The 138,964-nt window shown below is 49.4% G+C and overlaps 3 protein-coding genes, 1 long non-coding RNA gene, 1 other non-coding gene and 1 pseudogene across 18 annotated transcripts; 2 read left to right on the top strand and 4 right to left on the bottom strand.

Moving 5' to 3' along the window:
- Nucleotides 1-44,938: 44,938 nt before the first annotated feature.
- On the bottom strand, nucleotides 44,939-64,876 carry PROM2 (prominin 2). 6 transcript variants are annotated; one of them, XM_053664543.1, is made up of 25 exons: nucleotides 64,609-64,876; nucleotides 58,911-59,021; nucleotides 58,197-58,246; nucleotides 57,581-57,786; nucleotides 57,367-57,487; nucleotides 57,060-57,123; nucleotides 56,730-56,819; nucleotides 56,266-56,465; nucleotides 55,869-55,943; nucleotides 54,998-55,061; nucleotides 54,619-54,778; nucleotides 54,199-54,351; nucleotides 52,863-52,986; nucleotides 52,290-52,381; nucleotides 52,079-52,163; nucleotides 49,872-50,018; nucleotides 49,416-49,487; nucleotides 48,602-48,694; nucleotides 48,425-48,478; nucleotides 48,029-48,109; nucleotides 47,737-47,805; nucleotides 47,009-47,098; nucleotides 46,709-46,815; nucleotides 46,304-46,375; nucleotides 44,939-46,009 (listed from the first exon to the last, which is right to left on the bottom strand). In XM_053664543.1, exons 1-24 carry the CDS (start codon nucleotides 64,655-64,657, stop codon nucleotides 46,312-46,314), a joined length of 2,421 nt encoding a protein of 806 aa, XP_053520518.1. In that variant the 5' UTR covers nucleotides 64,658-64,876; the 3' UTR covers nucleotides 44,939-46,009; nucleotides 46,304-46,311. The 6 variants fall into 6 exon arrangements, with proteins under 6 accessions (XP_053520518.1, XP_037002062.2, XP_037002063.2 ...); XM_037146167.2 differs by lacking the exon at nucleotides 64,609-64,876 and having other exon boundaries at nucleotides 58,911-59,309; XM_037146168.2 differs by lacking the exon at nucleotides 64,609-64,876 and having other exon boundaries at nucleotides 57,633-57,811; nucleotides 58,911-59,297.
- Nucleotides 64,877-83,558: 18,682 nt separating this feature from the next.
- Nucleotides 83,559-85,505, top strand: LOC119049997 (ubiquitin-60S ribosomal protein L40-like; annotated as a pseudogene).
- A 1,573-nt stretch (nucleotides 85,506-87,078) lies between these two features.
- ZNF892 (zinc finger protein 892) lies at nucleotides 87,079-103,115 on the bottom strand. Of its 6 annotated transcripts, XM_053664544.1 has the most exons (7): nucleotides 102,940-103,115; nucleotides 101,831-101,934; nucleotides 98,455-98,708; nucleotides 97,023-97,156; nucleotides 96,342-96,447; nucleotides 95,766-95,852; nucleotides 87,079-93,570 (listed from the first exon to the last, which is right to left on the bottom strand). In XM_053664544.1, exons 4-7 carry the CDS (start codon nucleotides 97,149-97,151, stop codon nucleotides 92,339-92,341), a joined length of 1,554 nt encoding a protein of 517 aa, XP_053520519.1. In that variant the 5' UTR covers nucleotides 97,152-97,156; nucleotides 98,455-98,708; nucleotides 101,831-101,934; nucleotides 102,940-103,115; the 3' UTR covers nucleotides 87,079-92,338. The 6 variants fall into 6 exon arrangements, with proteins under 6 accessions (XP_053520519.1, XP_037002037.2, XP_037002039.2 ...); XM_037146142.2 differs by lacking the exon at nucleotides 97,023-97,156 and having other exon boundaries at nucleotides 98,455-98,547; nucleotides 102,720-103,115; XM_037146144.2 differs by lacking the exon at nucleotides 97,023-97,156 and having other exon boundaries at nucleotides 98,455-98,547.
- A 239-nt stretch (nucleotides 103,116-103,354) lies between these two features.
- On the top strand, nucleotides 103,355-115,197 carry LOC119049991 (uncharacterized). The gene is made up of 3 exons (XR_005082649.2): nucleotides 103,355-103,444; nucleotides 109,823-109,977; nucleotides 115,108-115,197. It is a non-coding gene; the product is annotated as an uncharacterized LOC119049991 (long non-coding RNA).
- ZNF2 (zinc finger protein 2) lies at nucleotides 111,599-123,646 on the bottom strand. Of its 4 annotated transcripts, none has more exons than XM_037146150.2 (5): nucleotides 123,584-123,646; nucleotides 118,458-118,529; nucleotides 117,134-117,260; nucleotides 115,081-115,185; nucleotides 111,599-114,582 (listed from the first exon to the last, which is right to left on the bottom strand). In XM_037146150.2, exons 2-5 carry the CDS (start codon nucleotides 118,488-118,490, stop codon nucleotides 113,495-113,497), a joined length of 1,353 nt encoding a protein of 450 aa, XP_037002045.2. In that variant the 5' UTR covers nucleotides 118,491-118,529; nucleotides 123,584-123,646; the 3' UTR covers nucleotides 111,599-113,494. The 4 variants fall into 4 exon arrangements, with proteins under 4 accessions (XP_037002045.2, XP_037002043.2, XP_037002046.2 ...); XM_037146148.2 differs by lacking the exon at nucleotides 123,584-123,646 and adding an exon at nucleotides 122,713-123,551; XM_037146151.2 differs by lacking the exon at nucleotides 123,584-123,646 and adding an exon at nucleotides 122,222-122,706.
- Nucleotides 123,647-135,679: 12,033 nt separating this feature from the next.
- LOC119050003 (U6 spliceosomal RNA) lies at nucleotides 135,680-135,784 on the bottom strand. The gene has a single exon (XR_005082655.1). It is a non-coding gene; the product is annotated as a U6 spliceosomal RNA (small nuclear RNA).
- Nucleotides 135,785-138,964: the final 3,180 nt, after the last annotated feature.

Genomic DNA, 138,964 nt, shown 5'->3' with positions numbered 1-138,964 from the left:
AGGCATCGATCCCCTGGCTCTGCAACGTAAAATATTAACGATGCCTAAGTAGATAGCAGGGCTTAGAGCAGCATGCTCAGCATCAGCAGCCGGGCCATGGGCCTAATGGATGGAAAGCTGACTCCCTGCTCACTCACTAGCTTGGGGTCTGCCAGCTCTGGGGCCAGCCCAGGTCCACTGAGGCCGGGCTGATGGCCTCGCTACACCTGCTCTTCTCTGGACCTGGAGAGGGAATAAGGCAGACAAGCCCCCAAGCTTCATACGTGCACCTCACACTCAGCCTAGCCACCACTAGCTCCCTGCTAAGGGCCATTGGCCCTGACATGAATTCACCCCTCCCCAGCATGTGGCAGAGTGTATGCTGTTGTTGACAGTGCTCTGTGCCAGTTCCCTGCCTTTGAGAGGGGGTGAGCTAAGGGGAGGGGCACAGAAACCTCTGCAGTTCAGGGTGCTGAGGGCTGCCACAGATGTAGGGAAAGATGAGGGGCCCTGTGGAGGGAACAGCTTGCTGCTTCTCAGGTGACTGGGAAGGCTGGGGCAAGCCCTCACTTGAAGATCTCAGGACATCTGGGACGTCCAGGGAGGCCCTCGTGTCCTGACCTAATTTAGAAAGTCCTCAGAGCCCCAGCTGCTTTGGGGCAGGGTGGGACACACCCCACACCTAGGCTTATACCCCACACCGGAGGTCGTGGCCTTCCTTTTGTCTGCCACATCAATGATGCCACTCCAGCTCTGTCTCCGGAAAGCCATACCGGATTGCACCAGCCCTGCATTAACCCCCTCCTCCTCTGAGCCCTTGCGGCCTCTGCTGCGTGGCCCTGCCACGCTGCACTGAGTTTCGGCTGTCTGCCCAGACATCTTCCATGTCACCCGTGCTCCTCGTGTCTAACCGCAGCTGCACTGTCAGCACCTGGAGGCTGGAGCCCAGCAGTTTGACTAACACCCAGTGCATGCCCCCAGCCTCCTGGTCACGGCCGCCTCGCTGTCCAAGGACTTTTTAACTCTTAAGGGAGGGATTGGACCAGGCCGTATTGTTCCAGGGACATTCCCTGAAAACAGCTCAGTAAGTTGTTCCCAGAGTGAAGGCCTTCCTTTTTTCAGTGCATTCTACTGGGCAGAGAAAGCATTATTCAATTTATTTATCCTTTTCACAGTCTACAAGAACCAGACAAGAAAGCCCCAAAGACAGCCTCCTGAATTTTTACCAATGGACACCCCAAGGTTGCTCAAATGCTCAAATGTAAAGCTGAATTCTGACTTCCTCCCAAATCGAACCCCCTCAATCTGCCCTCCCGAAAGATCCCTGTCTCACATGGGCCAAATCCTGGCTCTTGGCCTAGAACTCGCCTGACCCCACTCCAGCCCAGTGTGTCACCGAGCCCTGGCTCTGCGCCTCTCTCTCACCCATCGCTGCCCCACTGCCGCCAGCCTGGCCACGCCATCACCCCCGCTCTCCCAGACTGCCTCTCCCGCTCTGCTCTGTCCTCCCCCCATCTCATCCATTCAGCAGCCACAATGGTCATTCCAAGGGGAATGTCAGACCTTGTCTTTCGCTGCGTAAAAAAACCTCCAGTGTCTCTCCAACTGAACGCTGTCTGTGCCTGCCTGCTCAGCATGCCTCTCCTAGATTTGGTAAAAGCCGCTCAATTTCCTTTTAGAGCCCCTGCCAGCCTCAGGCCACTGATCTTCAACATTTGGGGATATAACTGCCCGCATAGCATCAATTCTACCTTCCCACTCCATGCCCCTCCTCCACTGCCCTGGTGACTGGCTCAGGGCTGGACCACAGAAGGGAACTAGGACAATGAGAGACTTCCAGGAGACAGGCCCTGGGACAAGGAGGAGAGGTCATCTCTTTCACCGTGGTAACTGGCCTCTCTGCCACCCTGTGGGGACAGAGAGCCTGAGAATGTAGTCACCCCCCTGGAAAGCAGAGCAAACAGTGGAAAGAGAGCACTATGTGCCTGGATCCAGCAGTGCCTGATGACACATCTAAACCTATATTTTTCAGTTTTATGAGCCAATAACCCCCCTAGTGTTGCTCAAGACAGTGTGAGTTGGGTTGCTGCCCCTTGCCTTCTCCATTACTCACAAAACAAGGAGTCAAATCCTTACCAAGGCCCACGCGAGCAGCTGACATCTACCAAGTACTTACTAAGCATGAGGCATTTCAACACAACTCATCTCCTTCATTTCTCACAGCTCCAGAGAAGGTGGAGACTTGATAAGAGGAAGAAATTAAAGCACAGAGTGGTTAACTGTTTGCTTAAGGGCACAGAGCTGTTAAACCACAGCGTCAGGATTTGAATCCAAAACATCCAGTCTCGGAGCCTATGATTTTAATTCCACGACACCCTACCCTTCTAGACCCATGAGGTTGGGCCCCTCCTCCTACTCTCCCTTGTTCAGGAGAACCCAGCCGCGTGCGCAGCTGCCCGAGTGAGCCCGGGACGCTCGCTCCCAGATCTCTGTGCACACTCTTCCCTGAACCTGCTCTTCCTCCACCTCCTCCTCCTCCTCACCTCCTCCCTCTCCCCCTCCCCTTCCTGCACCTCTTTGCCCAGCTAATTAAGGCCTGCTAGTCCTTTGGGTCTCAGCTAATGCTTCCTCTGCAGAGGTGTCGCCCCTGACTCTTCCTTCCTGTGAGTCTCTACCACGGCCCCAGCCCTTTCTGGGCAGTTTCACAATGAGAACTTAGATATTCGTGTGTTATTTGTTTCTGTTTTTCCACTAGATTGTAAGCTTCCCAAACGTACGCATATGACCTGCCTTATATGAATATTTGCAAACTGATTAATGGGGATGCCTGATGATTTCTTTTTCCCAATTATTCCAGCAGAGGCTGTCCTGGTGTCACCAGCAAGACCACGGGACTGCTGTCCAGAAGAGCCAGGGCTGAGTCCCTCGTCCCAACCCTAACCTCCCCAAGCCTCCTTGTAAAATGGCATCACTTGGTGACATTGAGCTACGCGTCAAATAGTGAGCTATACGAATCAGACAAGCTGATAAAAGAAAACATCCCAAAATATACCTGCGGGACCTTTTCCTTTCCTAGGACACTGTCACATGGGGGTTTTCATGTCTGGAACCGGGCACCTCTCTTGACATCATGAGGGGAACAGGCTGTGAGTGAGGATGATGCTGGCGGTGCAGACACAAGAACCTAGATCCTTAGTGGTCCTGCCGGGTCTGAGTGGATGGCCCCGGAGCCCCCTGCTGGGCTTCCTGTGTGGGACATTTCCCCTGGTGGGAGCTGAAGGAATGGAGCTTTTTCTGTTGCTCCTGCTGTAAACCTCCCACATTTCATCTGACGTTGGGCCAGAGCAGACAGTGTGTGGATGGGTTCTGTGTGGTCATGAGATAATGAAAACTAGACTCCCTCCTGTCGCTTCCCAGGTGGTCCTGGTCTGGAAGGTAAATTAGGAATTCCACGTTAAGCAAAAACTAAGAGTATTTCTCCTCAGTAGACACATTCCTTGAGAAATACTAAAGAGAAGCGTCTCCTGTGTCAGAGGCAGCTTCTGGAAATAAGTCTTCCACCGTCACAGAAATCAAGGGCCAGAGTCAAGGCCAGCAATCTCTGGAAGATAAGCCACTGCATGCCCCTTCATTGGACAGTTCTGGTTCGCAGGGTTCTCATCGTCTGGGAAGACTTGGCAGCCGTGGAAGGGCCGAGCTAGTGGCCCTGTGGACACGTGTCCAGGTGTCACTGTGGTAGCGGACCCCTCACTGCCTACTTACGGGAGCACTCTCTGTGGATTGCCCAGCCCCTGTTTGACTGCCTCTAGGTCAGGAGGAAAGGGTCACCCTGTGTGCCTCCACCCCACACAGGGCATGTGTAAATCCCCATCCGCTGTTCCAGGGGTTTACAAGAGTCTAGGGATATTGAACAGTGATACAAAGGGGACACTTAAGGGCCCCTTGTCCTCAGGGCCCCTCATTCTGCTCCCTGCTCTCCTGTGATGCCATATTCCCGGTCCCTCTCTCGTGTGGAACACTCTTCATCTCTGCCTAGGCCTCTTCTTATGTTCACTCAGCTCCAGTCCAGGGGAACCAACCAGCCTCAGAACGACAGGACCGGGCAAGGCTAGCTGTGGCTCTTCCCAGCAGCTTACTCCAGACCCTTAGAGTCGCAACTTGAGTTCAGGCCCATGGGGCACATAATGTCCACCATGTTAGTTCGTGATTCCTTGGGGTGAATTTGTGTTTCCTGGCAGAGCTTGGCTTTCCCACCTCCGTGTTTCCCAGAGGACTGGGTAGGGATGAGTCAGGAGAGCCGGGGCTGTGTGACCTCAGCTACTTTTCTTTTCACCTCCTTCAGCCTCGGCGTCCTCATCTCAAAAATGGGGGGAACGTGCCTTCACCCCTGGCCTGCCCCCTGCTGGTGGCGGTGTGAGAATCAGGAGCACCCACTCCTGTGGGAGTGCTCTGTACGCTGGGGGTTCTGAGCACATGTTAACTGCGTCGTGTTATTTTAATGCCTGGCTGAATCCAGGCGGGGGCCGGTGCATGAACACGTAGGAAATATCGTTGGCTACTCAGAGTTTGCTGGTTCTCCTGGCAGTCACCCCAGTCTCCCAGGGCCATCAGTCCTCATGTTTTATGACACTGATGCTAAGTGCTCGCAAGCCCCTTTCTTGTTGCTGATCTGCAAAGTTGTCTTTGAACTCGAGCTGAGGGCCCCAGGGAGTCTTGGGGAATTTCCATCCTGGATGGCTGGTGCCAGTATCTCAGCCGCTGTGGTGGCCTCTGGCAGCTCGTGGGGGTGTGTTTATTACAGATGCCCTGTGTCAGCTGGATGCAGACAAGTGACTCAGGAATCAGAGCTTTGGGGTCTGAGATGGAAAACAGAGGGGGAGGACAGAGTCCTGGCTCGGAAGCTGGAAGTCCTGCATCTGCGTCCTATCTTTGTTGCCCACGGGCTGGGGTCTCAGCCAGTCCACACTTCTCCCTGAGCTCAGTGAAGCAAGGGAATTAGCTAGTAATAGTAATAATAGCAGCTTCATTTATTGTTTACTACATGCCAGCCACTCTCTTAAGCACTCACATGCATAATATCATTTAATCCCCAGAGCACTCCTATTAACACCCGTATTCACAACTGCAAAGAACAGAGGGCAGAGGACTTACCCCACCTGCCACTTTCCGGAAGCACTGGGACTTTAGTCTGAGCTCCTTGGAAACACCCAGCACCCTCATTCTCAGAGGACTAGAATTGCCCTGGGTGGGTACTTGTGAGGCCATCATAGAGCAGGGGTGGGCCCGAAGGAGGAAACATGGTTTTTGAATCTCCCTTCAAGCTGGAGAGATGTAAGATTCAGAGTTAGAAGAGGCTTAAGGTCATTCATGCATTTACTCAGTTGACACATATTCTGCTAAGTGTCTGCTCAGTGCCCAGCAGACATGGCACTAATGTGGCAGATGTGTCACCGGCCTCAAGAAACTTGCCTTCTGGAGAGAGACAGATGGTGGAAGGGCTGTGACAGGCCACAGCGAGACTATGAAAGGAGAAACACGGCCGAGGGGCTCCCATTCCAGACTCAGGGCCCAGAGAAAGCCTGGGTGTCTCCAAGCCCCAGGACCAGGCTGTGTAGCTCCAGGACAGCAAAGAGTGACATGGTGTGAGCCCGGGCGGGGTAACATGAGCCAGGAAAAAGGACCATTGAGCTGAGTGCGGGGAGATAGGGGGTAGAGCCAGGTAGGGCCAGGAGCTCAAGCTGAGAGTTCAGACTCTGAAAGCAGCGGAGCTTTTGTTTTGTTTTGTTCTCCTGCCTTCTCTCCAGCTGCAGCGTGTTCACATCAGGGAAGGAGAGGCTGCAGTGACGTCCTGCCACCTGCCACTTCACAGATGATGCAAGTGAGACCCAGCCAGGGGCTGTAAAGTCACACAGGGGCACAGTGGGGACAAGAGCCCGAGCTCTCAATTCCTTGGCCAAGACTCATTCCTCGGCCCACTCCTTAACCAACTTGAGCATCTGAAGCCTGGCAATGGCTTGAAGGGGCAGGAGGACCACCCACAGACCCACTGCTCAGCGGAGCAGTGGGCACATCGGGCCTCTGGCTGTCCCATGCTGTGCCCAAGAGTCCAAGGGCACAAGGACTGCTATGGGACACTGCCCAGGACTCCCCTGAAGGGAGCAGTCTTGTCTCTGCTTATCATTTGCATACCTGCTGAAAGAACAGACTCTGCATTCCCCATTTCTAAGTCATGTATGAAAAGTTGAGTCCACATGGCTGCCCATCAAAGCCTGAAGCAGCAAATACACAGAGACCTAGTGACAGAACCCGCACAAGAAGGATGTTCATGTTCACACACTCTTACATGCTATGGAGCAGTTTCATGTCTATCATTTCCTTGGGTCCTAGAAACCTGGAAGATAACTAGGGATGCAATTATGATTCCCATTGAACAGATGAGCACAAGACCCAGAGGGGCAAAAAGTCTTCCCAAACATCACAAAAAGCAAAAAGAGCCGGGTTGAGGACCCAGATCTGACTGATTGCAAAGCCAGCAGACTCCTACCAAACACCTTGTCTTCAAAACGTGTAAAGTGCTTGGATTTGCTGAACCTTATCTGACCATCACTTGTCAGAGGTATTTGACCACAGTCCCTTTTCCCATAATACATATTAACATCCCTCAGCTCATGCTTGGTGGAACATTGTTCTGCCATGGGACCTTTCAGGGACAGCCCAGTTGTCTTAGTTACTGTGACCCCAGCTTGGAGTCAAGCAGACCCCCCCCCCAGGAGCAGACCTTCCTCCTGGCCATGGGGCCTGGAAAAGTCCCATTTACTTCTCCCTGGTTTCTCATGTATCAAGCGTGGCTTCCTTGCTGCATTGCTGGAAAGACTGAATGAAATGACACACTTTTCCTATTAATGACAGTTTCCCATGCTCTGTTCTCTCAACACCTGCTTTCTGCAACTGCTTTTAGATCAAAGTCGAAACTCTCCTCCGTGACTCTTAATTGATTTTTACATTTTCATCTGTTTGCTTTTTCTTTTAGGTAACTTGATGGATATTCTAGGCTAGAGTCAAGTTCATTAATATATTTTTAGGGTGATTATTCTGCTGTTCACACCATCAACGAAATTCTCTACATTTCAGCAATTATGCCCTCACTTCCAAGGCTGTTGATTCTTTGTATGTGTATAATGTCCTCTTGGATCTCAGAATATCAGCTATACGTATTCTAGTCTATGATTTTTCTTCTGTTTGCCTTAGTAACTCTGTTGATTTGCTGTTACTCCTTCATTTCATTGAGCTTAATGTCACTCTTTGGTGTTGCCTCCTCAAATGTTGGGGGGCTCTCCAGCCTGTGTTCACGTCTGCATGGAAAGTGCATGGGGATCTGCCCTCCTGGAGAAGGCGACGCGGGCGTGAGGGATGGTGTGGGGGGTGCCCGGGGCTCTCCTTCCGAGAGGACAAGGTGCCTGTGTATCTCGGGCACAGCCAGTCACCCAGGGCCCTGCTGCGCCTCTCAGCTCCACGTGCCCGTGTCAGCTCTGGTCTGCAGTGGGCACCTCCGTGCACAACAGGCAGTGGGGTAGCCCGCCCCTCACCCGTGGCTCCTCCTTGCACCTCCCTCCTGCTCCCTGTCCCACTCACTCCCAAGTCTGAAATCCCTGGACTCGTGCACCTCTGCACCGCAGCTTCCTTCTTGTGAGATCATGCCTGCCGTCTTTGAGGGGTTCATCAAGACTTACGGCACACTCAGGGCACCCCTTCTTCATGCTTTTCTGTTTTGTTTCCTGTTGTCCACAGGAAAGCCAGAAGTGAATCTGCATAGCATGGCCTTGGCCCAATATCCTAACACATGTGGTCTCCTAACACACGCATTCTCTTAAGATATGCAGTCTCAGAACAAATGTGGTCTCCTCACACATGTAACCTCACCAAGTAATCTCTTCATGCATGTAATCTCACACATGAAATCTCCTAACACAGCAGTCTCCTCACACATGTGATCTCCACACACAGGTAATCTCATATTTGTAATCTCCTAACACATGTAGTCTCCTAACACATGCAGTCTCTTAACACATGTAATCTTCTCACGCATCTAATCTTCTCATACATGCAATCCCCTAATACATGCAATTTCTTCACACATGTGTTCTCCTCATGCATGTAATCTCCTCATTCTTGCAGCCTCCTCACACATAAAATTCCACACATGCCATCTCCTAACACATACAATCTCCTAATAAACATAATCTCCTAACACATGTCAAGTACCAGCCAGAGTTCAATCTCGCTAACCCCCTCCTCTCTCAGAAAGTATGCACTAAAACTTGTGAAGGAGACACTTGCCAAGCCTGGCTGAGCGCTGGACCTCCCTGGTGTCCTGTCCACACTCCCCCTCTGTCCACCTGACTGCTAAGGTGCTGTCTTAAGGCCCCTGGATTGAACTCGCTCGGGCAGAGAGATTTGTTGTACCTTAAACCAAACCACAGGAAGACAGGGGGACAGAAATGACTAGAAACATGAGCTCAAACCATGTCTCTCTTCTCACACTGCCACAGTGCCTATCAGCCTTACTCTCCCCGAATGGTCTCTTTCATGTTGCTTGACACTTGGCTACTAGAAGCCACCAATGAAGCCTGTGTGTCATAGACTCTCTGCTCCAGACCTGTGGCCACTCACTGTCAGAAGATCTGGGAAGGGTCTCACTGGCCAGGCTGAGCCAGGGACCTACCCGTAGATAGATCAACATGGACATGAAATCCTGGGAGCCCTCATCCAACCGATGGTTAGAAATAGGGTGAAGGTCATTTTCGGGAACATGGACAAGTGCCTTTCTGAATAGAGTAAACAATGGAAACCTTCTGCAGACGTCAGGAGCCAAGCTCAGGGTATGGGTGCAAGAGCCAGAGACCTCTAAACGTTGGTGTGCATGTCTGGCTTGGCCCTGCACCACTGCCGTCCAGGCTTTAAATCCTGTCTATGTGCTAATGATTCCCAGTTTTACCTCTCCAGTCAAGCCTCTCTCATGTCCCAGCTGCTAAGTGCCTGCTTCACACTCTGCTGGGTTGTCATCTGATGTGCCCAACCTGACCTGCCACAGCTGAGCCCCCTTCTCCCCTTCTGGCACTGCTCCTCCGCGCTCTCTCCGTGGTGAAGAACCACTCGGACCTCTAGGTGCTCAGGACAAAACCCCCACCTGTCGTTATCCTCTGCTTCTACCTTTCCCCTTTTTCTACACCCTGTGTTCCGTCCACTAGCAAACCCCTTCAGCTCCACTTTCAAAACACCCTGAACCCTCCTGCTTCTTATTCCCCGCCCCAGCCTGTGGCGACCTCAAGAGCCCACTGCCTTCCTGGCCCCCGAGGCTTACTCTCCACCAGCAGCCACTGGAAGGTCGACCCGGGCAGTAGGCTGCCCCCCGCCCTGCTCTGTTCAAACTCCCGGGTTCTGCCCCGGGCTGCTGAGGCCCCCACAGGGGCCCCCAGCCCCCTCTCCATCTTTCCCCATGCCATGACCTCTCTGAGTGTCCCCACATGGGCCGCCTCCCGCCCCCTAGACATGCCTGCTCGCCCACCGCTGCCTGGAAAGCATCCCCTTTGGCTCTTCCCTTCTCCACTCAGGTCTTCATCCAAGTGTCACGTTCCCTCCAAACCCTTCCCCAGGGTCCCCCCTTCTCTCCATATGTAATTTCTGCAGCCCTTTCTAACATATAACTTATTTACCCAACTCATTTTATAGCCAGCATACTCTACAGGGGTTTTCATCTGTCCAGGGCCCAGGGCAGCACCTGCCTGTCAAAATCCACTACTTGTTCAGTAAATGTATCACTGGATGCTCTCATCCTGGCCTGGGGCTGGAGGGCAGAAAGTTCCAGAAATTTCCATGGGACCAGTGGCAGCCTGGCAATCTCACAAAGATTGGGGGCCGTAGCCCCGGAGCCCTGGCCCAGTGGTCCCCTTGCAGAGATGAGCCATCACACACTGGTTCCCTCCTTGCGGCTTGGTGCCCACTTCCATCAGCCTGGCCTGGGTGGCCGTGAGGTCTTCACAGGGCGTGCTCCACCTGGGGGCTCGGGTCATTCTTCCCTACACCCTGGTCACTCTGAGTGGGCCTGGAGGATGAAGGGAAGTGGGCCTCACGATAGTGCTCTTAGTAATCTCTGCCTGGGCAGTCCCCCAGACCACCCCATACGAAGATGGTCGCAGAGGGTGCCAGGGAGCACCCACAGACAAGAGACCCAGGACGGAAGACTGCAGGGTGCCCCCCACGTCCTCGCCTTCCCTCCCCATTCTTCAGCACCACAGGGCTCTCTGGGGAGCAGCGGCCAGACCTCCCTGCCCTGCCTTCCCTCCCTTCAGCCCTGCAGCCCAGTCCCTCCCAGCCCTACTCCCCTCTTCCTCCTGCTGCCGTGGGAAACACAAGAACCCCCCAGGCCGAGCCCAGAGGTGGTGGCAGGTGGTCAGGGAGGCCTCGGTCCGAGGCAGAAAGGGGTGAGGGCCGCTGGCAGGGAGGACGAGAGGAGGAGCAGAGAGGGATGAAGGCCCTGAGCTGGCATTTTCAGGTTGTCTTTGGAGACAATTAGGAGCTGAATTATTAAAGCCGTGTGAGAGCAGAGGCTGTTTTTAAGAAAGCATGAGTAAGCAGGCCTGCCCAGTCACGCACAGGATCAAACAGATCAATTGCTGTAATGGCCGCGAGTACTTCCTCCGCCTGTGTGACTGTGGGCACCAACGTGCACTAACAGGGGCCTGTGCCCAACAGACCCCTGTCAGGCTGCCCAGAGGGGTGTGCGCCTGCAGCCCCCAACGCGTCCCCTGCCACTGGCTGCCAGGCCGCGCTGTGGGTGACCAGAGGTGAGGGCCCCAGTGACATGGGCTTTCCAAGGGAACGGGCCCTGGGGTCAGACACCACCAGGCCCTCCCAGCTTGGTCACCTGGGGTGGCTGCTCAACCTCCCTGGACCTCAGGACTCATCTATGAAATGAGCTGGTGACGTCCACCTCAGTGCACAGAACATGCCCAGGTGGCACTCAGCAAATTCAGGTCCTGTCGGCCTGGGCCCAGGGGGTGGGAAGTGAGGCCCACCTGGGGCAGGTGCCTGGGCTCTGGTCTCTTAACCCAGCTTGCTTGGGCAGAATACAGAACCAGCTTAAGCCTCCGATAGGGGTGCTGTCAATAGTAGCCCCGTCAGTATGAGATGGCCGGGGTGAAGCTCAGCCTTGAGCCAGGAGCCAGAGCACTTACTGTGCTTACTGGGTGCTGGGCACTCCTGGGCTAAGTGCTGCATCTTATTTAGCCCTCACAGCAGCCCAGAGAGGAGAGTTCTGCTACCATCACCCCCTACTTTGATGGCAAGGAAACAGCAGAGAGAGATGCAATATGACTTGCCCAAGGTCACAGAGCTGGTAGGTGGCAGAGCCAGGCCCCTCTCACCCTTTTTGGGAACCCCGCGTTACATTTAGAACCCCTCACCCAATCTCTGCCTTCTCCTCTCCCTCTGTGGCACCCCCTCTTCCATTTAGAGGTGCTCAGTGGCCACCCCCAGCAGCCGACATGCCTAAGGACACATCTAAGAGTTGGCAAAGGCCACAGTCAAAAGGGCGCCTGCTTGTTTGCTGGTCTGCCAGGGCATGTTCCACCCAGCAGCCCCTCCACCCTGCGATCCTGGTTCTCAGAGGTCTGCGCAGGCCAGGCCATCCCAGAGGTCAGTCCACTGATCTCTAAGGACCCCCAATCGTGGATGAGGATGTTGCTGCAAGAACAGCACCCAGTCCTGCCACCCCCGCCCAGCAGGCAGTCTCAAAGGGCACACTGGTGGCAGAGGATGAGCAGACGGTAGGAGTCTGCACACACATGCACACACATGCACACACATGCAGGTGCACACGGACAGCAAGCCGGTGCAGGGCGGGCCACTTTCCATGTGAGAGATCTGTGCTTGAAAACAGTTCAGCCGCCCCCGCCAGTATGAGACAGCTGTGGGGACCGAAGGAAAGAGCACTGTCCTAGGGGTCCCCAGATCTGTGCCTTGACAGTTCCCATTCTTTCTAGCCCCCAGTTTCCCCATTTGTGCTATGAGAATTCAGCAGGTCCAAGAGGAAGGTCGCAGGGCTGGAGGAGGGGTGACCTGCCATTGTATTTGATCCCAGGCTCGGGGAAGATGAGGAGTCGAGAAGGGGGTGAGGGTAAACTGCACTCAGACCCTCGCCTCTGCTCCTACCCCCCCAGAGGGTGCAGAGCGCAGGGGCCCCCAGGGGTGTCCAGCACAGGCTGGCAGCAAGTCCCAAACATCCCCAGCTCAGGCCTGGCCTCAGGGGCCTGACCACAGCACGTTCCCTAGTGTGTTGGGGGAAGGGGTCAGCAAGGGCCCAGCAAGGTGGGGAGGGTGGGATGGAAGACCCCCGGCTCCTCTTCCCTTCCAGCTCAGTTCATGCCTCGGTCCGTGCCAGGTTCGAGAGGAACTTCATAGATGTGTGCTGGGCAGACGGATGGACAGACTATTTGCTCCCTAAGTCTCCGGTGTTCCTGGAACCGCCCACCAGGCAGGATCTGTGTAAGGACTGGCTGAGGGCGGAATTGTGGTCTCAGCACCGCTGGAAACAGAACTCACTCTGCCCACTCCGGTCCCTCCCTGGGACAGCCCCTCACTCTAACCCAGCAGGTGCTCAGAAGGACTGGCTGTAAGTGAAATGATGACCCCGCTTCCAGGAGAACCTGGGTGTGTGTGAGTGTGTGTGCACATTTCCTTGAAGAGCAGATGGGGGACATGCCTGTCACCTCAGAGCCACTGAACTGGGATCCCTGAATGCAATGCGGATGATGAGACCCTGAGTGCAGGGCCGAGTGCTGGCACTCAGTGGCCAAAGCCAAAGCAGGTGTGGTTGGTGTGATGGGCAGGCAGCAGAGGGTCTGACTCTTGAAGTCCCTAGAACTGGGCAAACTGCGCAGCCTCCTGAAGAGCTGCTCGTCCTACACGTGGAAACGCTCCAGGGTGAGCGAGCAGAGCCAGCTGGGATCGCCAGAAGGGAGAGCCACCTTTGTCAGATGCCGTTTGATGGAATGGCGTCTGACCCATAGGAATGGAGCTTGTGGTGATACTGCAGGGCAAGTGCTCTGAGGCGGTGACATTTGAACTTGGCCCGAAATGGAAGAAAGAGCAGCCCAAAGGGGCTCTGAGCAGAGAGGACCTTGCACTAACCTCCTGCTGAGGAGGAGCAGGCAAGAACACCTCCCGAGGGGCTCTGGATTTATTCAAAGTTGAGGGGGCAGCACCCAGGGGTTTGGCAGCTGAGTGGCTTATGTTTGTGAAGCTCCTCTGGCTACTTGCTGGGAGGAGCGTGAGCTGAAGGAGCTACCTCCAGGGGGAGAACTGGCAGGACAGGTGAGAATGAGGAAAGGAACAGGAGTAACTGGGCAGAGAGCAGCTCCCCTCTGGTGCTCTCTGCCACTTCACACGTGCTCCCAAGGCTCACAGAGGTGGAGTGACCTGCAGGGTCACAACCGATGCGGCAGAGCTTGAGGTGAGGGGACACCCTCACACTCCACCCCAAGGCTGCTGGCCCTCTTCATCAGCCCTCGCCCCCCTCGAGCTCTTCACTACCCTTTTGGGGCAGCACCTCTGTTTTAAGCAAGGCAGCCTTTGGCCTGGCAGGGGTAGGGGGACCCCATCTGTGAGCCCCCCTCTCTGGCTCTCTTTCTCTTTTCTTGCCTGAAAACTTAGGTAGTGCAGAGACTCACTGGCCTCTCCTCCCGCAAGACTGGGCTGGGTCAGTACACCTGAGCAACTGCCTCCTTGGCCGCGCCTCTCTGCCTTCCACTCCATTCCTCCCTCCCTCCTTTAGTCATCCACCTGCTGGTGGATGCACTCTGTGTGGGGGCCTGTGCAGTCTCAGACATCCCCACCCCAGTCCCCAGATTCTGGTCACTGCTCTGGCCCAGTCCTCAGCTTGTCTTTCTCTGGGAGGGACAGCTCTTGGCCACCAGAATGAGGGGGACCAGGCTGGTGGACTCCCCCAGCAGCATGGCCACACCTACTTCTGAAGGGAGAGTGTTGTCCCTGAAGCCCAGCCAGGACCCCTGCCCTCCCCAGCTGTCCCCGGCCTCTGCCTCTCACTCTTATCACAGCCCCTTTCTAACCTTCCAGCTCAGCCTCAGCTGGGTCCCCAGGCTTCTATACACCCTTCCTATTTCCCCCAAATTTGGAAGATGCCACAAAAGTGTCATTTTATTTTGCAATGCAAGGGCACTAAAACCAACCAAACAAAAAACACTAACTACTCTCTATCTATAGGATCATTTCAAAGAGAATGAAGGCGTGAACCATTGAAGGGAATTTTCTGACAGTCCACTGCCGTCCTTCCCTATTTCACCCTGGGAAACTCTGCCAGCCCATGAACTGGTGGCCCGCAGCAGCCTGGTCTACCCATCTTGGTAGCATTTGTTTCTGGTCATTATAGCCACTCCGCAGGCCATGCACAAGCCAGGGTGTGCAGGTGGCCATGGGCGGAGCCCGACCCTCATTCACACCTGAGGAAGACGAAGAAAGCCTTCCTGTGTACCACGTGAAGATTCACCCCACGCTCCTAGAAGGGGTGACCCGAGAAGGAACCAGTGTCACCCTAGGGCGCAGGGAGCCCGTGACTGGGCAGGCATTTCAGGGGCAGCAGAGGGGAGGGGATGCCTGCCGTGGAGAGGGTGCCAGACTGTCCTGGGCTTAGCTCAGGGCATCAGGAGCCAGGCTGAGATGAACCATGGCTGAGAGATGGCAGCTGGAAACGCCAGATGCCTGTGTTCCTAAGTCCCAAACATGTAAAGAAGCAGGTATCAGAAAATGCAGAGCTGATGACCAAAATTGAAAACAGGCCAAGGTGGCAGGCACGTTGGGTCCCTGCTGCCCCCTAGTGGGCAGAAAGGGGAATGCCTGTTAAGAGGACCGCACACAGGTGAGCACACAGGTGAGCGGGGAGGCCACAGGAAAGGAGTGGCTAGGCCAACGGCCACCAGACTTGCCAGCCCAGAGCCCCAGTATGTCAGTCACCAAGGTGCTGCCTCTTCCCTGAGCAGCCCCAAGCATGACACAAAGACATTTCTTTCTATCTGGAGTATATGGAAACTATTTCTGTCCCCTCTACACACACACACATACACACACACACACACACACACACCCCAAAAAAGCCCCAGTGCCCTGCCACCCCAGAGTCAGGGACCGGGCCTCACAGCAGCAGGAACACCACACACGTACACACACATGCACTGGAAAGCAGGTCTGGCACAGGAAGGTGGCAGTGGGGCCCAAGAGGCCTCCGTATCTGGGCGAGTGGCTCTCAGGCACCTAACCGTGGGCTCCCCTGCCTGCCTTTCTAGTCGGCGCCCAGCAAACCTTCCCACGGACCTTCCCCCTGCACCCCCATCCACACCTTTTCTACCCATTCTCCTCCTGCCACTGGGAGGCAGGCGATGCGGGAGGCTGTGTGGGCAGAGGCCACTGAAGGGGTGGGGGTCGCAGTAGCCCATTGTATTTGTCTGGGGAACCCTAGCTTGCCCTCTAAAGCTAAGGCATGACATCAAGCTGCTCATAGTTGGCTGTTAATGAACTTCATCTCATAAGCAAGGCCCCGGGAAGGGTTTGGGAGACACTCTGAGCAGTGGAAGGGCAGAGTCTCTCAGGATTTGCAAAGTGGGACAGGAATGGGCAGAGCCTCAAAAGGCAGGCCCCGTCCCAGGGTCTAGGAGCCACAAACACTCCGCGCTCCCAGGACCCTGTGGCCAGCCAAGGGTGGGGAGGGGAGAAAACACAGAATTCAGAGCTGATTCTGGACCTCTCCAGCTCTAATTTCACGGATAAGGAAAAGAAGGGAGGAAGCCCTGGCTCAGAGTTACACAATAATCCCCCATCATTGCCAGCTCTGCCACTGAGACTTCAAGGGAAAACACTGCCCGAGTTTTCTACCATGCTGGTAGAACCCTCAAAACCACCCCTTCCATTATATCCATTTCATGAGTGAAGAAACGGGGTCACAGAGACCAAGTAACTTGCCCAAAGTCACACACCGATATGAAGTAAGCTGATGCAGAAGCACACCCCGCATCAGCTTACTGGGAAGGGGGAGAAGGGAAAAGGCAGAGATTCCATGTGCACCTGGCAACCACTCTCTTAACGACCTCATTATCCTTATGAGCATTTTACAGATGAGAGAACTGAAGCTCAGAGCGGTCAGGAGAAGTCCGCTTCCTGCAGAGCTATGTTAAAGTATTTAAACAAGGAGCTCATGGACTGAGGTGGCTCCCCTACCATGGTAGCCTATGCGAGCAAGCCAAAATCCAAGCCGGAGTCAATGCACTCAAATCTGAGACAATAAAACTGATGAACAGCCAATCACGAAGAGCCAACGAGCCTTTCCCAAGTAACACAACTGCTCAAGCTACAGCTAATCAAATAGTTTGCTTGATTTGCTTCCACATCTTCGCTGTGTCTTCCGTGGCTCTTGTCGCTGGAGCACTCCCAACCTTCCATTCGGTGCCGCTGGATTCAAACTGATGTTTGCTCAAATAAACTCTTGACAGTTTTAATGTGCCTTGGTTTACCTTTTAACAGCTCTGTGTGGCAGAGATGAGATTCTTTAACATTGTTTTTAGCCCTGGCTTGTGTGGCTCAGTGGCTTGAGTGCTGGCCTGTGAACCGAAATGTTACTAGTTCCACCCCCGGTCAGGGTGTGTGGGAGGCAACTTGGTCAATATTTCTCTCCCTCCCTCTCTTCTCTTTAAAAATAAATAAATAAAATCTTTTTTAAATTATGGAAACAGCCCTGGCTGGTGTGGCTCAGTTGGTTGGAACATCATCCCATAACTGAAAGGTTGTGGGTTTGATTCCTGGTCAGGGCACATGCCTGGGTTGCAGATTTGATCCCTGGTCTGGAGAAACAACCAGTCGCTGTTACTCTCTCTCCCTTCCTTTCTCTCTAAAAAGCAGTAAAAAAAATGTCCTCAGGTGAGCGTAAACATATATATAGGAGTTATGGAAACAAAGCCCAAAGAGCGTTGCGTGATCTTTCAGATCCCGCTGCGGCATTGACCGCCACCTGCCGGGACGCCTGACTCTCGGAGGAGCAGAACTAAGCTGTACCACTGACTGAGGCCCAGGCGCTCTCCAGGCCTGGGAAACCGATGAGATGCAGTGATGCCTCTTCCCTGTGGCAGAGACCAGAACCCCACTGGTGGTGTTTTCTCTGCTCTGCATCTTTCTAAGTTTCATTTCTAATTGAACACTTGTATCCTGGTGTTCCTTTTATTTTCACCTTCTTTACGACTCCCCTTGTGTCTTTTTAAATCGGCACCGCCATTCCGCTGTTTCCCTGCTTAAGGACTTCAACAGAGCCTTGACCTGCACTTCCTGTCTCTTTGTAGGGGGTGGATCTTTTCAGCAGCGAGAAGGAGGCTTTGACAGTTCCAGCCAGCTGTGCCTAGCTTTGTCTGTAACCCTGGGTCTCTGCCATTCATTCTGAAGCCGGAGCCCCATTTCCTTGCTTCTGGTCCCTCCCTGCCTCTGCCCTGTGCCTGCCTCATCGCTGGGAGCCCCAGGCCTGGGCAGAGTGGGGTGCATGGCCCAGGAGACAGTCTGGGGAGAGGCCCTGCCCTGTGTTGATGTGGACTCCAAGGGTTAAATGTGACTTTTCCTGATGAGTTTGGCAGAGACCCCCATGGCTAAGATCAGCTATGAAGGTTGCACACTACAAGACTGGGAATCAGCTTTGTGATTCACCCCCCGAACCCCTGGAGGGCAGAGAAGAGGAAGCTTGGTGAGGTGGAGGAAGGGCATGTCTTTGGAAGGGCTGGTTTGTGTGCTGTGCAGTTTCACCTCCTCCCCTCACCCACCCAGTTGAGGGGCTTCTGGGAAGCCTGTGGGGATCTGGGCACAGGTCCCTGGAGTTTAGGAGATGAAGGTCCAGGTGGGTCTGACCTACACCTGGCCAGGTCAGGGTAATGGCCATTGGCTACACTGTCCAGAAGCCACAGGGTTGAGGCGAGGGATTTGGACACCCCGCAGTTGCGGTCATGAAGACAGAAGTGTGTTTCTGTAGAGCTTCTCCAAACCTTGTGGAAGAAATCTGGGCAGCCCATCTTCAAAGTTTTGTCCTCCTCCAAGAAAGACGGCCTGCAGGGGGCACCTTCACACTGGGAGCCGAGGCCAAGGGGCGCCCTGAGCACCGCAGGGAGGTGGCCCTGGCCTGGCCTGGGACCGAGGGGGAAGCAGAGTGAAGCAGGAGCTGGAGGCACTGAGGACCCTGCCCAGGCTCTGCCTTCCTTCACGCTAAGCCTGGACCGTCGTGGGGTCAGGGATCCCAAGTGAATGAGGGTCTGGAACTCAGGCGTTGGACTGGAAAGGAGTCCTTGAGCTCTCGCCGGCATGAGAGATGACCACAGGACCTGCAGAAACTGCATCCACAGTGCAGCAGCAGCAGCAGTTGCATGGAGCGACTGAAAGGGTCGCAGGTGACACAGAACCAAGATCCTTCCTCCGGCAGGTTCCTGCCTCAATGCCAAGAGGTTATATTTTTAGCAGCAGCCCATGTGGTTCTCAGAGAGTCTCCCGTTCACACCCAGCCAGCTCTTGCCTGCGGCTCCCCTCAACCCCGCCACACTGCCATTCCGGGCCAGCGTCCCTCAGCAAGCCCAGGCCTATGTGTTTTTGTTGGGTGAGGGACCTGCGGTATCACTCATCCCTTCTGAGGCAGACTGAGACGGTGACACACACGGGGGTCGAGAGAAAGCACCCCGAGTCTGCAGGATTATCAATCAGACAGGAAAAAGAGTGTGAAGCTACCAGAAGGAAAGACTCCCAGTTACTGAGACTGCAGTAAGCATGCTGTGGCCACCTGCCCCCCACCCCGCCCCGTGACCCTGGGCTCCTGCGCCCCACAGCCCAGGTGCCCTCACAGAGGACCCTGCGAGGACTCACACACCTCCCCCCGATCTCCCTTAGGCAACCTTCATTCTGCCAGAACCCTGTCTTCTTACTTCTAGAGATTCATTATCACTTTTGAGTATTTTAAACATTATTATTCCACAGATTTTGAGACGATTAATTATATGCTTAATTTAATGTTTCTATTCTTCTTAAAATGTTATTGATTAGCATCGAACCACTGACAGGTACTCAGTGCGCCAGGCTCTGGGCCAGGCTCTCAGGACAGGGCAGAGAACTGGGTGGGGATGAGGCCCCACCACCAGAGGGGACACAGGCCGGGCTTTCCCAGCCCAGCAGCACCGAGCGCTGGCACCCAGTCCCTGGGCAGCTATTAACATCTTTGGGCTGCACAGTCAGCTTTGAGCTTTGACTAAAAAGCCAACATGTCACAGGTCTGCGCTCACTCATCTTGCTGTGTAAGGGGTTTATTTTGACACCTCTTTAGGGAATCACCTGATTTCTTTAGTCTTTTTTCCCCTTGAATCCTTCCAATAACAGGAGAACAAAAGGGTCTGGAAGCTGCAGAGGTCTCAGCTTGCTGAGTACAAATCTCCTGGCGCCACCCCCCACATCCTGCCAGGAAACAAGGGATCGCACATGCAGGAGTCCCTGTCCCCGTGCGTGTGTGCCTCCTGGGCCCTGTGGCCTCACCCCAGTCACGTCCTGCTCAGCCCTGGGGCATCTACAAGGTGAGGGGCAGAGGAGGCTGAAGGAATGGGGCCTGGGCCGCCGCGGAGTCGCTCCCACACGGGGCTTCGCCCAGGCCCGCGCACGACAGGGCAGTGTGCATGGCGTCCCTGCCAGCAGTCCCAGGGCGGCAGGTTTTTATAGATTCTGAAAGATGGCTGTCACTGACCCAGCCCTTTCTATTGGATCTGTCAACATATTTGCTCATGTGTCACGCCTGTATTGACAGACTCTGGGAGAGGGGTTCCCGGTGGGGAGGGAGGAAGGGAGAGGGGCAGGCAATGGGGTCTGCACCACAGGCTGCCGCTGGCCCCCTGCCTGCCTGGACAGGGCCCGAGTCTGTGAAGAAGGCACACCCCCCATCTCCTTTCCTCCCCGGCACACAGGTGGGGGAGCCCTGGCTCGGCACTGACTGCGCGAGGGTCCCAGGCCAGGACTCCAGGCTGCAGTCAGGGCCCCTGCCCCCAGTCCCCCTGCCCTGCCCAAGGGGGTGCCGGTGGTCAGAGCCCCACCCTGCCCCTCCTGCACCCTCATCCCTGCCCCTGCAAGGCAGTCCTCACCTCGAGCCAGGTTCCCAGAGATGAAGCGGAAGAAGAAGCTGAGGATGTCACCCAGGAGTTCCTTGCAGCCACGCTGGCATTCCCGCAGCCTCAGTGCAGCCTCCCAGGCCGGGCCCCGGGCCTCCCTGCGCCCTGCCATCCCTGCGCTTGGCCCTGTCCCAAGGCCCCTCTCCTGCCCTTGTTCCTGCTCTGCCACCCCGCCCGCCCTGTCCCTGCTCTGCCTGCCTCTCCCTAAGCGGACACTCGGAGCCTGGTTTTCTAGAACTCTCTCTCTCTCCCTCTTCTGGTCTGCCTCTCTGTCTCTCAGTCTCAGCTTCTCTCCTATAGGTCTCATCCTGTCCCTCGGCGGCTCTGGCCTGTCCACCTTCCTGCTCTCTTGGCCTTTCTCGGACCCTCGTCCAGGGGTCGGCTTCCTCCAGCAGCCCTGTTCCTGCCCAGGCCCGGCCAGGCCCCTTCGCCTTGTGCCTGGCTCCTCGGGACCCCAAGCTCACTCTCCCGCAGGAGGCAGACGCTCCTGCAGCTTCCTGGGCTGGGAGCGGGGTGGGCCTTGCTCCTGAGCTCCCAACACCAATGAGGAGGGACCACTGGTGTGATTTTTGGCTGAGGGTGTGATCACACTGCAAAGGGGCCTCATCCAGGTCTCAGCGTTTCTCTGCAACCAGAAAGGGAGCAGCCCTGTCCCAGCCCAGCCCCTGCTTAGGAGGCTCAGGGGCCAGGGACCCTTGGCAGGGCTGGGGGGGGGGGTGGGACCCTTTCCCCACTGACCCCATTCCCCAGCCCTGCTGGTGCCTCTGCAGAACAGAAGGTGGGGAGACAGGTAGGGGTCCTTCTGATGAGGCGGGTACGGGAAAATCAAGTGTGTGACTGGAGCAGGAACTGCTGACCACTCACTTGCCCCCACATTTATTGAGCACCTAGTGTGTGCAGGCAGCTTGCTGAGGTCCTTCTGGGCACTGGTGCTTTCAGTCATCATAACCCTATGAGGCTTGTCTGGCAAAGAATGCCAACAGTACTTGTTCTCCTCTGCTTTTTCAACTACACAACTCAGATTTTGTTAGAGGTGGAAATGGGCCCAGCTTAAAAAACTGCCACTCCCCCTCCTTGCTTGCAGTCAGAGTGGCTTGGCTGTGGCCAATGAAACCCAGAGTGAACCCTCCAGAGACGTCTGTAAGCGTTGCTTTCTTGCTGGACGCACCACCACTTCCTCCTTTCACTGGATTTCTCCTTCCTTTTGCCTGGAAAGGAGCCATGTGGCCGGAGCCAAAGCAATGACCTTGCAGCTATGAGGGAAAGGGCAAAAACCTTGACTCTGAAAACCTTGACTCTGACATTCCAAAGCTGCTAAACTGCTGCCAGCCACTGCCTAGCCCAGATTTCTCAAATAGGAGGTATGCGCCTCTGCCTAAATTAAATCACTGTTATTTAGGTTTCTCTTATGTGCAAGTAAGTGCAGTGTTCGACGGACCTTCTTGTGTACCACAGCTAAGCAGGCGTTCAGGCTGCTTCCTGAGAGCCAGGAAGGCCTGCAGCAGGTAAGGCCCGGCACTGGCTGCTGTGCCCCGGGGCCTGACGACCAGGCACATTTCCAGGGCACATGCAGAAGGCTAGTTAGGAAACCCTGTGGGGCCGGTGGCAGGCCCCGTACAACATTCCATGGCCGCCTCTGGTTTTAAGCAAAGCCAGGCTTTCTTTGGCGAAGACCCACTCCTCTTCTGACACACAATTACTGGCTCCTTACTGGGCTCTCGTGAGACCCGGGGTGCCCACCAGAAAGGCGTATCGACCTCTCCCTCAGCACTAAAGGGGCTCTGTGCAGGCGCAGGGGCGGGGCATCTAGAAGGCTCAGTTGCATCTGTCTCTCCCCACCCCATGGTGACAGCCACATGCCATCTTCCCCTGGACACACACCCGAGGCCCCCCAGGGAGTCCCTGAGACCATTTGAGGAGAAGCATTTGTATGTCGTTTTCAGAGCTGCTGGAAATGTCGCCCCAGTTCTAAGTGGACAGGGCAGCCCGCTCGGGGAGGGCCAGGAGAGACATCGTCCCAGCGGGCAGCAGGCTGAGCATGCCCGCTGGCCTGTGTGGCCTGGCAGGAGAAATGGCTTGGCACACAGATAGCATTGTCCTGGGCAGCTGCCAGCCACCCATTCGAGAGTCAGGGAACAAGGTGGAGTGGCACCCAGGCGGTGTGAGGGCATCAGAGTCTTTCTCGATGCTCTCCCAAGGTCCCAAGGCCGGAGGAGGCTCCGTGGCCAGGGGACAGGACGGCCTGTTCTGCACCTCAGTCAGCCTGTATTTCTGGCTGCGTGGGCTGAGGCTCCTTCGGTTCCATAAAAGGGCTTCCCCACGGGGGGCCGGCGGCGGGGGGGGGGGCGGCTATCTGCCTGCAGCCGTTGTTGAGTGCCAGGCTGGCCAGCAGGTGGCAGGTCAGCTGCACTGCAACCCTTCCCTCCTGGCTGTGTCTCTGGATTAGATACTCATTCTGCAGGACTTCCTGCCCTCCCACCCCATGTCTGCCAATGCCACCAGCCATCACAGTGTCCCACACATCACTGTTACCCACCAAGGGGCTCATTTCACAACAAGGAAGTGTGGCCAAAGGCCAGTGCTCCCAGGACCCCTGGCCTCACCCTGTCCCAGGGCCCAGGACCCTCCCACAGCAGGGGAACAGCCTGTTGCCCACTGGTTCCCTGACCAGCGCGAGATTCAGGGGCTGTCCTGTCAGACTCTGGTGCTGCTCATCCTCCAGCCAGAAGCGTGGGTCCAGGGACGGAGGGACGTGGGGGTGGCGGCCCTCACACCGTCCCCTGGGCACTGACTCACAGTACTTCTGCCTTTCATTTCCAACACTGCTGACTGCGAACTAGAGGTTTCAGGTCCCGGAGAAGAGGGCCTCCCCAGAGGGGAGGTGCCTCTGCGTCACTGAGACGCACCCCTGCCCCGTGCTGGGGGAGGTCACGCTTCCGGGCCAGGACGGGTGGTCCTCCTGGGTAGGGTGAGGACGCGCGCCTGTCCCGTGCTCCTCCTTTCCAGGGCGTAATCGTTCCAGAAGCCACCGCTGCTGACCAGCTCCCAACTCTTTGTTTTCGCCTTCACAGCCCAAGAGTGACACCAGGGCACCGTGACAGCTGGCGGGCCCTGCCCACATGACTCTGGCCCCTGAGTCCCACCCTCTCTAGGCCGAAGTGGCCCGAGCTCAGTGACTCAGTGCAGTTTCCTGTGCCTAGACCCAGGCTTCTGCCCAGGCTGCCCCAGAAACCCGTCTCTCTGGTTCGCTTGTGTCACTGGAAAAACCCCTGACAGCAAGGACACGGTGTGTCCGAACCCTGACACCTCCCATGGGTAACCGCTGCCCAAGTCCCCAGGCTGGGTGTGACGAAGCTGCGCTGAATGGCACCCATTGTGCCCTGTGCCCAGAGCCCAGGAAGCTCCTGGAGGAGCCGGGCGCCCCATCTGCTCACAGTTTGGCATTTCAGGTGCAGACACGGCCCTCCGTGTGACCAGCAGTGCTGTCCTTGTGGGAACGCACAGGACATGCTGGGTGCAGGAGGCCAGGGGAATCCCGGCTGCTCGGTCCATGAGCAGGGCTGCTGCCCACACACACGCCCAAGCTCCCTCTTGGGCTCCCACTTTCTCTCACATGGAGAGAAAAGGTGTGGCAGACACAGGCTGGGTGGGCACCTTGCCCGGAGCACAGGGCAGGAGCTCCAGGTCAGAAAGCCCACTCTGCCCCGAACTCCATGCAGCAACCTGCTGAGTCATGGGTTCTCCCTGAGCTCCGATCAAGTTTTTGGTAAAACAGTGCTCTGCACTGCCTGCCTCACACACCTAAATAGGGCATCATTTTTTCTGCACTTCACATGTCCTCTGGTTGCCCGGCGCACCGCCTGGCAAGCACATCCTCCCGGGGCTGGGCCAGGGCCGCTGATCGTGTCTCAGGCCTGCCCCCACCCTCTGGTCCCCTCAGCTGTGTGACAAGTGGCTCAGCAGACACATTTAGATAGCTCAGTAGGAGCTGAATGCAAAAGCATGTGTGCCCATACAGGTGTGAGTGTGCAGTGTGTGCATGTGTGAGAATACAAGTTCACCTCGGCACCTTCTGCTGTGTCACACGCAGCAGACACCAAGCATCACCAACAGCCAGCACGGGACCGCCACCTCTCTGTGCCTCACAAACTCCCAGAAGAACACAGGCCGAGTGAAGAGCCAGCGCCAGCCCTGTGTGCACTAGGCAGGCCCCCCCCCACCGCCCCAGGCCTCTGCACACATTGCTGTGCGTCCTCACATGTGCCCTGCAGGGGGCACCAGCCCCTTCTACAGAGGACTTAGGAAGGATGAGTCCCAGCCCCAAGTTACCTAGCAAGTGAGGTGGGTGCCCTGAGCCCAGCCTGTCAGCCTCTGAAGCCGGGCACTCCCCACCCCCCTCAGCTAGCCCAGTGGATCTCCAGCCTGGTCCCTCCCCATCCTGTCTCTACCCTGCATGGACCCGGCTTTGAGCTCAGTGCCCTGCATGGAAGAGGAAAGAGGGGCATGATGAATGAAAACACATCTCCTGATGGAGGCAGAGGTGGTGTGGCCTGCTTTGGGGCCCCAAGGTTGCCTCTGAGCCCCCAGACACGACAGAGTTCAGAACAGATCCCCCAGCCCTGCCCCAGCCCCTACCTGAGCCCTGAGGAGCCGCGCTGGACAGGATCCACTTGACTAGGCAGCACCGCATCAGGGCCTGGCGGGTGAGCCTTGGCCTCTGCCACTGGACACCCTGCTTCTTGCTTAGTGGTGTGTTCCCGGGGTCCCCCAGGAGGCTGCCATCCGACACCTTCATCACCTCCTGCAGCAGGAACAGGCAGAGAGGCCCTGAGCCCTTGCTCACAAAGCGGACCTCCAGATTGCCACCAGACTCCCTGGTCTCCTGGGCGAGGCTGTCCTTCACTCCGCCCAGGGTCTTGTCTTCCAGGGGTGCGTGCTAGGCGTCCTAGTCTCAGCCAGAGTTCCAGGGCCCTGTTCCCCTTGCCCTGGCTGACTCCTGCCCACTGTCTCATCAGCCTGACTCTCTCTGCAAGAGCCGTTGGTCTGCATAGCAAGGGCACCTCGCAGGCACAGAATCCACTGGAAAAGGAGCCCAGTTGCCAGAGACAAGGAGTGGGTGGAGAGTGACGATCAAGGCCACCCTGTGCCTCCCACACACACTCTCCTCTAGCCACACCAACTGGCCTGTGGACACACCGCTCTCTCCCGCACGTCCGTGCCCTGTACCCGGCTGTGGAAAGCCTTCCTTTTATGGCCCAGGGAGCCACAGGTCACCTCTCCCACAAAGTTTCCCGGCTCCTTGGCTGAGGGGATTGGTTCTGCCCTTGTGTGCACGCAGCCCCGCAACAGCAGGGACCTCGCAGCGGAACACCTGGTCCAGGGCAGGGCCCGTGGGCTCCCCACTCTGCACCCTGGTCTGGAAAATGATGGAGCCCTGCAAGGAGGGAGGTGAGGTCCAGGCCTGCTCATCAAACTCCCGCCCTGGCACAGGCCTGGTTGTCAGAGCTGGCTGGCCCCTTAGAGATCACAACCACTCCCTTGACTAAAGCCCAGAGAGGGCGGTGGATCCACACAGTGTCACACAGCAAAGCAGGGCTTCCTCACTTCACTCCTGCGCCCTCTATCTTCTGCCTGAGGTGGGGCTGCATGAGAGACCCCCTGCCTTGCCAGAGGGGCACACTGATAGAGACCACTGCCCTGGTTTGTGCAACGATCTGAATTAACATCTCAAACAACAAACGAGGAATCTGGGAGGAGAAGCCACGGAGGTGTCACAGATGCAGGACACAAACTCCAGCGGTGTGGATGGGAAAGGGCAGCTTGGGCAGAGGCCCCAGCACAGTGCATTTGTTTTTCTGCAACAACAGTTTGAGCCCCCCCACCATCCTGGCTCCCTAAGCACCTACCGTTCTTAATGTCCACACTGGCAGCAAGGAGGGCCCTTGAGGGCAAGGCTCAGGGAGGGTCATGTGTGGCCAGCAGCCATGGTGGCCTTTTGGGGCATCTGCCCAATCTTGTTTGTGGCCTTGTACCCTGCTCTCCTGCTGGGGACAGCTATGCTATAGTGTAGCCTGGCCTACTAGTCACTGCCACAGGCAGCCCCCAGGCTCATTCTGTTGATGACGTGGCCTAACTGCCAGTCGTGAGAGGCAGCAGCACCCCGTGTGGGTGGGTTGGAGGCCAGGGTGATGGCCCGTGGGCTGACCGGTGATGCCCTTCTAGGGTCAGCGTGCTAGGCTTGCATAGCTCTGAAATCTGTTGGTTGTCCAAAGCGAATAACAGAGAGCTGTGCAGTTAGGTGGCTTCCTCAAGTGCAAGGAGCAGAGACTGAGCCAGGCTGATTTCAACTAGAGAGAAATGAGAAGCATGAAGCCAGCCCAGTCCCAGCTTCTCCAGGGAGGACAGCCAGCCAGCCAGGCAGACAGACCAGGGCAAAGAGTAGGCAGCTGGACAGCGAGACCTTGGCCATGGTCGCCCCACGGAAGGGCCCCTGGATGCCTCTGCCGCCCCTGGGTAACACTGGCCCTGCTCCTGGCGCTGCTAACCCAGGGGCCCTGGGCCCGGCACCCCACTGGCCTCATGGTCCTGTCGTCCCCGGAACCTGGAGGCTGCAGCTGAGGCCATCTCAGTTGAGTCACTACCTCCGGGCTCAAGGTTAAGAGTAGAGGAGTCTGTCCCTGACTGGCGTGGCTCATCCTGCAAACGGAAAGGTTGTTGGTTCGATTCCCGGCCAGGGCACATGCCTGACTGGCTCATGGTTGTGGGCCAGGTCCCCAGTTCGGGGCGTGCAAGAGGTAACTGATCAATATTTCCCTCACAAATTGATGTCTCTCTCCCTCTCTCCTTCCCTTCCCCTCTCTCTAAAAATAAACGAACAGTATCTTGTTTTAAAAGGGTAGAGAAGTCCATTGTCCCAGCCCAGACCGTGGCTGCAAGGGGAACAGGGAAACCAGTGTCTAGCCCACTAGATTCTCTCATCGCGCCCTCACTGGGGGCTTTTCCTAAACACGGGGGATACGACACCCACCCAGACTTCTGCATTGTGGAACTTGTGAATGCCCAAAAGGCTGAGGGGAAGCTTGTCTGTTTACCCTGAAGGATCTCGTTAGGTGGGAGAGCCCCAGGAGACCCACACACGTTTGTGGGGGAACGGACCTCCTGGTGGTCAGTTTTGGTTCCGTGGCTGCCTGCACAGGGCAACTCCCAGACCCCTAACTTCTGGAGCACTCCCAAGGCTGGTGGCAGCTGCCAGGCGCCCTTCCCGTAGTCGTCACCACCCCCCCCAGCCACCTCCCGACACACACTTCCCTTGGTAGCACCCTCCCATTCCTCCCCTCCCCCAGGGCTCGCCCTGGCAGCAAGGCAGAGGCAAGTGGTGCCCAGAGCTCCAGGAATCTCACCGTCCCAGTGATGCAGAAGGAGAGGCAGGCAGGAGTCCACAGGGTCCCAGGACGCCAGGGACGCTGAGGGAGGCCCCTACACACACACACACACACACACACACACACACACACACACACGTGCACACACACACCCATCGGTCCTGCCTGGTTGTCAGAGAGGCGCCTTCTCCATTATTAATGATCTTATTCGCGGGAGAAATGACTTCGATGAATAAAGTCTTTATTTTGGTCCCAGCGGGTGGGGTGGGAGGAGATAGGCAGCTGGTGCCTGGTTAGCACACGAGCTCTGCTGTGGGCTCCGCGCCGGTGTTGGCGGGGAACGTCAGAAGGGGCCTCAGAACCCTGGGCCGGACCCGTCCATCTCGGGACAGTGTCGGTGCTGACGGAGGTGCCAGCAGGGCCTGCAGCTGGTCTTGGGGATTCCGTTCTGCAGCCCAGGCCTGAGCTGATGGGAGAGACCCGGCGGTGGTCCTGCGTTCTATCCTCCTGGAGAGGCTGGGGGCCCCCAGGGCAGGGCCAAGACTCCCTGCCTACATTTTATTCTGGGCCTCAGTGTCATCTTACCCTCATGGCAACCCTAGAGGTCGGCAACGCCACCTCCCTTTAGAAATGAGGAAAGGGTCCCAGTGGACACTTTCATTTCAGGGCCACCCTCTGCCCGTGGTCTCCTGCTTCCACCGACCAGGAGGTCGTGGCCATGGGCTGCACTGCTTGGCTCTCCTGGGCCCAGGCCCTGGAGAAGCCTCGGGAGTTGAGGAGGGGCTCCCTAGCCCCCACTCAGTCCCTGTGTGTCCTCCCTGGAGGGGGAGGACAGGGGTCCTTGGCTGGGATTCCCCACCTGGCTGATGGCCAGGACCCCCGTGACCCACCCTCTGTGAAGTGGGTGGGGGGTCCTTGCAGTGAGGAAGGAGCCGCCCCTGGTGGCTGAGCCAGTGCAGGGCCACACGACCACCAGAGGGGTTCAGTCCTGTGGGCAGGGCCTGTCAGACCTCGGGGAGGACAGAAGGGGAGGAGGGACCACTTCTCATCCTCATGAATATTTGACACGTGTCTGTCTGGGAGAGGGTCTGACCGGGCTGCCAGGGCCTGTAATAGCTGCTCCAGCTCCCTCCCCCAACCTGGGAGGCTCTGGGGCACCAAAGGGAGGGGGCCCTGAGAGATGACACATCACCCCTTCACTCCGTGGAGCCTCTGTGCTGATAGATGATAGAATCTAGGACAGCTGGGTCAGTGAGGACACCCCAACACAAATCAAATCCCCTCTCACCCCTGTTTAGAACCCTCATGCCCTGGTTCAGCCTGCAGATCCAGTCAAGCCCTGCCTGACCCTGGCCAGCCTCGTCCAGCTGCGAGCCACCACCAGACCCTTCATTTCACGTGCCCCACACGGCTGCTGTCAGCGCCTGCGTACTTCCCCTCCCCTGCACACGTCCCTTCCTCCCTCCCTCCCCATGCACACTTCTCTCTCTTCACCTGCACATTTTTTTGTCTTCACCTGCACACTTCACCCTCCGGACCATCCAGGCTGACCCTTCTCCCTTTCAGGACTCTTTTAGGTCGGGTCCCGGGACCCCGCCTCCAGGTTGCCATCCCGCATGCAGGCTCCACCTCAGCACATGCTGTGCCTCACAGCATGCATGGTGTTTGAATTTTTCCTATGCAGTAGTTTTTCCTGGTGACTTTTCTGCCTGTTCTCCTCTTCCCCCTACTTACGCCCTCCCTGAGGGCTGACCCTAGCTTGTTGTGTGCATTGCTCTTCCCCATGAAGCTCCCGGCACCCAGGAGGTCCTCACTTCCAAAACCCAGCCATGAAAGAGAAGAGTTTCCGTTAGAGGATGGCAGAGGTGCACAGACATTTCCCCAAGGAGGACACGCAGGTGGCCGAGAGGCACATGAGAAGGTGTTCAACACCATCAGCCCTGGGACACATGCAAATGAAAACTATTATGAGACGTCATGCATGTCTCTTGGAATAGCTAATATAAAAATACCGACAGTGCCAAATGCCAGCAAAGATGCAGGGAAATGGCCTTACTCCGGCATTGCTGATGAGGCTGTAAAATGCTTTGGCCATTCTGGAAAACAAGTGGCGGCTCCTTAAAAAACCAAAAATGTACCCCAGCTGGTGTGGTTCAGTGGGTTAAGTACCAGCCCGCGAATCAAAGGGTCACTGGTTCGATTCCCAGTCAGGGCACATGCCTGGGTAGTGGGCCAGGTCTCCAGTAGGGGGCACATGAGAGGCAACCACACATTGATGTTTCTCTCCTTCTCTTCCTCTTTCCCTTCACCTCTGTCCAAAAATAAAATATATAAAATCTTTTTAAAAATATGCAACTGCCATTTAACCCAGCAATTGCCCCCTTGAGCATTTATCCGAACAAAGGCCTGTGCGCCAACGTTCGCAGCAGCTTTATTGTGACAGCTCCAAACTGGAGGCGTCTGAGATGCCCTTCCTCGCGTCGGTCAAGCAAACCGGTGCATCCTCACCGTGGGATCCCACACGGTGACCAGCAGGAGCACACTGCCCATACACCCATAAACTGGGCGAGTCTCCAGGAAATTATCCCAAATGAAAGAAGCCAATCTCCAAAGGTCATGTACCGTTTAATTCTATGCATACGTTATTTGTACAACGTTTTGAAATGACAAAATTTTAGAAATGAAACAGACTGGGGGGCCAGAGGTTAATCATGGGGTTCGAGGCGAGGAGGAGGCGGGTGCACGAAGGCAGCGCGTGAGGCTCCTGCGCGCGCCTGCGCCCCCCTGTGGCGGTAGGGACGTAAAGCAGCACGTGTACAGGGGGACCCCAAACAAACAGGAATTTATGTATAAGAAACTGTATACTTATCCTTACATGTTCCAACTTCAGTCACCTTCAAAGCACTCTCTATTTGATGCAGTATACCTGCTGAGACCTTTTTCCACTGCTCAAAATCATTTCAAATTTGTTGATTTTGAGGCCTTTTAGGGCTTCTGCCATTTTTGTTTCACCTCTTCCACATCAGCAAAATGTTTCTCTTTGAGGACTTTTTTCATCCAGGGAAACAAAGTGAAGTCTCTCAGGGCGAGATCAGGTGAACAGGGAGGGTGTGACGTGGGGGTCATGCCATTTTTGATAAAAAGCTGCTAAATACTCAGTGTTATGTGGGCAGGTGCGCTAGTAAATCGGCCATCATGAAATGGACAAACGCATTGAAAGAGTCCTCAATAAACATTCACTGAAGCCTAACACAGCCTCTCACCGCAATGCCGGTTGGTACACTGACACAGATGGGTTCCTAGAACAGTCACCTCGTGAGGGAAGCCTGTACTACAAGGGGCCTGCCCTCCAGAAGATAATTCTGGGGTTTTTGGGCCCCCCCTCCCATACATAAAACTGCACAACACTAAGCGCACGCACACAAATGAACACTTGTGAAACTAGGGGGTCAGAATGAGACTGGTGGGCTGCATCGCTGTCCATATGTCACGGTGACCTTACACTATAGTTTGTGAGATGCCACCATCAGAGGAACTGGGGAGAGGGTGGGCAGAATCTGTCTGTATTACTTCGTATAACCGAATGTAGAGCTACAAGTATCTCAATGGATTTTCAACTCAGAAGTACTCTCTTGTGCACAAGAAAGGGCATTAGAAAGATGAACACACACAAAGCCCTCAATAAGCATCCATCAGTGACTGCGTTCAAGCCCCGTGACGCTCTCCGTAACTCGCCTCCTCCCACTCCTGCACCGTAACCGGGACAGAGCTAAGTGTCTTCCATGGGCCTCAGGGCATGGCCAGGGTTGGGTGACAGAAACCGATGAAGCCAGAAGAGCTGGGTCCTCAGGTCACACTGAGTCCCCACTGGCACATTGGGCAGGGGGGTGCTCTGGTACCAGTCCCAGAAATGGCCCTGGGCTGGCCCTGGGGACGGGAGCCTCGTCTGAGGCCTACGGGCGTCCCTCAGGGCAGAGGCTGCAGGTGGGCACGGCCTTTCCCTGACACTCGCCCCGGAGCCCAGAGAGTCGCAGCTTCCGCCTGGCCAAGCGGGCCAGGGGCGGGTCTCAGCGTCCTTCCAAGTGCCCTGACTGTGGGGAGCCAGGGAGGAACAGAAAGGATGTCACATGGCGATGCACCTACTATGTGACAGTCACTGAGTTAGGTGTTGGGAGAAGATGCCTTATTTCATGCTCACACCAACCTTTTGAGGTCATTTAGACCCTCGTCCAATTCCCCCAACCGGAGCCCAAACTCCATACTAGGTTCTTTCTCCCACCCTCTTACGAAGCTCCCGCGGTCCCTGTGCTGTGTTCTCACTCACTCAGGGTGGGTGAGGAGTCAGCCCAGCGTGCTCCACTTCAGGTGTGTGCTGGTGGGCGGGGGGACGGAGGGGGGAGCTCGCTGGCTGCGGGAAGCAGGGCTGTGCCCCCGGGGCGCCTGGGGCCTGCCTCTGCCTGGTACGGGAGACAGCAGCACCTCTGTAACTCCCGTTGACCCACCCTCTTTTACAAGGACAGGGCGGTCTTAGCAGGCAACATACGGGCAGGTTAACGTGATTGTTTTATTTTGGTGGCATTGCTATGGTTACCTCTGAGGAAAGAGCAAAGGATTAAATGGAGTCCCTATAATGAAGCAGCTAAATTACTGAAATCAAGTAGACTGGGGCATGAGGAAACCATTCTACTCTTGCTATAAGTAGCCTGGGAACTTGAATATTTGAACTCTCCATTTATATCTTGGGATAGACATATACGGTTATCTGTAGGATTTATATGTATTTATATTTATACAGATAACCCTCTGATCACCTACTGAAAGAGAAAAGAATGTTCACACATCCAGACAAGCTGGCATCGCCGTGACCACCAGCCAACTAACAGGTCATCTCCCTGACCCATCCGGAGGTGAAGGCAGGATTGGTCGGCCTTCCCAACACTGGTGAAGGCAGACCACAAACAGCTAGGAGACATGGCAGCCGAGAGGCCCCCTCGCTTGGCCAGGCTGAGCCCCACGAGGTGGCCACTGGCCGCACATGCGGCCTGAGCACTTGGGACATAGCAACCCAGCCTGAGATGTGCATGGGGGTTTCGAACCCTCACTTACCAGAATGTAAAATGGCTCATGAGCGATTTTTGTATGGATTGCACATTAAGCGATAATACTAAAATTTACATCGAGTTAATTAAAATAGATGATTAAAAATAATTTCACTTTAAAGAAACTGCCTTTACGTACCGACCTGAACACTTTAAACGGCACACGCGGCTCTCACTGTTTTTGTGGCTCTCAGAGCTGCCAGTCAGAAGGCCTGGAACAGCCCCCCTGCAGGGCCCACCCCGTCCCGCCTCTCCCTCCCGCCCAGGCCCCAGTTCGGGTTGGGCAGACGTATTTCAGAAAGGCAGCCTGCTGGAGTGTGAGGAGGGTTGGGGGACAACGAGGCAAGAGGCCAACTTGGGGGGCAGCTCAAGACCAGGGAGAAAGGGCGGCTGAGCCCAGCCCAGACAGTGCATGGGTGTTGGGGATTCTCATGTGACAGGTATTTAGGATCTCCTATCGAAGTGAGCAGTGATGGAGGGGTCCAGGTGACTCCTCAGTCAATGACACTTGTCACTGTGGAGATGTAGGGGGCAAAGCCTCAGGGTCACCCAGCTCCCCCAGAGTGTGGGACAGACTCTCCACCAGGAGCACAATCACCTGAGCGTCTTCACCTGTCACACCTGTGGTCTGGCCTCTCACACCACAGCAACAGGACACACCCCGTTTGACAAAGCACAGACCTGGACCCAGACGTCTCACTTCATGGCGCCCCGATCCCCACAGGCCCCCAGAAAGGTCAGTAGCCTGCAGTTCACCGCTTCATCCCGTGGGGCCCATCTGGACTGGCTGTTGAAGGTGAACTGAGGCAAGGCCTGTGAGCAGCTGGTCCAGTCTATGGTTCTCGTCAGCTGTGCTCTGAGAACCCCCAGAGAGCAGCCCAGAGCAGGCTTGGCAGAGGCCACCCGTGGGCACGCAGCTGCTGTCCGGATGGGTGCGCAGCTGGAGGCCACGGAGGGACCCGGGCCACCTGCATTGGGCTATCCAGGCTCCTTTCTCATATGCAATGTCATGTGAGTGAGTACACGTATATGTGAAAGGCATGGCTAACTTCTCCCAAATGTCTACAGACACGTATGGATGCCAAGCAGCATGAGCAGCTTCAGAAGGGTCACCAGGACCCACCAGGTACTGGTTCAGAAGACGCACTTAGCAGGGAGTGGGGTGGATTTCAGGCAGGTTAATGTGGCTTCAGGCAGCTGAGTGCAGTGGAAAGAGATCTTGGTCTTCCGGACAGGGACTTGAACTCTGGGCCCTCACCTTCCGGCTGGGTGACTCTAGACAAAGTACCTGACCACTCTGAGCTTCAATGTCCTCATCTGTGAATGGGGATGATAACGTGCCCCCACAGAAAGGTTAACTGAGGTGACGTACACGAAGCCCCCAGCAGGGGTGATTATCACTATTCGTTCTTCTGAATGCGAGTATGGACGTGGCCGCCCAGTCCCAGGGCGCGGCCACGCCCACGGCCCGTGAGATCCAGCCTGCTCTGCTCAACTGGCTGCACGTGAGAATCGTCTGGGGTTCCCCACTCCCTGCCTGCTGAGGGCTGCACTGCTTGACTCAGTGGGGCCTGCACTGCTGTATTTATAGTATTGTATAAAGCCCCTCAGTCCATTTGAAATTACGGCTCAGGTTTAGAGAGCTCATTCCTCAGACCGGAGGGGCTGGGGTTGGTCGCTGAGGGGCTCCAGGTCTCTAGGCTCAACCTCGCTCCTCCCGAGAGGACTGCCTTGGGGCCAGAGCCTGGGCCAGCTGGGGACCTGCAGGCCTGCTCAGATGGAGGGCTGCCCGGCCCCCACCCAAGGCGATGCTGCAGCACAGACTGGCTCACTGAGCACCACTTGTCACCTGCTCTATTTCCATTACTTGGGACAGATGGCAGGAAGTGGCGGTGGGCGTTGTGTCGTGCCGCGCCGAGCATTTGGGATAGGGAGGTGTCTGGGAGCCTCAGTTCTCCATCCACCCCTGAACAGAGACAGATGTGGGCCAGCAGCCTGTCTGGTGAGAGGGGAGCTGGGTCACGAGTCCCTGCAGACACTCACAGGCGCGCTCCCCCTCTCAGAGCGCTGGAGCGGAGAGGAGAAACTGGCTTTGGTGACCACCACCTCAGCCAGGGCACTCTGCATCCCGCTCGCTGCCTGCACCACGAGGGCGTCACACACCCAGGGGCCCACTAGAGCTGCTCACTGACAAAAGTGAGCAAGCTCACTTTTCTAGGCTCAGCTATGTTATCAGCACACAGTGGCATTGACACTCCCCACATTCAGGAGCTCTCGCCATGTTCCCAGGGCCATGCTAAGAGGATTGGTATGAGATCTGACTTGTAGGAGACCAATGATATTTCCCCAGGAAAATGAGGAGACCTTGGCACAAAGGAGCTGCATACCTTGTCTGAGGACACATAGCCGGCGTGTGTAGGGCCTGGGGCTGAGGCCAGACCCGCGGAGGCAGTCAGGTTAACAGCCCCCAGGGTGCAGCCGCATTACCTCTCTAGGCCTCAGCTTTTCTGGCTGGGGCCCTATCAAAGGGCCCCAAATGGCGGGGATGGAGCGCTGTGACAGGCCAGGGTACATTGTGTGTGTGGGACAGGGATCGACATCACGGCACGGTTGGCGGTCATCCTGAGTTTGACACCCAGCACCTCTGGTCAGCATGTGGCCCGACCTCCTGCAGGGGCTGAGCAAAGGCTATGAGTGTATCTGGTCCAGATGGGGGAACTGGCCCAAGGAGGGGATGGGCTCTGCCCAAGCCCACAAACTCTGCAGAGATTTGGGGCTAGAATTGGCTCTCTGGGGTCACTGCCCAGATTGTCCATCTTGAGAGAGAATCTTAAAATGGGGCCAGGACAGACTGGGTATGGGCATGGCACCAGCAGCAGGGGAACCCAGGTTGCCTCTTGCATACCCTGGAGGTGCCCATGTGCAGGAGGTAGGGAATGCAGGGGTAGCAGGCTGCACTGGAGAGGAGGCTGGTGAGAACCAGCAGCTGCTGTGCCCAGCTGAGCCGGTGGGCTCAGGCCGGCCCGATGGAGGAGGGCTGGGTAGAAACCTGAGGTGGCAGGTCTGGGGGTGGTGCTGGGCCAGCTGGGAGGTGGGACAGGCCCCCTCTTGGCTGTCCTGCCTCAGCTCAACTCAGCCCCCACCATCCCACTCTGATGCCTGCAGGGCCCCTGGGTTCCCTCCCTGTCAAACAGCTGCTCTGTGGGTCTAGGACGTGGGCTGATCACAGCTGACAGATGCACCTGTTAAAAAGGAACATCAGTCAACTAGGGATGGGGCGCTGGTAGGGAAGCCTGGGGGTTACAGTCCAGTGACTCACATCACACTGCGCCCTCCTTTTACTCCCCCTCTCCTTCCTGCCCGGGGTTGGAGACCTGTGAAGGAAGACCAGCCAAGTTCCCTCCCCTATTCTTTCTTTGCCTTGGAAATCCAGGCTGCCCTTGCCCCTCACAGAGGCCGCATTCAGGGCTCTGCAGCTGCTCCTGGGCCTCACAGGGCTGCCTTGGGGTAGGGTGGGAAGAGCAGATGGCCCCAAGCCAGACCAAGTTTGCAAAGCAGCTCCCACTCTTTCAGAAGGTTCTGATAAGAAAAGAGATCCTGAATTCAAAATCCTGGGGTCCTTTCCTTTGCAGCTCTGGGCCTGCAGCCCAGAAAGGGGCTGTTGAAGCTCAGGGTTGAATGGCTGATCCGGGGACGTGGATGGGTGTGGTGTCTGCTGGTGCTCAGTCACTGAAGAGTCCAGAGGATTCAAAGGCCACAAGCCTACAGAAGGGACAGGGTCCCTCCTCTGCCACCTGGTTCCAGGCACACATATCTCCCCTGCAGTCTTTTCCCAGGACACCCTGCACTCCAAGCCTTAGGGAAGTGAGCTTCACAGTAAGACAGAACAGGTTTCAAATTCCAGCTGCAATGCTGTCACTGCAATCTAAGGCAAACCTCAGGTCACTCATCTGGGAAGTGGGTACCATGCCAAGAGCTACCTCATGGGCTGCAATGTGGGGCCAGGAAGATGATGCAGGTACAGGGTCAGCCCTGACCTCCTGGGCTCTATCTGGAGAACAGTCAGCGCCATTTCAGGCATCTGACTCATGCCCCATCTCTAGCTGGGCTGATTGAGGGAGCAAATTGAGGCCCATCTCCTGACAGTTCCCTGCAGGAAGGCTGGCAGCCTGTCAGGTGGAGGCTCCTGGGGCACGTGCTGGGCCATGAGGACGTCACTCCCCGGAGCCCCAGACAGCAGGCATGCCCACTCCAGCAGAGCCCATGGCTCTGTTTGTTCTATTCATGGAGTTCAAGTCTGGGTGTGTGGGTGGGCTGCTCCTTCCTCTGAGCCTTGGTGCCTGCAGGAGACAGTGACCGTGCTTGCTCTCTCAGGCTGCTGTGAGGACCCACGAATGACTGGAGGGAATATGCAGGAGGCTACGAACTGGGCACATTATTCGAGGCAGCACTGACGGTGACAGTGACAGGCAGCTGAACACAGACAAGTCCAGCCAACTCCCAGCCTGTGCTCTGACTTGCAGTCCCTGCTGCCACTAGGGAGGAAGGTGATTTTCACAAGCAGTCCCCCTGCTGACCTTGGTGAGTGGCTAGGGGCAGCTTCCCTGAGCTGTCCCTACCTGGCCCAGCACAAGCAGCTGAGGGACCTGCTCCAGTCACAGGAAGGATACTGGCAGGTGCCAGGCCCAGCAAGATGTGTAGGGCAAGAAGCCAGTTGGGGGTGGGGTGGAGGGCAGACAGCAGTGTGGGGTCGCGATGGCCAAGGAAGGAGCCAGGTGCAGCTACAGGACTCGAGCTGCTCACTCCACCCATCTGGCAGGGACAGAGATGGCCGAACTGTCAGGATAAGCTCTTGGCAGTTAGGGCCAGCAAAGGAAAGGCAAGAGGAGGAGGACTGTCCTCTGCCTGGTAGACAGAGTGGGCTGCATGCAGCCCAACAGTTCAGAAACACACCTCTGGGAGCAGGCCAGTTGTGCCGCCCAGGGAGCCGGGGCAGTGGCTGCCTCTGGCCATGCAGTGTGTGCTCACGCGGATGCCTGTGGATACACATGGACTGTGCTGCAGAGGCCTGTGAGTGCAGTGAGCACGTACTATGTGAGCCTGAGACAGGCTCTGAGTTCCTCTCCTGCCCTGCCCACCTGGAGGTGCTGGAAGAAAGAGCCCCTTTCAACCCACCCCGAAGCCATGCTTGAAGAGTTTCTTGTTGTCACCTCTGCTAATTCTCCTGGCACTCCTGGGAGGTGGTATAGACAGGGCAGGGGCGACCCGGGCCCCTGGGCAGTGTAGCCTGAAGCCAGACACAAGCTCACTATTGTTCCCATGGGTGAGAGACTGGAATCTGTCTTTTGGGGTGGCGGCGGGGGGAGACTGTGAGATGCCAGCCCAGCATCCATTCTCCCTTACTCACAAGACCCTCGTTGTATCTGTGATTTTTTGCCCTTCAGGTCACTTCCAGAGTGGAAGCCAGGGAGACAGACAGAGCCTGAGTCTCCGCTGACCACGGGGCCTCTGTGCCCACCCTCTGTGGCCTCCCTCTGGACTTCTGTATGAAAAAGAACTGCAACCAGCCTTGTTCGAACCGTCGCTGCTGGGGGTGTTCAGCTGCGAACAGCCTAATCTCAGTGCCACTGCCTTCCGAAGAGAGACCGCCCCGAACATGCGAGGAGCGTGGAAGGCCTCGGGACGTTTCTGAGTGTGAACTCTACTCTGGGGGCCGGCTTATTTTCCTTTCCCTCATTCTTCTTCATTTCATGCTTCTTCATCCTTCCCACCACCCTGTCACCATTTCTTGAACCCTACCCCAGGCACTCCCTTGTATTTTCTCTCTCTGAACTCCCAACAGCCCCCAGAATGAGAACTATTAGCTTGTGTCCCTGTTAGGGGTCTCGTGGCCCTTTAGGAAGTAGGCATTCATTAATTTCTTGAGTAATTAATTAAAAGGTGCATCCACTGACCAGCCCTCAAGCATAAACACCCCCTCCCGGCATTCAGCCATCCCCTACTCTCAGGGCTATGGAGTCCAGGCTCGGGGTCAGTTGCCCAGCACCTGCCCCAGTACCTGCCCCAGAGACCCCATGGAGCAGGACCTGCCATGTGGCTGACTGGATCTCCTCTGTCCAGCTTCTGTCCAGCAAACACCGAAGGCCTCTCCCGACCAAAGGGGGTCCCAGGAGTCTAGCTCCCCAGCTAGGACATCCCAACACTTACTTTCCACAAAGCGATACAGGGACAGCAAGAGATGAATTCAAAAGAAGAGGAACAACGAGGTTCTCTGATGGTCCAGGGCAACCCCAGAAGCCCCTGCCCCACCTCTCAGTCCCCAGCCTTCACCCACCTTGGCCCGCTGCATGCCGGGTGCTGAAGGAAACTGCCGCTGGCCTCTCCTCCTCACAGCCCAGGAGACGGAGACTGCGGGGCAGGGCTGGCAGCCGCCTCATGTTTGCCTGGGCTGGCGGCTCCTCGCCCACCCCTCCCTGCCTGCCTGCCTGCCTCTACCAGCTCCACCCCTCCTGCTCGCAAAGCCAGTTTGAAGGCTCTCTCTCTCTCTCTCTCCACCCCTCCCCCTTGTCCCCAGACATCACTGTCCCACTCTGAATAAATGGGTAATCTGGCTCTCCTGGTCTCCCCTCAGCCCCTGTCACCAGGCCTTCTTACTGTGCCACCGCCATTCTGTCCCTTTCTCTAACACACATGTTCTCTGCTCCCCCACCTTGGTTATAGGGAGGGTGGGATATGGTGAGGGGTGCAGAGCCCAGGCTCGGGGAGAGGAACCGTGGCTTGAGCTCTTGCCCCAAGCAAGGGGGCAGCCCTCCCCTCCCTGCCGGCCCTCTCCTCCCTGCGGGCCCCTCCTCAGGAACACCCTGTGGAGAGACCCAAGGAGGACCTCAGGCCATGCATTGCCTTCAAGACCCTGAGGTCCCCCTCAGCCAGTTCTCCTTCCCATGAGGACACCATTCTGGAGTGTTGGGTCCAAAATGACCTCACAGATGGAAGCTCACTGCCTGAGATGGTGACAGCTACGAGGGCCACATCATGTGGGTCACACCCAGGGGTCCTTCCACCTCTTTCACCTGTCACCCCTTAATTTTTTACCCATGGGGCCTTGCCACGTGAGAACCTGCCCAGATAGCCTGTCTCTCCAGGGCCGGTCATCTGTCCCCATCTGGGTCCCAGGTTGGAACCCCATCAGGGCGGCTGAGGGACCTCATCAGATCTGTCGGGTGGGGAGTAGAGGAAAAGGGTGAGGGTCCCTGGCATCCTCCGGAGGGGGGCAGATTCTGCTGTATTCACTCAGGTGCCTGGAACCTCTGCCAAGTTTCCCTTTTCTGCACCCAAGAGCCTGCCTGAAACAGTGGTTCCCATGGAAACGGAGCCCTGTGACACCCTCCGCTGCAGCGGACACAAGGCCCTTACACGCGCTTCTCCTTCATTTTAGCCAGCCAGTGCGCTCCAACCCTCAGATCCTCGGGGAAGAAGTGGCCTGGGGCTGCCAGCCCACTGAGTCAGGAGGACCTCTTGCAGAGTGGGAGGCAGCCCAGGCGTGTGGCCGGCTGGACTTCCAGGACAGACTGGACCTGGGAGGAGGTGCGGGGAGCCCCTCCTGCAGCTGTGGGTCAGAGGCTGAGCTCCCTGGGAGCTCTGGGGCCTCCCACTGAGTGGCCTCTGGCTCCAAGCAAGGTCCCACAAGAGGCTTCACAGTGGAAAGTGTCATCATCTCCTGTGGTGGAGTGGGACCCAGGAAAGTTAAAGGACTTGCCCAGGGTCAACTGGAGAGTGACAAAGCCAGTACTGAAAAGTCTGTTTCTTCCACTCCAAATAGAGCAAACGGCTGAGACCCAGGTTCCACACACAACTTGGAAATTTGCCATCATGCTCCCCAGGACGGGCTGGGCCTGCTTCTGTCCCGGCCTGAAAAGGTAAGACCAAAGACCACTCAGAATGGCTTTCTCTGAGTTAGAGAGCCCCGAGCTGTGACAAGACAGGCCCAGGACAAATGCCTCCCTGGCTAGGCCTTCACGTCTTTGGGCCTTGGTAACTTCCCACTGCAGCTACCACCCAAGGGTTGCCCCTCATAAAACACAGATTCGGGGGGTGCCCTGCCGTGGCCCTTGCCCACCCCTGCCCCCCCTCCCCAGCATCCCAGGCACTGCCAGAGGTGTCCCTCCCCTGGGAGTGGAGGTGGAGGCCACCCCTGGGAGGCCCCAACAGCAGTGTGGGCACATGCGATGGGCAGACTTTCCCCAAGAGGATCTGGGCCTTTCTGTAGAACCCTTGGAAGCGTGCCAGACCCAAGACAGAGTAAAGAAGGCAGGACAGGTCATGCTGACCGGTAGGACCTCCTGGTCAGTAAGAACACTTCAGCCCGATAGGGTTTCAGCTGTGGTTTCCTCACACTGGGGGTGAGGGGCAAGGATGGGGGAGTTGGAAACAGAGAGAGCTAGTGGCTGTTTCAGAAGGCTGGGTTTTCTTGTTTCATTTGAGTACACTGCCTTTAAGAGGAGGCAGTGGAGAGCCACCTCAGCTGGCTGGGGCCCTCGCTCTCACCCCGGCTTAGTGAGGTGCTCACAGCTCCCCTGCCCACAGGTACTGGGTCTTCTGAGCCTTCCTCCAATTGCCGGTCACAATCCCTTCCATCTGGGCCCAAGGTCAAACCTTTCTCAGTACGTGCCCAAAGCTGGCTCCATGGAGCTCTTGGGCTCCACGGGCCCTTTTCTTGGGCTCTGGCTCTGCCTACCCCCGACCAAGGGCAGTGGAGAGTGAGAGGAGGAGGAGGAGGAAGAGGAGAGAGGGAGGGAGGGAAGGGGGAAGACTGAGAGAGACACTCAGTACAGTTCCAGGGTTTGGGCCCTTGCTCACCAAGAGCCAGTGCCTGTAAGGAAAGACCCTCTGTGTAGAGGCGGGTCTCACCTTGCACATGGACTTTCAAGAAATGTCTGTTGCCTCAAATCAGCCCTCCCCTGGACCCCTCCACCCTGGGGTGTCCCTGTGAGCCAGCACAGCTGTGGAGTTGGAAAGCCACCTGGCTGAGGCTTATCTGTGTCTCCCACTGGCCCTAGAGCTCCTCTGTCGCCTCCCTCCCTCCAGCACCTGGGTGGAAACCCAGCAGAGCCTGGATGCCACCTGCTGGGAGACCCAGTGGTCCTGTCACTCACTGCGCATCACACGGGACAGCCTGTGCTTTGGTCCAGCCCCTGTCCTGGTTGGCACTACCACTGGGCAGCCTGCTGCTGGACCAGGTAGCTCCACCCACTGTCTCTCGCTGAGGTCTGGTCAGCTTCGGGGCTGGACCTGAGGACCTGCTGGCTGTCCCTTTCAGGAGGCCTCACCCGGGTCAGTGAAGAAGCCAAACTGTCTCTTGCCCTGTAGGCTTTACAGGTGGGGATGAGACATTCGTCCACTGGCTTTCTCAAGCTGCAGGGACACCATGAAGCTGTAGGGGACTCTCTTTAAAGTCGTTTTCTTTCTGGCTTGAAGTGAAGAGAGGACAACCTTTCCCTCCCTTTCAGCTCAGCTCACCTACCCCATATCCACCCCTCTGACCTCCACACCTGACTCCTGGGCCCCCTCAGTGTGGTGGGGCTGTAGACCTAGCTTCTGCAGCCCTTGCGACAGAGGGACATCATCTCTGCACATACCCACCTTCTCCTCACCAGGCGCTGCCGTGGTGCCCAGTCCGTGACTGAAGCATGGGTGACGCTGACTGCGCCAGCAGGGGCAGGCCCAGGCAGCACCTGGAAGGACCGGGGACCACGGGGAAGGGGCTCCATCCAGCAGCACGTGGTATGTGGGCCACACTGGACAAGTCGCCGGACTCAGGCCCTGGCATCAAGGCTGGAGATGGGTCACTGGGAGCTAAGCCTAGGGCAGGCCCGCCTCTGGGACAGTGGAGAAAGACAGTCCATGACCACCCAGAGCAGGGCTTCGGGCTGACCCCAGAGGATTCAGGTATCCCCTGAAATGCCCCAATTAAGAGCCGATTCCTTTGGGGAATGGTGCCCTTTCTACTCAGCCTGCACAGTCTCGGCGCTTCAGCGTTCTCAAGTGTAAATAGGTAAATAGCACTGTCAGCCTCTTAGTTAATACATGTAAAGTGCTTCGCACACTTCCTAGTGTACGCTCATAGCTCCGTTAATGCCTCTGCCCCTTATCCACGTGGCTCTTCCTTTACCCACCTGAGGTGGCCATAACTGGCCAGGACAGCAGCCTGGGACTGCGGATGCCATGGCCCTCAGGGCATCTGTCAGCAGCTACCCCTCCGGCTCACAGGCCCTTTGCTCGGGGATGGCCCAGCTGGAGCAGCTGGCAGAACTCCCAGGACCTCCAATCTGCCGTCCGTCCTGCCACAGGTTTGGCAAAGGTACTTGTGTTAAATCTCCTCGGAGACAGGCTCACGGGAATGGGGACTGGCGGCACGCCCAGGAAGGATCCTCTGGGGCCACCAGGAGCAGGGTCCCTAAATCCAAAACAGGACTGGGCTTCCACTTGGGAGACCTTGAACCGGCCACCCAGCTTCTCAGAGCTTCCTCTGGTCAGTGTGAGACAAGGACAGCCCCACCCCTTTCGGTGAGTGTCGTGGTAACAGGTGAGCCCGCGACCACCAAGGGGCTTTGCCTCACACGGAAGTAGGGTTTGCAGTTTAGGACCCCCGCGCCTTAAACTCACGGAAATGTGTGATATCTTTTTCTCTGTGGCTAGCTCTGTGTCTGTCACCTGCCAAGTGCCACCCCTACCCCAAGTTCCAAGAGCTTATGGTGATACTCTCCAGACTAAGCCCTTTGAAAAGCTGGGGTTCAGTGTCTGAGCCAAGGTGTCTGGACACCAAGTTCAAAGAGCAACAGCCTTTTCCCAGTTCACAGGGGAAACTGAGTTAAATTTTTAGGATTACTACTTCCCATCGTGGTGGACTAAATCCCCAACCGAGCACAACTTAAAGGCTGATCCAGTACATTTTTTAAAGTCTAATTGGGAGTACTGAGGAGCAAACACAGCAGCGAGGGATCACGGGGCCAAGATCAGGGAAGGGCAGGAACCCAGAGACACGTGTCTGGCGTGTGAGGCTACTTTCTCTGCCACTGGTCCTGCTCGGGATGCTGCTGAGTAGAGCTGGGGCCACCACGAGGAGGGGTGCCTGGCAAACCTTTTATGTTTTGGGTCGGGACTCCAGGGGCCTTGGTCCCAGAGTGTGAACAAGAGCAGAACGGCCCTCCAGAAGGCTGCAACTCAGCCTCAGAAAGTTGAAAGCCACCCTGGTTTGTTAGATCCCAAGTCAGACGTAAACACAACCTTGTGGGGAAAGACAACTTCATCCTACACCTCAAAGTATTTCTACAAGTTTCAGGTGTAACATACGGTACCTGATCAGAAATCGCCGTATACGTGAGGAGACAAGACAAACCTAACAAACCGAGAGAAACAATAGACACCAGAAACAGACCCATGGGCGCCCCGTTAGGGAGTCACTTGAACTTTAAATAAAAGGCCTAAAATAACTATGCTTGGTATGCTCAAGTATAGCAAAGATAAGACAGGCAATTTTGATAGAAAGCTGAAAGTTATGTTTAATTCTTTCTTTTTTCATCTATTTTATTCTTAAAATGCAGGGGCTACAGTTTCCCTGCATAGAGCAACATGTAAGAAACAAGAAATGAGATCTCTAGGAAAAGCCACAAGGAGGCATTTGGGCTACATCCTGGGGCGTTCGTGTGGGAGTGCGCTTCTAACAGTGACGACATGTTGTGTACGCACCACCCACTTCCTAGCAGCAAATTTGTTGCTGGTTCATAAGATGCAGTTAAACACAGACACTCCCAAAACCCAGCAGACCACAATCTTAAAGTGCCTTTGCCCAGGGGCGCATCTCCCTCTGCCCTGGCCCAGAGCAGTCACGGCAACATGTAGCAGCCTTTGAGCGTGTGTTTGGGGCCAGGCCCCTGCCAAGAGCTGTCCACACGGTGTCGCAACCCTGCGAGGAGGCTATGACTCTTCTCCCTTTTATAAATAGTGAAACCGAGGCCTAGGCGTCCCGTGTGACATGTGCAAGGTGTCTCCACTAACAAGCGTTAGAGTGAGCACGCGGACCCAGGTCTGCCTGCTCCTGGAGTGGGCCGCTCTTCGCCTGCTTATTGTAGGGGAATGCCTGTGACCAGAGCAGGCCTGGGGTTCTCTCTCCACAAACACTCATTAAACACCAACTGCATACAGGGGCCCTAACCTAGGATACTTAGTGGTAAGGACCCAAAGCCAAGGCTTAGAAAGTGAGAGCACTTTAATGTACCAGGGGACCTCCTCTCTCTCCTCTTCCTCTTCCTCTTCCCTTCTTCTGGAACCCAGGACTCAGCATGCAGAGTAGAGGGATGGACCAGGGATAACCCCAGGACACATGTACAGGAGAGAAGGAGTAAGGGTCATAGTGCAAAACCCCGTTGTGGCCCCAGATCCCTCCTGGGGAAGCTGGCTGGGGTCTGTCAAGAGGTCACCTTCCGGGGAGCCTGGGGAGCGGCCCCGCCCTGGCGCAGGTCCCAGGCTCCTTTCCCGGGGAACCGATACTCAGAGAGTTGCTGATGAACAACAATACTGTTTCCAGTCAAGGGTGTAGGAAGGGGACTCAGCCTTTATACAGGCTGTGGGGCCGGGAAACCCAGGCCAGGGCTTGTGGAGGGTACAAGTCACCAGGCGGCAGTGGGTTTGGGGGCCACGATGCAGCCAGCCAGGCCTGGGCCATGGTGGCCCCTTGTCTGATTGGCGGCTTTACCTGATTACTTTGGTCTTGCATGAGGGGTCCCTGGGGACCAGTAAGGTAGTGGGATGAGCTGAAGAGAGGACAAAGGGGAAAGAGCTTCCCCGGAGGAGGGGACAGAGTGAGGCTGGGGAAACTGGGGAGGGGCAGTTAAAATAAGGGCCTGGAGAGGAGTGGGGGGCGCGAGTGTGTAGGGGGAGGGGTGAGTGGTGACAGAGTAAGGTGGCAGGGCCTCTGTCCCACCCAAGGGGCTGAGAAAGCGCTTCCACTAGGTGGAGAATGGGGTCTTCTAGGTGCAGACATGTCACAAGGAGGAGAAGGGATGGATACCTGGAAGAACCTATTGGCTCTGTAGCTCAGTAGCACTTAAGTCTGCTTATGAGAACAAACAAAGGGGACTGTGGAGAGACAGGGGTAGAAAGGGAACAGGCAAGGTGGGGTCAGGAAGCTGGGAGCGGGGGGCTGCGCAGGCCTGGATGCCAGCCTGGGCTCTGGGAGCAAGAGCGACAGAAGCCCTCTGGTCCAGGCCAAGTCAAAGGCGGAATGTGGCAGCGCTGGCATTACTTTGCAGCTAGCAAACTCCTGTTGTGGATTCAGAATGAAAGAGGTGAGTGACAGGGATGGGGGGACAGGCCTGGGCTTGTCAGTCCTACTGCTGGATGGACCAGATTCCACACTCAGACCCCACCAAGACCCAGAACCTTCCTGCCCTCCTGAGCCCTGGGGACCCCAGATTGTAGAGAGGGTCTGCCTCTGGGACAGTGGAGAAGGACAGTGGCCCCTGACCACCCACCCAGAAAAGGGCTTAAGGGTCCCTTCCCTTCTTCCCCCTATTCCCTTGCCCCTGGCACTAAGGAATTAAGGGGGAGGACTCACCCAGAGTCCTACAGCTTCAAGGAGGTGACCCGGGGGATGTGGAAGAGCTGAGTCTCCTCAGAGCTACTGGAGCTGTGGCAATGTGAACAGAATGTGTGACCCTGGCACAGACCCTCGACCTGACACAGGGACAGACCCAGAGCCCTGATTTTCCTGCCTCAGAAGCTCGCCAGAGGAGGCAGGGCTCCAGAAAGCTGTGCCCGCTGGGTGTGCTGCAGCAAGGGCATGGGAAGAACTTCCCAACCTGGAGCACCCTGAGTGTGTGGCTCCTTAGGGCCAGCGTGTACCTCCTCTGCTAGTGGCGGGTGGGTTCAGGAAGTGGTGTGGCAGGGGACTGGGGCCCAGAGGCTGGAAAGACTTCTTCCTGGGCTCCCGTGGCCCCCGCAGCCCTGGTAGCCCCCTCACCTAAGGCGTTTCCAGATGGGATGGAAGTATTTGGAGGTCTTGATGGCAAAGATGATACTGGGGACCAGAAAGAAGGTACACCAAGCAAGGCAGAACCAGGAGGCATTCTGGAACAAGGGTGGGGGGTTAGCTCAGTGGAGCTGGGCAGTGACTTCTCATGCCACTCAGAATCCCAGGCCCCCACTACTCAGAGCTGAGAGGGCGGGCTGAGGTGCCACTCCTCGCCTCAGGCCCTGCTCATGCACCCCTCCCACAACGGCCTTAATGTCCATGAGCCCAGATGAGCTCCCCAGCACTCACCCATGGGTCAGCCATCATGTCACACAGGATCGCACGGCCATTGTCCAGGGCTCCAGAGAGGGGCTGGCAGGTGGCAATGCGCTGAGTCACCTGTGGCATCAATATGAGGCAGATGTACCAGGTCCCATGGGGCACACCCCATAGTCAGAGAGAGAAGTTGACAGGGACGTAGATAGGCCCAGGGACACAGCTGTACAGGCACATGGACACAGGAACACAGAGAGGCAAGGACACACTGACACAGGCTCAGCTCCTGCCCTTTCCATGCCATGCACCAGCCTCTGTGAAGCCCCTACTGTGTGCCCAGCACTGTGCTTTCAGCCACACTCCCACTGGAGAGGCTGCACAGATTGCAGAGCCTGGGATCAGCCAGCGCTGGAGGAGGAGGTGAGCTGGAGGGCTTGTTGGCCTCAGACAGTATGTGTAAGGGGCCAGCCCGAGGAAGGGTGTGGGGGCTGGGTGTGAGCAGCACATTCTGGGCCCATGGCTGCCCCGCTCACACTCAGGCCTCAGAGAAGGGCTGCCCAGAAGGTGTGTGTGCAGAGCCCAACCAGCGAGCAAGGGCATGGATGCCAGGTTTGGGAGTCTGGGTTCCAGAGCATCTCCACAGCATCCCCCAAAGAGTTCTAGGGATGAAAGAGGGATAGAGCAAGGTGAATGGCTGGTATGGCTGGGAGTGGGTGATTAGTAGCAGTGCTGAGGCTGGCAGGGGTCTGTGCCCCACTCACCTCCTCTCTCACCCAGGCCACATACTGGAAAAAGTATCCCATCTCCCGGGTCAGGAAGCACTTGCTTTCCTGCAGGAAAGAGGGGATCCCTGGGCTAGCAGGAATCTCAGGAACCTGCACCCCAGCCCCATGCCTGGCCCCATCAGGACAGGCTGAGCTTGCCTTCCTGGGAGTCACGGTAAAGGAATAGGCCTGGAGGAGAGGCCTGAGGTGGGAGCCCTGTGTGGGTCAGCCCTTCAACCCAGCTCTGCCTCTGAGGTGGCCCCCATCCCTCTGCCATCCCCCCACTCACATTCTTCAGGATACGGGCAGCCCAGGCAGGTAGCTCTTCTTTTAGGTGAGTGACCCTGTCTAGGACACCTGAGGTCTCCAGCTGGGGAGAGGAGAGGGACTCAACTCAGCATCCTGCTCAATCAGGGAGCAGCCACTCCTTCCGGAATGCAACATATAACACACAATATACTGAGCTTGGGAGAGGGGGAATTAAGCCCTAAGGACACAGAGGCCAAAGACAGTGGTCCTCAAGGATCTGCTCACCCACCCCCAACTCTTCCCAGCCCAACCCTCAACCTCCCATGGGACCAGGCAAAGCAGGTGAGGTCCCATGTCAGCTGGCCCCTCCCTGCCTCCCTCTCTCTGCTTCCCGTTTGCTCCACCCGACTCCCGACTCCCCATCTCCAGAAGCCACCTGGAGGCTTGGCGCTGAGAAAGCCAGAGCCCTGGCACTGATGTTGAGCTTGGCCTGTGGAGGAGAGATTGGGGCTGGTTAGGGGAGAGAGGGATCTGGCACCTGCCTCCTCTTTTGTGCCCCCTCCCTACCTTCCCTCTTCCCCAGGCCCCAAGCTCACTGGGCCCCCAGACTTACCACAAGGTGCTGCTGGGGGAGGACCTTGTTCTGGTAGAAGTTTTCGAGCCCTTGGGCCTCCTGCTGTAGTTGCTTCTCCAGCACAGAATCGCCCTGAGGGGGGATGGAGATAAAATGGCTCTGTTCCCAGGATAGGACAGCCTTTGCCAACTGCTCAGCCAGTGTGATGAGGGCTGTGAATGCCGGGGTCAGACAGAGACAACAGAGGCCTCCTTGAGCTTCCGGGCCTGATCTGGGTGCAGGGGCCTGAGCCCACGTTCTAGGTCTGCCGCCAGCTCACAGGCAACCCTACGTTAGCCGCAGAGCCCGTCTGGGTGAGGGCGGCATCTGCTGAAATGGTAGGGTCTATAAGATACCTGGAAAATAACTTTTTAAACTTCAAATATTTGTAAATACAAAATGCCACTTTTCCCAGTGGAGTTGCATGGGCAACTGTCATGATATCTGACCCACTGCCCCGTCCTCATGCCACCTGTCCTGGTGGCTCCCAGAGCAGCGAGCACCTAGAGACACTTGCCCCAGGAGAGAGGTCAGGGCGGTTACTTCATCTGAGCTTTACAGATGGAAGAGATGAGCCCAGGGACACAGAATGACTTGCCCAATGCCACACAGCCCACTGGTGGGCAAACTGAGTCATAGCTGATACTGCGAAACCCTTCGGCTCTGTCAGGGGTCCAGAGCCTCACTGGTGGGGGCCCTCTACCTGGTCTCTGCCCTCGCCCCCTCCCCTCGATCCAAACACTCTCACCCTCTCCCGCCTCTTGGGCTTCCCCAGACTCCTGCCTTCCTTGAGGGGTCTCTGCTCCCTTCTCACCTGAGAGTGGGCCAGTCCTTCCAGCTCCTGGGCCAGCTGCTCCACACTGGTGTTCACCACCGGCTTTTGGATCTGGAGGCAGATGGAGAGGCTGAGAGGGGATGAACCCCCAGTCTTTTCAAAACTTCTGCACACCAGGAGAGTCTGCTGGGGCACATCAGCCCAGTGGGTTTCACCTGAAACCGTGACTCATATACACCACTTTCCATTCAGATCGCTGAGAAAAGTGGGGCGCCCTCTGGTGTATCCCAAGGAAGAGGCGACTCCCTGCCACCATTTGCCACAGGAGAGGGTTCAGGACCACGGACAGAGTCTGGGCAAAAGGTCTGGGTACCCGCCAGGGACATGGGGAGTTGAGGGAAGATGGAGGGCTGGGGCAAGGTGAGATGCACCCCCCAGCTCCTCTGTGGACCCCTCTGTCCTGCAGCACTCTGGCCTGAGGGGCCCACTGCTGACCTGGATGAAGAAGCTGGAGTAGTGGATGCTACCAAGCCCACTGCTCTGCAGAGCCCTCAGGTCCCGCTGGCCAGCTGGACTCAGCAGGTCCAGACTCTTCACATCCACCGTGAGGTTCTGCAACTCTTGCTCCAGGTTAGCCATATACTGGGAGGGAGGGGACAGGATGAGGGCATGCCCAGGCACCGAGCCAGGACTCCAGAGCAGCAGCTCACCAGGGTCCCCACCCTGGATCCTCCCAGCCTAAGAGAGGGCCCTGCATTCCCCTACTTCCTTCCTTTCCCCCCAACCCATTCCCATCAAGACCCTGCCCTCCTCAGGTACCTATCTGGCTACCAGGCAGCAATGCAGACCTTCCTGGCCACCCAGAATAAAAGTGCTTCCCCAGCCCATCATTATCACATCACCGTCTGACAAGGTTTTTAGAGTGCCTATTGCTGTGACATTATTTATGTGTGCACTTGCCTACTGTCATCATCTCTATGAGAGCAGCACCTGGTACACCCATTCTGAACCAAACGTTTAGTGTCTAGAGCAGAAGCTCACACGTGGTAGGTGCCAGACAAGTGTGTTGAATGTGTAAAAATGAATGGATGGATGGTGAATGAATGAATGAATGAATGAGTGCACACAATCATACTTCCAAGACAGATCACAATTTAAAAAGGGACACTCAGTATTTTCCAGCCATTGCTGGAGGAGACTTAAAGGGCATGGCATTTGGCCCCAGTGTTTAAGAGATGAGAAACTGAGTCCGGAGAGGAGCATTCACCTGCCCGAGGTTTCACAGCAGCTTAGAGAATGGAGTTCAGCTCTGGTCCTCCCCCTCCCACCCACCACCCTGCTTTCCCAGGGGGAGCAGGGCCAGATTCTTTCTCAGAGGCATTGGTAGCAGACAGGTACAAGAGATGTTTGAAGGTGGCCAGAGCCCTCCGCCTGGTTCCCTGGAAAGCACACCACATCACATTTTCCTCTGGCTTGTCAGCTTCTTATGATCTCCTTTGAGGACAAGCACTCTTAAGATCATGTTTGATGTTGCCAGATGGCCCCCAAGGACTGATCAGTCCCTCTGAACCTGAGGCCCTACCTGTCCAGACACTCCTGTGAGTGGACCATTCCCCTCCCGGGACTGGGGATGAGAACCTTCCCATAAGAGCCGTGACTCCCAGCCAGCAAAGCACAGGCCCCTCTGCCCAGCCACTGCTGAAGCCCTCCCTGGCCGCCAGCCTTCCTCCACAGGCAGTGTCTGTGACTGAGAACCTGGCGTCACCTGCTCTGCGGGCGTCTCGTCTGGTTAGAGACAGTGGAGGAGGAGAAAGCTAAGGCACTACAGAAGCTGGCCCAGTTACATAGGTCAAGTTATGGAGTTGGGGCTGTCATCTGGACTCCACTGGCCGGTGGGCTGAGCAGAAGTGGTGAGTCCAAGAGGAGTTGGAAGGGCTTCTGGATGGAGAATCAGGAGTCAGCATGCTCGGGGGTGGGTCCCCAGTGGGCGTGGGAATGGCTCTCTGAGGGCCCTGGAAGTCCAGCTCCTCTCCCCCCACCTCTCATAGGCATGGAGAGTGGAAAGGAGAGAAAGTACACCCTCAGGAGAACCCCATTCTCTAAAGAGGTCCCTTTTTTTGTGAAGTAGTTCTTCCTTCTCTGTCCCAGAACTATCTGTCATCAGCATGGACCTTTTCCTCCAGTTCTGTACACCAAGTTCTGGCCAAGTTCTGGCCAAGTCTGGCGGCTGAGGAATTGAATCCTGCCACCACCTACTGATTGTGTAAGCTCAGCAAGGAGCCTGTGGGAGCCCTTCCCCAGTGGTATTCAACTTGGTCACCACCATTTTCACTGTCACCCTGTCCCAGCTGCAGCACGCCAGCCAGCGCCTGCCTGGGTCAGGACACAAACACCCTCAGCCTCTCACCACCATTAGACTTTCCTGCTGTAGCCTCAGCTGCATCCGGTTTTCCTGGAGCACAGTGCTCAGAGCTGCTCAGAGCCTCCAGGTGCTCTCCCACCTACCTGCACATCCCAGACACCTCCTGGGCTCCAGCCCTGGGCCAGACCCTGAGCTAGCACCTGGGGCCTCTGCCCCTGAGACACCTCAATTGCTCTTGCAGACTTCTCAGGTTCAAGGAGATGATTTCACCATGGAGTCAAGACTAGAGGAGGGAGATCTTCAGGAGGAGTCCACACAGCCTTCTGGAAGTTTCCCTTACCTGGCTCATATCCAGGTACATCTCCAGGTCATAGGAGTCATTGAGCTGCAGGACCTTCCAGAGTGGGGCCCCTTTCCTGCACTGCCTGGGGAGGAACAAAAGTCATCAAAGAGGAGGGAAGGGATGGCCAGTAGGGGCAGACATCACCTGAATGGGGCACCCATCTCAGCTCCTCCTCATACCCTGTCCCCAGCCCAAGCTTCCGACTCACTGATAGGCCAGGAGGATGCTGATATTCTTCTTCAGGCCCAGAAGGTGGGGCAAGTTCATGGACGAGGGCAGGTTCCCCGGAGTGTCAACAAACTGGAGATGGGTTAGGGAGAATGAGCCTGGAGTGGGGAGGGGCAAGGCCTCCCAGCCAAGAGCCAAATCCCATGACCCCCTCGCTCAGCAGAGACCATACCCAAATCTGCCTCGGACTCAAATCACTGGGGGCCTTAACTTACTGTAGGGACCCTCCTAAAACAGAGAATTCGGGATTACCTGCTAGAAGCACTGGGGAACCAAAGTCACCACTTTGCAGACTCAGAGCTGGGAGAACAGAGGGGCTCAGGTCTGGGTTCAAGCCCTGGGAGTTCCTGCCCTGGGCTGGGCATCGCCCAAGGACTCATGGGCTCTGTCTCCCACTCCTCACCTACTGGTGGTTTTCTGCTTTTTGTTGGGCCGTCTCCATCGCTCTCCCCACCCCCATGCCCATCCTCTTGCCTTCTCTGGCGCCCACTTCCTTCTAACCCTTTTTCTATGCTCACCTTACAGCAGAGAAATCCCCCTCACCTCTACCCACCTCATAGAGTTCCCCGCTCTCCCAGCTCCGGCACACCAGCGTTTGCACGTTGCCACCCACCAGGAACGTAGAGAAGACGAGGAGGATGAGGGGCCCAGCAAAGAGGAAGCTGAGGCCCACACCCCTGGGGAAGGCAGACAGGGGTAGGTGAGGAAGGAGAGATCTTCCGCTGAACCCACATCCCAGGCCAACATGGTCAAGTTGGCCTCAGGGTAGAGCCCTCTGGCGACAAAACTCAGAGGGCTCTGCCACTTGGGTCAGGAGTTAGAACTGCTGACTGTCCCCACCATGTCCACCCCATCCTCGCACTATTTCTGGTACTCTGGCTGGCCCTGGCAGCCTAGAGGACAGGGTAACTGTTGTGCTCAAAGAGACAGGACTGCCAGCCTTTAGGCCCAGAGCACATAGTGGCGACCAGCTCCAGAGTGCAGCCCTCAACGGGGCCACCTGTGCAGCTGGCCACAACCCTCCAGGAGGACCAGCAACCGAGAGAGTTTGAGGAGGACCTCAGACCTGCAGGTCTTTGGGAGGCAGGCGGAGCCCTGTGCCAAGATCTGCAAGGGTGTCAAACTCATTTTCACTGGGGGCCGCATCAGTCTCACAGTTGCCTTCAAAGGGCCGAATGTAATTTTAGGATTATATAAATGTAATTACTCCTTAGCTAGGGGCAAGGAGCTCGGCATTGCTGCCAGGTAGAAACAAGGTGGAGGGCCAGATTCAGCCTGCAAGCCTTGTATTTGCCACCTGTGGCTTAGAGAATAAAACATGGGCTGGACTTCAGCCCCTACTCACTCCTTCAGCCAAGGACTCTTTTGCAGTGACCAGCCTACACAACTAAACGTGCCGGCCCTGCCCTTGAAGAACAGGCCCAGTCAAGAGAATAACATTCAGCTTCACCCCACTGCCCTGCTCCTCTCTCAACAAGCTTGCTGTTGGTGGGTGAGGGGCAGCATGTGAGGGGCCAACTAGTCCAGGGATGGCAAATAGATTCTATCTCTGGTGCCACCTCCTAGTGGTGGTGCTGCCTGGATGCTGGGTTAAGAAAGACTCCGAGGCTCTGCCTGTGCTCAGGGGGAAGGAATGCCCACTGGTTACTATAATTATCACTGATGTGGAGGCAGAAGTGCTTCTTTGTTGTCATTCCTGCTCTAGTGAAACCTTTTATGCAGATGAGGACTCCACAGCCCAGATGGGTTTCTGATTTGCCCACAGCCACCCAGCTCGTCAGTACCAGAGCTCAGTCTCGCCATGCCCAGGACAGGAGCTGTCTGTGAGTGAAGAGGGCCCTGGCCAGCCTGTTGGGAGAGACATTACCCCTCTCTACAGCCCTTCTTACACCATGAGGATGCGGGCTCCAGCCCTGCCCTTGGCTTCCAAGTGGCTGGGGTGCTCCCGGGCAGACAGCCCCCAGATGCCCAGGTTGAGGCCCACCAGGTTACAGACCACCACCAGCAGGACCGCAGAACACAGCACGCAGCCCACAATCCACCTGCCACAGAGAAGGTACAGGTGTCACTGGGAAGGGATAGGCCAGCATAGGACTGACTGCCTGGGTGGGGCCACTAATCCCTGCCCCTATGGGGTCCTCAGGCTCAAGGCCACACAGTCGAGGTGGGGACACAGAAAGGATCTTGGCTGAAAGGCAGACAGAGGCTTAGTACAACAAGGAGTTGATGGGGGGCTGGAATCGGGCCCCGCTGGCCAAGAGGCTGGGCTGCCTACTCCACCCCCCCCCCCCGCCATGGGTTTTGAGCACCTGTACTTCTCGTATCTCTGCACCTCCTTCAGGTAGGGGCGACTATTGTTTTCCACCTTCTCCAGCGCCTGGCTCCAGCGAGAGGCTGCCTCCCAGTCTGGGAATACTTTGGCCATTGTCTTCAACCCTTCGGGCTGCTGGGCCACCACCTTCTTCAGCTCTGCCCAAAGCAGCAGGGGCTTATGGGTTGGGGAAGGCACCCAGGGGCCCCTGGGAAAGGATGGTCGGGAGAAGCTCCTGACCTACAGAGGGCCCACTCCCTGTCCAGGCCCAGCCAAGGGAGCAGCCTTCAGCCTCCCCCGCACTGCCCCGCTCCTCTCTCCACAAGCCTGTTGTTAGGGGAGGAATGGGGTGGGGTGGGGTGCTAGGCCGGCCTTACCTGTGACCACATCGGCCATCTGCAAGGAGGCCAGGAGTGGGAGGGCATTGAAGGTGCTGTTCTCCTGCCAGAGCAAAAGGTAGCTGAGCCTCCTGCTCTCCAACTTGGGGTATCCCAACTTGGGGACCCTGACATCAACAGGCCCAGAAGGAGGAGATCCTACTCGGTGCTCCCAACTCAGGAAATAAGGAAACAGCCTTCCTTTGTTCCCCTGGGTCAATGGCATCTTCTCCCCTTCCTGGGCCCCACCTGATTCAACTCCCCAAACAGTGCTCCTCAAAGACCCCTCCCTTGTTTCCCCATCCCCTCTTGCTGAGACAATCGCAATAGACTCCCCGCTATTGTCTCATCTCTCCCATCCATCCTGCACATGGCTGCCAGGTCTATTTCCCACAAGTCCAGCTCTAACCTACTCTTCCAGGCTCACCTCCCACTTCTTTCCGTCTGGAACCTTCTGCTCCAGCCGTTCGGCACAGGTGACTCACCATTTCCTCAACTCAGACTTTCCGGGCCCTGGGTCACAGGCGTTGGCTGTGTCGCACATTCCCCCACGGCCCGCCTTTACACAGGAGATCCTGCCTGCCCCCTGGGGCTCAGCTGCACGCTCCCCCCCTTGCCACTCCAGCGCCCCACGCTTAAGGGCCTAGCTCTTGCTTCTGAGTTCCAGGCCTGCCTCCCCCACCAGCCTCTGTGCACTCAAAAACTGGCATTGTGAGATTCCGGCCCAGGATCCCATGTGACAGGTGAGGCCAAATTTGGTCCAAATCTTAGATTTAACTGGGTACCCACCCAAAAGGGGAAAACGGAGGCCTCTCACTCGTGAGTTCCCAGGCAGGTGGGGGAAGTCGGGCAGACTGGGCTAGGCACTCACCTCCTGGACCATGCTGGAGAAGTTGGCCTCTGGGACCCCCTTCAGGTGATGTAGGACATCATCCACTTGGGGCACCTGAAATTGGAGAGGGGAGTGGGTGATGACAAAGGACCGAGAGGGGCTCCTGAGGGAGAATGGGAGGCTGGGAGCAGAGACTGCTGTACTCTCAGTGTCCTCTTGTTTAAAACGTGGGGACCTGCGCAGCTCTCCTGTCCTGGGTGGCAGTGAGCACTCAAGGAGGCAATTCACAGGACACTCACAGCACAGTGTGTACCCCGGGTCTGTGGAGAGGGAGGGGGTCTGCCTCAGGGAACATGGGACCCAGGCTGCCTGGGTATTCCTATGGCAGCAGGTAAAAAGGCCTCCCTTGCTCTAATGGCTTCTGTCCAGCCTGCACCTGGCTGAAGTCAGCTCCCAACTCCAGGTCTTGGACCCGGCTCAGGGTCTCTGCACAGCTCTGGCAGTCAGGCTCCTGCAGCAGGGCATGGAGGTGCTCCCGGTGTGCCCGAACAGCCTGATCCAGCTCCTGCTGGCCCTTCCACAGCTCCACAAGAGTGGTGTTCAGGGCTCGGAGGTGGTCCACGGAGACCTGTAGGGCTGAGACCCACCCACACATTGATTGAGCAGCATCCGCTGCTGCCAGAGTCCTCAGAGCCCTTGCAGGAAGCAAAACAACTTCCCTCCCCACGAGTCAAATGGACCTGCCAACATTAACCTCTAACCTCAATAGTTATAATGGATATGACCTCAGGGCACACTGAGGCAGGATGTGGACAAGGGTGTCCAAGGGGATCCTAGGGTAAACCCTAGGGGAGGGGCTTGCCCGCAGGAGACATCACCCTGGACCCTGATCCCACTCACCATGGCCCAGGCTGAGCAGTGAGGCCAGCATCTCGTAAACTGTGCTCCTGAGCTGGGTGTGGATTGTGCTCCCGATGCTCGTGGCAACACCTGAAGAGCACAGGCATCTGAGGGCTGGTCCCCAGGAGCCAAGAGCCCTCCCCACCCGTCCATCCGGCCTCCCCAGGTTCTGCAGCAGACTGGCTGCTGTGCAGCCCCACTGGCCCAATCTCCACCCAGTAAGGGTGTTTCCAGGTAGAGCCCAGATGAGGGAATGAGAGGGCCCTTCGAGACAGGCCTGGGCAGGAGGTCCTGGGGCTGGCCTGCCTGCCAGCCAGCTGTAATCCTCACCATCCAGGTCCTTCAAGACACGTTTCTGGGGAAGGGAGAACTGCTGTGCCACAGCCTGCAGCTCCTAGGCAAACACAGGGCCATCACTTGACAGCCCTCCCTCTGGTGGTTTCCCAGACCTTCCCAGCATTTAAAACGTGGGGACTCTCCAGCATTTACGTATTACAGAGACTTTCCAGCAGGGGGCAGTCAGGTGCATGTTGGAAGTGGCACGCTGTGGAAATTTGTAGGGCCCACTCTGCTCTGACCTGCCTGGGGCCTGGTGCTCTTGTGGGTAGGTGAGGGTGAGGGGTTACCTGGTGCTCACCTGGGGAACATCAGAGACCAGGCCCCGGAGGCTGAGCAGTGTCTCAGGCACAGCCTTGGCACTGGGGCCCATCTGTTCATGCACACGCTGGTTGGTGACAAAGGCACAGACAACGCCAATCCTGCAAGATGGGGGCGGAGAAAGGGACTCGATGGATGTCCTCTGGCACCTGCACCTGGACCCACCCCTCCCGCCGGAGCCAGGCACCCCTCACAGCAGCACGAGGGTGGTGAGCAGCAGGAAGGTCATGAGGGTGCCACGCTCACAGGCCATGTCCTTGTGCTCCGTCTTCACTCGACCCCCACAGCGCCTCTTGCGGCCACGGCAACAACAGAAACAGAGCCCGGCAGCGGGCACCACCAGGAGGTAGAGGCCGGCGATTACAGCACACACCACGTAGCCAGTCTCGTACTGCACCACCTGGCGGGGCGGCAAGGTGGAAGAGCTGTTCTGATTTCACCAGGCAGCCTGCCCCACAGAACACCAGAGGGTAACCAGGAGGGGGCGATGCACACAGTGGGCACTTTCACGAATGTCCTTGAACCCGTGCAAGGTGCACGTGTCCTTACTGTTTATCACCTTGTATCTGGAGAAACTGCCCTCCAGGGAGGTCAGGGCTCGCTGCACACACGTTAATGGCAGAGCTGTTGTTTGAAATCAGGTCTGCCAACTGCAGCACTCATGAAAGAGGGGGAGGGGTGCCCAGACTCCACCCCCCTCCAACCCAGGGGACAGCCAGCAAGAGGGGCTGAGCTGAGGGAGCCTTCCTATTCTGGCCCCCAGGCTCAGCCTGAACTCCTTCCCCTGCCCCGCCCCCTCCCCAGCCTCACCTCGTCCACCTTCACGGAGGCCGGCTCATTCAGCAGCGCCCTGGCCAGTTCTATGGAAAGAGTCACACAGGAGACTTGGGGAATGCGACTGCCCTCACACAGTTCCCACCCCCACTGCCAGGAGAAGTTGGGCTCTCCAGAGTGGCCCCTCCCACTACCACGGCACACTGGGAGAAGGCAGTGCCGCTACAGCCCCTTGCCATCATGCCCAGGCCTCAGGGTGGAGTGGCTGAGGGGAGGCCTGGCTGGCCCCTCCTCCTGGAACCTGCAGGTTGGCCCTGCAGCAGGAAGCCAAGCCATCAGCCTGGTTAAGGGCAGAGGAGAGCCTGGCCTAGGAGCTCTTTCCCTCAAAAGGCGGGGCAACAGGCTGAGAGCTCCCTGCAGCCCCTCCTGTACCTCCCAACCCCTGGTACCACCAGACCCAGAGAAAATTTTAGCCAGGCCTTTGGGGACTTCTAATGTAATCTCCTCCATATTAAAACAGAAACTAATACTCAGAGGGGGTAAAGGTCCCCCTTTACAGAGGGGGTAATACTCTAAGGTCACACAGAAAGGTCCTGGAGGGGTCTCCAGGTGATGCCCCTGGGCAGGAAGATGGGGGTGGGGAATGCTGGAGACCCTGCCCTGCAAGCACCTCATTCCGTGGTGGTGGGGGATAAGGGTGCTGGCCAGGACCCAGCCCTTCCCGAGGCCCGCCTGGGAGAGCACACTCACCGGTGGGGAAGGGTTTGGGCTGCACAGCAGAGAGGAAGCGGCGCACGGTGCTGTAGAGGTGGTCCAGAGGCCCAGGAGCGCGGACACGAGGAGCCAGCCATAGGTCCCTGGCTGTGGGTGTGAAAGTCAGGCGTGAGGCTGGGCCGAGAGACCCACAGTCCACGGCCTGCGCCCCCCGCAGGCTCAGGGACAGCATCAGGCCCAGCAGACGTGCTGGGAGGCCTGGTGCGCTTGCCATGAGGAGCAGGCAAATGTGGGGCTCAGGCGGCAGAGAGTGTGGGAGGAACGCAGGGCCAGCCGTGCATCCTTCGCCAGCCTCTGTGCTCCGGCTCTCAAAACTGGCCCGACGGGTTTGGGCTCCCGAGCTACCTGGGCACAGGCCCAAAGCGCTGGAAGGGCAGGGTGGAGGCCTGGAGTTGGAGGCAGGGCCTGGTCAGACCGCCCTCTGAAGCCTGGGGTGGGAGCCTGGTGCTCTTACCCCTCCCCAAGCCTTCCTGGGAGGGCTGCCTCCGAGTTGGGTAAAGGAAGTACTCAGTAGCTGTGGATTACCTAGGGTGGTCCAATTTGTAAATACTATATTCTGCGTTCAGACTCTGGGAAGCCCTGGCCCAAACATGACCAGTGCAGCCTTACAGGCCCAGGAACCGGGCTCCTCTCCCAGCTCCTTCTGGAGCCTTCTGCCAGGCCTGTGGAGCAGAGAGGCCACCAGGCTTTGTCTGGAGCGGCTCTTGGAGGCTCCATTCAGGCAGGCACAGTCCTTTGGGAGGGCAAATCCTCGCCAAGGCGGGCCCTTTGGCCCAGCACAGCCCCATCTAGTCACAGCTGAGAGAGCTGATAGAAGCTATGCCCAGAGATGTAGCTACACAGGCCTGTGTTTTCCTAGTGGCTGTGTACCTGATACCAAGAGGCTGCCGGTAGCTGAGCAGGTCCTGGGGAAATAATGCTACATGGATGGAGATGATTCTGGCAGCATCATTCTTCATGCCAAAACACCCCTGATGGCCACCCAGACAAAGGAATCAGTAAAACGGGCATCTCACATTATATACCAGGCAGTCATTAAAGAAAATACTGTGGAAATGGCTCTTTTGACCTGAGAGATACCCACAATGCACTAATGAGAGCAAACAGCTGATCACGTAACAGTACATGGAGGGAAGATGTAAGACACCGATCACCTCTGGGTAGATCTGGCTAAAATCCTGGGCCATTTCACTCTCTTCTGCTCATCTCTACTGCTCCTTTTTCTTAGACATGTGCTGCTTGTGTTAAAAGAAATAATGGAGTTTGTGAATTCCCATGGCAGCCCCTCCCTGGGAGCCCTGGACGGAGGGGCTGCTGCCCTGGTTTGGGGGGTGGGTAAGTTTGTACAGGAATTTTTTGTTGCTCATGGTGGGGTGGGTCACTGAAGTCCGAGTCTGAGCCAAGCCTGCAGCAGTATCCTTCCCCTTCCCATGCTGCCTCCACAGTGTTCTTAGAAGCAGAGCACAAAAGGCGCAGTCGTAGAAGGAACAGTCCTGTTTAATAACAGGGTGCACACAGGAAGCGGACCTCATCAAAGGGCTACTCAGAGACGAGGATCAGGGCTGCACTGAGGGACTGGCTGAGGGCATCCTGGCTTCTAAGGTCGGGGAAGGGGGTGGTCTGGGGCCAGTACTGCCTCTGGAGGCCCCTGACACTGTGCCCGAGACTATGCTGCATAAATGCAGGCAGTGTCCAACCCTCCCCCTCTGGGCTGACCCACAGGAGCCCAGCACCTGTGGAGGACCCGTGTCCCCTGGAGGCTGCCATCAGGAGGGGCTGGTCTCCCCAGAACCTACCTGCCCCTCCTCTTTCTCTCCTCCAACGTGAGCTGTTAAAAAGTTACTCCCCCGGCCAGTGTGACTCAGTTGCTTGGGTGTCGTCCTGCAAACCAAAGGGTCACCTGTTCAATTCCTGGTCAGGACACGTATCTGGGTTGTGGGTTCAGCTATGCAAGAAGCACCTGATCAGTGTTGCTCTCCCTGTCTTTCGCCTCTACCTCCCCTCTCTCTAGAAGCAATTTTTTTTTAATTTAAAAAAGTTACTGCCCTGGCAATCACGTTCTGAGTTCAGTTCTGCCACCAGCAGGATGGAAGTAGCCCTTTCCCAGCTGGATCTAATCCACCTGCTCTACAGTTGGTAGTGACCATTTAGGCTTTTTTGTGTTTTCTGAGTTGGGTACACTGGAAGCAGTAGAGTTGAGCTTCCAGCTTCCTGGGCAGCATTTGAAACCCTCAGGGTGCCCAGGCTGCTTTGACTCAGTGGATTGAGTGCAAGCCTGAGAACCAAAAGGTCACCGGTTAGATGCCTTGTCAGAGTACATGGGTTGCAGGCCATGTCCCCAGTTGCAGGTGCACAAGAGGCACTCATAGATATTTCTCACACATCAGTGTTTCTCTCCCTCTCTTCTCCTCTCTCTAAAAATAAAAATATGAAAGAAAGAGTGAGCAAGAAAGAAGAAACCCTTGGGGCTTTGAGCCATAAGCAGTCCAGGCCTCCAGCTCTGTCTCCCACTTTTCTCACTTCCTAACTCCAAGGCAGGATTTCTCCAAGAAAAAAAACAAAATGTAGCAAACCTCAATGTTAGCTGAGGGGCAGAAGGGTTGATAAAGACACTGAATCTTCCTACTTGACAGGTGGACAAAACAAGGCAGAAAGAAGAGAACTTTAGCAGTCAGTGGCCATGCCAGGGCTCCCCTACCCAAGCAGGATCTCGATGGAACAATCTATCGGCAGACTGGCCAGCCCGCCCCAGACTCCTCCCCTCCCACAGCCCCACCAGGAGAACAGGTTGGGCTCAGGGACCAGCCCTGGGTGCAGGATAGAGGGGAGATGAAACAGCTGGTTTAACTGAATTCCTCGGAAGGTCGAGCAAGTGGGCTGTGTGGGGGCTGGGCCCTCTCACAGCAGCCATGCCCCAGCAGCAGGGGTGGAGTGCTTTTAGCAGTGGGAAGGGTCCTGTTCTGCTGCGTCTGTTTATTCACACCTACTCTGAGCACACCTGCTGGTGCCTTCCTCCTGCTCCCCCCACCCCCAGGGCCCTGGAAATTCTTTGGTTGACCTGAGATCAGCTAACCCTGGTTACCTTGGAAACACTTCCTGGGGGAACTTTCCCAACCTGTGACACACCTTCCCAGAAGTTTGATACGCCCCATATCCTACAGCCCTGAGGTGGGAGAAGAGAGTGGGGAGGGAGAGACCTGGACAAGGGGAGGGACTCTGGCCTTCGTAAACCAGTTGGGAGGACGCCAGCTGTGGTGTTTCCACTGGAAACAGAGAGGAGGAAATGTCGAGCTGTCCTCAATCATCAGGCTAGAGGGCTGGCTCCTCTTTTTGCTGTCCTCAGGTGTCTACCCTGTGCCCAGGGAATAGGTCGCAAACCAACCCAAGGGGACAGAGACCCATTCATCAGATCACCAAGGCTAGAGCATGACATTGCTATAGTGAACTCTCTTTAGGTGGCAAGAGGCAGACACCTGCTGAGACTGCCGAAGGATCTGAAAAATGAGAATTTATAGTAGAGATCAGAGGCACTGGATGTGTGCAAGCTTGGGAGCTGGAACGGAGGCTTGGGGACTCAGAGCCCAGATCATGTGCCCCTTGCTCTGTCTCAGATGGTCTGTCTGGGCCCAGGCTCTCCCCACAGCATGCTGTCTGGGATCCTCTGCATCTAACAAGGCAGAGCAGGCCATCCTGCCAATCAGCGGCAACCTGTTCTCCCTGGTAGCCTATCAACACAGCCCACAGCACCCAGGCCACATTCTGAATCATGCTTTCCCCAGCTGGAAACGGCATCCCCCAGGCCGCCACAATCTGGCATTCTGACAGCCTTACACAGTGCAGTCACAGCTGCTGGGCCACGACTGGGCAGTGGGGATGTGAGGACAGTCCTCTGAGAAGGAGGTAACACTGAAAATGTGTTGGTCACAGTTGTGGGAGAGTAACTCTTGTTCTAAAAGCCACCAAATGCACGGGTCACCCAGTGAATGTCATTCTCAAAACTGGGAAAGACACCAGAGTTTGTACTGTCTGTCACGTGCCAAACCCAATAAGCAGAAACAGGGATTGAGTCTTTATGGGCACTTTATTCAGATGGCTGGCGATCTGAGAAGATGACAGTTCATACCCCAACAGACCATCTTACATTTTTCTTCCAAGCCAACATGTTTTATAGCAGGGAATAAACAAGATGCAGTGAGGGAGTTTGAGATTCAGGGAGAGTCAGGTGAAAGAAACCGCACATTCTCGCCCTGGGCAGTCCCCTGTTCCCAGGGGCGGGCGAGCGGTCATCTGTCTCTCCCTGGAACACAAAGGCCCGGATGCCTCCACTTGTCCCCAGGCGGTAATCTTTAGTGCCCCAGGAGGTCAGCTCCTAGGAGCCAGGATAGGCCTTATCTGTAGTTTGTGAAACAATAGCTTTAACATATACATTACCTACTAGGCTTATAACTGTTTACCTTAAACTAAAATTTTCCAACTCTTGAGTCCCCTATCATTGTGAAAAGCTTTGGTTGAGAATCCCATGAGAGGGAATGCAGAGCTACCTTGGGGAGAATATTTTGGAGAATTGCCACCACCATGAGCCTCGAATCACCCCTGACTTCTCGTCCCTCACTCCTGCATCCAGCCAATCAGCTGTGTCCTTCCACTGCCACCTCCCAAGCCTGGCTCCACTAGAAACCCCAGAAAATGCAGGTCAGACCATGTGACTCCGTGGCCTCATGTAGCCTCAGGATGAGAGTGAGAGCCAGCCTCTGTCCTCCCAGGGCCTTCGCACCGGGCCCTCCCAGTCCCCTGGCAATTTCCTGTCAGTGCTCACTGTCACTGTCAAATCGCCCTCTGTCCTTCTCTGCCCACGTGGGGTCCCTTCCTCCACGCCTCTCTTTTACCCCATTTCCCTCGTCCTTTAAGACTTGGCTCTGTGGCTTTTTCTGTAGGAGGCACTGGTCCCCCGACCCCCTAGCGGAGTAAGGGATCTCTTCAGGCCTCGTCCACATTCCCTGTGCACACGTCTGTCTCCTCACATACACAGACTCGCGGTCCCCCTCCTCAGCCCTGGCACAGAGCCCAGCACATGGCCATTCTCCGTAAATGTCTGCCTGGACTAGAGGCAAGTGGATTTCAAAACATTAAAAGACACAGCATTTTCTTGCAGGCAGAGTCTGACAGTGAATGTGGTACCAGGGTAGGTGGAAGGGCCCCTCGCCAAAGTCTAAGGGTACGGTGGTAAGTGAACCGGCGAGGGCAGGACGGGGTGGGATGGGGAGGCTGCTCCGCATCCCCGGGAACTTCTTCACAAGCCTCGTTAAGCAGTAAAGATGTGCGTGGGGAGTTAGCAACATGCTGGAGAGTTCCTGTGACAACCACTGAAGGCAGGTATGGCTCTTGCAGGGCCACCTGGGCATGGCCCAGGAGGCCACAGGCATTTGGGGACCTCAGGCAGGCCCCTTAGTCAAAAGTGATCAGAGTTGGGAGGGCAGGGGCTCAGGCACACAGGGTCACTGTGGTAGGGTAATACTCTAGAAGCAGCAGCCAGGACTGAATGGGTCCTCTAGAAAGAAGCTGTAGGGGATTCAGGTCAGCTGAGGACCCCAGTCCTGGTGGTCCAGGCCCCGGGGTAGTTCTGTATCCTCTGCATGGCCAGGGGAGTCCCCTTGGGACCAGAGGGTTATCTCACCTTCGAGACTTGGTGTCGGTGTCAGTTGAGAAGAGAGCATCTTCCTCATTACCACCCCTTCCTCACCACACTCCCTCTCCAGGGTTAGGGCCCCGACACTTCTGACTCTGATGTCAGCTCCCTCCTCACCTGTGGCACTTGTAGTTGGGGTCCCTAGGGGAGAAGATAAGCAAAAGTCTGGTTTCAGAGCCTCAGGGCAGTGGGGGCCTCGCTATTGTCTATGAGCATCAGGGAGCAGGCTCTGCCCCTCAAGAGCTTGACTTCGAGAGGAAATAATCATAGTTGGTAAAAGGACAAAAAAAGCCCCTCTCAGGACCTCTTTACCAGTGCTAGCTCTGTCTTTCCTTAAGTCTCTCAGGCATAATTAACTGCTGTTTCTCTGATCCTCTATTCTCAGGACTGGGAAGATTACTAAAAGCTTCCCCCGTGCTGGTGTTTTAAAGCTTACACAGACAGAACACACCAGACCAGGGCACTCGGACTCCCAACCCAACCCATAATGGCGAAAGGAACTGAAACCTGCACAGTCAGCCCAATACCCCTGATTTACAACTAATTGCCATGACTACCCAGCTAGGACACCCTCCCCCTTTCTAATCCAATAAAAACTTGAAGCCCTACCCCTCAGGGCTGTCTCGGCACCTAGTCCTTTCCCTCTCTTGGGAAAGTAAAGATAAAACTGCTCTCTGCTTTCACAGCCCGCCCGCATCACCCACCACCCTAACAGTTGGAGATGAGCCACTGGCCTGTGGAAATGTCTTCTCAGTCCAGTCTTCCCATCACAACAGGTACAAAAGGAGGCTGTTGACGTTCCCTCTCTGGAAATGCCATGTGTCCTTTTCTATCAAGGACTCCCGGCAGGACCACTGATGGGACTCCCTGGAGTTCAGGCTGACCCCTGAGTCTCGTTCTGGGCATGTGTCATATTGCAGGTAGAAAAGTGCCCCCACCCCCACCGTCCCCTTGAGACAGCACAGGAAGGGTGCAGAGTGTAGGTGTGGAGGCTCCTTCCAGTGAAGCCTGGAAGAGGGGGTTAGGCCTGAAAGAGGAGCCCACCCAGCCATAACCCGGAGACCAAGGTAGGTGGCACCCAGAGGCTGGAGCACTGGTGCCTGACGTCTGTGTTACCTGCTCTGGATCAGAACCTGTCTCCCACTCAACACCACCGCACAACACGCGGAGGAGAGGCGCATGGCCTGATAACAGAATAAGGATTCTGAAGACTCTCCATCCACTGGAAGGGTGGGTTCAAACCCACAGCAGGACAGAGAGCTGGGAGAAGTGTGATGGCCAATTCACAGACAGATTCTGAGATGCATAACTGTGGAAACAAAAAGATAATGGATTAGCTGACAGTAAGTTGGCACGAATCAGTAAAGAGACAACTAAGATGCCTTAATAATGCTAGAGGCTCAAGAGGTCAAAGGTCCCCCCTGCAGAGGCCCAGTCTTGTGCTGCGAGGCCCTGCTCCGAAGCTTTCACTCCCTTTAGAGACAGCCATGAGCAGATGAGGCAGGGCCACAGCACCTGTGTCTAGGCCAGGAGCCACCTGAGGGTCAGGATGAGGGTGCAGGAAGTTCAGGGAAAGACCCCACTGTCTTCTGCTCTTTGTGCCAGAAGCAGCCAAGAAACCTGCCGTGCCCTGCCCTGTCTGCTCCCATCACTCCTCGCCTCCAGCCTCTGCATCTCTATAGACCTGGCCACCCGAGACCTGTCGCAGCCTCTGAGAGAAGAGGATGGCACAGACCAGCTCTCTCCTGGTTCCACTCCCAGCAGAATTTCCCTTTCTTGTGTGTGCTTCCCAGGCCAGGATGAAGCTGAAGTTGCCGCAGTTCCCCAAGACCAGGGGAGAGGACAGAGGAACCACCCTGACTCCCAAAAGGTCACAGGCACTAGTGCACCCTGCAGCAGCCCCTCAGAAGTGCATCCCCCAGGAGGCAGGATGCTGTACACAGGAAGAAACTGGATGGTGGATTTTCTGGGATTCTTTGCAAAGGAAGGTTTTTCCTCTCTGGGCGAGCTGCAGCAAGAACTCTGCCCTCACCCCGCCTCCATAAGAGAAGGCCAGCTCCACAAGGAGGCTCCCCCTGTGACAGGTGTTGCAGTGCATGCTTCCTGCTAACTGAAACTCAGGTGTCACAAAACATAAAATGTGGACATGTTCCCCCAGGACAATATGAGGGTATGATTTACACAGCAGCCTATATCCCCAAAACAACAGAGCAACATATACTGTAGGGGGGTGCTTCTAAATCACATACCTTACCCATGAAATGAATGGGGACAATGGGAAAACTGTTCATTCCCATCGGACACCATCTCTTCCTGACAGGATGAAATCCCCAAACCCTCCATTTGAAGAACTGGTCTCTTTGGGGCCATAGGGAGATGTCACCTGAGCAGAATCTCTGCTGCTCCCCCAGCAAGAACAGGTAAGAGCAGAATGAAGGGCTCCACACAGTTGAGGGGACCACCGGTTGCCCACCAGAATCACCTGCCAATGCTCAGGCTGCACCCCACTAAATGTGAATCTCTAGGGCTGGGGTCAGGTGAATGGAGCCCAGGGGTCCTGATGGGCCAGGTGGACTGGGAGCCACTGCCATGGGCTGTCCCAGCTCTCTCACAGGTCTCACCCTGAAGGGCAGGGGCACCGCTTCCTTGAACATTCCTGGTTTCCTGTAGGGGCTTGGGGAAGGGCTGCCAGGATTCCACTCCTGTCTATGGCCAACTCCACTCCCACCTTCCCTATCTACATACTGCGCTACGAAGCTTTGGGGACCAGGCGAATGCAGGTCTGGGGAGTAATGTGAGAAGGGGGTGTGGGAAGAGCCCTGGGTCCCTCAGCTGTTCCAGGATGGGGGGAAGGGAGGAGCCTGGGCTGCAGATGAGCTCCATAAGCACCTCTGGGGAACTTTCAGTTGGTTGCAGGCCAGCTGGAATTTGGGGAGTAACACCCATTCCCGAAATGTTTGGAGATACAGAGAACTCCCTGCCAAGGTCTGGACAGCTGGTTCCCTTGGGGACTGTTGGGGCCAGGAAGGTCATAGGAGAGCTCTTGGGGATGGGCTGATGTGACAGCAGGACAGATGAGAACAGTGACCAAAGCAGTTGAGCCACAGTGAGGGTCCCACCTCACTCCAGTTGGTCATTCCAAATGCAGAGGACAGTGGGAGAGGGACTCAAAATCAAGATGACACTGGCCAGTGACACCCAAATGCAGGGGACAATGGAACAGTGGGGCAGCACTTCATCTGAACAGAGAGGCGAGTGACATAGTCTTTCAAATACAGAGGAGAGTGGGACAGATGTAGAGGACACCGAAGCAATTCTTTCAAAAACACGAGACTGGGCCAGTGACTCCAAAAGCAGAGGATATTGCATCGGTGACATCCAAATGCAGAACCAAGAGCTCTGGTGCCTCTAATGTGAAGGACAGCAGGCAGTGCCCCTGACACAGAGGTGGGTGACGCCATGCCTCCGTGTGCAGAAGACAGCTGAGCAATGAAGTGAAGTGACATCAGAGCTGTGTCTTCCACATGCAGAGGACAGGGGGACAGTGCCACTGAAACACACAGGACAGTGGAGCAGGTACTGCTGAGGAAGCAATGAAAGCTACAGTGATGTCAAAGTACAATGGATAATGAGTGGGGCAGTGCCTCCAATGGCAACAGAGTGCGCCACAGTGCCTTCCGCAGATCTTGGAGATGATAAAGTTACTACCTTGTTTTAAGCCACTAAGCTGGTGGTAAATTGTTTAGCAACAACAGAAAATAGATACAAAGACCTGATTCCCTTTATCTAAAATATTAAACTATGACCTTGCTGGTGTAACTCAGTGGATGAGCATGGGCCTGCGAACCAAAGGATCGTGGTTCAATTCCCAGTCAGGGCACATGCCTGGGTTGCAGGCCAGTTCCCAGCAGGGGACACATGAGATCCAACCATACACTGATATTTCTCTCCCACTCTCTCCTTCCCTTCTCCTCTAAAGATAAATAAATAAAAATAAAAATCTTTAAAAAATGAATCAAAATTATAAATAAAATAAAATATTAAACTATTGGCAAAATAACACATGCACATTGATTTAAAAATGAAACCATGTGAAAGGGATTATACTGAACACCAGCAAAGCTGTCCCTTTACTTTCTCTGCCCCAGTCACACTTCACCCTCTTGATTCTGTTTTCTCATATCACTTCCATATTTCTATTTTATTAAATATATTTTACTGATTATGCTATTACAGTTATCCCATTTCCTCCCCTTTATTTCCCTCTGCCCTGCATACCCTCTCCCACCTGTATTTCCCCTACCCTTTAGTTCAAGTCCATGGGTCATACATATAAGTTCTTTGGCTTCTCCATTTCCTATACTATTTTTCACCTCCCCCTGTCTATTTTGTAACTATCATTTATGCTACTTATTCCCTGTACCTTATCCCCCATTCTCCCTCCACCCCCTCCCCACTGATAACCCTCCATGTAATCTCCATTTCTGTGATTGTTCCTGTTCCAGTTGTTGCTTTGTTTACTTTTTTATTTCCTTTTTAGGTTTGGTTGTTGGTGGTTGTGAGTTTGTTGTCATCTTACTGTTCATAGTTTTGATCTTTTACTTAGGTAAGTGCCTTTAAAATAGCATATAATAAGGGCTTGGCGATGATGAACTCCTTTAACTTGACCTTATCTGGGAAGTACTTTATCTGTCCTTCCATTCTAAATGATAGCTTTGCTGGATAGTGCAATCTTGGATGTAGGTCCTTGCCTTTCATGACTTGGAATACTTCTTTCCAGCCCCTTCTTGCCTGCAAGTTTTCTTCTGAGAAATCAGCTGAAAGTTTTATGGGAAGTCCTTAGTAGATAAATGTCTCTTTTTCTCTTTCTGCTTAAGATTCTCTCCTTACCTTTGATCTTGGGTGATGTAATTATGATGTGCCTTGGTGTCTGCTTCCTTGGGTCCACCTTCTTTGGAATTCTCTGAGCTTCCTGCAAGTCTATTTCCATTGCCAGATTGGGGAAGTTCTCCTTCACTATTTTTTCCAAAAAGTTTTCAACTTCTTTTTCTTCCTCTTCTCTTTCTGGCACCCCTATACTGCGAATGTTGGAACGTTTAAAGATGTCCTGGAAGTTTCTAAGCCTCTCCTCATATTTTTGAATTCTTGTTTCTTCATCTGTTCTGGTTGAATGTTCATTTCTTCCTTCTGTTCCTAACCGTTGATTTGAGTTCTGGTTTCCTTCCCATCATTGTTGATTCCCTGTGCATTTTCCTTTAATTCACTTTTCTTAGCTTTTACTTTTCCCCCAGTTTTGTGACCATACTCAACCATTTTTGTGAGCATCCTGATTACCAGTGTTTAGAACTGTGCATCTGATAGATTGGCTACCTCTTTGTTGCTTAGTTTTATTTTTTTCTGGAGCTTTGATCTGTTTTTTCATTTGGGGCATATATATTTTTTGTCTTGGCACACCTATTACCCAGTAATGAAATGGCCCCATTTCATTTGGGGCATATATTTTTTGTCTTGGCACACCTATGGGAGTCTTAGGTATTCATCAGGGTGGGGCAGGGGAGCAACCTAAGTCTCTGCATAGTGGTACTGTATGTGGGGAGGGGTCCAAGAGGGAACAGTGTCACTTGTTCAGCTCTCCATCAGCTTTCAGTCACTTTCTCTGCTATCCATAAGCAAATTGGGCCTTTCTAGTACTGATTCCTGGGTGGGTGGTGTGTGTATATTCTAGGACCCTGTGGGTCTCTCCAACAAACTCTCCTGTGAGGCTGGGAGTTTCTCCCACTACTGCAACCCCCATGGGTTTTTTCAGTCAGAGGTTTTGAGGCTTTATTTCCTCGCATCAGAACCCTGAGTTGTGCAGCCTGTCTTGCTCCCCAGTTGTTCCTCCTGGTTTATCTGCATGGGAATGTGGGACCACCCAGTCTGACAGCTGCCACCTCACCCAGTCCATGAGCTACTGCTTTGCCCACCCCAGTCCTCCAGGCACAGCCTTGACATAAGTCCTCTCTGCCCCGGCTGCCAATCTCCACTACCCCTCCTACCAGTCTGAATGAATGTTTCTTCTTTAACTCCTTGATTGTCAGACTTGCATACATTTTGAGTTTCCATCAGTTCTGGTTGTTTTCGTTTTTAAATTTGTTGTTGTCTTTCTTTTGGTTGTGCAAGGAGGTACAGTGTATCTACCTACACCTTCATCTTGGCCGGAAGTCACCTCCATATTTCTAAAAAACAAACTTAGGTTGCTTTTCTAGATTTATGAACTGTAGACATTGCAGATTCACTTCCTGTTATGAGATATTTAAATTGTTCCTGGAAAATGTGTTCACCCCAAAATGATGGTACAAGCCATGAATAAGAAAGATACAGGGAACCAGCATCAGGAACTAGTGAAGCTAAGAGAGGCAAAGAGAGAGCTCAGAATGATAGCTTTTCAGCAAGCCTGCAGATGACCTGGCCAGACTGGGGTGAGGAAGAGCAGTGAGTGAGAAGAGAGGAAGGGTGTCTAGGGAGTGGGTTTCTAGAGTAAAGAAAAATTCTATAGAAGGTATTTGGAAATAATTAACTGTTGGGAACCACTCCGCCTGGTTTTGGAAATTGTAACTGCCTCCCACAGCTAAGACTGAGTGAGCAACCTCTGGAATGAGAGCCACAAGGAGACAAAGCTTGTCTCTGGTAGCAAACACTGCCTCTGCTTTATCCCACTCCCCCAATGCATGGTTGGATAGCCCATGATGGGTAAGACTACTCAGAGGAGGAGCAACCTAAGCCAGACACAATCACTTGGGAGGGCATCATGGAAGGACTTGAGGGGGGGATGCAAAAATGAGGGAGTGATGGACCCTCACCCTTTGGCTATTCTGACATAGGCCGAGTCCCCATGTCCTCTGGGAAAAGCACTTCCTGGCTCTAATCCACTTAAGCCTGAAAACCTGTGATGGGGAGGCAGCGCAGCCCCTTGCCAAGCTAGAGTGGGATCCGGAGTAATCGGGCATAAGAAAGAATTCCTAAAAGTCCTGTGAAGCCTGCTTTGCTAAGAGTGCTTTCATTCATATGTTAAGGGTCCGAGCAGGAAATGAGTATGTCTCCCAAAGTTCCTGCAACCCCCTTTCCTGACAGACAATGACTCAGACTAAGCCCTCAGATTTCTTTGATGTGTTATCTACTGTTTGATCCTTACCACCTGTATTCCTGTGTATTACAACCCAATAAAAGCCCTTGAGGAAGGGGCTCCTGGCCTTTTTCCTCTGAGAAATTGGCCACCTCTCCTCCCCAAGCAGATCATGTCTTGGTAGTGTTACTCTCATCCATGGAGGATGGGGGGACTTGCGGGCAAAGTCGTCCCCACAATTAACCATATTTGCCTACTAAATTATGCATGTTATCAAACAAGGGAAATTATATGACAGAACAAGAAAGAGGATTCAGTCACAGCACACATCAGTTAGGCCAACCCTAAATACAGAATTAACTCAGTGTACAGGTGTTTTGGTGTGATGAGAGCTATGGTATAAAGAGCTCAATTTTAATCTTTTAAAACAGAAAGTGAATCCACAATATCTGCAGACCCCAGACCTCAAATCATTACAAAGTATGACTCATGGGTGACCCATCTAATTCTAACACTCTCTGACTAACATCCTCCAGGCTACTTGTACCCCTAGTAAAGTCCTGTCCCCAGCATCTGTCAACCACTGCTCCAAAGGCAGCTCTCCACATTCATCCAACCCCACCTCCCGTCACTTTTGGAGATCAAGAGAAACTGTATTTTCCAGCTTCCCTCATGGCTGGGTGGGGCCATGTGACTAATTCAGGTGAATGGGCTCTAAGCAGCAGTAAAGTGAGTTACTCCTCAGCTAAAGCACAGCAAAGCAGGTGTGAGGTCCACTACTTCTTTCCCCTGCTGGGGGTCCTGATGCTACATGTAGACATGGCAACATCACAGGATGGTGGCACCTCCTACAGACTGGACTCCTGAGCCCTGGCAGAGCTGCCAAACCCAACACCTCTCACCCCAAACCCCCCATACACACACACCAGCCCTGGCCAGCATCAGACATTGACCAGAGTGAAAAATCAATCCTTGTTAGGCTATGCACCGAGATCGGGAGTTAACCTGTCATTGAAGCATCACCTGGACTATCCTAACCAAACACAGCCAGTGTGGACCAGGTACTCTGGCATTTTCATAACCTGGGGTCAAACCTCTCATAATCAACTACAAACTCCAGAAACATCTGCCACTTCTTTTCATCCCTGGACACAGATATTGACATTGTCTCTACTCCTGGCATGTTAGTCCTTCGTGCATTCATCCCTCTGCTACTGGACATGCTGTGTCTTGACTCAAGGACCCTCATGTAGTTCTCCAGGCTAAGCCTCTGACTGCACCATCCAGCCAGGTCTCCCCCAGTGCATCCAGGCCAGACCTGGGGCTCCAAGGTCTCAGACTATCCCTATGTCCAGACCTCTCCTCTAACTGAACTTGAGAAGTAGTTCTCCATCACTGGAAGAACACAGAGCAGGCTTGCTGGAACACATCTCAGAACAGGTTTTCTATTGCTCACTGACCCAGCACAAGAGTCAGGAGGAATGAGACTTTTGAGAAGAATTAATCCTCCCCTCTTAGCCCTTGGATAGTCCAGGTTATCAGCTTGATGTCAGATAGGCTGGACAATGCATGCTGGGTGTTCTGAAACATTCTTTCCTGCATACTTCAGGGGGTGGTCAGAGGATTACCTATAGTATTTATATAGATATTTATATAGATATATATTTATATAATATAAATATTAGACCTTTATGTTACACACACATACACACTGTATTTTTCAAACTATAAGATGCACTCTCCCCCATTCTGAATTTGGGAGGGAAACGGGGGTGTGTCTTATAGTCTGAATGTAGCTTTACATTTACACTGGTGAAATATTATGTTATTAGATATTTTACCATTTTTTTGCTTTAAAAATTTTTTTTCCTATTTTCCTCCTTCTAAAACTTAGGTGCGTCTTATGGTCCAAAAATATGGTGTATACACACACACACACGCACATACATAGACATAGCTGGAAAGTTCAAAGTTTAAGTTCCCAGGCTACTTGAAATAAGAGTAGAATCATTTCCTCATGCTTCGGTCTACTTGACTAGTAATGTAGCATCATGGTCATGGTTACTCTATTCTATTTCTTCACTCCTTCTTCATGTTGGAAGACTTTGCTTGGGACACAATCACCTGCAGAGATGTCTAACCTTTTGGCATCTCTGGGCCATGCTGGAAGAAGAAGAGTTGTCTTGGACCACACATTAAATACATTGTAACACTTAATCACAAAAAATATTTCATAATGTCTTAAGTAAATGTATGTTTTTGTGTTGGGCCTCATTCATTGCCACTCTGAGCTGCATGTGGCCTGCAGGCCACAGGTTGGACACCCCTGAAAGGGTACATTTCCAGGCAAGGGGTCTCAGTCTCACCTCCATGCACAGCCAGAAGGAGCCTCACCTCAAGGCCTCTCCTTTTTGGGTCCCCAAGAGTCTTCCTCAGCCCCATCCACCCAGCATCTTCCAGGAGATTCTCCTTCCTGCATGACAAACAAGGGTCAGAACCATCTTCCCCTATCCTAAGACCTCTGGATGTTTCTGTGGCAACAACCTTATAGACCTGACTCAATTGGTAATTGGGTGATAAGCCAATGTGCTGCTGCTCACTGGTCCTGCACAGGCTCAGAGTAAATAGGGGGACAAAGCAGCAGCCTAAATTGAAGGGTTTGGGGTACAAAGATGGGCTGAGTAATGACAAGAGTAATTTTCTTGTTTTTCCATAGGTGAGTCTTCTCAAGATACCACCTAATTAATTCTCCGTGACAGAGACAGACTGGAGTTCTGAATGAAATGCCAGTAGGTCCATGGGACATCCTAGAATGACACACCCTGGGCTGGGGAAGCCACCCCAGAGTTCAGACAGGTTGAAAATCAAAATGCTGTTACAGAAATGTTAGCTGAAACATGTCTCCTATAGTTTTACTCTAATGCCAGACTAGGAGAGGCCAGGCCCTCTTGGCTTGATTGTGGGCTGGAGTCTGACAGCCCACATCATGCCCTGCTCCCTCTTGCTGGCACTGGGACATCACAGAACCCCTTTCATCTGTTACTTCACCTGAATATTGGGTTTATTATGAGTCCCTACTTCCTACAGCAGAAATGATATAATGTGTACTCGGTACTTAAAACAGTTCCTGCTACATGGCAAACGTTCAACAAATTTTAGCAATTATCAGGAAAGTGGGCTCTTTGGTAAGTAAAAAATTGGGGGACACGAGTCAGTGAGGGATGAACTACTGAAGGTGAATCATTTAGACATTTCCAAATTCCTCTGAAGGAGACCATGACACAAGTCAGCCACACAGGGAGATTACATTTCCTTATGTGGGAACTCCTCTTCCACCCAGTTTTCAAAGGGCCCTTAAGTATGTAGTGATGATTACTGCAAGGGTGGCATGTTTGCATCTAAGATACAATTTTTGGAAAAAGATAAAAGTCATTTTCAGCTAAGCCTGGTGAATTAAGTAGGTAATGCTTATGAGTAATGTTTCTTACTCAAAAGTGAGTGGTGATGACATAAGAAAAACAGTTTTTCATGGCTCCAGACAGCTGGGGTATCTTCTGTGATCTTACCCCTTTAAGGTCCCCAATGGACTGCCAACTGGTGACTCCAAACAGAAAGACTGGGAAGTTCTTAAAAATGCAAAAACAGAGACTTCCAGCCAGGAAGGTATAAGTAAATACATTTTACCCCCTTATACAACAAAAAGAAGGGCAACAACAAATTTTAAAACAACCTACAACAACAACCGACATAAAATTGAATTGTATGGAAGTCCATCAATTAAGGAGTTAAGGAAGAAACATTCATCCAGATGGTAGGAGAGGTGGAAACTGGCAGCTGGGGTAGAGGAACTGTAGTTGAAGGACCAGGAAGGTGAGGTGGTGACTGGTGGTCCCACATTTGCATGTGAGGAACAAGTGGGGAGTAAGACTGCACAACCCAGGGTTCCAGTATAGAAAAAGAAAGCCTCAAAACGTCTGTCTGGAAAAATCTGTGGGAGTTGTGACAGTGGGAGAAACTCCTGGCCTAACAGAAGAGTTTATTGGAGAGACTCACAGGGCCCTAGAATGTACACAAACCCACCCACCCAGGAATCAGTACCAGAAGGGGCCAGTTTTTCTTGTGGGTAGCAGGGGAAGTGACTAAAAGTGGGACAAGAGCTGAGCAAGAGGCATCGTTCCCTCTCAGACCCTTCCCCTACATATAGTGACATAGCCCACATACAGTGAAGTGGGTTGCCCTGCCCTGGAAGATACATAAGGATCTTCCCTTTACAAGGTAACAGGAATGCTGAGACAAATAAATATAGCCTAAATGAAAGAACAGATGAAAACTTCAGAAAAAGAACTAAAGGACAAGGAGATAGCTAATCTATCATATGTAGAGTTCAAAACACTGATAATCAAGATACAGAAATGACTGAGTACAGATGCACAATAAAGGAAGAAGTGAAGTCTATACAAACTGAAAAAAAGAAAAATACATAGAGAACCAACAGTGATGGGAAGGAAACCATGACTCAAATCAACAATTTAGAGCAGAAGGAAGAAATGAACATTCAACCAGAACAGATGAAGAAACAAGAATTCAAAAATATGAGGAGAGGCTTAGGAACCTCCAACTTTAAAAGTTTAAAAGTTTCTACATCCGAATCATAGGGGTGCCAGAAGAAAAAGAAGAAGAGCAAGAAATTGGAAACTTATTTGAAAAATTAATGAAGAAAAACTTCCCCAATCTGGTGAAGAAAATAGACTTCCAGGAAGTCCAGGAAGCTCAGAGAGTCCCAAAGAAATTTGACCCAAAATTCTGGCCAAGATGGAGGCGTAGGCAGACACACTGTGCCTCCTCGCACAACCAAAATTAAGGACAACAAAAAATTAGCAACAAACAAAACCCAACCAGAACTGACAGAAAACTGAACTGTATGGAAGTTCGACAACCATTCATCCAGACCAGTAAGAGGGGTGGAGTCGGTGGGTGGCAGAAAAAAGTGGTGGCTGGTGGACCTGGGCATGCAGGCAGCGGTTGGCAGACCCCAGGTGCACAGGCGGTGGCTAGCAGACCCAGGGCACAGGGAGGCAACTAGCAGACCCAGTTGAGAAGCGCAAGGCAACTGCAGACTGCAGTCACACATTCGTACACAGATAAACCAGACAAAAATGGGCAGTGAGACAGGCTGCACAACCAAGGATCCCAGTGCCAGGAAATAAAGCCTAAAAGCACTAACTGAAAACACTTGAGGGGGTTGAGGTGCTGGGAAAGACTCCCAGCCTCACAGAAGAGTTCGTTGGAGAGACCCACAGGGTCCTAGAATGCACACAAGCCTACCCACCCAGAACCAGCACCAGAAGGGCCCAATTTGCCTGTGAGAAGTGGCAGAAGGGCCTGAAATTTGAGAGAGAGTGGAGCAAGAGCCATTGTTCCCTCTCTGACCTCGCCCCCACATACAGCGTCACAACCCAGTTTCTGGGTTGCCCTGCCCTGGTGAACACCTAAGCCTCTGCTTCTCACAACACAACAGGTGTGACCAGACCAAAAAAACAATGGCTCAAACAGAAGAACAGATCAAAGCCCCAGAGCCAATACTTTTAAGCAACCAAGAGATAGCCAACCTATCAGATGCACAGTTCAGAGCACTGGTGATCAGGATGCTCATAGAATTGGTTGATTTTCATCACAAATTAGATGAAAAAATGAAGGCTACACTAAGGAAAATGAAGGAAAATGTACAGGGAACCAATAGTGATGGGAAGAAAACTGGGGCTCAAATCAATGGAGTGGACCAGAAGAAAGAAAGAAACAACCAAACAGAAAAGAATGAAAAAACAAAAATTCAAAAAAAAAAATGAGGAGAGGCTTAGGAACCTCCAGGACATCTTTAAACATTCCAAAATCCAAATTATAGGGGTACGAGAAGGAGAAGAGGAAGAGCAATACTTGGAAAAGTTATCTGAACAAATAACAAAGGAAAATTTCCCCAATCTGGAAATGAAAATAGACTTCCAGGAAGTCCATGAAGCTCAGAGTGTCCCAGAGAAGTTGGGCCCAAGGAGTAACACACCAAGGCACATCATAATTGCATTACCCAAGAATAAAATTAAGGAGAGAATCCTAGAATCACCAAGAGAAAAGGAAGCAGTTAACCACAAAAGATTTCCCATCAGAATGTCAGCTGATTTCTCAAAAGAGACCTTACAGGCAAGAAGGGGCTGGAAAGAAGTATTCCAAGTCATGAAAGGCAAGGACCTACATCCAAGATTACTCTATCCAGCAAAGCTTTCATTTAGAATGGAAGGGCAGATAAAGTGCTTCTCAGATAAGGTCAAATTCAAGGAGTTCATTATCATTAAGCCCTTATTTTATGAAATGTTAAAGGGACTTATCTAAGAAAAAGAAGATAAAAACATGTATAGTAAAATGACAGCAAACTCACAATTATTAACAACCACACCTAAAACAAAAACAAACTAAGCAAACAGCTAGAACAGGAACAGAACTACAGAAATGGAGATCACATAGAGGGATAGCAAGAGGGGAGTGGGAGGAGGAAAGAGGGGGAAAAGGTACAGAGAATAAGCAGCATAAACAGTAGCTAGAAAATAGACAGGGGGAGGGCAAGAATACTATGGGAAATGTAGAAGCCAAAGAACTTACATGTATGACCTATTGACATGAACTAAAGGGTGGGGGAATGTGGGACAACTGTAATGGCATAATCAATAAAATATACTTAAAAAAGAAATTGGACCCAAGGAGAACACACCAAGACATATAATAATTAAATTACCTATGATTAAAGGTAAGGAGAGAATCTTAAAAGCAGAAAGAGAAAAGGAGATAGTTACCTACAAAGGAGTTCACATAAGACTAGCAGCCAATTCCTCAAAAGGAGCCTTGCAGGCAAGAAGAGCCTGGAAATAAGTCTTCCAAGTCATGAAAGGCAAGGACCTATATCCAAGATTACTCTATTTAGCAAAGCTGTCATTTAGAATGGAAGGACAGATAAAGTACTTACCAGATAAGGTCAAGTTAAAGGAATTCATCATCACCAAGCCCTTATTACATGACATATTAAAGGGATTTATCTAAGAAAAAGAAGACCAAAACTATGAACAGTAAAATGACAATAAACTCACAACTATCAACAACTGAACCTAAAAAAAAAAAAAACTAAGCAAACGATTGGAACAGGAACAGTATCACAGAAATGGAGATCACATCGAGGGTTATGAGTGGGGAGCGGGTAGAGGGAGAATGGGGATAAGATACAGGGAATAAGTAGCATAAATAATAGTTACAAAATAGACAGGGTGAGGTTACGAATAGTATAGGAAATGGAGAAGCTAATGAACTTATATGTATGACCCATGGACATGAACTAAGGGGGGTGAGGGGTAGAATTCAGGTGGGGTGGGGTGTACATGGCAGAGAGACATAAAGGGGGGGAATGGGATAATTGCAAAAGCACAACTGATAAAATATATTTTCAAATGAAATGAGTAAATAAACAAAAATAGAAAAAGACTAAAAATAGAAAAAATATATATACATATATGAAATGAGAGAGAGAGAGAGAGAGAAATGTAGCTAGTTTTAAAAATAGTATATTTGAATGAGGAGTGTGTGGGAGTCTTCTGTACTATTCTTGAAACTTTTTTATAAGTGTAATTATTTCAAAATGAAGTTAAAAAAAAGTTAATGGGAAAGGTGAAAGGAAATCTGTTCCTCTGCTTGTGTGTCCAAAGGCCTTTTGATGAATTTTTGTGTGACAGATGAATATTTGTATGTCTATATTGCTAGATCCAAACTCTCTAGGGGAAGTTCTTAGTGCTAAGGCATGGGCTGTACAATAAGTTTTCACTATTAAAGTTACATAGCTCCATTGTAGAACTAGAAAACACTAGATACAGACTATCTATTTACTCCCCCTAAGTATTCTAACTAAGTGGGTGGAGATTTCCTGTTGGCTTTTATGGTTTTCTTTTGTTTGGAGGAACACATCTCAGACACAGCATGTGAGGGGGAACCAAAAAAATCCCAGAATTTATTTATAAAAAATTGTGTATTTATACTTTCATGTTTAAACTTCAAAAAAAAAAGACACTGAGGAAAATAAAATTGGAAGCATATATCGTGTCCACGGACAGAAATAATTAACATCATTAAAATGTCCATGTTACCCAAAGAAATATACAGATTCAACACAATTCTTTTTTAAATACCAGTGATGTATCTCACAGATCTAGAACAAACACTCCAAAAATTTATGTAGAAACACAAGAGACCCCAAATAGCCTCAGCAATCTTGGGAAAGAAAAACAAAGTTGGAGGTACCACACTACTTGATATCAAACTATATTACAAGGCCATAGTAATCAAAACAGTGGTACTAGCATAAGAATAGGCATAGGAATCAATGCAACAGAATAGAGAAGCCAGAAACAAACCTACACCTTTATGGTCAATTAATATTTGACAAAGGCCCTGGCCAGTGTGGCTTAGTTGATTGGAGTGTCATCCTGTAAACCAAAAGTTTGCACTTTCAAATCCCGAGCAGGATACATGTCTGGGTTGTGGGTTTGGTCCCTGGTCAGGGCCCATGGGGGGGCAACTGATACATGTTTCTCTCCCTCTGTATCTCCCTCCTTTCCATACTCTCTAAAATCAATAAACATGTCCTCAAGTAAAGATAAAAATAAATAAAATACAGTCATAAAAATATTTAAAAAGAAGGCAAGAACATACAACGGAGTAAAAACAGTCTCTTCAATAAATAGTGATGGGAAATGAAACTAGACCTTCAACTTACATCATGCACAAGAATAAACTCAAAATGGATTAAAGACTTAAATGTAAGTCACAAAACCGTAAAAATCCTAGAAAAGAACATAAGCAGTGAACCCTGGCCAGGTAGCTTAGTTGTTTAGATCATCGTCCCAATAAGCCATGGTTGTATGTTTGATCCCAAGTCAGGGCATATACAAAAATCAACCAACAAATGCATAAATAAGTGGAACAACTACTCAATGTTTCTCTCTCTCTCCCTCCCTTCCCCTCTCTCTCTAAAATCAATTAATAAATTAAAAAGTATACAGACAGTAAAATCTCAGACATTTCTCATAGCAATATTTTTGCTGATACAGCTCCCTGGGAAAGGGAAACAAAAGGAAAAATAAACAAATGGAACTCCATCAAACTAAAAAGGTTTTGCACAGCAAAAGAAACCATCAACAAAATGAAAAGGCAACTCACTGAATGGGAAAACATATTCACCAGTGATACATATAATAAGGGGTTAATTTCTAAAATAGATAAAGAAATCATACAACTTAACACCAAAAACAAACAATCCAAATAAAAATTGGGGAAAGGATCTCAGTAGATACTTCTCCAAAGAGGACATACAGATGGCCAATAGACATATGAAAAGATGCTCAACATTACCAATCACCAGAGAGGGACAAATTTATACCACAATGAAAATCATCTCATACTAGTAAGAATAGCTATTATCAATAAATCAACAAACAGTAAATATTGATGAGGATGTGGAGAAAAGGGAACCCTTGTGCACTGTTTGTGGGAATGCAGATTGGTGCAGCCACTGTGGAAAGCAGTATAGCATTTCCTAAAAAAAATTAAAATGGAACTGCCTTTTGATCCAGTGATTCCACTTCTGAAAATATATCCAAAGAAACCCAAAACACTAGTTTTAAACAATATATGCACCCCTATGTTCACCGTAGTGTTACTTATAGTAACTAAGATCTGGAAACAGCCCGAGTGTCCATCAGTCAATGGGTGGACAAAACAGCTGTGGTACATCCCTAGCCAGGGTGGCTCAGGCAACCAGTCCATGTTTCTCTCTCACATCAATGTTTATTTCTCTTTCTTTTTCCCTTCCCCTCTCTCTAAAATCAAGAAACATATGCTCAGGTGAGGATTAAAAAAATAGCCATGGTACATTTACACAATGAAATACTGCTTAGCCATTTAAACAAAAAAGAGGAAATCTTACCTTTTATGAGGAGAGCATGGATTGACCTGGAGATTTATTATGCTAAGTAAAATAAGCCAATCAGAGAAAGACAAATACAATCTCACTTTCATGTGGTATCTAATGAACAAAGTAATTTAATGAAGAAAATAGAAATAGAAGCATAGATATATAGAACATGCAGACAGCTGTCAGAGGGGAGAAGGGTTAGTTGAAAAAAAAAGTAAAGAGAAATTGGAAGTTAAAACCATACCAGAGACCACTACACATAAACCAGATAGTTAAAATTTAAAAGGCTAAAATTACAAAGCGTTGACAAAACACAGAACTAGAACTCTGATGCTTTGCTGATAGAGATGTTGAAAACCACTTGACATTATTTTATCAAGCTAAACAAATGCCTGCTCTATGACCCTGGAATTCTGCTCCTAGACTTATATACTCAAGAGAAAAGTATAAAACTACCAAGAATGCTCTTGGCAGTTCTATCCAGAATAGCCAAAAACTGGAAACACCTCAAATACTCAACAGTAGAATGGAGAAACAAACTGTAGTATATTCATACTACAGCACCAGTGAAAAAGAACAAATTACTGATGCATGCAAGATGGTTCAGTCACACAAAATATGGAGCAAAGAAGTCGGATAGAAAAGAATGTTACACACTATATGATTTTATTTAAATGATGACCAAGTACAGGTAAAACTAGTCAAGGATGACAAAAAACAAAGCAGTGATTACTAGAGGACAGGGAGGTGAGAAGTGGGGAAGATGAGGTGGGGGGTGGATTGCCTGGAGGGGAGGTAGAAACAGAAAGCTCTTCTTTTCACAAAAATGCCAGCCACCAAGTGTAGAAGGAAGAGTAGAATTTAGAAAGCACCATTTTGTAAGTACTAATGCAATAATTATTCAGGTGAGGATCATCAGAGGAGTCCAAAAACACTAGATGAAAGGCTGTTGGAAAACAAAATATTTATAGATTACTTATTAAGTCCAAAGGAAAGATTGTTAATTATAATGAGGAAATCTGGACAACATGTGAACAAAACAAACAAATTCAGCTTTAGGAAAAACAAGACAAGTGGGCATCTTGAGTTTCTTGCATGTGACTTAATGAAAATTATACATCTCTATATAGATTTATTGCCAGAAATGCTTAATCTACATCTAAACATAAGAAAATACTCAGAAAACAGGCCTGGACTCCTTAAATGTTAATGTCATAAAGACAAAAAGAGGTGGAAAAATCATTTTAGACTGAAGGAGACTTAAGAGATAGGATGAATAAACACAGTGTGTAACCACTGATTGGAAATTGGACAGTGGAGCTGGAAGTAACACTTAGGGATCACTGCAGATAAATTAAACTGAGCATATGTTAGATAATATTACTGTAGAGATCTTAGGTTTCTTGGGTTGAATAATTTGGAGAATGTACTTGCCCATAAAAGATACATGCTGATACAGATTCTTATAAGATATATGACATTACAAATGAAAATCATGATGTTGGCAATTTAGTTTCTAAATAGTTCAGAAAAGAGAAACATACATAGACAAAGATAAAGGAAATTTTGTAGAAGGAAAAGGAAGGGAGGGAGGGAAGAAAAGGCCTTACCTCTCTTCTAGTTATATCAATAATTGTGGCAACAATGGTTTCATTGTGAAAACAATTGGGTTAATAAAATGTTGCATTTCTAAAAAAGAAACAAAACCAGAAATTTCCTGCTTTACATGCCAACCTTAACAACCTGGGACATTGGGATTCAAAAGTTAAAGCCAGAAGACTGGGAGTGACTGGGGATGGGCAGTGGTGAAGCAGATCTAGGACACCATGCATGGCGGAGACCTTCAGTGAAACAGAAGGTATAAAGTAACTCTAACCACCAAAAATGGGAGCACATAGGGATACTTACACATCTATCAGTCCCCAGAATGGGGTGATCTTCCCCTAGTAAATCGTAATCATACACCTGTCCCCAGGAAGGTTTGGCATTTGAAGTCTTATTTCCTGCGTGGTCCATGAAATCTTAGTTCCAAACATGAATTTATTCAATTCTTCTTTGGAGAAACACCCACAACACAAGTGTTTCATAGTAAGACCAGAAATAATTAGGCTCACAAATCATCATCATGAAGTCATAGAAAAGCTCGGCCAGGCAAAAGTATAACAATATCCTTAAAGGGCTAAGAGAAAAATAACAGGCACCAAAGACCTTTATACACAATGAAAATATACATTAAGAACTGGGGCAAGAATAAAGACATTGTTCAACAAAAACTTAAGTCTTATGGGTTCTGCTTCTCTCTGGAAACCCTGACTAATATAGAATTTGGTACCAAGAGTAGTTCTAGAAAAACAGAATTTTAAGGGTGAGTTTTCCGAGTTGGTTCTGTGAGTTCTAATTGGCTATCTGATTAGATTTAAAGATGCTGATGACTATCTCCAGTAGTAAAAAGAGCACTAAGAGTCCACGGAGTGCCTGGCAATGGAGATACACAAAATACCTGCATTGGATTCTTCTAATCAACCTTTTAGAGAAGCAAGGCACTAGAAGAAACATTTTTGGAAAACTAACTGTAGTGTAAGTGCCTAACATTAAGCTTTTAGATTATCATGTAGTGCCTGACATTAGGCTTTTGATTACCAAGGCATCCATCTCTAATAAACACACAGCCAGCTACATAGAAAAAGATCCAGGCCACCACAACCACAGAGTTCCCTTTTAGAGAACCCTGGGTAACCTAGATAACTGACTGTTTCAGTGACTCTGGTCTCCCCTTCCCACACCCTAATTCTGGCTCTTGTGTTTTTAATTTGCCAATAACAAGTAAAGCTGTGAAACCCTAGGCACTCCACCCTTGGCCCCCTATAAAGGCAAGACCCAGGTCCATACTCTTCCTCTCTCTCTACCCATGAGCTTGCTATATGGCCCTTGAGTGTGCCAGGTAGTCTTCAGGGTTTGTAAGTAATAATGTTTTTTTTAAGTTCTGTGATAGCTGGTAGTGAGGTCCTGAAATCATAGTAAGAATCACAAAGGCTTTTCCAGCCACAACATCGGTTCCAGTCAGGGAAATGTCCAGCATTTCTAGCCCATACATTATTATCATAAGCTGAGACAAACACAAAACATCAGTGAATTTAATAATATTGGCTGGTTACTCCTAATGTTGCTGGACAAAGTGTTAAAAAAAAAAGGATAAACTCAGAGATTCAAATTGTCAAGTGCACATGGAACATTCTCTAGGATGGATCACATGTTCTGTCACAAAACAAGTCTTAACAAATATAAGAAGATTGAAATCACACTATGTATCTCTTCAACAAGATGTGGAGCAGCCTCCCCAGCAGATCTTTGTGAAGATCCTCACTGGCAAGACCATCACCCTCAGGGTTCAGCCAAGTGACACCAGTGAGACCATCAAAGCTAAAATCTAAGACAAGGAAGACATCCTGCCTGACCAGCAGCAGCTGATTTTTGTAAGCAAACAGCTGGAGGATGGCTACACTCTCTCAGGCTACAACATTCAAAAAGAGTTCACCCAGCACTTGGTGCTTTGTCTGCAGGGTAGCATCATCGAGCCCTCCCTCTGTCAGCTCACTCAGAAGTACAAGTGTGACAAGATGATCTGCTGCAAGTGTTACTCCTGGTACTATCAACTCCCACAAGAAGAAGTGTGGCCACACCAACAACCTGTGCCCCAAGGACCCACAGGACAGCCTTCTGCCTCAACTTCATGGCCCTGGGACCTCTATAAAGTTTCCCTTTCATTGTCTAGAGTAGAAAAAAAATCACACTAAGTATCTTTTCCAACAACAATGGAATGAAACTAAAAATTAGTAGCAAAAGGAAAACTGGAAAATTCACACGTGGAAATTAAACAACACACTCTTGAACAACCAATGGGTCAAAGAATAAATCACAAGAAAAGTGAGAAAATATCTTGAGACAAATGAAAACAAAACCACAATATACCAACAACTATGGGATGAAGCCAAAGCAGTACGAACAGAGCAGTTCATAGTAGCAGATGACCACATTAAAAAAGATCTCAAACGAACAACCTAACTTTACACTTCAAGAAGGTAGAAGAACTAAATTCGAAGTTAGCCGAAGGTAGGAAATAATAAAAATTAGAACAGAAATAAATACAATAGAAAATAAACAGTAGACAAAACAGTGAAAGAGTTGAGTATTTTAAAAGGCCAAGAAAATTCATGGGGCAGAGAAAATGAAAAAACTATACTACATCCCCCACACATACACAGTTATGATGGTGGTCAAACAGGTATTACATTAGTCACATTTAACAGACACTTTAAATGGGTGAATTTTATGTAAAGCAAGTATGATATTGCTTTATCAGTAAAGTTGATATTATAAAAGACTGAAAGTTAATTCTTTTAAATGACTAGTAAAACTAACAAACCTCTGGAAATCTAACCATGAGGAAATAAATACAAACAAGTAATTCTGGGAATAAGAAGAACATAGCTACAGATGAAATAGGGATTTAAAAAAAATAAAAATATTTTAACAATTAATGGTATTTATTTATTTATTTATTTAGAAAAACCTAATTTAAAAAATTTCCAGAAGAGCCCTGGACAAAGTAGTTCAGGTGGTTAGGGCATTGTCCTGATATGCAAAGGTTGCAGATTCTATACCTGGTCAGGGCACATATAGGAATCAATCAAAGAATGCACAAATAAGTGAAACAACAAAAGTGTCTCTTCTCTCTCTCTGACACACACACAGGAATCAATCAATGAATGCATAAATAAGTGGGACAACAAATATCTCTCTCTCAAATTCAATAAATAAAATTTAGAAGGAAAAATATTTTCAAAAGATAGGACATCTGCATAACCTCTAAAACCAATCAAAACTCACACGACACACACACAATTAACCTCAGCTTACCAGATAAATTCTAAACATTCAGGGAACACAAACTATTCCAGGATGAGAAAACCACTAAATCAGGTAAATCCTAGAAATACAAGTATTCTTTAACATTAGAAAATCCATGAAGAGTGTATGGAGGTGGCTAGTAAAGGGTAAAGAGGGCCAAATATATGATGACAGAAAATGTTTTGACTGTGGGTGGTGGGCATACAATGCAATATACAGAACACATATCACAGAAATGTAAACTTGAAACCTGCATGATCTTATTAACTAATGTCATCCAAAATTTGATTTAAAAATAACTAGAAAATTCATGAACATAATTTACTACATAAACAGGTTTTTAAAAACCTGTTAGGATCATCTCAAAAGATGCAGAATATAACTAGTGTTTAAGAAAAATTATTTTTAAAAAGATAAAAAGACACATTCCACTATTTCTGTAGTCATTTTTATTGGGCTATACCATCGGAAAGCATACATGGTGGACAGGTCATATAAAGGACTCTGTAAACAATACATAATGGTTATATAGCACCTGATAGCTTACAAATCATTTTGGACCTATGATCTACCTAATCTAGCCACTCTCAAGAAGGTATCACATTTTTAAAAATATATAAATGAAGAAACAGATTTAAAGGGGTGAAGTGAGTTGTCCCAAATTCCAATTATTTCTGTTCTTTATTTTGTTGGTTTTCTGATATCCTGTGTTATACATTAACTTAAAAATGACAGATATCTAACTATAGGTAATATATGATTCAAAAAAACAAAATCTGAATCCAGTTCTCTAGTGTTTCCCACATGGTCTTGGAACAAAGAAGCAAACAGAAATGTTTAACTCCACAGTTTATATTTAGTCATATCTACCTTTCCTTCTCAAATTGTAATCTACAATTGAAGACTGACATTTCCTCCACTTAAAAGCTATAGTTTCTTCAAAGCTGGATGAAGCTTGCAGACTGGTAGTTTCTACCTACCAACCTGGCAGCTTCTCTGGGGAACCAGTGAGCACTCCCTTTTGGTAGTTAATCCTGACTGGTCACAAACAACCTAGGTATGTTACAATGTCTGACAAAGGTCACATGTCACTTCAGGGTCAAAAGGAAGGATGTCATGGGAAAGGTGGAGAAACACTCTTCCCTATTCCTCTAAGTATAACTAAAACACTGGGCACAACATTTAAAACAATGTAAGAAGATTCTGGAAGGTGGAGAAGATTCAGGGAACCTAAAGAACAATATACCACTGAGTCCCTTGGGCTTTCTTTTTGCCTCACCTATCCCAGGCTGGGTACTGAGGAAGCTGGTAACCCAGAAATGCCACAGGCATAGACCAAAAAAAAGGTCTAAGAAAAGTCTGCTCTTTTGAGTCAAAGGACTAGCAAAGGAGCAACCTCTCAAGACAGAAATTTTTTAGACAATAACCACTCTCCTCCAGCCAAAGGCCATGACAGAAAACTTCAGCACTATCCGTAAAAACAAAGGCTGAGTCCACCCTCACCGAGATGAAACCCCACCTGGAGTTCAGTCAGAGAAGTTCAAGTGAAGAGACAAGATTTTCAAAAACCACCTCTCTCCCATTCTACCCCAGCAGTGCCAATGGAGACCCTGTTGGGAGACCAGGCTTCTAACATTACCGAGAGACCAGATTTACTGGTCTCTCCCTTCTTTACTGGTTTGGACAGTGGAGGCATACTGGAGGGTCAGGACTTTCACCAATGACCAATAGTCATAAGGTCACTCCCCACCCAACCCTACCCCATGTCAGTGGAGGCCATGTGGGGAGAAATAATGAGACACTCCTGTCCCTCCCAGCTGGATGGTATCAGTGTGGCCCTCATGGGGAGCTGTAACTCCCACTCCTGCCCAGCAGTATTGAGGACCCCTACCCAAATAGAGGCTAATGATGAACCTAGACTTCTAACACCAACTTACAACATTCCTCCATTAGAGCATTGTCAGAGGCCAGCCCAGATAGAATATTTAAATAGTAAAGAGAATCTCCTAACATAATACCCAAAATGTCCAGATTTCAACTGAAAATCACTCATCACACCAAGAACCAGGAATATCTCAACTTGAATGATAAGACAGTCCACAGATGCCAACACTGGGATGACCTAGATGTTAGAATGATACTAGTTTAAAACAGCCATCATAAAGATGCCTCACTAAGCAATAACAAACATGCTTGACACAAATTTAAAAACAGACTGTCTCCGCCAAGAAACAGAATGGAGAATCAGATGGAACTAAAAAACACAGTAACAGAACCCAATGATAAGCTTGCTAACAGAATGGAAGAAACAGAGGGGGGGAAGCAATGAACTTGGAGATAGAACAATATAAAATACCTATGGAAAACTGTGTCCCCTCAAATTCATGTTGAAGCCCTAACCCACGATGTGACTGTATTTAGAGATGGGGCTTTTAGATGGTAATTAAGGTTAAAAGAGGTTATAACTGTGGGGTCCTAATCTGACAGGGTTGATATCTTCTAAGAAAAGAGAGCTCACTCTCCCTCTCCCCTTACACACATGCATGTACTGAGGAAGGGTTGTGAGGACACAGCAATAGGGTAGCTTTTTGTAAGCCAGGAGGAACTCTCACCAAAACCAAATCAGCTGGTACCTTGATCTGACTTTCAGTCCCCCAGAACTGTAAGAAATAGGTTTCTGTTCTTTGAGTCTCCCAGTCTGTGGTATGGCAGTCCAAGCCAGCTAAGACAGATTTTGGTACTGCTAAGACAGATTTGGGGTGCTGCTATAACAAATACCTAAACATGTGGACATAGCTTTGGAACTGGGTAATGGGTAGAGGCTGGAAGGGTTTTGAGGTACATGCTAGAAGTGCAGATGTTAAAGGTCGTTCTGATGAGGTCTCAGTCAGAAATGAGGACATGTTACTGGAAACAGGAAGAAAGGCGATCTTTGTTGTAAAGTGCCAGTGGACTTGGCTGAACTGTGTTCCACTGTCTTGTGGAAAGGACAACTTGTGAGTAATGAAACTGGATATTCACCAGAGATTTCCAGGCAAAGCACTGAAGGTGAAGCTTTGGTCCTCCTCACTGTTTGTAGTAAAATGTGAGAAGAGAGAGAGAGATGAATTGAAGAAAGAATTGTTAAGCAAAAAGAAAAAAGAACTTCGAGATTTGAAAAATCCTGTCTACCTATATTGCAAAATATGAGAAAGCTTGTTCGGCCGTTGCTGACTAGCTTTTAATAAAGAGATAATGAGTGTGACTCATGGATTTAATCAATCACCTCAACAGAAGTCAGAAATTGAGATGAAACATTGCCAACTGGTACTAAAGGGGACAGAAAACACTAGACAAAATGAAGGGAGGCTGTCAGACTTCTTAGATCCTATAGGACCAGACAACAGAACAATAAACATACCCTATTCTGCAAGAAAAGAGAAGAAATAAATTCAGAGGTCATCAGGTTGCCTCCTCAGTTTCAAAGGCAGGGGAGATGCCCCTGAAGTGTCAACAGGCCACATGGCCTCAAACTAAAGTTTGGGGGACAGGGCTACCCAGCTGAGCCTTGGTGTTGGGACTGCTGCAGCAGTGAGTTGTAAAGGTGGGACTCCTGCTGCAGTGGGTCTGGGAGGTAAGGCATCAAGATCTGATGGAATTCACCCTGGCTGGTGTGGCTAAGTGGATTAAACGCCATTCAATTCCCAGCCAGGGCACATGTCTGGGTCTCTAGTCAGGTGCCCAGCTCGGGGGTGCAAGAAGCAACCAGTTGTTTGTCTACTTTTCTTTCTCCCTCACTTCCTCTCTCTCTGAAAATAAGTCAAACCTTAAAAAACAAAAACAAAAGCAAAAAGATCCGATGGAATTTATCTCATTGGGTTTTGGACTTGCTTGGGACCCATTACCCTTTCCCTTATTCCTAGTCCTCCTTTGGGAATGGGAACATCTGTTCAGTGCCTACCCTATCACTGTGTTTGGAAGCACATAACTTGTCTGGTTTCACAGGTTCATAGCCAAAGAGGAATCTGCTTCAGGATGAATTATACCTCAAGTCTCACCCATATCTGATGTATGTAAGACTTTGGACTTTAGAGTTGATGCTGGAATAAGTTAAGATTTTGAGGGTTATTAGGATGAAATGAACATATTTTGCATGTGAGAAGAACATGAACTTTGAGGGCCAGGGGAAAATGCCATGGACTGAATTGTTTCCCCCCAAAATTCATATGTCAAAATGCTACTTCCAAATGTGACTGTATTTAGAGGAAGGGCTTTTTGGAGGCAATTAAGGTAAAATGAGGTCATAAGGTTAGGTTCCTAATCTGACAGTGCTGGTAGCTTTTAAAGAGGAATAAAGATCTCTCTCTCTCTCTCTCTCTCTCTCTCTCTCTCTCTCTCTCTCTCTTTCCACAGGCATGCATCAAGAAAAGGCCATGTGAGGACACAATCAGCAAGAAAGCCAAGAAGAGATCCATCACCAAAGACTAAAGCTGACACCTGGATCTTGGACTTCCAGGCTCCATAACTGTGAGAAATAAAATTCTGTTGTTTGAACCACCCAGGCTGTAGCATTTTGTTATGGCAGCCTGAGCAGATTAAGGTAAATATATACTGGAAAACAATGAACAGAGCCTCAGGAACCTGTGGGATTGCATGCAAAGACCTAACATCTGTATCAGCATCCTGGAAGGAGACAAGGGGCAGGAGTCAGGGCTGAAAATGTATTCGAAGAAATGATGACTCACCCTGGCTGAGTAGCTCAGTTGGTTAGTGTCTTCCCAATATACTAAGTTATGGGCTCAGTCTCCAGTCAGGGCACATACAAGAATCAACCAATGAATACATGAATAAGTGGAACAACAAATTGATGTTTCTCCCTCTGTCTTTCCCTTTCTCTCTAAAAATCAATCCAAAAAATTTTTTTAAAAGCTATGTCTGAAAATATCCCCAATTATGAAAAAGACATAAACCTACATATCCAAGCTCAGCAAACAGAATAAACTTAAAGAAATCCACACAGAGACACATCTAAGGTCAAATGTGGGAACTAAAAACACAGCACTCAAAATGTTTCCAATAATAACCTTCAAGGTTTCAATTAAAATATATATATATCATGTCACCTGCCTCTACCCAAGAGTAAAATGGGAAAGGCAAGTATTTCAAAAACCTCAAATTTTCACAAGCTAGTATGCAGTGTCAGTTTAGGCCTACAACTAAATTTTACTATAGTATGAAAAAGTCTAAAGTATAAGCAATATATAATTAGGGTAAATCTTCATAAATAAGCATACTATCAGGTAACAAAGATAACTTAAAACAGGCTGAAAACATCAAAGGTCCCTCTGTACTCCCTTTTTCTAAGATACAGGTTTGACTCTGGGAGTTAATGTGATTCTCAGTAGATGTCTCAATAAGGAAGTCTAAAAGACACAAAAAGTGCAGAAGTGAACAGCCAGGCCAGCATCCTCTGGCTTCAGGGGAACTGCCTCATAAAAATTTTTTAACTGACTGACTCATGTGTCTCATTTTTTCCTGGGTACAAGTAATCATTTGAGTAGTTATCTCAATCAACAAATTTCCCCTCAAGAATTGTTGATTGAGATAATTACTTAGATGATTACAATTTTGATTGAGATAACTACTGAGATGATTACTCACAACCAGGAAAAAAATTCATATAGTTTTTATCTAGTATGAATTCTCTTTTGCTGACCAAAGGCTCAATGCTCAGTAAAGCCTTTTCCATATTCCTTGGTTTTCCCTCCAGCATGAGTTTTCTGATGTTGAGAAAGGGATGAACTCTGGCTAAAGGATTTTCCACATTCCTTACACTTATAAGGTTTTTCTCCGGTATGAGTTTTCTGGTGCTTTGTGAGAGATGAGCTCTGGCTGAAGGCTTTGCCACAATCATTACACTTGTAAGGTTTTTCTCCAGTGTGTGTCCTCTGATGACGGATGAGGGCTGAGCGGTCACTGAAGGCTTTGGCACAATCGTTGCATTTATAGGGTTTCTCTCCTGTGTGAGTTCTCTGATGTTGAGTCAGGGCTGAACAGTAGCCGAAGGCTTTCCCACATTCATTACACTCATAAGGTCTCTCCCCAGTATGAGTTCTCTGATGCTGGATGAGGCCTGAACGATCACTAAAAGCTTTCCCACATTCATTACACTTATAGGGTTTCTCTCCAGTGTGAATGACCTGATGCTGAGTAAGAAATGTACTTTGGCTGAAGGCCTTCCCACATTCATTGCACTCATAAGGTTTCTCTCCAGTGTGAATTCGCTGATGTTGAGTGAGGTATGAGCTCTGATTAAAGGCCTTCCCACATTCATTGCACTCATAGGGTTTCTCTCCAGTGTGAATTATGTGATGCCGAATAAGGGCTGAGCGGTGACTAAAGGCTTTTCCACATTCGTGACATTTGTAGGGCTTCTCTCCAGTATGAATTCTCTGGTGGAGAGTAAGGTGTATGCTCTGGCTAAAGGCTTTACCACACTCATTACACTCATAGGGCTTTTCTCCTGTGTGAATTCTCTGATGCAAGGCAAAAGCTGAATAGTAACTAAAGGCTTTCTCACATTCATTACACTTCCAGGGTTTCTTTCCTGCACAAATTCTCTCATGCCTCATTAGATCTGAATTTTGCTTTAGGTTCTTTTTAAATGAATCACAATTACGTAGTCTCTTTCCTTGCTGTTGAACAAGTAATGACCTCCGGCCAAAATTTCTTCCAAATTCATCACATTGGTAACGACTCTCCCCTGAAGATTTCTTCTGAGTGACAACTTCTTGTATTAAGTGTTTCTCATGGTTTTCCTGCTGACTCTCTAAAGAATCCTCACATCCACTGTCATCTTCCTTTGGAAATCTTTCTATTAACACACTAGGGTTTGACTCCTCTTCAGAAACATCCTGCTCTGGAGTTAGCTCCTTGCTTTCTGGTGTCTCCCAGTCTAACAGAAACAAAAATGTTTATGTATCATTTCCTACACTGACAGTAAAGTAATTACTATGGTAAGAAAATAATAAAACAAACAAAAATGCTACAAGGAACACATGTACTTGAAAGCTCTCAAAAATAGCCTTGTCATCTTGAGAGAATGCAAGGAAAGAAAGATGACTGGGCAAAGAAGTGTAGCTGCGAACAGGGAAGGGGTGAGCAGGCACTCACAATTCCTCTATCTAGTGGGTAGGAAATGAGAAACAATAACGAAATAAGGCTAAGTACAGGTGATAAAAAACAGAGTCTGGGGAAAGAGGGATGGGATCAGAGGAAGATGGTTTCCCAGAGACTACTCACTGGCTGCCACTACACTTGGAAAGATGTAGATTTGACCCTGTTCTCAAATGACTATACTTTCTTTAGTCTAATCTTGTGTAATTGAGGTAGCAGAATCCTGCAGAATTCCTACAGTGAGTTTCTGACTCTGCTAGTTCTGTATTTCTCTATCTTCTTTTAAGGCATTTGACAGTCTACCTGCCTAACCATTTTAACTTCTCTGTTCTTCGACTTGAACCCTTAAGACTTTGTACCTCAAGAATGATCATCATGAGCTGATCTCCTTCCACCAGTCTTTTCCCATTTCCCAAAATGTCCCACTCAACATTAACAGACTAACTTTCCCAAATTATCCCTCTTACACAAAAGTCTCTATCGGTTCCACTGTCTCGAGATGAGTTGAATATTCTAGAAACTAGCATTCAAAGTGATCAAGATCAATGAATTCAAATAATCACACAGCTTACTAAATAAGAAGCAACTGATTGTCTCACATCCAATAAACTGCAAAGAGCAAGACAAAACCAACTTTTAAAAAGCAATAAATAGCATTAGAAAGGGGAAGGTCAAATCCCCATGTACTTACATTGGTCCCCAACCTGTGGGAATATCTTCCCCCCAATTCTAGTCTTCCCAGCAAGAGTTTGGGGGGAAAACTTCACTGCTAAAAATGTTTAAATATGTCTTGGCTTAAATAGTCTTTAATATTCATCCCAACCATGATGGTACATAAAATAATCAATATGATCCAATGTTCTTAACTATACATCCTAATTAGGGAAGTGCCCAGGATTTTAAAGGACAAATAGGTAAAAATAGGTTAAATGTTAATGGACTTCCAGCTAAAAGGAGTTTGAAAAACTAAAGCCCTGAAAAACTAAAGCCCCAAGTGTGCATGGAGAACACACAGTTAGTGAGGAGAGTGAGACACTTGCCTGTCTGGTGTTAAGAGTTCATGTTGGAGAATAGAGAAGGTAAAATGGTTAGGCAGGTAGACTATCAAAGCCCTTGAAAGAAGGTAGAGAAATACAGAACTGGCAGAATGAGAAATTCACTGTGGGGAATTCAGCAAGATCCCACTGCCTCAATTAGACAAGATTAGACTAAAGAGAGTATAATCAGTTGAGAGTCTACTGCAATAATTCAGCCTGACAGAAGCAACAGGGTTAAATTCACATTTTTCAAAAAGTTACCAGGATTTAATCAACAGGTATCATTTGCTTATCATATAGCCAGTTACTGCTCTAAGTATTTCTCTTGGATTTTTTTCATTTGATCCTCACAACAACCCTGAGTTAAGTGCTATCATTATCCTCATTTACAGTTGGAGAATTTTAGTCACAGAGAGGATAATTCACTTATTAAAAGTCACAGAGCTAGTGAGTAGCTGAAATTGGATTTGGACCTAGGAAGACTGGGTCTAAAGTTACACTCCTAACATATGCTATGCTGCCTCCGCTTAGATAGAGAAGAAGGCAAGGGAAAACTCAGAGATCAATTTATAGTCATTGCTGTCACACAAAAAGGTACATTATCCTACAGAGATGAAATAACATACATAAAAAAGCCTGGTTTATAGTCTTGTACCCATGAACATTATTAACATACCTTAAAATGCTGATTTCATTTTACCTTATGGGGGAAAAGAATTCATTTGAAGGAGTGGAAAGTATTTACCTTATAAAAAGTAAAATTATGAATTTATAACAGATCATCATCCGCAGAGGGTAAGTGTGGCATGGAAGAAAGGGACTTCAGCTTCTCCATGGATCTAGCAAAATCTGGAAAGGCTGCTGCACAAGCATTTCAAAGATGCTTTTCCCACTGACCATCTGGATTTTAAGTTCCCTGTTTACAACACTGACTCACCTGGACTAGTGGCTTTTGCGGCTTCTTTATCCAGCTTCTCCCCACACCCCAACTGAGAGACTACATCAGGCTTGGAAATTGGAAGTCCTGTTCATAGGGAAAGAAAAAAGAGTCTGGTAAAAAGCCCAAGGTTAGCTCTTTGGTCATTAGGAGAGACAGTATAAAAGAGAGGTAGGTTCTAGATTTCTCTCTCACCAGTACTCAGGAAAAAGGCAGAAAGGATGATACAAGGTCTATTTGTATTCAGAACAATTGGGTCACTTGTTTTACCTCTCCCAATTAAAAGAATAAGCACCTATTTCTTAAGAGGTGTTTTCACTAGAACTTCATCTCAATATCCTTGGTCAGGGAATAGAAAAGAAGTCTGCTACTACCTGAGCAAATATAATAAAAAGGAGTCCATTTCTAACTCCAGGAGTACAAAACTACATCCAGAAACACAAAGCAAAAATTACCTACCTCAGGCCTTTCAGGAATTAAGACTATTTGAATCTAAGAACCTCAGAGTTCCTAGGCACTGAGGAAGCAAATTACCACACTGAGTAAATTCACGGGGTGACAAGGAGTCATCCTTACCCAGTAAGACCAGGTTCCTATGCTTCTTGGGCACATCTCCCTGAGCAGGGTTCAGCTGCTCCCACTGGGTGAGAGCCTCGGCCATATCCCTGGTCATCAGTGACTCCTGAAAAACCAAACATCTGTGCTCACCAAAGGACCTCCTTCCAGACGCCTCTAGGAAGAACTCAAACTGACAGCATAGAAGGAAGACAGGAAGGACAGGAAGGTTACACAAAATGACCTCTAACAGGCCTTCCAACATGAAGATTCTCTTGTGAATAGTAGTCACCCTTTATCCATGTGGGACATGTTACAAGATTCCCAGCAGATGCCTGAAATTGCAGAGAGTAGAAAACCCTATATATACTGTCTTTTCCCATACATACATATCTTTCCACTTAAAAGAAGCACTTATAGCTTGTCTTTGGTATAGCTGAATTGCCACCATCACTACTCTTGTGCTTTGGGGCCATTAATAAGTAAATTAAGGGTGACTGGAACACAAGCACTGTAATACTCTGACAGTCAATTTGATAACAGAAATAGATCCTAAGTGACCAATGTGTGGGTAGTAAAAACAGTGTGGTGCTGCTGGAAAAGGAGATGATTCACATCCTGGACAGTATAAGATTTCATCATGCTACTCAGAAAAATACACAATTTAAAACTTATGAATTACTTATTTCTGAAATTTTCTACCTTTAATATTTTTGGACCATGATTGACTGCAGGTAATTGAAATAGCAGAAAGTGAAACTGCAGACAAGGGGAGATGGTTGTATTTGTAGTCACAGACCAGCTCCTTGCCTCCATGCAGTAGGACTGCATGTTACCTGAAAATAGGAAGGAAGCACCTTTGATGTAAAATCTGAAGGTACAATACTAAGTTATTAATTTATATATCAATAGATTAAATTACAGAACTATAGAAAACCTTACTATGAGGTGGAATGCCCCCCTAAAAAAAAAAGAAATTATCTTCTGGAGGTTAGGCCCCTTGTAGTACAGGATTCCCTCTCTAGTACAGGCCCCTTGAGTATGCTAGGAATCCACCTGTATCAGTGTACCAGTTGGTGCTGTTGTAAAAGGCCGTGTTTGGCTTCAGTGAAAAAAAATTTTAAGACACTTTCATCACATTTGCCCATTCATGATGGGTGATTTATGAGCATATCTGCCTACACGGCGCTGAGTGTTCAGTAGTTTTTTACCAAAAACAGCATGACCCCCATGCCCCACCCTTCCTATTCACCTGATTTTGCCCCTTAGCAACTTATTTTTGTTTCCCCAGGTGAAAAAATCCTCAAATGGAAATATTTTGCCAATGTGGAAGAGGTAAAACAAAAAAAAAAGTCAGAAGCACTAAAAGGCATCAAAATCAACAAGTTCAAAACTGTTTTGAGCAGTGGAAAAAACATCTTGATACATGTATTGCATCAAATGGAGAGTACTCTGAAGGTGACTGAACTTTAAACACATAAGAATGAATACACAATTTTTATAAATAAATTTTGGGGGGTCCTTCCTTGTATTCAGACATGGGAAAGTAGAGAAGATACAATTATGAATGAAGTATTTTCCTTACGGTATGGTTTTAAAACACAAGAGGTTCAAGAAATATAAACTATTTATCTCTACAATTTTCCTTTGAGAATAAAATCAGTACAATAAATATTTAACATTAAAGTGTTTGCTACACACATCACAGAAATAGATTTATTTGTAAAACAGTATTATTTAAAAAGTTTCCAAAGTATTCTTGTCATTTCTCATGGAGGCCCTGGATGGGTCTGACTCCCTCCTGCTCCACCATCTACCCTCGTCCCCATCATACATTACTCCTCCTATGGTCTCTGTGGTACAATTGGTAGCCTCCTTTCAGCGACTTGAAATGTATGCCACAGTCCCTTTGGCCTTTTTCCACATGCTTCTCCCTGTTCCTGAATACTCTCCCCCTGCATGTCCTTTCAGCTTTTTAAATCCCACTCATACTTCAGAACTCAGCTCAGGAGTTACGTCCACAGGGACACCTTTCCTGACCCTCTGGATTATACCACCACATTCCTTCCCTTCTCTTGAATTATGCTCACATTAAGGAGATTTTCTGATTAATATCAGAAAATTCCAAGCTTACCTTGAATAGGACAGAGTCAGGTCTGTCTGGACTCTGAAAGCAGAAGTCAGGTCTGTTTTTCCTCACTGAAGAAATTGGCACACAGCAGGAACACTAAATTTTTGTGAGATAGTTGAAGGAAGGAGGGAACACTTGGTCAAGAATTAGTAGAGCACTGTCTTCTATGGCTCAGTTGGTTGGGCGTTGTTCCACAAAGTGGAAGGTCGCTGGCTCAATTACTGGTCAGTGCACATGCTTGGGTTGCAGGTCCCATCCTGGACAAGAGGCAATTGACTGATGTTTCTCTCCCTCTCTTTCTCCCTCCCTTCCCCTCTAAAAATAAATAAATAAAATCTTTAAAAAAGGAATTAGTAGAAACAACTTTTTACATGAGGTGTTCTATAAAAGTGTGCATGGAAATAGAAGTGGGGAGGGGAACAGAAGTGTATCAAACATTGACAACACTGCGGGAATGTTTACTCTAGCCTAACCTTGGTCTAGATGACAGGCACAAACTTTAACTGTCTACTAAAATGTGGGGGAAGGAGCAGGATGGGTAATGCTCCTTTGAATCTATAGCTGAGTTGTTTACTGTTGATAAGAGAAATGCCTAATAATTTTTCTAATTCTGTAAACAAATTTCTATATAACTTCAACTTAAATGAGACACATTAACATAGGGGATGCTAGTAAATGAACCAGTCTAAGCCCTTTTTGAACTACCACTGTTGCCACAGCCCCCTGAACATATGTACAAATATAATGGTTAACTTTATGTATATGCAGTATATAAACGTTTATGATATGGCCCTTTAAGAATAACAGGTAAAACAGTTCACATAATAAGTTTAAAAAACTACCTACTTTGAAATCTCGTGGCCAAAATAATGTAATTCATTATTTTAATACTTGAATGTATAAAATCATTACTCTCTTTATTTTAGTTTATGGTCCCTTTAACAACACCAGGGTTTTAGAGGTACCAACCTCCCACCATGCATAGCTGAAAATCCATGTGTAACTTTTGACTTCCCCAAAACTTAATTACTAATAGTCTGGCCTTGACTAGAAGCCTTACCAATAACATAAACAGTTGATTAACATATTTTTTGTATGTTACATGCATTGGGTTGGCCAAAAAGTCCAAAACAATTTTGTTAGAGTGCATTGTGACAACTGTCACATCGATGTGCATTAAAAGAAAACTTATCAAAATTGGTGAGTTTTGTGCAGCCATTTTAATTGAAGATGAAAGAAACATGCAACATTTTCAGCATATTATGCTTTATTATTTCAAAAAAGGTAAAAACACAACTGAAATGCAAAAAAAAGATTTGTGCAGTGTATGGAGAAGGTGCTCAAACATCAAAAGTGTTTTGTGAAGTTTCTTGGTACTATTGACATATTGGCCAAATAATTCTTTGCTGTGGAGCTGTTTTATGCACTGGAAGATGTTTAGCAGTACTCCTGGCCTCAACCCACTAGATGCCAATAATGGGAGATAGCTGACATACTCAATATATACAAATCAATAAAGTTATGGTGAAAATGAAAAATATGTCTTTATGGAAAAAAACTAAATGGACTTTTTAACCAACTCAATATTACATACCATATTCTTATAATAAGTAAGCTAAAGAAAATCATAAGGAAAATACATTTACAGTACTTATTGAAAAAAAAAACCTGACATATAAATGAACCTGTGCAGTTCAAAATGTGTTATTCAAGGGGCAACTGTACTTTAGTCGTCTTTCTTTACAATGTTCACAATATAGACAAACTGGCAATTCCTTTCAGACTTCAGTTCCCTGAGAAAACCTCAGTAATCAAACTCATTTATGGAGCTACTGTTCAGGGTGCAAGTGCTAGAACAAGGGACCTGGGCAGACTAAGCAGACGCTGTCCAGCAGATGCTACAACTTTCTCTCCCTGCTTTGCTCTATAGGGGGTCTACAAATTCACAAAATGCTAGCACTGGCATTTTCTCCCAGCATTTTATTTATATATTTATTTAAAATGTTTTTATTTATTTATCTTTGGAAGGGAAGGAGAGAGGGAGGAAAACATCAATGGGTGCTTGCCTCTCATGCACCCCCCACCAGGGACCTGGCTCCGCAACCCAGGCATGTGCCCTGACTGGGAATTGAACCACAATCCTCTGGTTCACAGGCCCATGCTCAATCCACTGAGCTACACCAGCCAGGGCTCTCCCAGCATTTTATATGAAGCATCAGCACCTGTGTGCTATGAGGCCAGGGCTGAGGCTAATAAGTAGTTCTAGCACCTTTACCAAAAGGTCTGCCATTCACTCAGTGTCCTAGGCCAGACCCTAGAGCATTTTGACCAATTTTCTCTAATCAGTTGTGGCATGTTTCATCTTGCTCAGACTCTAAAAACTTTAAGGGGGCCTTATTTGCTTTAGAATAAGACCCAGAGTAGATGTTCCTGTGGTTTTTCTGGCTACAACATATCCCTGCTTCCCTCACCACACTCAAACTCACTCCACAGCGACACACATACTTGAAGACCCCCAAGTCTCCCATCCCTTGGAGGATCCTTCCTTCCTTCCTTCCTTCCTTCCTTCCTTCCTTCCTTCCTTCCTTCCTCCCTCCCTCCCTCCCTCCCCCCCTTCCTTTCTTTCTTTGCAAAAGCTGTTCTCTCTCGGAATTTTTCTGTATTTTATTCTCCAGTTCCCTACTCTCTTGTTTTTCAAAGTGCAACTTTTATCCCAGTATTTTTTTTAATTTTTATTTATTTTAAGAGAGAGGGGAAGGGGGGGAGAAAGAGAGAAACTTCTATGTATGAAAGAAACACCAATCAATTGCCTCCTTCACACCCCCAGCTGGGAACCTGGCCTGCAAGCCAGGCGTGTGCCCTGAACAGGAATTGAACCAGCAATCTTTTTATTTGCAAGTAGGCACTCAATCCACTGAGCCACACCAGCCAGGGCCCAGTTTCCTCCCACCCCCAAATACAATCTCTAGAGGATAAAAAACCTCTTCCATGTCCTATTGTCTGTACCAGTCATTTCTGCACTTAAAAAATACGTATTTCTTCTTGCTGTTGAACTATTTTACTTATCTACATCTAACCTCCTCATGAGACAGGAGCAACTGACTTTTATTTGCCTCTCACCATGAGGCCAATTAGACTACAGCAGAGCTAATAAGTGTGCATCAAACACATCAAACACTAAGTGGGTAGGGAATAAGTAATGTCAGGAGGGAAAGTTCTACACAAGTGACGGACATTTATTATGAAGTTCATCACTCATCAGTTTATCAGGGTGAACACAGTGGTCTAGGATTCAGGGCTGAGCAATTCCTCAACAATGGAAGAAACCACATCCATGCTCTGAGAACAGAAGGAAGAAAAAGAAGTAATCTAGACCCACCTGGGATACAGGGGTCAGCAGGGCAGTGGTTAGCAGCATAGTGGTTGCACCATTTTCTTCTGAATCTCCAGCATGGGGAAGGTCTGAGTCCTCAGAAAATGGCCCTAGAAGTGGAGACAGGAACCATAACGATTACTCTTGCCTTGCAGTGAACTTGTATAAACTGCCAAACACAGCTACTTGTCACCTAAGAATCAACTCAGAGAACCAAGGGACAATCTCACAACATCCTGGAATCAAGGTGGCCATGACCACAGCTGTCTCAGGTTACTCCTATCCTCCTCTGTCCTTAAACTCCAATAGAACTCTGCTAGGAGAATCTGAACACATACATTAAATACATATTTCTTCTATCTGTCATCTGCTGAGTGGTGGTCAAAATAATAATAAAAGAATCTGTGTCAATCCGTGCTTCACTTAATGATTCATTCCTGTTCCATTTCAGGCTCACTGGATGAAGAAAGACTGAATTCTTTTCGAACACTGGTTTTTCGTATACAATACTGGCTTTGGCAGAAAAGCGATGGGTCTTACAGGGAAACATCCAGGATTCTAAACAAATCCCGTGGCTTCTCAAATTCTCACTTTTCCCATCTGCCCAATGGGTCTAATAGTCTCCTTCTTACCCCCTTTTGGGGTTCCTGTGAGGACAAGAGGAAGTCATTCCCCAAACTCAAGTTGTCAGCTCTGTTGATTTGGGGGGGGGGGGGGGCAACGGAGGCATGCATCGTCCTGCGGGCCAGCAAGCAGTGCAGGTAGCGGCTCCCCAGGAAAGGACTCTCCCAGAGAAGACAGGCTTCCCGTGCCCCAGCCGGCCCCGGCCAGAGGGCTGCCTTTTTCCTTTCATCTCTCTCGCAGGCTTCGCGCCGCTTTGCTCCGAAATTCTCACCTCTGCCCCCGGTTTCAATGGCGACTCCCTCCCGTGGACGGGCAGGAGAGCCCGTGGTGGGACCAGGGGTCCACTGTTCTGTCCACCCAGAGGCCCGGGGATGCGCGGGACCCCCGCTGGATCTCCCGGCAACCACCCGGGGGACCTCCCTGCCACCTTCCCTCCACACTCAGGGTTAGAAGGGCCCGCAATCCAGACCCTCCTCGACCCCAGGCTGGACCTCACGCGAGACACGGAGGAAGCTGGGCCGGCGGCAACAGAGGAGTCTAGGAGCCCCGGGATCTAAGACACACCGGCCGAAAACAAGGTCGAACTACTACTCCCAGAACCTTCCGCGCCGCGAGGCGCGTCACCGGAGGCCGGCTCCCAACGGCAGTCGCGGCTCTCCAGTCGGGCAACCTTCCGCGGTTAGAGTCTCCGGTCCCCTCACGCGGTGAAACTACACCTCCGGCTGCGCCCGGTCCTTCAGAAAGCGTCCTGTGGGTACTCGGAGGGTCACCTCTTTTTCGAGGGTATCTCTGGGCTCTGGCCCCTAAAGATGCCCTCGGCCGCGCCAAACTGCGCCTCGCAGGGAACCTTCACTCCCTGCAACTGGACCTCGTGGAGGGTGGTCCCCAACGCGCAGGATTCCCTCCTCGGCCTCGAGGGGAGGCGCCTGTACCGCGTCCCCTCAACTGCGCCTCCCTAGGATGTTTATTCCAGGCTGCACCTCGGAATAAGGAAAAGTAAGATCTCAGCCCCGGAAGTTACCTCAACCCAGAAAAAGCCGGGTCCCAATAGTCCCGCCGGCTTCGGGGAGACCGGAATCTGAAAAGTCCTCCAGACTCCCCTCGAGCTCAAGGAGCTGCGGGCCGGCAGTGGGTGCCAGGCTCTGTGTCTCTAACCGATTTTCCATCCATTTCAAATCCGAGAAAGAAAATCAAGTCAGCCAGACTGACCGTTTTTCGGTGCAAGCCACAATGTTGGTTTGTTCTTTCTCTATTTTTAAAGTCCCCACTTTTAGCTAAGTCTCAGGCTTTCCAGATTTAAAGGTTACATTTCTCACCAGCCCTGCCTCTTGCGGGGGGGGGGGGGGAAGGAAAGGAAAGTGATTCTTAAAATGAACAGGAAAGTGCCTACATGCTGGCTGGAACAGGGACAAGTCATTTTGAGCATGTGGACAAAGTTAACACCCTAGGAATTGTGAAGCGGCAAGACAGAAGGAAGTGAGCCCCTGGCAGTTTCCTGGAGCAGAGCTTGGGCTTTATTTAACGTGAGAGAAATGTAAACTGGTATTTTGCGTAAGCCCCTATTATAGTGGGTTTCTGCTACACAGGTAGCCACAGTTACTTCCTACCTGGTTTCTAGTTTGGCTGCTTTTGGTCTAATGGCTAGGCCTGGAGGAGAGGGCGCGTGTGGTATGTATAGCCCTGCCAACTCAAAGAGCTGCTGGAGGGAGTCCCCCACCCTTCAGTCAGAAAGAATGGGCAGTTTACTTTTAAAAAATGGTGTGTATGAAAGTGCCCACCAGCTGACATGTCTGGAACATGAGGAAATACCCTTCTAACTTTGGTTAACCATCCCCATCAGAGAAATCCCCCCCCCTTTTTTTAGCCAAATCTATGGTCAGTTCTCAGTCCTCTCACTTTACTAACAGTAGTTGATAAAATTGTTTATTTCCTCCTGGAAACATTCTGGTTATCTTCCTTGACTGGCCATTCCTCAGTCTCCTTAAGTAGTTCCTCCTCTTCCCAACCTTTACACCAGTGCTTCTCCAACTGTTTGTTGCATGATCACAATTACCTGGAAGCCTTGCTGTACACTATACTGAAAACACCCTTATCAAGATGTCTGGGGTGCAGCCTGAGAATTTGCATTTCTTTTTTAAATATGTTTTATTCATTATGCTATTATTGTTGTCCTATTTTTTCCTGCTCTTTACTCCCCTCAGCCCTGCACCCCCCTCCCACCATTCTACCCCCCTCAGTTCATGTCTATGGGTTGTACATAAAAGATCTTTGGCTTTTCCATTTCCTATACTATTCTTAATCACCCCTCTGTTTTGTACCTACCATTTATGCTACTTATTCCCTGTACCTTTTCCCTCATTCGCCCCTCACACACACACTGATAACCCTCCATGTAAACTCCATTTCTGTGATTCTATTCCTGTTCTAGTTGTTTGCTTAGTTTGTTTTTGTTTTTCTTTCGTTTTTTTAGGTTCAGTTGTTGATAATTGTTTGCTGTCATTTTACTGTTCATATTTTTTAAATATTTTATTTATTTATCTTCAGAGGGTAGGGAAAGAGAGAGGGAGAGAAATATCAATGTATGGTTGCCTCTTGTGCATACCCTGCTGAGAACCGGCCTGCAACCCAGGCATGTGCCCTGACTGGGAATCGAACTGTTATCCTTTGGTTCCCAGGCCCATGGTCATTCCACTAAGCTACACTAGCTAGGGCTACTGTCCATATTTTTTATCATCTTCTTTTTCTTAGATAAGTCCCTTTAATGTGTCATATAAGAAGAGCTTGGTGATGATGAACTCTTTTAACTTGACTTTATCTGGGAAGTACTTTATCTGTCCTTCCATTTTAAATGATAGCTTTGCTAGATAGAATAATCTTAGATTTAGGTCCTTGTCTTTCATGACTTGGAAGACTTATTTCCAGCCCCTTGCCTGCAAGGTTTCTTTTGAGAAACAGCTGTTAGTCTTATGGGAACTCCTTTGTAGGTAGCTGTTTCCTTTTCTCTTTCTGCTTTTAAGATTCTCTCCTTATCTTTAATCTTGGGTAATGTAATTATGATGTTCCTTAGCTTGTGCTTCCTTGTGGCTAACTTCTTTGGGACTCTCTGAACTTCTAGGACTTCCTGGAACTCTTATTTCTTTTGCCAGATTGGGGACATTCTCCTTCATTATGTTTTCAAATAAGTTTTCAATTTCTTGTTCTTCCTCTTATTTTTCTAGCATCCCTATGATTTGGATGTTGGAACATTTAAGTTGTCCTGGAGGTTCCTAAGCCTCTCTTCATTTTTTTTTGAATTCTTGTTTCTCATTCTGTTCCAGTTGAATGTTATTTCTTCCTTCTGTTCCAAATCATTGATTTGAGTCCTGGTTTCTTCCCATCACTGTTGGTTCCCTGTACATTGTCCTTTATTTCACTTTTCATAACCTTCACTTTTTTCTCTATTTTGTGTCCATACCCAACCATTTCTGTAAGCATCCTGATTACCAGTGTTTTGAACTGTGCATCTGATAGGTTGGCTATCTCTTCATCACTTAGTTCTGTTTTTGGAGCTTTGATCTGTTCTTGCATTTGGGCCACATTTTTTGGTCTCAGTGTACCTTTTGCATTGTAAGGGGTGTAGCCTTTGGTATTCGTCAGGTGGGACAAACCATGCTGCTGCATTATGGTGCTGTATGTGAGGGAGGGTTCTGAGAGGGAACAATGCCACTTGCTTGGCTCTTGGCCAGCTTCCAGTCTCTTCTCCTGCTACTCACAAGCAAATTGGGCCCTTCCGGTACTGATTCCTGGGTGGGTGGTTTGTGTACATTCTTGAACTCCAAAGAACTCTCCTGTGAGGCTGGGAGTTTCTCCCCCACAGGTGTTTTCAATCAGTGGTTTGAGGTTTTATTTCCCTGAGCTGGGACCCTGGGTTGTGCAGTCTGTCTTGCTCCCCAGTTATTTCTCCTGGTTTATCCTCAAATGTAGGACCACCTAGCCTACCAGCCACCACCTTGCCACACGTCCTCTCTGCCCTGGCTGCCTATCTCCACCCCTCCTACTGGTCTGGATTAATGTTTCTTTAACTCCTTGGTTGTCAGACTTCCATACAGTTAGATTTTCTGGAAATTCTGGTTATTTTTTTGTTTTTAAATTTGTTGTTGTCCTTCTTTTGGTTGTTCAGAGAGGCAAAGTGTGTCTACCTATGCCTCCATCTTGGCCAGAAGTTCAGAATTTGCATTTCTAAGAAGTTCCCAAGTAATACCAAAGCTGCTTATTTGAGAACCAACTACATAAATGCTGCATGTCCCAGAGCTCAATGGATAGTGGGGGATACCTGTACCACCCAAATGTAGTAATTCCCATTTACATGTACAGCCATTAAAATCCACATTCCAGGTGGAAAGAAACAAAGAACAAGAGCAAAAGGGAGTTTCTTAAGCTGTCCTTCTCTTAAGGTACCTTTCCAGAAACCTCTCCAACAAGTTCCAAATATATCAAAATGTCATTGGCCTGATAGTTCATATAGCAGCATTTCATTGGCCTGATACCTCACTGCAAGAGAGGCTGAGAAATAAGGCACTCTGCTGCTCAGAACTGACTCAGATTTCCTCTTATTAAAGAGAAGAGCCCTGATGTGGCTCAGTGGATTGAGTGCCAGCTTGCAAACCAATAGATGGTCACTTCAATTCCCAGCCATCCACATGCCTGGATTGCAAGCCAGGTCACCACTTGAGGATGTGCGAGAGGCAACTGATCATCTCTTCTTTCTCTTCTTTTTTTAAAAAAATATATTGATTTTACCATTACAGTTGTTCCATTCCCCCCCTCCATTCCCCTCCACCCTGCACCCCCACCCCCACCATTCCCCCTTTAGTTTATGACCACATGTCTCAAGTTCTTCAGATTCCATATTTCCCATACTATTCTTGCCCTCCCCCCTATTTTCTACCTACCATCTATGCTACTTATTCTCTGTACCTTCTCCCCCTTCCCCTTCTCCCACTCCCCTATTGCTAACCCTCCATGTGATCTTCATTTCCATGGTTCTGCTCCTGATCTAGCTGTCCTCTTAGTTTGCTTTTGTTTTAGGTGTGGTTGTTAATAAGTGTGAGTTTGCTGTCCTTTCACTGTTCACCTTTTTTATCTTCTTTTTCTTAGATAAGTCCCTTTAATATTTCATATAATAAGGGCTTGGTGATGATGAACTCCTTGAATTTCATCTTATCTGAGAAGCACTTTCTCTGTCCTTTCATTCTAAATGAAAGCTTTGCTGGATAGAGCAATCTTGGATGTAGGTCTTTGGATTTCATGACTTGGAACACTTCTTTCCAGCCCCTTCTTGCCTGTAAGGTCTCTTTTGAGAAATCTGCCGACAGTCTGATGGGAACTCCTTTGTAGGTGACTGTCCCCTTATCTCTTGCTGCTTCTAGGATTCTCTCCATTTTAATCTTGGGTAATGTAATTATGATGTGCCTTGGTGTGTTCCTTCTTGGGTCCAACTTCTTTGGGACTCTCTGAGCTTCATGGATTTCCTGGAAGTCTATTTCCTTTGCCAGACTGGGGAAGTTCTTTATTATTTGTTCAAATAAGTTTTCCACTTGTTGCTCTTCCTCTTCCTCTTTTGGTACTCCTATAATTCGGATGTTGAGATGTTTAAAGATGTCCTGAAGGTTCCTAAGCCTCTCTTCATTTTTTTGAATTCTTGTTTCTTCATCCTTTTCTGTTTGGTCATTTTTTTCTTCCTTCTGGTCCACTCTATTGATTTTAGTCCCAGTTTCCTTCCCATCACTATTGGTTTCCTGTGCATTTCCCTTCATTTCAATTAGTTTAGCCTTCATTTGTTCCTCTAATTTGTGACTAAAATCAACCAGTTCTGTGAGCATCCTGATCACCAGTGTTTTGAACTGTGCATCTGGTAGGTTGGCTATTTCTTGGTCGCTTAGAGTTATTGGCTCTGGAGCTTTGAGTTCTTGAGCCATAATGATTTGGTCTGTTCGCACCTGTTACATATGAGTGGCGGAGCCCTAGGTGTTCACCAGGGTGGGACCACCCAGATTGTTGGGTTGTGATGCTGTATGTGGGGGCAGGGTCAAAGAGGGGCAATAGTGGTCTCCTCTGCTGCTTCAGGGGCCTTTGAGGTACATCTCACTGCTCGCTCCTTTGCCTGGTTTATCTGCATGCAAATGTGTGACCTTGGTCAGCCTGCCACCTTGCACCCTTACTGGGTCTGCCTGTTGCAACCCCACACCTGGGATCTGCCAACCGCTGCCTGGGTGCCTGGGTCAGTCTGGCCAAGTTTTCCTGTGCAACCCCACTCTGCCAGTAGCTGGCTCTGCCCCTTAGCAGTCTGGCTGAACAGTTCGTTGTTGTCAGACTTCTATATAGTTCAATTTTCTGTGTTTTAGTTGCGTTTTGTGTTTTTTTTTTTTTTTACTAAAACTTTCTTGTCTTTAAACTTGGTTGTGTGAGGAGGCATAGTGTTTCCACATACGCCTCCATCTTGGCCAGAAGGGCTGATCATCTCTTGCACATTGATGTTTACTTTCTTCTCTTTCTCCCTCCTTTATCCTCTATAAATAAATAAATAAATAAATAAATAAATAAGAATAATGACTATCTACAAGTTAGGCAACTAACAATTCCTGCCATAGTAAGCATTACTCAATGCTCATTATAGATAATTTAGCTATTGCATGTTACTTTATCATGAGGTTCCATAAAATGGCTCAATACGTTGAATAGTTGATCCTAGGATATTTGGTCATTTGCCCCTTCTGCAATCCTTGCACAGGTTTAATACATATGTATGATGGAAAGAAATCTACATCTTTACACAGTACCTCTGGCATGTTCAACAAGCTGGGGACTACAGCAGGGGCCAGGTCATCATGGGGACTGATCTTCGTGGCCTCTGCTACTGGACTTCACCATCATTCCATTTGTCCTAAAGTCCCAGATTCCTGCTTATTAGCAAGATGAAAGGAGAGAATACCATGTTAATTCTCCATTCTTCATCTGCTGAAGTGTCAGTATAGCACCCAAAAATTAATGTGCTTTTTAAAAAACACCTAGACATGAGGATCTCATCCTTCTCATCTTGGTACCCAACCTCTCTCTACTTTCTCTGGAATAACTGCTTTATTACTAAGCAGGAACTCTCAGAGATGCAGATGTGAGGAAGTCAATCTGTCTCTGCAGTGTAGATGTGGGTAGGGGTCTGCATTTGGCTTCACAAATATGTGATGTTGAGGGCAAAAAGGACATTGTATCTAATAGGACTTGGTGGCCTGGATTTTAGTTACATTCTCATGTATGCTGCTTTTGTACTGAAGGATGACTACTCATGGATAAACTATGTCTTGAGTTAACTTTGACTTGGTGGCATTTTTTTTTTAGATTAAATATAGCCCATCTCCTGGTTCATTGTGGCTGACTTCTTAAACCTGGACACTCTTCTCCCCGAACCTCACCCCACAGCTGCCAGGGCTGCAGCTGACTGTTGCAACTGGACTTGGAACTTTTTGGTATATTTTCACCTTCAGGAGCTACAAGTAAGTGAAGAGAAAGGGAAGGCATCTTATCCAGGATATCAGTGGAATAGCAGGACCAGGCTAAGGAATCTTAGTCATTAATAAGATGAAAACAAAGATAAAAACCACCACCCTAGAAACAAGAACAGTTAGGTGACAGGTGGTCCCACCAGAGGTCAGAAGAGCCAAAGGTCATGAAATTTAAGGGCCTTAAGAAGTTGAAGAACAAGCACAACCAGAATCAGAGCTACACAAAGTTCCATGTAGAGCAGACTAAGAGCTAATAACCCAACTGTGAAAGTATCTGCATTCCTAAATCAATATTAGTTTGCTGTTTATTTTCCTACCTTAGTTTCTAATTATAGAAAGTGCATATTTGAGACTCAAGTCTCATGACTAGACATGTACTTGTTAATTCAGTGCACAGACAGATTTTTCTCCATCTACCGTATCTACCAAGGGAAGGTAGGGAAAAAGTTCTCTAGTATTGCAGACTTTCCTGGCAAAAGTTGATTTGTGGAGTGCTTAACTTGTAAGTATTCCATTTTCTTTTAAAATTTAGTTAGGTCTTATTTAAGCACCAGAGAGATTATTTCATTCCCTCAAAATTAATTTCACCCTGGCCAGGGTGGCTCAGGTGGTTGAGTGTTATCCTGTAAACGGAAAGGTTGTCAGTTTGATTCTTGGTCAGGGTTCATGCCTAGGTTTTGGGTTCCATCCGTGCTTGGGGTGCATAAAAGAGGCAACTAATCGATGTTTTTTGTGTTTTTTTAAATTTTATTTATGTATTTTTAAAGAGAGGGGAAGGGAGAAAGAGAGGGAAACATCAGTGTGTGGTTGCCTCTCCTGTGTCCCCCGCTGGGGATGTGGCCTGCAACCCAGGCATGTGCCCTGACCAGGAATCAAACCAGTGACCATTTGGTTTGCAGGCTTGTGCCCAATCCAGTGAGCTACACCAGCCAGGGCCTCTCCTTCTTTTTCTCTGAATCAGTAAGCTTGTCCTCAGGTGAAGATAAAAAAATAAAGTATGTGTCTGTCCTGACTGGTGTGGCTCAGTGGGTTGAACGTTGTCCTGCAAACTGAAAGGTTGCTGGGTCAATTCCCTGCTAAGAGAATGGCAGGCCAGATCCCCAGTGTGGGGCATGCGAGAGGCAAGTGATATTTCTCTTTTTCCTTACCTTCCCCTCTCTTTAAAAATAAAACCTTCTTTTAAAAAGTATGTCTATTTGTTTAAAAAAAAAATTTCTGTCATACTTCCAATTTGGTTGGTTTCTGATTCCAAGATTGGATCTTACTAATGGCGATTAGGTGAAGTTAAAACCACAAAATTTAATGCCTCCACTACTACATGCCCTATTGTGATACCAATTAAAAGATAAAATGGCCCTTTCTTCAGAACTTTTAGCAGATGGAACAGTATTTCACATTTTTTTTTAAATCTGCAGAATATATTTTAAAAGGAAAACAATTATTATATTTGTGTCCCCACTTGGTTTTATTTACCTCTGTCTGTACTCAATAATATAAAATTTCTGATTTCTGGTTGCATTTTGCTGATGTTGTCAGAATGTCTTAGGGAAATGTTTGATCCTCAGTTTACATTTAACAAGGGAGTAAATAAAAGATGCAGAACTCTCAGTCATCAGCCAAAAGGATATCAATAGTCCCTTTTATTTTTGTCTTAATCTTATTAAATAATACCCAATATTATCCATTTCAATAGATTCTATACTGTTTTTCTTCAAGTTGCTTCAAAAGTCCACATATGAAGCTTTCCCTGCCATTCATCTGCTCAAAGGGGGGCCAAAATCCACAGGGATATTAGTAGGTTGAAGTCCTCTCCAGGCTTCACCTTAAGCAGATACCTCGAGTCAAAGTTGCCTGATGCCTGACCTTCAATTCAAAAAATTGGGCTGAGGCCAGGGAATAGAAGAATTTGGAGAGACAAGACTTAAAAGTTCAGCAATGGGGGATCACATCAAGCTAAACCTTTATATCTGGGGACACATCACTAATTGAGACACAATGTTGAGTCCTAAGACAAAGATGGATAGAAGGGTCATTTGGAAAGAATGGACTATAAGAGGCAATATGTAACAGAAGCTGTTGTTAACCAAATATCGAAGTGCTCGTTTCCTTTGCTAGCCTTTTAAAAAAAGTATTAATTTTTAGAGTGGGGAAGGGAGGGAGGGTAGCACCAACGTGTTGCCTCTCACGCACCCCCACATGCCTGGCCTGCAACTCAGGCATGTGCCCTCAGTCAACAGGCTGACTTTTAACCCACTGAGCCACACCAGTCAGGGTGTACTTTCCTTACTTCTTGGTACTGATACTTGGTACTGGGTTCTGGCTTATGAGATGTGGATACAAGTGATGACTCTTAAAAATAACTCACAAAATCCTCCAGCTTTTTCTTCCATGATGACCTTGGAAGCAACATGTTCTAAATGATGAGGATGGAGTACACAGACTGACATCAGGTTTTATATGAGAAATTAATCTTGGTCTATTTGGGGTTATGGTATCATGGCTTAGCATATCTCTCTTCAGTGATGAAGAGGGAAGAACTAGAATCAGAAAGTGACTACTGCAGTAATGAGTCCCTTTGATGATAAAGGTATAGGCTAAACTGAGAATTCAGAGAAAGGATGTGAATACAAGAGATGTTTTCAATAGAACTGGGGAACAAGAAAAGTCATTAATTCAGATAAATATTTATTGGGCACCTATTATTTGCAAGGCACTGTGTGAGCTACAAAGACACAGGCCATGCTTCCAAGTGCTTACAATCTAATTAAGTAGCTAACACATGCACTTCAATTACAAAACAAACTTTATAACATAACAGTAAAGGGAATAGATTTTGAAGGTAGACCTGTCTTCAACTTTTTCTAGCTGTCACCTTGGGCAATTTATTTAACCTCTCTAAACTCTAGTTTGCTCACCTGTAAAATGCAGGTAGTAAGAGTACCTACTTAATAGGGTTGTTGAAAAGATCAAATAATCTTGGAAAACTCTTAGCTGAGTGCTTACCTATAACAAACGTTCAATAAGTGCTAGCTATTAGTAGTAACCATATTAAAGAGATCTAAAAGCTGGGGCTGAACAAAAAGATCAGTGCCCCAAAAAGCTCCAAGAGAGGGACTAACAGCTATAAAAGAAACTATTTGGGAAACAATAATCCTGCTGATACAATTTTGCCTTTCCCCTCCTGTTGTAGCCTCCAGTTATTTAAAGTGCAGTGATGCCAGGGGCCTCAGTTAATAGGTGTGTGTGTGTGAGGATCACCTCCTAACATTTATCCTATTGTCTGAGAAACTTCTGCAAATTGTTGACTCTATATTTATAAAGTTGCACCTTAATTTCCAGCATCCCACTTCAGTTCTATAATGTAATAGAGTTTTTATTCAAATACTGTGGTAGCAGAGACAGGAGAGTAGGTGCCAGAATAGCTAGAATGATCAATCGATGGATTTAAGATGGGGAAGACCTATTTTAAGTTTTCATGAAGGTCCTTTGACTAAAGCTTTCACCCAATTCAGTCTATTCCCTGTTTGGCATAGCGCCGTTGATGTTGAATAACTGATGATTTAGAACTGAACACTTTCCCACAAACACTGCATTCAAATGGTTTCTCTCCTGTGTGAACCCTCTGATGTCGCGTGAGCCGGCTTCTCTGGCTAAAGGCTTTCCCACATTCACTGCATTCATAGGGTTTGTCTCCAGTGTGAATCTTCTGATGCTGTGTAAGGGATGAGCGGTCAAAGAATGCTTTCCCACACTCACTGCACTGGTAGCGAGGCTCTCCAGCATGAGCTTTTTGATGTCTATTCAGTGATGAGACACCATAAAAGGCTTTCCCACACTCATTACATTCATAAGGCTTCCTGCCGGTGTGAATTAGCTGGTGTCGAGTAAGAATGCTTTTCTGGCTGAAGGCTTTCCCACACTGACTACATTCATAAGGACTTTCTCCAGTATGAATTCTCTGGTGTCGAGTGAGGGAAGAACGGTCAAAGAAAGCTTTCCCACACTCGCTGCATTTAAATGGCTTCTCTCCAGTGTGAATTCGCTGATGTACAGTTAGGGATGAACGGTCAAAAAAGGCTTTCCCACATGCACTGCATTCATAGGGGCTCTCCCCAGTATGAGACATCAAATGTCTGCTCAGACTGCATCTGTGACTGAAGGCTTTTCCACACTCACGGCATTTAAAGGGCTTCTCTCCAGTGTGGATTCGCTGATGTACAGTTAGAGATGAACGGTTGAAAAAGGCTTTCCCACACTCGTGACAGTCATAGGGCTTCTTTCCTGTGTGAGTCCTCTGATGGCGGATAAGGGACGAATGGTCAAAAAAGGTCTTCCCACAACTGCTGCATTCCTGGTCTTTGTCTTTAGTGAGAATTTTCTTGGGAGGAGTTGACCTTTGTCGCAAGCTTTCCTCCCGGGAAAAGGATTTCTTGCAGGTCTCCACTGCAGGGCTCGCCTTCTCTGTTTCCAACCCACCTTCCAGTGCATGAACTTCAAATTTAGGACACAGAGGACCTTTTCTTCCAAGCTTTTCCCTCAACATTCCTTCTGATTTTTCTTCTGAAGCACTTTGAATCTCGGGCTTAGACTCCCAGTCTGGAATAGACAGAAAACACAGATGCAGTTTCTTTTCAGGAATAGAAAATATTATAGCAAAAAGAAGAGGTACTATGATAAATCTGACAAGTAATATGGTCATTGTATTGCTTCCTCCCACAAATAGCCATATTCTTTAGGGAAAGACTGAGACTTGGGAATAAAGAAAAAGGCAGGGAATAGATCTGATGCTGGACATCTCAGAAGAGAAAAGAATTTCTATAGGAAACATGGTCAGGATAATTAGGAGAGTATGCTAAGTGGAGAGGATGATGAAAAATAGGAATCAAATTGTGAATAGTCAATATAACAGATCTGACAGTAGCATTTGGTGAATAAAGATGAATAATATCTTTAGGTATAGGAAAAATGAAAGCTAGTGGGGGAGAAAATAGCACTAAAGCAGAAGATGTGAAAAAAGATGTGGCAATACTCCCTGCCACAAACCCCCAAATAAGCACAAAATAAACTGCCCCACCCTGCTGATAATGCAGTTACCTAGAGAAATGTTCCCTCTCTCATCAGATCCATGAAGATCAACTATCCAAGGCTTATCCTCTCTCTTCAACTGGAAAATCACATCAGGTTGAGGAACTGGAAGTCCTGCTCATGGAGAAAGAAACAAGCCAGGTATGAAATGAAAATGCACAACCACTCCAAAGCTTAATCTCAGCCTCTAGGACTTTCACAGAGAAAATACAGAAGGCAGACCATGCATTCTAAGAATATGGACTACAAAGTAATGCAGAAGATGTAGGCACATCTGGATAGAGGTCAACACTGAGGTTCTAAAAAGGAACAAGTAGCACTTGGTCAAGAATTTGATAAAATTCCCTTGAATGTGTTTATTCTTCCTCCAGAGGCAAATGGGATGCTCTTGGCCTTAGTGCTGGTAGGATGGGTGGATACAGTCCTTGGCTCAAGGAAGATAATGAAAAAAAGATCATCTTGAATAAAAACATGTAATAAAAGTGCATGTTTTTGTTTGCTTACCCTTTAGTATTATGCTTCTATTTAAAGAAGTGACTCATGTTTAGTGTAGGAATATTAGAGGTTATGTGTAAGTCAAAAGAAAAATATTTTTCGTACTTTGTATTATTTTTATTTCTATTCATCTCAGTTCAAAAAGATACCTATAGATATAACTGTGAAAAACTGGATAATGAAATAATGTTGATTTGTAAACTTCAGTTTTTCATGTAAGAATAAATTTAAAAATTATTTCCATTAACACAGACCTAATCTCACCATTTAAATGACTACCTGATACTATATTGTATGGAACAATCTAATTTAATCTCCTGCTGACAGACATTTCAGACTGGTTTTAATATTTAAAAAATATATTAACTTGTATATGCAGCATGGGCCTCTAATCCTATTACTTCCTCAGGACAAATGTCTAGAAGTGAACCTATCCATTTTGGTTATACAGATTCTCCTCCTAGAAATAGTCTTGAGGTCTAAACTTCCCTTGCATTAGTCCCCCAACTTAGGAAAGAGAAGTACGTTCTTACTGGGCCCCAGAATCATCTATCCAGTTGTATGCTGATTTTCTGCTGACAAAGTGGCCACATTCATCACTTCCTTAGGGCTTCCTGTCTCTGGTCTGATGAATTCTATGTTCCCCGGTATTTCATCCCACCAAAGCCTATGACAAAGGTTTAGTAGTCTCCCTTAATACTCCATGAACACTATTCTATTCTCCACATTTGGCCTATTTAGGCTAATCCAGGAGGTGTTACACTTGTTTTTTTGACGTGCCTTGCAAAAAATCTGCAATGTGATTCCTTTTACTGCCACCTGATGCTTATTGTAAGCCTGGCTCTAAATCTGCACATTCTCTCAGCCCCTTATTCTGGAAGCTCCTGAGAGGTTCCATTACCTACAGGAGCCCAGCTTTACTTCTCATGAATACCTCACATCAGCAGTCATTCTTAATTTTTCCTCTGTCATGAAAGTCTCTAATTACAAAGTGTCTTCTGTGGGCATCTAAGATGTCAGTTAAGACAAATATTCAAAATCAATAACACTTCTAGTGACCTACTCTAAGGTACAACCTTGTATTCCAACTCCCACACCACATTCTTTTAAAGTAAAACACGTCTCCCCTCCTTGTTTGATTCTGAGGAGATATTTTCTTTCAAAAAGATGGCCCCTCATCCACCCTTAGTACTCTGGATGGAGCTGACTAAGTTACTTGCCTGATGAGTTGGGGAAAGAGCTGGGCATAAAGAACTTGGCTTCTTCTGTTTGCCCTCTCTGGAGAGCCAGCTCCCTGCAGGAGGTACACATCTGCTCTACTTCTCCAGGCTCTTTGTGCTGCAGGGCCAGGCTGCTGAGCAAGCAATGGGAGCAAGTCTGTCCAATGCTGGGGTTCAAGATTAGGAAGCCCATTGTTGCTGTACACTTAAGCCACATCCTCCTACTCTTCCATTTTGTCTCTCAGTGGTTCAGAACTCAGGTGGGAGAAGAAGTATCAATTTATTAGCCCTTCAACCCCATATCAACATGGTACAGAGTCCAGCTACTTATGGGAAGCTCTTCTTACCTAGTGAGACAATGCTCTCATAGTTCTCCAGCATCACCTGCTTGTAGAGATCCCTCTGAATAGGGATCAGATGCCCCCACTCTTCGTCTGTGAAAATCACAGCCACATCCATGAATGTCACTGATTCCTGCAAACACAATTACATTCTCCCTTACTCATAACCCTTCTCTTTACATGGACCAGACAAAACTGTCATAAAGATGAGAGCCCTAAAGGTTGTAGAGGGAGGGGAAAGAAAATGGTATGACAAAGTAGAGCTTTGATGCACTTGGAAAAAGTAGCATAATCCCTATTGGTCATAACCCCACACCACTATAGTCACAGCTGAGCCTCTGAGTATTAAGGCTCTTAATTTTCGAACTTACAGAAAACTTGTAAGAAAGAAACAAAGAATTCCCATGGACCCTTCCCCCAATTTCCCCAAATGTTAACATTTTCCACATTTGCTTTATCTTCCTGTCTCTCGGAGTATACTTTTCTTCTCCTATATTCTTCCTGAACTCTTTGACAGCTAACTTGCAAACATGATATCCCTCTACTCACTAATATTTCAGTGTACATTTTGTGAAAACAAGATATTCTCTTGTATAATCACAGTTATAAGTTAATCAAGAAAATAGTATTAACATTTTACTATTGTCTAATCTACAACCTTATTCAAATTCCACCCATTGTCTTTTTTAACAAATCCTTAATGATGTAGATTAGATAAATCTTTAGGATCCCTCTCAGTTTCTCTAAAGGTCTGTGATTTTTGTAAGATTGCACCTTTATCCTCCACCCTAAAACCCCAGATGAGTCTCTAGTGTGTCTGCAGAAGTTTTAAGTCAAAGCACAGAATTCAAGACCCTCTGCCTTTGAGTGGAAATGGGGCAAGCACAGGTCTCTGCCCACCAACTCTCAAAACTCTTATGACCTCATTGAGGTGCTCACATTCCCCAGCCTAACCCAACACTCCCTGGAGTACATGGGGCCTACTTTCAGTCCATACATGGATATACAAAGAAAAGATATACAAAGAAGAACTAAACCAGTCCACTGTTCCCCAAACTTTCCAATCAGACTTGTACAACCTTTTTTAGGCAAAATCACTCAGAGTGAATGCCACGGGGGCTATGTGCCTGATGACAGGCTAGTGAGCCCATGTTCAAGGCATGAAAAGGTCACTGAAGGACACCACAAGTCAAAGGGGAAGGAAGCACTCCCGATGGAATCCTTCATGTACCTGGTGGGTTTGACCAAAAAAGCTCCAGGAGAGAGAAAGAAAAGGGTTTACATTCTACAGACTAATAAAGTATTTCAAAAACAGAAAAGCCTACATCACCTGGTATCTGGCAGTCGGAGCCACAGCAGCCATTCCCTCCTGTGTGCTCTCCGTGTGGATAAAGGCAGAGTCCTAATAAAGTAAAGGTGTGGGATGGGAAGGTAAGTATAAGAAAGACTAGTCTTATTTGTACTTTTCTGACCCATGAAGTAAGAATTCTCTGTGTACCAGTGGGTTATATATCCATCCTCAACTCAACATCCTATAGAAAGGGAAGGAAAGTAAAGCAAGACGAGGGGCAAGCCAACCCTGCCCCAGCACTACAGCAAAAGGCATGTACATTGCAAGTCAGAACACAATGTGGTACTTGTTTCACCATGATTCTAGAGGCAAAGTTTTGTTCCTGGGAGTCGAAAACAGATTAAGGCTCATACTACACTTACAAATTCATTCAATATTGCCCTGACAGTTACTGGATAAAAAACATAAATTTTATAAACTACATAGATAACAGTCAAGTAAATACCAAAGTCTCTTTAAAGATACTCTATTTATAACCCTTTGCCCAAGGACAGCCAATAATTAATAGGCCACAGGTGGGCATTTTACAGGCTGCCCAGCAGGTTGAAATGTGACCTAACTTGAAGAGATAACATCCTTCCTCAGGAAGGTGAACTAAGAAACACCAGGACAACAAGTAGATGATGAGCTAAAAAGGTACCCTGAGGGACAGAGTAGCCACAAGGATTAGGGAAGCCAAAGTTACCAGAAGGCAGAACCCCTGGCTATGTGGGAAGCAGGAACAGTTGCAGTCAGGGGAAAGAGCAGCCCAGCCACATTAGTGGTAAAGCACTGAAGCCAAGTCCTTCCATTCCCCTAGTACCACCCATGGGCTTCAGTGTGCATAGAAACCTTATTTATTCTTGACTTCCATAAGACTCCAACCCTCTTTATTAGGCTTTCTGTGAATCCTTATCACTACAGTCTTTACTTGATTTAGCTATGTCTCGGTTTCTTACAAACAAGAGTCTAATTAAAACATAGTTAAATCAAGCATTGCTGGGATTTATGACTGGGATGGGGAGAGAGTATGGTTCTGGGAAGAAGGCAGAAGAGATATGGGTTACTGACTGCTCTCTTGCTGTCAAGGGGGTATGTTCACTGATCTTTGTTTTTTCATTCATCCATTTATCCAACCGACGCATATTCAGCACCAACTATTGATACCAAGCCCAAAAACTGTATATTGCCCTTGTCCTCTAAAAGCTTATATGTAGCCTAGCATATTGGACAAGCAAGTAACCAAAATAAATTTCACTGTAGGATGAATAAGTACTGTAAAGAGATATATACAGAAAACTCTGATAGACATCAGAGGCTTGCCTAACCCAGATGGGAGGGAGGAAAGAACAGGGCAGGTTTCTGGGCAGAAATGGGATGTAAAATAAGTTGTGACTTGGGGGAGGAGATTCTAGCTAGGAAAAACACCTATTTTTTTTAAAACAAGGAGGCAGGTCTCTACATGGAAAGGATTAACAATTGTAACTACTTTAGAATGGCAGATGTCTAGGCTGCGAGCAGAGCTGTGGGAAAGGATGAGGTTGGAGAAGTAGGCAGTCACTGGCTAGATCCAGGAGAGCCCTGTATCCTCCCTTTTCCAGTGTGGCAGTGGGGATCACTTAAGGATTTATGCATGTGTCATTATCAGATCTTAGATCATTTCGATTTGTATCAAGGGCCTTGAATTATGTATATTCTTTGACCCAGCCATTCTCCCCTAGTTTATCCTAGGAAAATAAGAAAGAATATATGCAAAGCTTTTTCTTAATCATTAACATTAAACTTTATTGAGTACTATGTGTGGAAACCTTCTAAGAACTTTATGTGTATTATCTCACTTAATCCTTCAATAATACAGACAAAATCTGAAATATCCTAAATTTCTAAATAGGAGATTTGATTAATTTATGATCCAGCCCATCAATACAATGTAACACCATTAACCATCATATTAATAACTAGCATTTTTTGAGCATTTGCATTTGCTACTGACCAGGCACTGTCCTATCTTTTCAGAAAATAAATCATTATAGCACAGAGGTTAAAAAGTGCTAGACAGCACTGACCAGTGTGGCTCAGTTGACTGGGTGTTGTCCTACAAACCAAAAGATTGCTAGTTTGCTTCCTGGTCAGGGCACATGCCTGGGTTGTAGGTTTGATCCCTGATTGGGGTACATACAACAAGCAACCAATTAATGTTTCTCTCTCACATCGATGTTTCTCTCCCTTAATTTCTCCCTCCCTTCTTCTCCCTCTAAAAATAAATAAATACAACTTTAAGGAAAAAAAACAGACCTGAGTTCAAATTCTACCTAAGCCTCTCACAAAACCTAAATTTACTTAACTGTAACACAGTACCTAGCTTACTGACTTTATGAGGATAGAATTAAACTATCCTCAGAAGGAATACTTAGCACAGTGCAATTCTTGCATCTCACAGTGTTTCTGGAGAAAATGTTCTTCAAATTCTTGTTTTGTATCTTCAAATGAGCCCTTGCCTAAAAGCTTTTACTGTTCCTCTCCTAGCTCTGTAGTTATTTCAAACCTCCATGGCTACCACTCAATTTTAGGAAATCAATGTCTTTTACTATACTGAACTTCACAAGAGTTCCAAGGGAGGCAGGACCATGAGGTAGAAAGCAGTCTATAGACCTGGCATTATTAATTGATTACTTATGCTAACAGTTGACCCCCAGTTGTGTAATTTCTACTTCATGGACTAGTTGTAAATAGTGAGATAATTAATGTAAAGCATTTATCTTATAGCCTATTCAATAAATTTTCCTTTCTACTGCCCAATACAAACCCATTTATCCTACTATTCAATGAAAATTATGCTCTAGGTAGCAGGGGAGTGAGGTCAACAAAACAGCAAAGTCTGTGTCTGTGACACTAAGGACTCTACCTTAGTGTCCCATAACTGTGTCTTACTTTCTTTTTCACTATTGTACCTGTTCAGAATTGGCTCCCTGCATTACTCAGTTTTTCTTTCTCCAGCATCTCCCATCTCTCCTGTACCTTCTTCCCATATGTTCAAACAGATATAATCCTCCTCTATCTGAAACTATCTTCACTGAATCCCGTGGCCTCCCTCTAGCAAAAACAGTTCTCATTTAGGTTTTCCTTTCATGACCAAACTTTTTGGATGAGTAATATATACCTATTCACTCCACATCATCACCACATATTCTTGAATCATTATTCCAGTCTTGCCACCCTTCACACACCTGAATCTGCGTGCTTGAAAATTAACAATGCCTTTCAAAGCTCTAGTTGCAATAATCCTTTTTGCCTTATCTTTATTTCTTGCCAGCTTCTGACTGTTTTGTCAAGTTTCTGCTTCTTCAAGTTGCTGTAGCTGTTCTGATAATGCATTAGCCTAACTTTCTTCCTCCCACTAACAGCGCAGCTCTCTGTGACTCTTTTTCCCAGTGTTGCTCTGGGAACATGGATGCTGCCCCAGGCTCAGTCTTTGTACAGTGTTCTTCTTGCTATCCCTCAGAAAGTCCATTCACACCTAGCACTCCATTTCTACTTCTACAGAGATTGTTCCCAGTCTAGTCCCAATGCTTCTTCCAAACTCACCTGCAATTTTAAATTAAACATTCAAAATTCCTCCAAATGATGGCAATTTTGAATTAAACATTCTCCCAGTACCTCAAAACCATCTTCCCGTCTTCAACTCCCCACATCAATTCCTCTCCATTTTTACATTTCTATCAGATGTTCTAATACCCTCCGAGGTGCCCCAAATTCACTCTTACCTCACTCTCTTTCTTCCCAAATCTAGTCAGTCACCAGTTCCTTTTGACTCTTCTTTTGCAGTGTCATTTGTATCCTACCACTGACACCATCATAACTGAAGTCCCTAACAGCTTGCTTCAGGATGACTACCAACTATTCCTAACTGGCTCTCTGCCACTAGTCCTTTCCTCTCTCTGAGTCTTGGATATGACCTCTGTAACAACTGTCCCCTAAAAGTTTTATTATTGTGAGTCCCAAATCAGACCCATACAATCCACCTTGACTGTGTGTCTTGTCCTGATCCTCTATGCAACCACTCCCATAAACACCCACCCCACCCATGACCACTTGTGTGGAGGCCCAAGGTAGGGAGCTAAATAATCTGAGGTTTCTGGAAAAGACAGAGGGACTGAAGTAGGCAGCATGCTAGATATAGTATCAGTTCCACCTGCATTTAGTGAACACCCACAGGAGGAAGAAGGGGCGGGAGGAGAGGAGTACTTTAACATACCTTCGTGGCCAAATATCCGGCCATTTTTGCATTTTGGTCTCTGGTTTTGCTTAAGAGACTAGGCAACTCTGCAGTTTGAACTCTGACTCAGTCCACATGACAAACTGCACTTTCTGCCTACATTGTCTGTTCTATTATTACCTGTTTTATAAGTTTGTTTTACAAGCTCCAAGGGAAACTGAAACAATGGTCTCAGTCTTGTGATACCCTGTGCTGCCGTCTCATGACTCCAACCGTTGGCCACATTTCCTAACTCTACCTGCTGACCACGAATTAACGGAAACTAGAAAGCCTGGTTGCTTTAACCAAGCAGAAAATGTATACTGTATACCTATGACTCTGCTTCTCTGTGCAACCAATCCCATTAACGGTCAGCGTTTTTCTGTGGTTTTTGCCTTTAAAAACGTTGCCCCACATTCCCTGAGGTTCATCCTGGAGGCTGTGTCTCCCTGGTCTGCAAACCATTTTGAACAAAACTGTTTTTTGTCTCTCAGAAAGGTGAGTCTCCTTAAGTTTTCGTTGACAGGAGTAACGCTCCAAACTTCCAATCTGAAAGCTGGAATATGGTATATAGTGTACAGTGGCTGTTGCCCGCACCCACCGGACCGACACACACACATTCGGTCGTGTCACTAAGTTCTACCAGCACACTCGTGGGTCGGGGACAGAGAACTTTCTGCCCGCACCACTCAGAGCCGGGACACTGCCAAGCGCGCAAGCGCTCCCGGGCCGGTGCGTACACACAGCGGAAGGTTCTTCCAAGATACCCTACTCTACTCCCATAACACCTCCCCCCCAGATTCTTGGCGTCCCTTTCTCACGACAGCTGCGCTCACTCCGCATCTCGAAGACACAAACCCGCCGCTCTCACCTCGGATACACAGTGCTCAGAAATCAGGAAGACAGCGCCTCTTCAGGTTGGGAAAGCAGTGCGCCTGCGCAAAGGGCTCTGACGCCTGAGCGCCCAATCAATGCTCGGTCTCCTCACGGACTGTATTTCCCAGAAGTCTAAGCGGCCTGTGCCCTTAAATATGACGTATGAAACCCTCACCCAGGCCAAGCCGGTGAGACCTTGTAGATGCTCGGGCTAGAGGGGAGGGTTTACGTTGTAGTGGCTGCAGGGAAAGGAAACTGGTGTGGATGTCTAGGCTTATGGTCACCCTGGAAGTACTGACCACGTGTGCTGTCACATTCCTTATGTCCTCCGGTGGGAAATGTGTCTTTCCCATCCTTCAGACCATTCCTATTTCTGGCTTTCACCTCCGGGGGAAGACTGAGAACGATATTGAGTTTTTTGGCACTCGGAAGAAATTTATTTCTGCTTTAGTTTGTCTAACTTGGTTCTCAAATTTGGTCCAGTGAAACGCAGAATTTTGTTCTGAGAACGGGCTGGGCCTGAGTGAGGTAGGGCATGCAAATATTTTTCCTCCAGAAAAGAGCCGAGGACATGTGTGTATTTAACTGGGGAGCTGCCCGACTGATCAACAGCTGGAGCCCGCACCACCCCACAAGGACCCTGGTTAGAGACATTGCAGGGATTCTTAACCTCTGCTGCACAGGAATCACCTGATGAGCTGTAGACTTAACACATTGGGGCCGGGGGCCTGCTGAGGAGTGGGCGTTAGAAAAGAGCTACAGGTGATCTTATGAGTAGCTAAAGATAAGAACCAATGAGCTTCTAGAGCTTCAGGGAAGACTGCTGATCACACAAAAAATATGGTAAAACCCTACTTCACGAACAAGTCTACCCTTGATACAGGGTGCAGCCAAGGGGCGCCCCAAAAAAAGATTTGGAATGGTGTCCAGAATTCAAAGTGTATAGGAATAATGGAGAGACATGTAAGATGTCCTCACCCCTTCCCCCCACCCCCCACAGGTGTGAGTTGGGGGGAAGGGACAGTGTTGTACAGCCACAGCCTTGCAGCTAATCCATGGCATTGTCTTTTAACATATCTATAGCCTTTGGCGGTCACTTGGATATGTTAAATGGCTGTGGCCAGGCTTGGCGCTAGGGGGATGAAGTCACTTACCCTCAAGATGTAACTGGGGGCAGGTCCCCCAAGTTACAGCGCCTGCGTGGGGGCTTGGAGAAGATTGGCTCGAGGACATGGAATGATTACTGCCCAGACTAACGATGGCAGCCCAGTAAACTTGTATTAGTACAGAAATACTGGCAGGTGTAACTGATCTTGGGAGGAGTCAGAAATAGGGGTACAGAGGAAGATGGGGGCTAGGATTTAAAAGCCAGACACAGCAGCCATTGAGGGGGGAGCCACGCGGTTTCAGCAGAGTGAAGACCCCCCTCTTGGTGAGGTGAAAGAGGGAGCCACGTGGTTTTGGCAGGGTGCGGACCCCCTCTTTCCCAGGTGAAAGGGAAAAACCACGCAGCTTTGCCAGAATGGAGATCCCTGCAGCCAGGTGAAGAAGAAAGCCACATGCTTTTGGTGGAGTGCGGACTCCTGCAGCTTTGGTAGAAGAGGCCCACGCGGCTTTGGGGTGCCCCCTTTGGCCGCGGGGCCTGAAAAGCAAGAGAGACTTTGATTGGAACTGGGTACAAAGGACTCTTGCCAGTGGACCATGAGAGGGTGCCACAGTATTTTGGATTAACTGGAGATCCTGCACAGTGACACAGCTGATGGTGCCAGCGGCCTGAAACACAGATGTGTGCTCTTTTCCTGATTTACGGTACCCGGAGTTGGGACAGTGGGAGAAGGGAGCGCTGTGTGGGTGTAGGTGTACAACCTAAAGGACTTTGATATTTTAGTAGAGGCATTAGGCCTGAATAGCATTAAATAAACATTTTGTTTCCTTTTCACAAATCTCTGGCATTGAGAGATGTCTTTCCAATTGGCGGTGGACAGAAGAGCCCAGTAGATATTAGTATTTTGTCCTTGGGAGGGGCCCCTGTTGTATAGCAGTTTTTGGCATCCCTAGGTGGGCCAAATATTGTATTCCGCCCCCCTCCTTGTTCGGTCACAGTTTTTGGCTTCCCTGGGTGGGCCGATAATTGTCCCTAGCAGACCAACCCCCTCAGGTGCGAGAGAGTGAGGCTTTGGAATTTTCCCAGTCTCTGAGGATTTCTCTGCGCTCTTGAGGGCATCGGCCGCCTAATCACGCCTGGAAAGGTGAAAAGGAAACGAAACGGGGAAGGGAACAGAGACGTGAAAGAGTTTTGGGTTGAAAACTTGGTTTCTGACTGCTCTTTGGCAATAATGGAGCTGGAATTGTGGGCGATAGCAGGGGAAATACCTGGTCTTTACGCCATCTGTATTCTTTTTGCTCTGAATCTATGTTTGCTTTGTTGGAACTGTGTGAGTAGTTCTGAGCCGGTGCCTAAGTGGAGTCCACTGGGCAGAATCCTTAGAGATTGGGAGAGCTACCGCGCTAAGTCGACATACAGAGATCCTTTGGCTAAGGAGTTAATGATTTACTATTGTAACACCGTGTGGCCTACTTATGTTTTGAGTGATGAGCTGAGATGGCCTGTGAATGGTTCTTTAAGTTACTGCATCATTACTAGATTGAAACGGTATTGCCGGCAGTGTGAACTCTCCGAGGAATTACATTACCTTAATGCATTTATAATATTACACAACAGCCTTATGCCAGAGACAGAGAAGCGTGTAATGGTCCAGAAGGAGAAAAGGGTCTCAGAACCCCTCCCTGATAGTAGATCACAGGAGGAGAAAGATGATGAGGAAAGAAACTTAATTAATGCTCTGAACCCAGGGAATGGGGGACCCCAGAGAGCTGGAACTCCTTCTGGGGAGGTGAGGCCCACTGCGGCTTCTCCTGCCCTGCAAGTGGGAGAAGTCTCCACCACAGACTCGCAGCCTCTGCGACTGGGCTCTGCGCAACAGGGGTTGCGAGGGTCTTCCTGGGAAAGGGGAGCTGCAGGGCCCCCACCTTCACAGGTGGGCGGAGACTGTTCTCCACCTGCACTGGTGACTGCAGCCTCAGTGCACTGCCCCCAGTGGGTGGAGGGTGGCTCTGTGGCGCCCCCACACCTGCAGGTGGGTGGAGCTTGTGGTCCACCTGGGCCTGTGGCCTGGGAACCCAGACCCCAGTGGGTTGGGGGAGTTCCCCCTCCGGTACCAGCAAAGGTGGGCGGGGCCTCTGCCCCACCTCCACCAGTGACCGCAGCCTCAGTGCACCACCCCCAGTGGGTGGAGGGCGCCTCTGCGGTGCCCCCATGCCCCCAGGTAGGAGGAGCCTTTGGAGCCTCAGGGGCTCCTGGAACCGGAGTCTCCGGGGCTTCACAGGTGGGCGGAGCCTGCTCTGTGCCTCCGCCCCACCCCCTGGGAGTGGGGAGCATCTCCACTGGCCAGATCCCCTCACAGGTGGGAGGGGCCTGGCCCCCTCTGCAGGGTGAAGCCTTGGGGCACCACTCCATTCAGGTGGGAGGGACCTCCATGGGGTTGCCGCCTTCACAGCTGGTGGAGGTTTCTACATCTCCAGCAGCACAAGTGATGAGAACTGCCACTGCCGTGATGCCTCCCCTTCCACAGACGGTGGGAGCCAGCTCAGTACTGTCTCCTCCCAGAGCTGCCTCTGAAGCTGAGACTGATAAGCCAACTGCTACACCCTCAGCTGCTGAGGAATGCTTCTCACCCCCGAGAACTCGCCAGGGTACCTCCTATAACCGGGGAGCCTCCAAAGGCGTAGCCAGCCAATACCCTTTGAGGCAATACCCAATAGGGGGCATAAATGAAGAAGGTCAGCCTGCTGGCTATTATTGGGCCCACACACCGTTCTCCACTTCAGACTTACTGAACTGGAAGAATGCCAACCCCTCATACAGGAATGATCCTCAGAAGATGGCAGATCTTATCGCCTGTATTTTTGCCACTCATCACCCAAACTGGGCAGACATACAGGCCCTCCTGAACATTTTACTAACGGCAGACGAAAGACGGTTGGTTCTAAATAGGGCTGATCAGGAGGCCCAGCGTCTCCATGATGATGACACCGAGGGGATCCTCCGCCCAGCTGAGGCAATTCCTTGGGTGGACCCTAAGTGGGACCCGAATAGCAGAGACGGTTTAGCCTCTTTGGGACACTATAGAAGGTGTATATTAGAAGGACTTAGGAAAGGAGTGCCCAAGCAGAAGAGTCTGAACTTGATACAGACTCTCCAGCAGAAGCCAGACGAGGATCCTTTTGAATTTTTAGGAAGGATCTATCAAGCATATAGGAAATACACCGATGTTGATCCAGAGGCACCAGAAAATGCGAGAATGATAAACACGACTTTTATTGGACAGAGTTCTCCGGATATCAGAAACAAACTCCAGCGTGTAGACGGAGTACTGGGAATGAGCTGCTCCCAGCTAGTAGATATAGCATTTAAAGTCTACAATGCTCGGGAAGCAGGGAAGGCAAAACGGGCCACAGTGTTTTTGGAATTAGCCCAGGGAAACCAAAAGAAGCAGGACCATGGGGCAGAGAAAGGAAACTCATCAGGTGCCCACCACCGTGCCAGTGGCAAAAGGGGCCCTAAGGAGAAGAAGAAAGGCACAATAGGCATTAATCAGTGTGCCTATTGCAAGGAGGAGGGGCACTGGAGGAATGAGTGCCCACATCGCAAAAGGGAAAGTAAAAGTAAGAATCCAGGTCGATTGATGGTAAAGCAAGAAACAGAGAATGACAATGAATGAGGAGGCCCAGGGGCTCCATTGGACATCTCCTGACCCATCACTAGTTCCCCACAGGAGCCCCGGGTGCAAGTGACTGTGGGGAACAAGCCAATTGACTTTCTTGTAGATACGGAAGCCACATACTCAGTGTTGAATACAAAGTTGACTGGAAAAAGCTCAAATGAAGTAACGGTTACTGGTGTGCCTGGCCAGGTACAAAAACAGACATTCCTGCAACCTCTGGAATGCCAGCTTGGGGGTCAAAAGCTTACACATAGTTTTTTGTATATGCCTGATTGTCCCATTCTGTTGTTGGGCCGAGATTTGCTGTGTAAACTGCATGCACAAATAACCTTTTCTCCCAAGCGACAGCAGCTGTGTGTGGAGGTTCCGCTGGAAAATGCCCTCCAGTTGCAGGCTATCCTGACCTGTTCTGGAGGCCCTGGAGATGAACCCTTCCCACCTGAGATCTGCAAGCAGGTCGATCAAACTGTTTGGGCCGACGGAACTCCAGGTAAAGCAGTTAACGTGCAACCCATAAAGATATATCTGAAAGAAGGGGCGCGGGTCCCACGAAAGAAGCAGTATCCCCTCAAAAAGGAGGCTTTAGAGGGGATCCAGCCAGTGTTGCAGAAGTTTTTGAAATCAGGACTAATCCGGCCTTGCCGGTCACCATACAATACTCCCATTTTGCCGGTCAAAAAGTCTCACTCAGACGAGTACTGGTTTGTACAGGATCTCAGGGCCATCAATGATATTGTCCAGGACATTCACCCTACTGTGCCTAACCCTTACACCCTGTTGACTCTGGTGCCTGGGGATAGCAAATGGTTTTCAGTCCTAGACTTAAAGGATGCATTTTTCTGCATCCCGATAGATGAGCAGGCTCAGCAACTGTTTGCCTTTGAGTGGCAGAACCCAGAGACTAAAGCCACGCTCCAATATTGCTGGACTGTGCTGCCACAAGGATTTAAGAACTCACCGACCATATTCGGGGAAGTACTGGCAAAAGACTTAAGGGATGTTCAGTTGAGATCAGGAGTTCTTCTGCAATATGTAGATGACCTATTAATAGCCAGCAGTAACTATGAGGATTGTCTGCACAACACCATCACGGTTCTAAATCATTTGGCAAAGAAAGGATATAAAGTGTCCCCTCATAAGGCCCAAATTTGCAAGCAGGAGGTGGCGTATCTGGGATTTCAACTGAAACAGGGTACCAGGAGTCTAATGGCAGATAGAAAGCAAGCCATTGCTACACTAAAAATCCCAGAAAATCGAAGGCAGCTTCGTGGGTTCTTGGGAATTACAGGGTTTTGTCGGATTTGGATTCCAAACTTTGGACTCATAGCAAAGCCACTGTATAATTCCCTAAAAGGACTGGACTCTGAACCCCTAGATTGGACAGGAGATTGTCAAGTAGCATTTGATACTCTGAAGGCGAAACTGTCCTCAGCCCCTGCATTAGGATTGCCGGACTTATAGAAGCCTTTCAAATTGTATATTCATGAAAGGCAGGGGATAGGACTGGGGGTGCTGACCTAGACCTTGGGAAATATCCCCTGACCCATAGCCTATCTCTCAAAGAAGCTGGATCACACAACAAAAGGATGGCTACCATGCCTCCGAGCTGTAGCAGCCACCTGTGATATCTTACAGGAAGCTGAAAAGTTTACCTTGGGACAACCTACTACAGTGTTGGTGTCACATCAGGTTCTGACTCTGTTAGAACAGAGAGGAGGATATTGGCTGACAGCTGGGCGTATGGGGAAATACCAGGCCATTCTGCTGGACAATCCTAATGTTACCTTGCAGACCACCACCACCCTAAACCCAGCCACCCTACTCCCAGATATGGAGGGAGACTCTGCCCTTGAGCATGAATGCTTGGAAATAATTGACCAAGTTTATTCTAGCAGGCCAGACCTGACAGAACAGCCTCTGGCGTCACCATACTGGGAGCTGTATACAGACGGGAGCAGCTTCATGGACAATGGCCAGCGACGAGCTGGGTATGCGGTGGCCACTGCAGAAAAGGTAATAGAAGCCCAAGCTCTTACACCAGGAACCTCAGCACAGAAGGCTGAATTAATAGCTCTCACAAGAGCCTTGCTGCTGTCCCAAGGGAAGAAAGTTAACATATATACAGATTCCAAGCCTTTATGGTAGTTCATGCCCATGGAGCAATATGGAAAGAGAGGACTCTTAACCTCGGGGAACAAGGATGTTAAACACGCAGAGGTGATTTTACAATTGTTAGAGGCAGTGAATGTACCGGACCAGGTTGCTATAATGCACTGCCCAGGACACCAGAGGGATGGTTCCCACACCAGTCAGGGAAACCAAATTGCTGACAAAGCAGCAAGACAGGCAGCCAAGGAGCTGCCACACCTAGCAGCCTTGGTTCCCCATCTGGACTTATCAGAGTTTAAACCTCATTACACAGAACAGGATGAGGAGCGGGCCCGTGAATGGGGATTCACTAACACTGATCCCAATTCTATGTGGAAAGTCAATGCCCATGGTATGATTCTGCTTCCTGAGGCTCTAGTGTATCCTGTGCTCAAGCACCTACATGAAGGGACACACTATGGAAGGGATGCTCTAATGGACTTCATTAGGCCGCATCTAAAAGGCCCTTATTTGCAAAGGACTGTCCACAGGATCAGCCAAGCCTGTCAAATATGTGCCAAAAACAATCCTAAGACAGAGCGTGTTCCCACAGAAAAGGGAGTACAATATAAAGGGATGTGCCCCTTCGAGGACTGGCAGGTGGACTTCACGCAAATGCCTAAAACAAGGGGAAACTTCAAATTCTTGTTAGTCTTTGTGGATACCTTTTCTGGGTGGGTAGAAGCATACCCCACCAGGACTGAAAAGGCAACTGAAGTGGCAAAACTGTTGCTTAAAGAAATAATCCCCAGGTTTGGGCTTCCCCAGAGCATTCAAAGCGACAATGGACCATGGTTCATTTCAGAAATCTCCCAGAAGGTTGGACAGGCATTGCAAATACAATGGAAACTGCATACATCTTGGAGACCACAGTCCACAGGAAAAACTGAGAAAATGAATCACACCATAAAGAAGACTCTGGCAAAAATATGCCAGGAAACACATTTAAAACGGGACCAGGCATTGCCCATTGCTTTGCTCCGAATCAGAGTGGCACCCAGAAGTGGGCTTAAACTGAGCCCTTTTGAAATAGTTTATGGAAAACCCCTGCAAGTTTCTGTTTTAGGTACGCCCCCTCTGGATTTGGAGCGTGAGGCACGAATTAAGCAGTATGTGCAGCATTTAGGACAAACACTAACCATTTTGCACAAGTTTGCTCATTGCAGGTCTGCCTACCCCTCTGACAAGCCTCTGCACCCGTTCCAGCCAGGGGACCAGGTCCTACTAAAGATCTGGAAGAGCCAAGGCCCTGAGCAGCAACTGTCTGAACAGTGGACTGGTCCCTACGATGTCCTATTGACAACATATTCCTCCCTGAAGCTGATGGGAATTAAGCCCTGGATTCACCACACACGGGTAAAATGGGCACCGCCTAAGGGAGATGCAGACCCTACTGCTGCAGTAGGGGCAGAAAGGGAAAGATGGACCTGCACTCCGGAGGAAGGTTTGAAATTCCTCTTCTGGAAAAAGACAATGAACCCAAATATAGGGTGACAATGTTTGATATGTCATGCAAGTGTTTGTAAAGCTGGGAACTTTTGGCTGCCAGATACTAGGTTTGAGTACTGAGCTTAAGTATAGTCCTTCCCAATGTGGGAAAGGGACCAAGAATAAAAAAAGAATGATAGGTGAATCTAGATAGGTAGAAATATGTATAAAGGATATGAAAGTTTTAAACCTGGAGTAAAAGAAACCTCAACTACTTGTTTTCTAATTTCATGGGAAAAGAGCAAATTTCTCACATGTAGTTCTGTTTCTGATCAGAAACCCTGTACTGTAAGACCTAGTGAAGGTCACTGTAGCCGATTGGGAAGAATGCTTTTGCCACCTAGGACCCAGGAAGGGTCAATTAGGGCTGACGAGTGCTTCAGCCTGAGGCAAAGAGCATGTCTCTGCCATGAGACTAGGCCTGAAGGAGCATGTCTCCAAACCTGTATCTGAAGACCTGCTGTGCTGTTGGGGAGAAAGGAAGGGCAGCGAGGCAAAGAGTGTCTCTGCAGAGACGGCCTGAAGGAGCATGTCTCTGCCAGGCACCAGTGGACGCATTGGTGCAAGAGAATGTCTCTACCTGTATTGTTTCGGAACTCTGTTTTGGATTTTGCTCTGTATCTGCTCTGAAAAGGAAATTGAGGATTCCAGAAAAGGTTGAAACTTCATACTCTGTAGGAAAGTGTACAAGGAAAAGGATTTTCCATTATAATTTGTATTTTTCTCCTTACCTGATCTATCCAGAATTTGGCACTCTGAAGTATGAGTGATGACATAAGGTTTCTTTGCATAAAACCAATAAGACCAGTCTTTAATAGTGGTTTTGTTAACCAAGACTTTGACTGGAACGTCACGCCTGAAGGAGACATGTATGGGTTCTGGTCGTTACCAGAAAGCCCTGAGGAACTAGGATTGACCTGTGAAGCTAGTGAAAGCCCACAAGAAAAGCCTGGGACTTTAGTTGGTTGTGCGGTTCGTGCCAGTATTTCTAGGGAAGGAACGAAGGTTGCTTTCCTGAAAGTTGGCTGAAAAGGAACCTGTAGGCACAATGGAGGCTCAAGGACTTGAGTGAAACAACTGGTTCAGGCAAAGCCAGATGGCAGGTGTGTGGCTCTGCTTTTGTGCCCTGAGGGGCGGACTGAGAAGTCAATCTGAAGGTTCCCTGTGTCAGTTCCAGCAAAGTAGACTTAGAGATCATAAGTGATCCAGGCTGCTCTTGGTGTGTTTATGCAAACGAACAGTCAAAATCAAAAGCGGGACCCAAAGTAGTCCCTGTAATAACAGTGAGGGTGATCTTAAGGAGAAAAATTGTAATTCAAGGAAAATCACAATGCTTAGTATTGGACATCAGAATGGCGCAGCTAATTGTCTTGGAAGTTTGTTTTCATTTGAAAGTTGAAACCAGGTTTGTGATGTTACCGAAAATGTACAATTTACAGGTGCAAAGGATCTTGCAATGGAATGTCTTCCCAAAAGACAGTCTCACAGATGCAGAAACTGGTTTGGGGATTGTTGTGTGAATTAACCTGTGTGTTCTTCTGTTTTCATAGAGCGTATGCCTATGACCTGCCTATGCCTATGAGTGATTGGTTGCAATATAGGCCTCACTTAAGGAGCCCATCTTCGTCATCGCCCCCCTGAGACTCAACGGTTTGGCTGAACTAAGTAGTTGGGTTGGTAAAGGGCTGGGGCAGTCTGTGGCCTTCACTTGAAACTGATTTTCCCTTTTCTGTCTTGATGGCTTGGACAGAAAGGGCTCAGAAATCTGAAAGGAGAGAAATCTTAATGTATTCCCCTCAGTCTGAGTGAAGTATAGTGGAGCACAAGAGTTTTTAGATAGGTGTAACATGCCTTGTACACCTTCCACTAGATAAGCCATTCTTTACTGAAGTATCTGCCTTTGTCAATTAATGGTTATGATTTAATTGTGCTTCCAATTTCTTACCTAATCTGTCACCTCCAGAATATGACCTGACCAGAATGCCAACAGTCCAGTAATGCCAGATTTGGACACCAAGCCTGCAACTTTCAGGTGACAGCCAACTGACCAGGTCCCTGTAAGGTCTTTCCCCTTACAGGAAGGACTCCCTCCATGCTGCACCCCCCCCTTTCAGGGCACCCCTGACCCAGGAGTAGGACAGCGTCCATTTCCAGCTCGAAGCAGCTACAAGAAGATAAGACCTTCGTCCATTTTCCTTTATATGATTATAAAGTGGGTGTATATCTGAAAGGAGGGATATTGATACAGGGTGCAGCCAGGGGGGGCCCCCAAAAAAAGATTTGGAATGGTGTCCAGAATTCAAAGTGTATAGGAATAATGGAGAGACATGTAAGATGTCCTCACCCCTTCCCCCCCCACACACAGGTGTGAGTTGGGGGGAAGGGACAGTTTTGTACAGCCACAGCCTTGCAGCTAATGGCATTGTCTTTTAACATATCTATAGCCTTTGGCGGTCACTTGGATATGTTAAATGGCTGTGGCCAGGCTTGGAGCTAGGGGGATGAAGTCACTTCCCCCAAGATGTAACTGGGGGCAGGTCCCCCAAGTTACAGCGCCTGCGTGGGGGCTTGGAGAAGATTGGCTCGAGGACATGGAATGATTACTGCCCAGACTAACGATGGCAGCCCAGTAAACTTGTACTAATACAGAAATACTGGCAGGTGTAACTGATCTTGGGAGGAGTCAGAAATAGGGGTACAGAGGAAGATGGGGGCTAGGATTTAAAAGCCAGACGCAGCAGCCATTGAGGGGGGAGCCACGCGGTTTCAGCAGAATGAAGACCCCCCTCTTGGTGAGGTGAAAGAGGGAGCCACGTGGTTTTGGCAGAGTGCGGACCCCCTCTTTCCCAGGTGAAAGGGAAAAACCACGCAGCTTTGCCAGAATGGAGATCCCTGCAGCCAGGTGAAGAAGAAAGCCACATGCTTTTGGTGGAGTGCGGACTCCTGCAGCTTTGGTAGAAGAGGCCCACGCGGCTTTGGGGTGCCCCCTTTGGCCGCGGGGCCTGAAAAGCAAGAGAGACTTTGCTTGGAACTGGGTACAAAGGACTCTTGCCAGTGGACCATGAGAGGGTGCCACAGTATTTTGGATTAACTCGAGATCCTGCACAGTGACACAGCTGATGGTGCCAGCGGCCTGAAACACAGATGTGTGCTCTTTTCCTGATTTACGGTACCCGGAGTTGGGACAGTGGGAGAAGGGAGCACTGTGTGGGTGTAGGTATACAACCTAAAGGACTTTGATATTTTAGTAGAGGCATTAGGCCTGAATAGCATTAAATAAACATTTTGTTTCCTTTTGACAAATCTCTGGCATTGAGAGATGTCTTTCCAATTGGCGGTGGACAGAAGAGCCCAGTAGATATTAGTATTCTGTCCTTGGGAGGGGCCCCTGTTGTGTAACAATATTTGGCATCCCTAGGTGGGCCAAATATTGTATTGCCCATCCCTCGGACCTCTTGTTCGGTAACACCCTTACCCTCTCAAAAACCTAAATTGCCTACCATAACAAGGCATTGTCATGACTCCTTGTGACCACTTCTGTCTTCGATACTTTATTTTTCCAGAATGTCATATAAACAGGATTGATTATACAGTATGTAACCTTTGGAAAGTGACTTTTTCTTTCAGCATCCGAAATCTTTTTAATGACAAAGCAATATCTGGGTTTGTTTAAAAATATAGAACACTTCATGAATTTGCATGTTATCCTTGGCAAAGGCCATGCTAATATTTCCTGTATCTTTATAATTTTAGTATATGTGCTGCCCAAGCCAGACAGAGAGTGACTTTTCACCCAGAAGAAAGCCCTTAAGACCCATTCATGTTCTCATGGGAGAAGTGTGTGACTACAAAGAAGCAGCAAAAGGGAATGTTGGGGGTAATGGGTAAACATCAGGCTACTTGGGACTAGAGCTCCGCTGACAGCATCCAGTAGCACACCCGAGCACTCTGAGTGGGGGAGGAGACATCTCTGTTAAGCTATTGATTAACTCTCCTAAGTAAGATGAGCCTCTGGATCAAGATCTGTCTGTCTGACTCCTCAATAAAAGCGGGAAATTTCAGACACTAACTGGCCAATGATAAAAGGCAAGGTATCAGGGACAGGCAGTGCCCTGCAAGTACATATGAAGCAGTTCCACATCTATCTAGTCAGGCTGAACCGTCGGTGAGATGAAGATCTGTCCTCGTTTGCCCATCCCCTCACCTTTTTGGTTCCAGAGCAATGAAGAGACTAAAAACTCCTGTTCCAGCCATGGTTCCCAAGAAGCCGCCTGCCTCCTGGAAATCCTTAGCCTCCTTAGCTGGCAGATTCAGAGTGGGTCTCAGGCTTTTCTTTTTAGCATATTTTCAGTGATTTCTGTTGCACGGCCCCAAACCTGGCTACGGGCCCAGGATGAAAATTGCACCCAGTTCCCAGCCCCAGGAAGGAACGGGGTGAACTCCCCAATCATGTCACTGTTGAGATTGGCCAGTCTGGACTCCACGCACGGGCGCAGGATGGGTCTTCGAAAGCGGGTCCAAGGCAACCTTTGTTCTTTGTGGGTCCGGGCTCTGCGCTGGCCGGTGATGGCATTGGGAGTGACCCTCTGTCTGCTTCCTGCAGGGACCTTGGAGGCCTGGACCAGGGGACAGTGGTCTGTGTCCCTGCAAGGCCCTTCCCAGAGTCCTGTCTTTCTCCCCATCTCCGAGGTGCATTGGGCTCCAAAGTCACGGGTTTGGGTACCATAGTACCTGATCCTGGTGTGGTCACCCCTGTGGCTGGGTCTGCATAGGAGCTGGGTTCAAGAGCTTGGTTCCCCTCTCCCCCCACCAGCAGCTTCCGGGAATTGGGACATGTGCGCCTCATGCGAGACAGCAGCGTCTGTCTGTCTGGGAGTGTCAGCCCTGTTCTGGGCCCTGCAGTAGAGTGGGTATCTTCCCTGAGTGGGGGTGCCAAGTGTCACCCAGCTTGTTCCCTGCTCCTGGAACCTTGGGGAGGACAGACCTGGACACAGTGAAGGGATGTCGCCCTTTAGCCCCAGCTGTGGACAGGGCTAAACAACATCAGGTTTGACTCTTCAGGGTGCAGAGGCCCAGACGCCTTCCTGGGAAGTTACTACCTGGCCTAGGGGAAGGAGGGCCTTAGGAAGAGGCCAGGGCTGGGGTCCTGGTGTGAGGCTGGGAATTCCTTTCTCTCAAGATATCCCTCCTGAATTTCTATTCACCACACAAGGATTTGGAACAAACTTGTTCTGTGTTTCTGCCCCTCCTACTAGTCTGCATGGATTTAGTTTTTTTATTCCATAGTTGTCAGACTTCCATTCATCTTGATTTCTGACTGTTCTGAGTGATGGCTGTTCTATATTTTAATTGTAATTTTGATGTGGTTGTGTGAGGAGGTGGGCTGTGTTTACCTGTGCCACCACCTTGATTGGAAGTCCTAAGCCATTCCTTCTCAAAGTTTAGCATCTCCTGTCTTTCATCAAATTGGCCTTTTTATTTGATTTTTAATTCTTCAGCATACCTGGTCAAGGTAACAAAACTGTCACGTGGCAGGATGGGACCAATCTTTGGAACTCTCACTTCCTGTTTTTCCCTTATGCCCAGAAAGCTCTTTAGAAATGCATCTCTTGCAGCAACATTTTCATTGATATGTCCCCTAGAGCAAGGGACATAGAGGAAAGAATACACAAATGGGATCTTATCAAAATAAAAAGCTTCTGCATGACTAAAGAAAACAGTATTAAAATAAAAAGAACCAACCGTATGGGAAAACATATTTGCCAATGATACCTCAGACAAGGGTTTAATCTCCAAAATATATAAAGAACTCACACAACTCCACTCTAAGAAGACGAGCAACCCAATTAAAAAATGGGCAAAGGACTTGAACAGACACTTCTCCAAGGATGACATACAGAGGATGCAGAGATGCATGAAAAGGTGCTCAGTGGCAATAGCTATCAGAGAGATACAGATTAAAACCACAATGAGATACCACTTCACACCAGTCAGAATGGCCATCATAAACAAAGGAACAAACGACAAGTATTGGAGAGGATGTGAAGAAAAGGGAACACTAGTGCACTGTTGGTGGGATTGCAGACTGGTACAGCCACTGTGGAAAACAGTATGAAGTTTTCTCATAAAACTAAAAATGGATCTGCCTTTTGATCCAGCAATTCCACTGCTAGGATTATATCCCAAGAACCCCGAAACACCAATCCAAAAGAACCTATGCACACCAAAGTTCATAGCAGCACAATTTACAATAGCCAAGAGCTGGAAGCAACCTAGGTGCCCATCAGTAAATGAATGGATCAAAAAACTATGGTATATTTATGCAATGGAATACTATACAGCAGAAAGGAAGAAGGAGTTCCTATCCTTTGGGACAGCATAGATGGAACTGGAAAACATTATGCTAAGTGAAATAAGCCAGACGGTGAAAGACAAATACCATACGATCTCACCTTTAACAGGAACCTAATCAACAAAACAAGCAAGCAAAATAAAAACAAAGACACTGAAATAGAGAACAGGATGACAGTGACCAGAGGGGAGAGAAGAGGGAATTTCAGGGCAAAAGGGAAGGGTTTATAGGAACAAGTATAAAGGACACATGGACAAAAACTACCCTACATGGGGTGGAAGTGGGAGGGAGGTGGGGAGGGCCGGAGGGGTGGGCTGGGATCAGAGTAAAAGGCAGAAAACTGTACTTGAACAACAATTAAAATTAAAAATAAATAAATAAATACATCTCTAAATCTCTTTAGAAATGCAGCCTCTCAGGCCCTTCCCACAACCACTGAGCAGATGTATCTCTCACAAGACCCTCAGAAATCCACATGCATGTTGAAGTTTAAGAAGTGCTGAACTAACCATACTATGCTGGCCTTCCCACCTCCATGCTTCTGTTATTGTCAGGCATAATCACTTCTCTGGCTGGTTGGTGGGTAGAGTCCCTCTCACACCAC

Source organism: Artibeus jamaicensis, unplaced genomic scaffold (genome assembly GCF_021234435.1).
Source record: "Artibeus jamaicensis isolate MK-2021 breed Jamaican fruit bat unplaced genomic scaffold, CSHL_Jam_final contig_384, whole genome shotgun sequence".
NCBI lineage: Eukaryota > Metazoa > Chordata > Mammalia > Chiroptera > Phyllostomidae > Artibeus > Artibeus jamaicensis.
This window is presented reverse-complemented; position numbering and strand designations above follow the sequence as displayed.

Excerpts from the sequence above, each read along its gene's own strand:
- PROM2 (XM_037146167.2), bottom strand. The coding sequence starts at position 59,148 with ATGGCAAGCGCACCAGGCCTCCCAGCACGTCTGCTGGGCCTGATGCTG. Across the intron at positions 48,479-48,601 it reads TCCCCCAGCAGCACCTTGTG|GCCAAGCTCAACATCAGTGC; the intron begins GTAAGTCTGGGG and ends TCTCCTCCACAG. Across the intron at positions 47,806-48,028 it reads CTGCCCGTATCCTGAAGAAT|GAAAGCAAGTGCTTCCTGAC; the intron begins GTGAGTGGGGGG and ends TCTTTCCTGCAG.
- ZNF892 (XM_037146142.2), bottom strand. The coding sequence starts at position 101,869 with ATGCTGCTAACCACTGCCCTGCTGACCCCTGTATCCCAG. Across the intron at positions 98,548-101,830 it reads TGCTGACCCCTGTATCCCAG|TGTTCCTGCTGTGTGCCAAT; the intron begins GTGGGTCTAGAT and ends ACAAAAATTTAG. Across the intron at positions 95,853-96,341 it reads TAGGAACCTGGTCTTACTGG|GACTTCCAATTTCCAAGCCT; the intron begins GTAAGGATGACT and ends CCCTATGAACAG.
- ZNF2 (XM_037146148.2), bottom strand. The coding sequence starts at position 122,736 with ATGGCCGGATATTTGGCCACGAAG. Across the intron at positions 117,261-118,457 it reads CTCCGACTGCCAGATACCAG|GAATCAGTGACATTCATGGA; the intron begins GTGATGTAGGCT and ends TTGTGTTTGCAG. Across the intron at positions 114,583-115,080 it reads GAGAGGGAACATTTCTCTAG|ACTGGGAGTCTAAGCCCGAG; the intron begins GTAACTGCATTA and ends TGTCTATTCCAG.